The sequence below is a fragment of the Mesoplodon densirostris genome, chromosome 6 (assembly GCF_025265405.1).
Source record: "Mesoplodon densirostris isolate mMesDen1 chromosome 6, mMesDen1 primary haplotype, whole genome shotgun sequence".
Lineage (NCBI taxonomy): Eukaryota > Metazoa > Chordata > Mammalia > Artiodactyla > Ziphiidae > Mesoplodon > Mesoplodon densirostris.
This window is the reverse complement of record NC_082666.1, coordinates 4,377,492-4,521,670: the sequence shown is the minus strand read 5'-3', so window position 1 is coordinate 4,521,670 and position 144,179 is coordinate 4,377,492. Positions and strand designations below refer to the sequence as shown.

The 144,179-nt window shown below is 47.1% G+C and overlaps 2 protein-coding genes and 1 non-coding gene across 3 annotated transcripts in view; 1 reads left to right on the top strand and 2 right to left on the bottom strand.

Moving 5' to 3' along the window:
* Positions 1 to 55,614, top strand: part of NTNG2 (netrin G2) — a 68,777-nt gene extending 13,163 nt beyond the window's left edge. Inside the window, exons 3-10 of the mRNA XM_060101853.1 lie at positions 16,843 to 17,486; positions 42,094 to 42,266; positions 44,721 to 44,747; positions 49,052 to 49,126; positions 50,618 to 50,719; positions 52,177 to 52,344; positions 53,772 to 53,906; positions 54,609 to 55,614. Coding sequence (XP_059957836.1) covers positions 16,843 to 17,486; positions 42,094 to 42,266; positions 44,721 to 44,747; positions 49,052 to 49,126; positions 50,618 to 50,719; positions 52,177 to 52,344; positions 53,772 to 53,906; positions 54,609 to 54,844 — 1,560 coding nt within the window. The 3' untranslated portion in view covers positions 54,845 to 55,614. The remainder of the gene's footprint in view (positions 1 to 16,842; positions 17,487 to 42,093; positions 42,267 to 44,720; positions 44,748 to 49,051; positions 49,127 to 50,617; positions 50,720 to 52,176; positions 52,345 to 53,771; positions 53,907 to 54,608) is intronic.
* Positions 55,615 to 66,369: 10,755 nt separating this feature from the next.
* SETX (senataxin) lies at positions 66,370 to 143,621 on the bottom strand. Its single transcript, XM_060100549.1, has 26 exons — positions 143,500 to 143,621; positions 142,330 to 142,447; positions 133,470 to 133,653; positions 131,997 to 132,207; positions 129,895 to 130,004; positions 126,137 to 126,356; positions 125,251 to 125,370; positions 120,467 to 120,638; positions 120,246 to 120,333; positions 115,556 to 119,749; positions 105,746 to 105,845; positions 98,595 to 98,768; positions 96,040 to 96,272; positions 94,595 to 94,762; positions 93,753 to 93,903; positions 88,717 to 88,818; positions 88,398 to 88,513; positions 87,122 to 87,193; positions 85,276 to 85,425; positions 84,001 to 84,108; positions 80,872 to 81,059; positions 79,935 to 80,027; positions 78,088 to 78,252; positions 74,596 to 74,694; positions 73,905 to 73,992; positions 66,370 to 69,921 (listed from the first exon to the last, which is right to left on the bottom strand). Exons 3-26 carry the CDS (start codon positions 133,644 to 133,646, stop codon positions 69,169 to 69,171), a joined length of 8,052 nt encoding a protein of 2,683 aa, XP_059956532.1. The 5' UTR covers positions 133,647 to 133,653; positions 142,330 to 142,447; positions 143,500 to 143,621; the 3' UTR covers positions 66,370 to 69,168.
* TRNAG-UCC (transfer RNA glycine (anticodon UCC)) lies at positions 108,181 to 108,253 on the bottom strand. The gene has a single exon. It is a non-coding gene; the product is annotated as a tRNA-Gly (tRNA).
* Positions 143,622 to 144,179: the final 558 nt, after the last annotated feature.

Below are 144,179 nucleotides of genomic sequence, written 5' to 3'. Positions count from 1 at the left end.
TGAGAAAACTGAGAGTCTAATACTGAGTGGCAAAGTCCAGGCCCAAACTCAGACCCTAGTCATTCAACCTCGCGAGGAGGGAGGAAGTCCAAATGCTCACCCCTCCTCCCTCCCTTTCTCTCCCACCTCTGTCCTTTCCTCCCTCTTTTTCTCCTTTTTTCCTAACTTATCCTTTAAGCTGGGAGGTTAACTGTGATTCCCAGAGAAGGGTATCTGGGGAGGGGATGTCATGACCTGTGACCTCTCTGGTCTCCAAATATCTCCTGCTTCCACTTCACCGCCTCCCCTCCCCTGCTCATCAGGGCACCAGATCCTGTGTCTCCATCTTTGCTACACGGGCTGTGCTTGCACAACGTAGGCGATAAAGAAATGCTGGTGATAATTATCCCTCATCTCAAGTAGATGGTGCCATTTGGAAGGGGTCTTAGAGATGATCTAAACCAGAGGAACCCCGATATCTCAGCACATTACAGTGGAACTAACTCCTCAAGGGAAAGTGGGTGCCTGGAACCTGGCTGCTGGCACCCTCTTCCCCTGCCCCGGGCCCCTGAGCCCCCACCCCCGGAAATCCTAGGGCTCCCGTGAACACAATACGAAACCACTAATAGCGTCCAGCTTCTGCCCCATTTCCTACATGGGGAAACTGAGGCCCAACGGGATGGACTGACGTCCTCGGGCCCCAGTGAGGGAGCAACAGACCCGGGAGGTTCAACCGTAAGCCATGGGCTCTCCCACAAGAGTGGACTGGAGCCCTGGGGACATGAGGCCCTCCACACCAGGTCTCTGGGCATCCAGTCACATCCTGGATTGGACCACATGTGGTGGCATTTGGTGGGGGACCTGGAATGCCTCCCAGCGTGTGCTGGAGTTACACCTTCAGGGTAGGCATGGCCAGAAGGTTAAAGTTTGCTCTCTGGCCTGCTCAGGTGAGCTCTCACACCTGTGTGTAGCCCCTGGTGACCCAGCCCTGCTCAGAGCTGGCTCTCGCAGGCCCTGGGGATCCTAAGACCCCTGCCCTGGCCTGTCCGCAAGCTGTGGTTCTCCTTGCTGTGGCAGCACGGGGAAAGGTGGACAGGAAGGGGATGTTTGTGGGAGGTGGGCAAGGCCAGGGGTGAGGCAGGGTGGAGGCAGAATGTCAGGCATCACGGCAGAGTCAGCCTTGGCGATTACCCTCCGATGTCGGGCTGGGGGGCGTGTGCTCCAACCCCGGCCCTCAGCTGGGAGCTTCAGGAAGCAAGAGCCGGGGATACAGTCTTGTGTGTCTCACCACATGCTGCTGTTTCTTCCACCCGCCCCACCTCGTGGGTTTTGGCTGCCATTTCCCGAGGCCTCCGTGTGGGCCGGGTGCCCTGCATATGCACTTTCTGTACAGAGCGTTTGTGTTTTCTCCGCAGCACTGGGACGGGTATACTGCAAATGGAGGGAGGGAGGCTCAGAGAGATGGAGAGACTTACCCAAGTTGGCACAGCAGCGACAAAGCCAGGATCTGTCTCCGGGGCCTTGACCACTGTCCCATCCTGCCTTGTCAAAAGTCGGGATCACTGTCCTCGGGGACCCAAGATCCCCAGGTGCAGCCACATCACCCCTCAGGGTCTGGTTGGTAGGAGGGAATTACATCCATGTTTGTGGATCCCTTCAGGTCTACACCTGGGGCTTTCTAGAGCTGCGTTTCCTATTAAAGCGTCCTGGGCCCGTCTGCGAGGACCTGGCATTCTTCTCCCCCAGCACAGTTTGTCCTGGGGGCTTTGGGACAATTGGGACCCCCTCGGTCCTGCATTCCAGCTCCCTCCTGTTGCCTGAGTCATTTGTCCACTTGACTCCAAGTGTCGACCAGGGAAATAAAAGGAAATGAAACACGACCAGGGCATTTCCCCTTGGTCGTAGCAGAAGTCCGTTTTGGGGCAAAAGATGAAAAGGAGGAGAATGAGAGATGGAGCCTGCAGGTAACCCCAGAGCCTCGTCAGCCATAGCAGCACGCCCCCGCCTGAGCCCACAGAAAGTGCATGGTGCCCATATGGGAGATTGCAGGTTCCTGAATTGTCCCCTCCATCTGGGGAATCAAGAGACAGCAAAGGCAGTTGGCAGCAGAAGGAGAAGCCAGTGGGCCAAAGAGCATGCCCTGTTCCCACCCCGGGCACCATCTAAAACCCCTTGCCAACAGCTCTGAGGCTGGCATCTTGCTGGGTCTGGGTTTCTGGGGATCAGGCTCCACGCTGGATTGGCTGCCAGGGGCTGGGTGCCCTTGGGTCTTGTCCCCACTTTGGGAGGTAAATTTCCTGCCTTCACCAGAGGGGGTCTATGTATTCACCCTCCAGACCCCACTGCATTCCTAGATTTTGCTTCTGACTTTTGGGACTTTCAGACTTAGAGAGAGGAAGAGGGAGAGGCATGGAGAGAGCAATAACCTCCCAGGCACTGGAGGACCCGGAGGGGATGGACAAAGGCAGGACACCAACCTCAGCTCAGCTGCAAAACCCCAGAGCAGTGCCTCCTTCTTTGGCGGGGTCTCAGCCCCTTTGAGAATCCAGGGTGCTCTTCCTGGAACAATGCATGTGTATGTGTGTGCACACGCACACACACACACAGTTGCAAACACTCACAAGGCTTCCCAGACCACCCTGAGTCCACATGTGGGCCCCTGTGGGACCCTATGCTCCCTCTGGGGGCCCTTAAGCTCAGGAAAATCACCATTTGTCTTCTTGTAACTGACTGATCCTGTCGTCTGAGGCTTTGCTTGATTCCACACCTTCCACCACCTCTTCAGACCAGCAAAAGCTCATATTTCTTGAGCGCCTACTGCATACCAAGCACTTGACCTGAAGTTGCTCGTTGAACCCACCCAGAACACTTAACAACAGATCCTATATTTATACCCATTTTCAATATGAGGAAGCTGAGGTTCAGAGAGGTTAAGCCACTTGCTCAAAGTCACACAGCTTCCAAGTAGAGGAGCCTGGCACCTCCACCCCAGGCTCCCTGGACCCAGTGCCTAGCTCCTAACCAGGCTGCTTAGCTGACCTGAGGCGCTCTGAGTCTCTATCTCACGGTTAGATTGAGGTGGTTGTTGTGTGTGTATGTGCGTGTGTGCGTGCGTGCACGTACGTGTGGCCATTTTGCTGGGGGAGTGTACTGCCCCTGTCTGCCTCTCCTCCCCCAGCACTCCTGGGCAGCCTGAGCAAGGAGGGCTGGGGAGGAGAGATGGCAGCGCTTTGCCCGCCCCCTCTACCCCTTGAGACATGATGGAGTCTGCTAATCCGATTATTTGATAATTCACTTATTTCATGTCTATTTGGCAGTGTGCGGGCTCCCACGCACCAGCTCCAGGGAAGGCGAGATGGCTTTGCCTGGAGGAATCCGATCTGTTTTTCTGGGGAAGGAGTGGGGAAAAAATACACCCAAGAATGGACAATAATGGACCTAAAAATAGAGAGTGGAGGGAAGCGGGGGCGGGGAGCGAGGCATCTGCCTTCCACTGGGCCTGCTTGTACCCGGCAGCCCTCCCCCTCCCACCCGTGGGTTCCCCAAGGGTCTGGCTGCCTCTCAGCCTGGGGGAGAGGCATGGGAATGGAGAGCGGAAGGAAAGCAAGGCTGGGAGCCAGGTGCCACTCCAAGATGGAGAATTGTCCCATCGAAGGGTCCTCCGGGCTGTGGCCTTGACCTTGGCTGCACGTCAGAGTCTCCTGGGGAGCCATAACCAGCCAGTGCCTGGGAAGGGACCTACCCCTGAGGGTCTGATGTGGTTGGTCCGGGGTGCCCCTAGATGAGTCAACGTGAGAACCACTCTAAGGGGTGTCTCCACAGCAGACATAGGGGTTCAGATTTGGGGGCTCTCTCCTCCTTTGCCCCCAGGTCTCCTAAACCTTGAGACAGCCTTCCTGAAGGCCCCAAACCCAGGTGGTCTGCTGGGACTCCAGAGGAGTGAAGGCAGGGGACAGGGAGCTGTGCAGACTCTTGGTTCAGTCCGGGTCCCCATCCCACCTGAGTGTCCTCCGCTGAGCCTCACAGCAGACTCACCTGGGAGCTCTTAACGTCCCCCCAACCTGCCGGGGCTGCAGCCCCACCTGCTACTGCAGAGTCTCTAGGGTGGGCCTGGGCCGAGGATTTATTCAAGCTGGGTGGTCCCAGGATGAAGCCAAGTTTGAGAACCGACATTTCAGTCTCACCCAGGACGGCACTGGGTCCCTTCCAGCTATAAGCATCTTGTCGTTTCATCTTAAGCATCTTGGTTTTTTGAATTCAAAGACCAGAGGGGGAGAGAGATCGCTCTCAGAATCTTTCCTTCCATCTGAGCTGCAGGCACCCCATCCTTGCTCTGGCCTCCTGGGACCTGAAGGGTGCTGGCCGCCATCTTACCCTTTGTTCCCAGGTTCTTAACCTCTCTTTCTGAAAGGAGGCTGCCCAGCCAGAGTCAGGGCTTTCCCTGCAGCTGCTAAATGTCAAGGCTGCCGGGTGGCTCCAGGCCTCCCCTTCCGCCTTATCTCCTGCTACCCACCAGGCTCCTGGTCCATCCAAGCACATTAACTCCTCTCTACCTGTGGCTCTTGCACATCTGGTCTGGCTCTTCGCTTGATCCTGCTACATAGCGCATCTTCCTCACAGCCCGGTCAAATCTCCCTCCACCTGTCCGTATCCAGCCCACCCATCCTTCTGGGCCTGTCCTTCTGAAATCCCACTTCCTCCAGGAAGCCTTCCTGACCTTCCCAGCCAGTTCCCCTCCAGGCTTGTCATCCGTGCCATACTCTGGTGGTCACAGCACGGTGGTCAATGCTCCCATAAGGGGTCAAAGGTTACTGCAGGTATGACCTTGAGTCAGTGCCTGGCCTCTGGGGGCCTCAGCCCCCTCACCTATAAAGCAGGGATGATGGTGAGAGCTGGGCTGACATCACTGTACAGGTGCCCTTCTTTGGACCAACTGTAGCAGGCGCCCCAACCTGGCCAGGCATCTGAGTCACTGGAGGGGGATTTGAGAGGTTGGTTGGTGGCTTGGTTCGCAGAACTTCTGGTCTCAGTGCCCAGAGATATTTTCATCTCTTTCTTCTTCCCAAGGATTTGGATGGGCAGCCAGGTTTGATGGCTGCTTCTTCAGGGCCATTTTGCACATTAGAGATAGTTGTTGAATAAGTGAAGGAATAAATAAATGAAACCTTACCAGCTCAGGCTTGCCTCTCTCACCACCACCAAGGGCTTCATCGGTAGAGCGATGCACCTGTCCAGTTGTGCCCAGGGGTGGGGCCGGTCCAGACACTTCTTCCTCTTTCCTCTACCCGGCTGCTTCTTACGCCTCAGAGACCAGCAAGAAGAAGCCCTAGAAAGTCTCAGCTTGTGGCCATTGGCACAGGCAGGTCCCATCCGTCCAGGTGCTGCATCCACTCCTGACACCTCCTTTTCAATGCGGAGGACCTGGAGAGGGGACCCGCCCAGGAGGGGGAGTCGCTCTGCAAACCTTAATTAAGCATCTTGCGTGTGACAGGCCCCGCTCCTGTCTTCACAGAGCACACAGTGGGGAGGGGACCACACAGTAATTAACAGAGGAAGTCGCTAAGGAAAACCGATCAAGTGCCCATCTCAGGGAGGGAGGTGGTAGCCAGGGTGTTCTCCGAGGAAGGGAGGGTTAGCAGACACCTGCAAAGGGGTGGAGGGGAGGAGCTCCAGACAGAGGTGGAAAAGCCCAGGTGGGATGGGGGATGGGCATCTAGATAGGAAGGAGAGATTCCAGGGTCCAAAACAAGGTGGAAGTTGACCTCAATAGGATCATACAATGATTTGTAAGAATTTTGTATATGTTTTGTAGACTCAGTGGCACAAAAGTTCATTTCATCGTCCCTAAACCAAGGCATGACCCTACGGGCAGAGGCGGGGTACATAGCGGGCTCCTTATAGAGCGTATATTGTGGAGCTTCTAACACCAGCTCCGCCCTTTGCTCAGCAAAGTGCCACTGAATAGGTTTTCCAACCTATCGGTGCCTTGGCTTCTCCATTTTGAAAATAATTATTAGGATCGTCATGAAGAGAGAAAAGGAAATTTCACACGAAAAATCATGATCTCAATGTCTGGTGCTAAGAAAAATACTCAGTAGGGAAGTTTAAAAAAGAAAAACGGAAGCAAGGCAAGATGAGAAGCGAGATAGGTGGGCGAGGTGGGCAGAGCCCGGACCAGCTTGGGTTTGGAATTTATCTGAAGAGGGTGCTCTGGGGTGCAGCAGGGGAGCTGCTTTCTAGAGTGTGCCTGGTGGCAGGTCGGGGCGGGGAGGCCGGAGGGGTTGGTGGTGGCAGGGGGTGGACAGGGCAAGTGTTAAGGGAGGGGGCTGCTGGGGTGGATCTTCATCCTCAACCCTCTTGGACCCTCCCCTTTCAGCGGGTGTTCCCACCAGCCTTGGGGCTCTTTCAGGACCCACCGAGGCCCCATTGCTCTTCAGCAAGAAAGCCAAGGGCGGCTCTCAGAGAGGAGGAGAGGGGCTCTGCAAAGGCCCCAGGGGTCTGGGGAAGGCGGCGCCCCTGAGTACTCCAGCCAGGCCCCTCGGAGGGGGCTGCTCATCGCCCTGCCTTTCCGCCCCCCCCCACCGCCCCCAGTACTGCATCCTCCAAGCGGCTTTTTTTCCTCCGTAATAAAATATTCATGTCAGCAGAGCAGGCCCTCTTTGGGAAGGCTGCCTGTGTCTAGCTTCTGCTTTGTACAAGCTTTTAAAGAGCAGGACGCTTTTCCTACTCTCTAAGCATTTTCTAAGTCCTCAATCAATAATGCACTTTAGCCGGCTTCTCTGGATGCAGCTTTTCTTCCTCTCTGCACCCTTCCCCCCACCCTGCCCTGATTTCTCTCTCTTTCTCTCTTTCCTTCTTTCTTTTGTCCTTCCGTCTCTCCCAATTTACTTTTATTTACTTTTTTCTAAATGTGTTCCACGAAAGCGTTGAGCTGTTTGGGTGGCGAGCCTCGGATGGGGAGTGGGGTGGGCGGGCAGGGAGCATGGAGAGAGGCCAGGGCAGCTGCCAGGCAGGCAGGTCCTTGGATGAACAGGTGGAGTCTGTGTGCGAGGCGGGGCGAGGAGGAACGCTGAGCCTTCCCGCTGGCCCTGGTGGGGAAGCGTTTGAGCTCCTGGCACGGGGGAGGGGGAGGGCTTGGGCTAATCCGGCCTCTCACTCTCCTTTTTCTAATCAATTAGAAAATGTGTACAGCATAACCAGAGAAAACAGGACAAACACGTAGAAGAAAGGGGGCCTGGAGCAAAGGCAATATGCAGAGTGTGAGTCAAAATACATCGCCAAACTTTCTAAGGAGCCAGCGGTCCAGATCAGCCCATCTGCTTTTTATAGTAATGAGTTCCCTGTTGTGGAAGGTATGCAAAGGAAGAGCTGCCATCCCTTGTCTGAGAGAGATGCCCACGTGGATCTGGTCAGTTATGTGGTACCCAGTGAGGGGCTAGGGTGCAGCAGGTGCCCGTGCGGGGGGGTGTCCTACAGGGATCAACCCAGGCACTCTTCAGCTGGGATAGAATTTCCTGCCCCAAACATTCCTAAAACTCTGGCTGTGGCAAGAATCTGCATATGCCCAGGACGGAGCGAAATATTTCCTTTTTTTTTTTTTTTTTTTTTTTAAGGAATACAATTTGGAGTTCCTGGAGAGATTAACCCTTGTCTAGCCAGAGCCTTGGCAAGACCCCACCCCACCCTCTCTGGCTGTTCAGCTGATGGACAGCCTCTCTGGGTCTGCAGTGGTGGAAGCAGTGTTTGGCGTTGCATCCTTGTCTGTCTCCTGGACAGCTCGTCCGCCGGGGCAGCCCTATGCCTCAGGTGATCAGAAAGGCTGGCTGGCTGGCTCTGTCGGGGAAGTCGGAGTCAGGGCGAGGAGGACTGAGGAAATGGGTCCCTGCCCCGCTGCTAGAACAGCACCTGGGCCGGCTGCTTTCCACGCCCCTCAGTAACCGCACAGTCCTCCCTGGGTGATGCCGGGAGGGTCGCTTACCCTCTCTGAGCCACACCAGAGCAATGGGATCCAGTGAGGCACGTTAGGAAGGGAGCATTGGGACTTCCCTGGAGTTCAGTGGTTAGGACTCTGCGCTTCCACCGTGCAGAGGGCACGCGCAGAGGGCACGTGCCACGCAGAGGGCACGGCTTCGATCCCTGGTTGGGGAAAGAAGATCCCGCATGACTCGCGGTGCAGCCAAAATATTAAAAAAAAAAAAAAAAAAAAAGGAAAGGGCATGTTGAATAACTGCTCAACAGATACCATCCTTAGATCCAACTGTCAAGGATCCTCACCGAGTTTGGACATATTTATCAAATGCCACTTTGTGCAGATCACTACTGGGAGTGCGGTGTGGCAAGGCTGAGCCAGACCCGGCCCCTGCTGTCCCAGAATCCAGTCTCAGTCACGGAAGGTTCTGGAAGGAGGTAAATGTGGGCAGGGGTGAAATGAAAGGGGGGCTGGAGTAGAGTGGAGGGCTGCTCCAAGCAGCTGCAGAACTGAAGTGCGTTTCCTAAGTTACGGCCTGGCCAGGCCAGGCTCAGGAGGTGGCCCGTGACGCTGGGTCCAAGGCAGACCTTGGACCAGGAGATGCCCACGGTGGCTGGCTCGGGATCAGGGTCTGCGGTGGGGGTGGGGAGGACATCACTGTGGCTTCTGGAGACTCATTGCCAGGACGGATGAGCCCTGGGAAGACACCTTCCCCTGCCTGAGTGACGGCCAGGCTGGGAAGAAATGGCTCCAAGGAGAAACAAAACCAGAAAATTACAAGAGGAGCCTCCCTGGCCAGCTGCAGCTCCTGCCCTGAAATAACATGAGGGTCGGTTTCTGCTGATTCACGAGCAGGGAGGGGTGACCTTGCTGCTGTCCAGGGCTTTTGCTCAGAAATAAACCAAAAAAAGGGAAGGGAGAGAGGCCTGGGGGATCGGGTTGGGAGGAGTTAGAGGCGGGACAGGGATCAATGAAACTGCAGAAGGAGAAGGGGGGCGGGGCGGGGGGAGGAGCAGAGGGAGGGAGGGAGGGAGGGAGGAGAGAGTTAGAGACCTCAGGGCAGCTAGAATTAGAATCGGCTCCCAGCAGAATCTCCGTTTCCGATCTGTTAATAATTTATCCCCGCTGCAACTTTTCTTACCAATAAATAGGAAATAATTTGTTAAGGAGAATTCCCCCGGCACCCTGGCTTTCTCCCTGGGATGAGGGCGTGGGGATGTGTCTCTGCATCCTTTCTCCAAACTGGTGTGGGTGACCGAGGAACTTGGACTTGGGGAGGTGAGAGTCAGAGCTCAGTCGTTTCATGAATGGGGAAACCGAGGCACAGGCAGGGCAAGGCCCCACCCAAGGTCACACACGGGGTCAGGGACAGTCTGCGGGATCTCCATGATCTCATGGGTCGGCGGCCAGGCCCAAAGAGTTTCCCTCAGAAGTTCTAGAAGCGTCATCCAAGGCGGAGGGTGGGGTTAGCTCCTCTGTGGGTTGACTTCCCCCCACTGTTGCTCCTGCCTAAGTCCAGTTCTGTAAGACAGAGCCGTGCTACCTCGCCTTCCCCTAAGCGCCCCGCCGGCGTCCCTGGGGAAGGCCGTGTTCCGAGTCCTTGCCCAGCCCCCCTTGCTCAGGGCTCTCCCTGGAAGCCCCCCGCCTCCAGCCTCCCACCCGCAGATGCCCCAGCCCCAGCTGAGGTTGGTGGGGCTGAGGATGAGACTTCAGCTAGCAACTTGGCAGACGGGTTCAAAAAAATCTGTCAGCTGCTAAACTGTTCCCTGGGTCCGCCCACACGCCTCGGTGGCACCCAAGCCTCTGGGGAATGGCGCATGGCTGGGGTGCCAGCCACCTTTCCCTCTGGGTGAGGGGCACAGTTCCTGACTTGTGTCCAAGCCCGACGCCCTGGCTTCTTGTCCCACCTCGGCCACTGCGGAGCCCTGTGACCTTGAGACATTGCTCAGTCCCCTTCCTTTGCAGAATGTAAGTAAAAGGATCCCATCCTCCAGGATAAAGCTTATGCAGGGCTTAAGCATGGCCGTGGACCTTGCCCTTGGCCCAGGCCACAGGGCTGGTGATAGTCAAGATGCTCTTCCTACACCCCTTGTCCACAAGCCCAGGCCACCCAAAGTGCTTGCCACGTGGCGCCAGGTGCAATTCTCAGGACCACCCATGAAGTCAGCTTTCACAGCCTCCCTGGACTTTCATTCACTGGACAGAGCTTTCCTGAGTCCCCAGAAAGTGCCAAGGTCTGGGCTACAGTGGGGAAGGAGGCGGGGGAGGCCACGCCCCTCCTGGTACTTCCCCTGCAGTTGGGAACCTAAGGCTCACAGCAGTGGAGTGACTGCTCAAGTGCCCAGTGAGCGGCCGAGCCCTGTACCCGCCCTCCCAGTTACAGAGGGCAAAGCCCTTCCCGCCACACTGTGGCCCGCTGCTCCGCAAAGACCCGGACCTGCTTTGGTGGTGTCCAGCCATGGTGTGATTTTGTCCCAACACAGGTTTGGATGGCAAGGCCAGTCTGCATGAAGTTGTTTATTCCTCCTCCTAAGACTTGCTTACAATTCCGGTGACTGCCCTGTCCATGCTCTCCTTGGTTAAGGACCCAGAAAGCCAAATAGACAGACTTCCCCCAGGCAGGTTACCTCCATCTCTGCTAACAGTCAGCTTTCCCACTCGATGATATATATATTTGTAAACTTTTTCATTTTAAAAAATTAATTAATTTATTTATTTATTGGCTGCGTTGGGTCTTCATTGCTGCGCGTGGGCTTTCTCTAGTTGCGGCGAGTGGGGGCTACTCTTTGTTGCAGTGCATGGGCTTCTCATTGCAGTGGCTTCTCTTGTTGTGGAGCACGGGCTCTAGGCGCGTGGGCTTCAGTAGTTGTGGCTCGCGGGCTCAGTAGTTGTGGCTTGCGGGCTCTAGGCACGCAAGCTCAGTAGTTGTGGTGCACGGGCTTAGTTGCTCCGCGGCATGTGGGATCTTCCCGGACCAGGGCTCGAACCCGTGTCCCCTGCATTGGCAGGCGGATTCTCAACCACTGAGCCACCATGGAAGCTCTCGATGATATTTTTTGCTGGTAGCTTGTCTCTGCTCTTTACAACCTGGCCTCTGACTCCAGCTGCACCCTTTGCACAAAAAAAATAACATAAAAGCAAAAGCACTGAAGAGACAATTGCAAGGTCTCTTCAATGAAAAGCCTGGTATGAAATGTTTCTCTGTAGAACAGTTGGTCCAGGTGACTCCTGCTCAGTGTCTGTGGAGGAGATTTGTCCCCACCCCGTTCTCTGCTGTGCTGGTGCCCAGGCTGACTGCCTTCCCCTCGCCCTGCACCCCGGCCTTCACCCCTCCAGCTGTGCTGCCCCACTTTGCAGGTGACTTGCCTTTGTGTATCTGTAGAGATAAGTGAGCCGCGGACATGATGGGCTTGGTTTCCCCAAGATTTCCTTGCTGGGGTCCCACAGGATCCAGAGGAAGTGATGCAGGGCTGGCAAGTACTTGGTTTCTTGTCTGGGAAATGGAGATGCCCTACCTCCTGCGGGTGCTGCGGCCGGGATGAATGTGCAGTGCCCAGCCCGCCCTGGCCCATGGTTGGCATTCAGTGAATGTCACGATCGTCACGCCCTTTCAAGCCAGCAGTGCCCACTGTGGTCAGGGTCGTGTGCGAAGTTCCTGGCTTCACCATGAAGGGGCCAGGTGCCCTTCAGCCTTACCTCTTCCCCTGGAAGGTTGCTGGGAAAACCCTCAACCTAGTGTACGTGAAGCTGCTGTTTAATAATAATTGCTACCATTTGGGGACATTTCCTAGGCATTTTATACAGATTATCTCATGTGATATTGGATGAGAAAATAAAGACTCAGAGAGACAAAGCAACTTTCTCAAGGTCACACAGCCTCAAGGAGTTGAGCCAAGATTGAGCCCAAGGCTTTCAGACCCCAACACCAGTTTCCTTAACTGTTTGACCCCAGAACAAGGGTTCCTCACTGGGGAAATGGGACCCCATGAGTCCCCTAAGTGGAAAACGTGATGTGTTACATTTTTCCAGAGAACATCCTAAGGTTTTTAAACAGGGGTATGATTTTTTGGTTTTGGTGATATTCATGAAGTGTCTAAAGAAACAATGACGGCTTTTGATAATATCAAAGTTCGTCTCTGCTGTCATCCTGAGAAGCTAGGGGTGTGCCCCAAACATCCCTGGCTCTTTCTCCCCGGTATTAGGCCACTTTGTCTTGATGGTGATTAGTTAATCTGATCTTACAGAGGTGAGTAGAAATGTGCAGACCTAGGAGGCCAGCCAACGCTGGCCCCCTGCCGGCCCCTCCCTCACACACGCAGCGATCAGCCGTGTCAGATGCAGCATCGCTCAGGGTGCGGGGCTCAGGGTGAACCGGCCTTCACACCCCAGGCTTCCTTCTCGGAATCCTCCCTAGTGAAGAACAGGAGGAAAATGAGGGTATGAGCCAATGGTACTTGGGAAGGACCACGTGCATGTAGCTGCCTTCAGTCGGGGGCACTCTGGCCCCTAAATGGTTAAATGGAATTCCGAAATCTTGGGGTGGGAGGGCGGTGGAAGAAAGAAGAGAAATAGGAGAGAGGGAATTGTGTTGGCGATGGCTTGGGATTTATTTATTGTGCTCGCTGTTGATTAAGCCCGCTCACTCCGCAGCAGGCGCAGGGCTGGTAAATACACAGGCTGATTCATTAGTTTCTGACCATCTGCTTCCCGGGCTGAGGCCGGGGTGGGGGCGGGGGGGGCAGTGAGCCCTGCAGGTTAGGGCAGCTTGGCTCTGGCAGCCAGGTTGGAGCCCCGCGTCCCTTGGCAGAGCCGACTGTGTCAGTCTTCCTGATGACAGACAGGCCGGGTGCAGGGTGGGCGTGAGGGATCCAATATCCTGCCATGGGGACCACAGGAGGCTGGGCAGGTGAGGGAACATAGGCAGGGGGATGGAGAAGGACCAGGGGAGGGAATTCCCTGGAGGTCCAGTGGTTAGGACTCTGCGCTCTCACTGTGGAGGGCCCAGGTTCAATCCCTGGTTGGGGAACTAGGGTCCCACAAGCCAAAAAAAAAAAAAAAAAAAAAAAGGACCAAGGGAGAGGTGAGGTGTTTCACAGCAGCTGGGTGTTGACAGGAATAATATCAACATTCCATATGAGGTCTATTACTATTCATCTAATTATCATTCTATTAATAACTAATTAATAGGATGACCATAATAACTGTAACTTAGTGACTGGTTACTGAGGTCCAAGCCCTATAGGGAGGCTTCACTACACTGTCCCAGATAAGCACACTAACAATCCTGTGATGAATGACGAGGGAACTGGGTTCAAAACTGAATCAGGCAAGGTGGGCTTCCTGGAGGAAGTACGGGGGAAAAGCTCTAAAAACCCAGAGGAGGGGAAGCAGCTGCAGGGGCACAAGCTCAAAGGTGAGAGGGGATGAGACAGCCGGGGAAAAGGCCCAGCTTCAGGGCTGGGTGGATAGATTTCCAGGTGGGCAGAGTAGCATGATGCCACCTGGTGCCAGCGTATTGAGAAGCGGGCTGGTAGAGGAGGGCCCCAGAGAGAGCGTCTGGCCGTTCCTCCCACCCTGACCCACGCTTTGCTCACTTGGGGTGAGGCATGTATTAGTTTGCTAGGACCTGGGTGGCTTAAACCACAGAAATTTATTTTCTCAGGTTCTGGAGGCTGGAAGTCCAAGGTCAAGGTTTGACCCTTGACGACCAAGGCAGGTTGGTTTCTTCTGAGGCTTCTCTCCATGACTTGCCAATGGGCCCCTCTGGCTGCTTCTTCACATGGTCACCTCTGTGTGCACATACCCCAGGGGTCTCTCTGTGTATCCAAATTTTCCCTTCTTGTAAGGACACCAGCCAGATTGGATTAGGGCCCACCCTAAGGGCCTCATTTTAATGTACTCACCTTTAAAGACCCTATTTCTAAATACAGTCACATTCAGAGGTACTGGAGGTTAAGGCTTCAACATATGAATTTGGGGGGGGGCACAGTATACTCCATAACAAGGTGCCAGGGACGGTAGAAGAAGGGAAGCTGTGGGAAGAGGATGATTGCTGGGTCGGGGGAGGGGAGGGTGCCCACTTCGGTGCAAACTGTGTCTTCCGGTCCCCAGTGTCCAGGTGTGAGCTCTGAGCCAGCTGCGGGCCTGGGGAGCGGGCTGTCCCCCACAGGCAGGCCTGCCCCCCATTCATCAACAGGCCTGGACTCTACAAGCCATTGAGCCATCCCCATGGGGCCTTTCAGCCTCTCCCCATTCTGGGCGACATCACAAGATCGCCAACTGGAGTGCAAGGAAGCTTGGACCCCCGTGGGCCGAGCCAGGCCCCTCTCCCTGCCATGTTGTGCATGAGGTCCCTAGAGTTCCAGAACACCTCTGAGGTTGTCCAGGACAGAAGCAGGCTCATCCTCAAACCCCTCCCACCCTCAGGGAGGCCTGGGCCGGTCCTGCCTCGGTTTCCCCATTTGCTCAGTGAGGGGGTGGACTCAATGCTGTACCCTTCCACCCCAAGTTTTCCAGGTCCTGGGAATCATCAGGTCTGGCCAGGTGGGGTGGACAGTGGTACCACAGGGGACCCAGGACAGAGCTATTTTGGTGGAACCTGCCTCAGTAAACCCCAGAGCCAACCTGCCCACTGAGGATCCCTGGGTGGCCTAGGAACTGGTCCTCCACTAACGGGCTTCAAAGCTGATGGCCCCAGGTCGCTGCGGTGATGCCGGCTCGGCCCCTCGGGAGACAAGGCGCCCACTGCCACTGGGAGCCGAATGCCTCATTTTAGAATGTGAGGCTTTAACTCAGATCGAAGCCGCTTTGTGTCTGAGCAAACCAGGGCCCTGAAATATTCATCAAAGGAGCTGCAATTGGTCTGGGGCGCGTGAGGTTCTTAGGGACAGTGTTTCCTTTTAATTAATGGCCTTTATTTTTTAGAGCAGTCTTAGGTTCACCGAAAATGGAGCAGACGGTCCAGAGAGCTCCGAAGACCCGTTTCCCCACACAGTTGCCCCATTATTAACAGCTTGCATTAGCGTGGTACCTTTGTTACATGGATGTGTTGTTGTTAACGCAAGCCCACGTTGACAGCAGGGTTCCCTCTTGGTGTTGCACAAATGTACCATGTCATTTATCCAGCATGACAGTGTCATACAAGATGGCTTCGCTGCCCTAAAACTTCCCTGGGCTCCCCCCGATTCATCCCTCCAACCCCCGGCAACCACCACGTTAGTGATATTTTCAGGCCTCTGGGTGAGTTCACACGGCAGACCAGACCCGGGGGGTGGATTTGAACTGTGGAGGAGGGAAGCCCCGGCTGGAGCCCACTGGGCCAGGGAGTGGGCTGCCAGCTTTCGGAGGCGGGGGTGAGGGGAGAGGAAGCGTGTGGGGCCCGTGCCCTGCCTTCCCCAGCCGGTGTCCCCCACTGGGCCTGCCAGGCACGTGCCGAAGACCCGGAAAGGACTGCCCCAAGGCGCACCCCCTTGAGAGGAGCCCGGGTTGTGCGTGAGGCAGACATGCATGCTGTGGGGACAGAGAGCAGGCTCCAGTGAGAGACAGGCCACAGTGTGGCCCCCAGCTCTTCCTAGCAGGGCCTCGGGCAAGGGCCACCAACTTCCAAAGCCCGCGTTGCTTCATCCCGAGCATGGAGTTGACACTCCCACAATGTGAGTATTGGCGGTGAGCTAGTTACTAAACAGGAGAGAAATGAGATAATGTGCTGGGCACCAGGTGGCTGTGACTTCGACTTCTTCCACCGCCCCTCCTGTTGCTACTAATTGTATTGTCTGAAGGGTTGAGAAGGCGTCTCTGTGTAGGAGATGTTTCAAGAGTCAAATGTCCATCAACAGATGAATGGATAAAGAAGATGTGGCACATATATACAATGGAACATTACTCAGCCATAAAAAGAAACAAAACTGAGCTATTTGTAGTGAGGTGGATGGACCTAGAGACTATCATACAGAGTGAAGTAAGTCGGAAAGAGAGAAACAAATACCATATGCTAACACATATATAGGGAATCTAAAAGAAATGGTGCTGAAGAACCTAGGGGAGGGGCAGGAATAAAGACGCAGACGTAGAGAATGGACTTGAGGACACGGGGAGGGGGAAGGGTAAGCTGGGGTGAAGTGAGAGAGTAGCGTTGACATATATACACTACCAAACGTAAAACAGATAGCTAGTGGGAAACAGCTGCATAGCACAGGGAGGTCAGCTCGGTGTTTTGCAATGACCTAGAGGGGTGGGATGGGGAGGGTGGGAGGGAGGCTCAAGAGGGAGGGGATATGGAGGGGTGGGATGGGGAGGGTGGGAGGGAGGCTCAAGAGGGAGGGGATATGGGGATATACGTGTGCATATGGCTGATTCACTTTGCTATACAGCAGAAACTAACACACCATTGTAAAGCAATTATACTCCAATGAAGATGAAAAAAAAAAGTGTGAGTAGGAATTTGGAGGCAGACAGAGAGCGGAAGGGCATGTCGAGGAGAGGGGACGCCATCTGCAAAGGCTCAGAGGCACAGACAAGGGAGGCTTGGAGGACAGGAGTGCTCAGGTGGGAGGCCAGGAACAGTGGCTCCAGATATGGTGGGAGGTCAGAGTCAATGAGGTAAAGCAGTAGGGCTTTATCCTCCAGGCAGTGGGGAGCCATGGAGGGTCTTGGAGCAGTAACTAGCTCCCGCCCTTCTTGATTGTCTGAGCTTAGAGTAGGAACAAATGTGTTTTCTTGGGAGGCAATAGAGCTGCATGTCTTTATGGGCTTCGGAAGAGAGAGGCTTCCTAGTGCCCGGACATCGGAGCACAGGCTCTGAGACCTCTGGGCAGACACCGGGGCTGGGCTGGGACAAGGCTCCCGGGCCCCCCAGAGCAGTCAGCGTCCACCCTGGTCTTCTCCCCCACCCGCAGGAGAACCCCTACCTGTGCAGCAACGAGTGTGACGCCTCCAACCCGGACCTGGCTCACCCGCCCCGGCTCATGTTCGACAGGGAGGGTGAGGGCCTCGCCACCTACTGGCAGAGTGTCACGTGGAGCCGCTACCCCAGCCCGCTGGAGGCCAACATCACCCTCTCGTGGAACAAGAGCGTGGAGCTGACGGATGACGTGGTGGTGACCTTCGAGTATGGCCGGCCCACCGTCATGGTCCTGGAGAAGTCGCTAGACAACGGGCGCACGTGGCAGCCCTACCAGTTCTACGCAGAGGACTGCATGGAGGCCTTTGGCATGCCCGCCCGCCGGGCCCGCGACCTGTCGGCATCGGGTGCCCACCGGGTGCTGTGCACGGAGGAGTACTCGCGCTGGGCCGGCTCCAAGAAGGAGAAGCACGTGCGCTTCGAGGTGCGGGACCGCTTCGCCATCTTCGCCGGCCCTAGCCTGCGCAACATGGACAACTTGTACACGCGGCTGGAGAGCGCCAAGGGCCTCAAGGAATTCTTCACCCTCACCGACCTGCGCATGCGGCTGCTGCGCCCGGCGCTGGGCGGCACATATGTGCAGCGGGAGAACCTCTACAAGTACTTCTACGCCATCTCCAACATCGAGGTCATGGGCAGGTAAGGCCCAGGGGCGACCTGGTACCCGGGATGTTACCTGCTTCCTGGGATATTACCAGATACCTGGAATGTTACCTGAGGCCTAGGATGTTACCTGTTTCCTGGCATGTTATCTGATACCTGGGATGTTACCTGGTACGTAGGACGTTACATGGTTCCTGGGATAGTACCTGGTTCCTGGGACATTACCTGGTACCCAGGATGTTACCTGGTTCCTGGAATATTATCTTGTTCCCAGGATGTTACCTGTTTTCTGGGATATTCCCTGATAACCTGGAATGTTACCTGATACCTAGGATGTTACGTGATACCTGGGACATTACCTGGTACCTGGAATGTTACCTGGTGTTACATCAAAGGGGCTACCTGCGATTTTCTATGGAGGGAGGTGAATGGTGGAAGATAAATGTCCTCTGTAGGGCCCAGGCTACCTCTAGCCCCAGGGCTAGGAGGTCTGGAGATGATGGGTGGAGCTGAGCAGACCTGGGTAGTGTGGGTGGGGCTTGAGCTAAAGCCTGGTGCTCAGGAGGTACAATGTAACTGGCCACGGACTCAATGAATGGGCACTTGTGTCTGGGGGGGTGCCCGAGACCGCCTTCAGGCTCCAGGATTTGCTAGAAGGACTCACAGAGCCTAGCAAAGCCGTTATACCCACAGTTGCTGTTGTTACAATGAAAAGATACAGATTACAACCAGCAACAGAGAAAGGTGCAGAAGGAGGGCTCTGGGAGGTGGCAGTGCGAGCTTCCCGTCATCCTCTCCCAGCGCAGCACCGATGTGTGACCGCACGTGTGGAGTAGCACCAGCCAGGGGAGCTTGCCCGAGCCTGGGTATCCAGGGGTTTTATTGGGAATTGGTTATGTAGGCATGGCTGACTGCCCACGTGGTTGACCTTGGTCCCCAATTCCTTGACCCACAGGTCATGCTGATACTACATGGCCCAAGGCCACCATCATAAATCACATCATTAGCGTAAATTATCCGGAGTGGCCCAAGGCCTCAGGTAAACAAAGACACTCTCATTAGGCGGACATTCCAAGGCTCATAAACTCCTCCCAGGAGCTAGTTAAGGGCCAGACTTTTCTTTGGACTATGTAGCATGTGACAACCCAACCCTGCCGAGTTATTCCTTTACTCACAGCTTTGGAGAAGAAGATGTTTTGTGGACATTTTTGGGGGAGGCCAAAGACCATCACAGGAGGTTCAAACAGCCTTTGGTTCCCAGGAACTCTTTAGGCTGCAGATGATAAAATGATCGCACGCTGTCCCAGATCATCTGTTCATTCGACAGATGACCTGCTGGTCAGTAGGGGCAAGGCCTTTATCCCAAGCCACGGATATAACACCCTGGTCTGCACTCAAGAGCGAGGCTTGGGGGGGCCCATCGCTGGTAAGCAAGGGGTCAGTCATAAGGGGCGGCAGCGTGTAGCACAAGAGCTCTCCAAGTGTGGTTCCTGGACCGGCAGCATTAGCGTCACTTGGAAACTTGTTACAAATGCAAATTCTCGGGCCCCGTGCCAGACCTGCTGTATCGTAAATCCCAGGGGTGAGGCCCAGCAATCTGTGTTTTCATAAGCTCTCTGGAGAATTCGGATACACACTCACGTTTGAGAACCGCTGCTGTGACAGTTGGAGTAGGCATTCTGGAGCCAGATGGCCTGGGGTGAATTCCCGGCTCTGCCATCGACAGGCTGTGAGCCTCCGGACGAGGACCTCTCTGTGCCTCAGTTTCCCCATCTGTAGAATGGGGATGATAACGAGCATCCTTCTCTCATTGGATCGTGGTAAAAGCTAAATGAGTTAGGGTTAGAGTTGATGATATACTCAGAACTACTGTGAGCTTGTGTTTATTACATCGTAGTTTAAGCTACTGTGGGTTTAGCACGTCACGCCTGCTAAAGAAGTGTTTATTGAATAAAATACGTCGTGTTCAAAATAATGGCATCCGAGAACTGGGGCAGGTTGAGGAAGGACCAAGTTGAGACCCAAGGGTGTTGGGACATAATTAGGGCCAGGAGCATGGCTTAGGCCAGTTAGGGCAGGGGCTGCACCAGAACCCAGCTGGGACACCATACCTTGGGCAGCTTTCCACGACAGGCTCTACAGACTGCCCGAGTATATAATCACTGATGAGTGCAAAAACCAGTTTGCTGCAAGGTGTGTATAGTATAATCCCATTTTTGTAAAATATATAATATGCCCGCACACGTGATTTCTCTGTTGACGTTGACATTGGAAAGAAGCCCGTCCGGGCCCGGGAGCATCGTGGATGTGGGGAAAGGCTAGAGGCTTGTGTACTAACTTCTCACTGTGGTCACACCTGGGGAGTAGGGGTGGGCAGGGGCGGTGTGGGGTTTTGGTTTTCCGCTGTGTCTGCATTTTAGTTTCCTTCGACTCTGTGTGGATTCCAGGTGGGCCAAGGCCAAGGCAAGCGATTCATGAGGTGGGGTCAGTTCAAGGCCAGCAGGCGGCAGTGAGGCAGGTGCACCTGCAGGGGCCTGTGGTTCTGACACCCGTGAGTCCTAGCCCACCCGCACTTGGGGCCGAGGCTGTTCTAAACCAGGAGTGGCCTGGAGACCGCCCGATACATGGCAGCTACTGCGGTAGCGGGGAGTCAAGGATCGACGTCCTGCTCCTGTTTCTCGGATCTGTGTGCAGGCTTTGGGCCGTTGGTCATCTTGGTGACCCCTGCCAGCCCTGGGGATGCGACGGTCTGGTTCTTTTAAGACCCTCCCATCCACCAACCCAACAGCTTAGCAGTTTGGAGGTAGGAACAAGATCCCCATCCCTTCTGGGTGCTGTGGTCCCTTTTCTGACCTCCTTGGGCTGCTACGGGTGTGTCCCTCATCTTCAGGAGTCTAATCAAGGGCCCGCCTGCCACTTCATTAGGCGGCTCGTGCAGGGTCCTGAGGTCCGGGCCGGCTGCAGGGTCTGCGCTGGAGGGTGACAGCCAGGACCTGTAGGGCCCCTTACACCTCAGCCAGGGGTGAAGGTCATTTTTCTCTTAGGAAGGACTCTGAGATGCAGAAGTGGGGCAGATCGTATTTGGGGAGGGACAGAGGGGGGCAGGAGAGCGTCTCAGCTTTTCAGCCTCATCTGAATCAAGAGGGCTGTTCTGGTGCCAGGTGACCTGGGGGTCAGGGGAGCTGGGTTCCAGCCCCGCCCCTCAGCACTCCTCTCTAGGACCTCAGTTTCCTGTCTGTAACCTGAGGCCTGGGGCTGCCTGGAGCCCGTGCCTCCCTGGCAACGTGGCAGGGCGGTCCCTGCCCGGCAGCTTCCAGTTCCCGCTGGCACCCAGCCTCTGTGGGTGGTGGGGATTAGCTGTAATGGTGGTGAAAATACGCAATCAATTCACAGATAAAGTAAGTACTCTTCAGGCGGCTGGTTGGCAGGAAAGTGGCAGCTTGGCTAATCGATTAATTAGGTCTGGTTAGATGCTTCAGCAATGGGCTGTGACTTCCTCTACTTTTCCTTTTTAAATTCCAGGTGGGGAAGTCCAGCTGTGCCTGGGAGCCAGAGAGGCCAGAGAGGCAGGATGGGGTGGCAAAGGTGCCCGTGGGCCCACCCAGATGACGCTCTTGGTGTTCCTGAGTGTGACCTGAGGATCCTGGGGCTCTCGGGTGCTGGGATTTCAAACTGAACCTGTTCTGGTATTTGCTCAGAATTTCATGACCCAGAGTTACACGGTGCCTCCCCCTGTGGCCTGCTAACAATAGTAGCGGATATTTATTGAGTGTTTGCTATGGGCTCCTTTCCTGCTGAGCAGTGAGCTAAGGGCTTACATGCATCTTAGTTAATCAATAGTCATTCACTTCCCACATGGTTATTAAATCTCTAAGACCCCACAAGCTGGTGCATTGAGCAAGCCAGACCTGATCTCCACCCCATAGAGCCTTTCCCAGAGGGACGGCATTCCCCTCCACCTCGTGTCTTTATTTATTTATGTATGTATGTATGTATGTATGTATGTATGTATTTGGCTGTGCCGGGTCTTAGTTGCGGCATGCGAACTCTTAGTTGAAGCATGTGGGATCTAGTTCCCTGACCAGGGATCGAACCCAGGCCCCCTGCATTGGGAGCACAGAGTCTTAGCCACTGGACCACCAGAGAAGTCCCACCACCTTGTGTTTTTAGATAAGGAGGCCGAGGTCAGGGGACATAAGTAGATCACACAGCGAAACTGAACACCAAACAGTCAAGGTCCAACCCAAGTGTGCCCAAGCTCAAGTCCATCTCTCTATGGAATCTAAAGGTCTTTGATACCATGGATGCTTCCAGCCCTGTCACTCATGTCAGCTATTTCCAGCCAGCAAGCACCTGGTTCTGGGGGAGGAGGATGGAGCAGATGGAGAAGCCCAGGCCCCTGGGGATGAGGACCTGGTACAAATCAGGGGGTGAGAGGAAGAAGGAGAGAGAACCGCAGCCCCACAGGGCAGCGGTGCAGGAAGCAAAGTAGCCTCCAGCACCTGGAGGTCCCGGCCCACCACCGGCCTCCCCTCCCTTCAGGACCAGGCAAAACAGCCTTGCCAGGCCCGCTTACTCTGGGTCTGAGATAAAGAGAAGAGGGGGGTCCCGCCCGTTAAGTTGCTCCCATTCCTGGAAGGCTGGGAGGGGGTGGGAGCGATTTTCTCCTTCCACACACAGGGAAACTCAGGTGTGGACTGGGAGAGCGGCTGGCTTTAACTGGGCAAGTCCGGGGAGGCACCGGATTTGAGGAGGAATGAGATGGTGCTTGGAGAAAAGACAAGGCCCCCACCTGCACCCCCAACACAGTGGTCAAGGGCAGCCAGGCCCACATCCAACCAGCTTCATACAGGAGAGCATTTTACTTTATTTATTTATTTTAAAAATATCTATTTATTTTATTTTTGGCTGCGTTGGGTCTTAGTTGCGGCACATGGGGTCCTTCATTGCCGCACGCGGGATCTGGCATGCGGGATCTTTTGTTGCAGCGCGTGGGCTTCTCTCTAGCTGCGGCACGCGGACTTGGTTGCCCCGCGGCATGTGAGATCTTAGTTCCCCCGCGGCCCGTGGGATCTTAGTTCCCCAACCAGAGATCAACCCCCCGTCCCCTGCATTGGAAGGTGGATTCTTAACCACTGGATCGCCAGGGAAATCCTCAGGAGGGCATTTTAAAACAACGGGCTCCCCAGCCCCACTGCTAAGAGCTCTGGATCCCATAAGTTTGGGGCGAGGTCCAGAAGAGATTTATCTTTACAAATCTCCGCAAGGAAGTGGAGAGTTGGGAACCCCCAGGTAGAAGCTGGCATCATTAGACCAACCAGGGTTTGAATCCTGCCTCCATCACTGATTAGCTGGATCGCCTTAACCTGTCTAAGCCTCAGTTTTCCCATCTGCAAAATGGAGATATGATAACGACCTCACCAGCTTGGGGTGAGGCTTCAGTGAAATGATGTATTTGAAGAGCTTACCCTAGTGTCCCCTTCCTCTGGCTAGGTGGCCGGAGAGGTCAGGAAGAGAGGCAGACCAGATGTTGCCACATCTTCTGATGTTGTGAGAGAAGGCACATAGCAGATATATAGGTGAAATCACTTGCTTTTTGAAATACTGGCACCTACTTCAAAGTTCTTTGAAAATCCTGTGCAGGTAAAACAAAACACACCTGCAACCCAAGGCAGCTCACAAGCTGTCAGTGTGCCCCCTCTGCTCTGAGACCTGCCTGTCTTCTCACAGTTGTGACAGCATAGCCGCTACACTCACAGTATTCTGCAGGCCTCTGGCAGGGCGGGCACCTGGGATCTGAAGTGTGGACAAATTCCAGGTAAACAGCCTGCTAACTCTGGGTCTGGGGCAGAGGGAAGGGGAAATGGTCATCCTATTCTCACCCTCAGGCCCTGCCCCAGGGCAAAGTCCTCCACCCAGAAAACTCTTGGAGGCTCCAGGGAACCAGTCCAGCTGGGCCTTAGCCAGCCAAGGACAGGAAAGGAAGAGTGAGTTCCCCATTCTTGGAGGTATTCAAGCCAAGCAGGGTGGTGTTGGTGGGAGATGATGGAGAGAGGTCCCACGCATCAGATGAAGGTCCTGTGCACCTGATCTGTACACCATTGATTAAGTGAACAGGAACTATAGATACCATTGTAAAATTTGGTAGGTGTGAGAATCCACCGGCTTTCCCAGATGCTGCTGGGGTCTGGCTTCTCATCCAAGGCCCTGGGCCAGCCAGCGCCCGCCTGGTTTTCTCCTCCCTTGACCCCCTGCCCCTTTCTTGCCTTCTTGTCTTCTTCCATAAATGTCCTGCCGTATTGATCACCCAGTAACTGGAGATAGACGGAACTTAGGATGAGAATAGAAACCGCAGGAGGGAAGAAGGCTTTGTGCACGTGTGTGTGTGTGTGTGTGTGTGTGTGTGTGTGTGTAGGGGAGGGGGAGGGGATCAGAGAGCGCAGAGGCCTTTCTGCACGTACTTGCTCCGCCCTCCGTCTAGTCTCTTCCGTCGCTGATCCACAGGGAACATGGGCGAGAAGTGAAGCGTGTGATTTTATTCTGCCTGCACGGACCCCTGTAGCTCTGTGACCCCCACCTGGGGTTGCGGGGTGGGGCTCCCCCCCTTCAGTAACATTAGCTGTCATTGCTGAGCAGTTCTTATGGGCCATGTGGTATTCTAAGTCCCGTATGTGTGTTTCCTCATGGAGTCCTGCCCCTTGAGGGTCATTGTCCCCAGTACGCAGATGAGGAAACTGAGGCTTGGAGGTTAAGAAGTAGATGGAGGTGCCCCCTTAGGATGACTACTGTCAGAAAAACAGAAAGCAACGAGTGTTGGCAAGGATGTGGACAAATATGAACCCGTGTGCGCTATTGGTAGGAATGTAAAATGGTGCAGCTGCTGTGGAAAACAGTTTTTTGCTTCCTCAAAAAATTAAACACAGAATTCCCATATGATCCAGCAGTTCCACTCCAGGGTATATACCCAAAAGAACTGAAAGCAGAGACTTGAATAGATATTTGTGCATCCATGTTCCTAGCAGCATTATTCGCATGGTGGAAAGGTGGAAATAACCCAGGTGTCCATCAACTGATGATGGATTAACAAAATGCGGTCTATACACACCATGGAATATTATTCAGCCTTGAAAAGGAAGGAAATCCTGACACCTGCTACAACGTGGATGATATAAACCAGACAGAAGGACAAATACTGTGTGAGTCCACATATGTAAGGCACCGGGAACAGGCAAATTCATAGAGATGGAAAATAGGATAAGGTTGCCAGGGGCTGGAGGGAGGGGGGAATGGAGAGTTATTTAGAGAGTATAGAGTTTCTGTTTGGGATGATGTAACTGTTCTGGAAAAGGATTTTTCTTTTTTTTACGGATCAAAATCATTTATTTATTTATTTTTTACATCTTTATTGGAGTATAATTGCTTTACAATGGTGGGTTAGTTTCTGCTTTATAACAAAGTGAATCAGTTATACATATACATATGTTCCCATATCTCTTCCCTCTTGCGTCTCCCTCCATCCCACCCTCCCTATCCCAAGCCTCTAGGTGGTCACAAAGCACCGAGCTGATCTCCCTGTGCTATGCAACTGCTCCTCACTAGCTATCTACCTTACGTTTGGTAGTGTATATATGTCCATGCCTCTCTCTCACTTTGTCACAGCTTACCCTTCCCCCTCCCCATGGAAAAGGATATTTTTTAAAGGTAATTGCTTTTATTTATTTGTTTGTTAATTTTATTTTATTTTTGGTGGTGCTGCACAGCTTGCAGGATCTTAGTTTCCTGACTAGGGATTGAACCCTGGCCACGGTGGTGAAAGCACTGAGTCCTAACCACTAGACGACCAGGGAAGTCCCTAGAGAAGGATATTGATGGTAGTTGCACAATAACGTGAATGTACTTAATGTCACTGAACTATACACTTTTTCTTTTTTTGCCATACGCGGGCCTCTCACTGTTGTGGCCTCTCCCGTTGTGGAGCACAGGCTCCGGACGCGCAGGCTCAGCGGCCATGACTCACGGGCCCAGCCGCTCTGCGGCATGGGGCATCCTCCCGGATCGGGGCACGAACCCGTGTCCCCTGCATCGGCAGGCGGACTCTCAACCACTGCGCCACAAGGGAAGCCCCAGAGTTCTGTTTTGACCTGTTGCTGTGAGGTGCCCTTGAGGCATGGGAGCATTTGGACGTCCAAGTCTGAAGGGCAGGCAACCCAGGAGTCCTGGGCTTAGAGATGACCTGCGATGCCATGGGAGCGTGTGAGGCTCTGAGAACGAGGAGGAAGGTGAGGGCTGGCCTGGGATGGAGCCCTGGGAAGTTGGACAGTGAAGGCAGGACATGGAGAGCAAGGAGCCATAGAGGGGAGAAAATCGGGAAGGATGGTGCCCCAAAGCCCAGCGGGCGGAGCCTGTCCAGGGGGCATGGGCATCAGTGTCCAGTGCCACTGAGGGGTCCAGACAGAGGACAGCCAGGTGGGTCCGTGGCCTTAGCAACATGGAGGTCAAAGGTGACCTTGGGAGAGCAGATATGGGGGAGTCAGGGACAAAGCCCATCTTGGGTGGATTTCAGGGTGAATGCAGAAAATTTTAAAAGAATGAATGAGGGGTTAAAAAAACCAAAAGTGGTGTTGATAAGGCTTTCAAGAGGTTTGATCATGAAAGGGAGCAGGGAAATGGAGTACAAGCTGGTGGGGAGTTTGAGGGGAGGAAAGGTTTCTTCCTGAAAAGAGGGAGGGACCGCAGCAACCTGGGGTTCTGGTGATGATGCAGAGATAACAGAAAGGAACAGGAGGGGAAAGTGCTGGAGAAAGCCATCAGCGCGGGGTGGAGGGCCTTGAGAGGATGGGGTGGCGGGGGGCGGGCTTCCACGTTGTACAAGGAGAAGAGAACAGGTGCGGGCTGACAGACAATACTTAGGCCAGAAACCCCGCGTCTTACACTTCTAAAGACCCCATATCTTCCCGGCAACCAAGGGCAGCCATCCTCGGGGCTCCGAGGTCTCTTTGTAAGGAGTCGATAGCGGCACATCTTGGTGTCAAAGAGAAGACTGCGTTTGAATTCAGACTCTTTCATTTGCTAGTTTATGGTCCAGGGCAAGTCTCTTGAATTTTCCTGAGCCTCAGTTTCCCCATCTGTGAAATGGGATCCTACTGTTTTGAGGACTGTGTGAGAACTTGTAGGTCAGCTCAAGGCCCGACGTGCAGTAGGTGCTTGGGAAATGGGAGCCCTTGTTATTTGTAAGCAGTCAGTATTTAGTTACCTGAACAAAACCCCATTTCCACGGGTACGTCGCTCACCTGGGGGACCCTCTCCAGCCAAGTTGAATCCCTGGATCTCTGCTCCTGTCTGGCTCTCTGCCCCGCCCCCAGCTTGGCGATTGGAGGGACCTTATTAGCTGTAACTGAGGCTAATGAGGCATGGGCAGGACAGACAGGGCTGGAGTGGGGACTCCTGCCCCGGCTGGGCCGCTTCTCTACCCCACAACAGGGGGAGCCTGGAGTGGGTCATTTTGAAGGTTTGCTGGCACGCTGCCCACATCAAGCATGTTTTATTTATTTATTTTTAATTTATTTATTTATTTGGTCACGTCGGGTCTTAGTCACGGCACGCGGGATCTTCTCTGCGACGTGCGGAATATAGTTCCCTGACCAGGGATTGAACCCGGGGCCCCTGCATTGGGAGCGCGGAGTCTTAACCACTGGACCACCAGGGAAGTCCCTCAAGCACGTTTTAGATTTACAGGTGCTCCCTTATATGTACACATGTCCCTGCCCCACCTGCACGCGTGAACCCACTTCTACAAGCACCGGTCACATACACATCACACGCTCCACAGCCTTCACGCAACCCAGCTCACAGAGGCTGACCCGTAGGACAAAGCCGAGGCTCCTGCAGGAGCCCAGGGTCAATGAGGGGCCTCGTCTGGGCTGCCCTGGCCTCGGGGAGTCTGGGTGCCTCGCCCCCATTTGGAGTTGCCTCTTTCCACTCTGTGGGGAAATGCCCACCTCTGGATTCCTTTTTTTTTAATATCTTTTTTTAAATCGAAGTATAGTTGATTTGCAATGTTGTGTTAATCTCTGGTGTACAGCAAAGTGACTCAGTTATGCATATATATATACATTCTTTTTTATATATTTTTTCCCATTATAGTTTAATCGTAGGATAACTATATCATATTGAATATAGTTCCTTGTGCTATACAGGAGGGCCTTGTTGTTTATCCATTCTATATATAAAAGCTTACATCTGCTGACCCCAACCTCTCACTCCACCCCTCCCCCAACCCTCTCCCCCTTGGCAACCACAAGTCTGTTCTCTACGTCTGTGAATCTGTTTCTGTTTCATAGTTAGGTTCATCTGTGTCATATTTTAGATTCCACATATAAGTGATATCACATAGTATTTGTCTTTCTCTTTCTGACTTACTTCACTTAGTATGATCACCCCTAGGTCCATCCATGTTGCTGCAAATGGCATTATTTCATTCTTTTTTATGGCTGAGTAGTATTCCATTGTATGTATGTACCATATCTTCTTTATCCATTCATCTGTCAATGGACATTTACGTTGCTCCGTGTCTTGGCTATTGTGAATAGTGCTGCTATGAACATAGGGGTGCATGTAGCTTTTTGAATTAGAGTTTCGTCTGGATATATACCCAGCAGTTCGATTGCTGGATCATATGGTAATTCTGTTTTTAGTTTCTGAGGAACCTCCATACTGTTCTCCATAGTAGCAGCACCAACTTACATTCCCGCCAACAGTGTAGGGGGGTTCCCTTTTCTCCACACCTTCTCCAGCATTTGTTATTTGTAGACTTTTTAATGATGGCCGTTCTGACCGGTGTGACCACCTCTGGATTCCTACCCACGCCTCCCATCCCACTCTGTCAGCCTGAGCAGTTTCCTACATGGACCCCATCACTACCCCTGCCCCATGGAGAGGGGCACACGCCGCATCAGGATTTTGTTTGGGGAGAGGACTGGCCTTGCCCCCTTCAGCCTTGCCCCTTCCACGCGGAGGTTTTTCCCCAAACCCAAACCCAGTCACGTCACTGCCCTGAACAACACCCTTCAGCGGCTTCCCGTTGACCTTAGAAACTCCGTTCCCATGGACCACACATCCCTCCTCTCACCTCCCTGGGCAGCCTGGGCCCTGAGTCCTCACAGGCCAGCCCCCTGCCCGGAGCTGGGTCCCTCTGACTCGCCTCTGGGCTGCTGCTCCTGCCTGGAGCACAACGCACCCCGTCCACCCCTCCCGTCTGGCAAACGCCTCATTCCTCAGGGCTTGGCTCAGAGATGCCCCTCCGGGGTCCCCGCAGGCTGGAGATCTGGGCGGCCAGCCCTTGCCTCCCCTCCTCTGGCCTTCAAAGAGCACAGCAGTCCCACTGCATGTCACAGGTGCGTTGCTGCACACACACTCCCGTACCCAGCTGCCCTCCCCCTTCCCCACCCCGGGCTCTGAGCTCTGAGAGAACAGGCTCTGGGTCTGTGTTCTTGACCCTGTAAGGCCAGCACTGAGAACCAGGCAGGAATGCTGTGTATTCGTTGAAATCATCCGCTCATTCATTCATGAACAAATGAACTCACTTACATGAACAAATGGGTCTTAATATCCATAACTCTTTCGGAGGAGAAGGGGTCTGGAACCCGGGAGCCAGGAGGTGGGTAGACAAAACCAACGGGCTGGCTGACCCCCACCACCCCATCGCTGCCGCTCCACCATCACGCCCAGCACTCCTCACATTTCCCCCCCCCTCCCCCAACCCAGGCCTGGCCCTTCCCTCCAGGGTGTTGAGCCCTCCCACAGGGGAAGAGGTGAGCTTGCTTTAGTCAACCAGCCTGGTCATACCCACCGTGTCTCCCCCAGGCCACACGCCCGAGCCCCCCAACACCCCTCCATCGGCCTCTCTCCTGTTGGCTGGGAAGCTGCCTCTGGCTTCATAATGGGTAATAGGATTTATCAATAGACTGGAGGAGGTGATGTACGTTAAAGCACTTAATATAAAAGGACTTCGCACAGAAGCCCAAATCTGATTTGGCAATGAACTCAATTGCCAGCCTGACTGCGTTCCAGGAGATGCAGCAGCCGGCATTTATCCACATTACCCCGAGAGAGCCAGGTCACGCCAGGTGGCCGAGGCCTCGCACACTGTGCCCCACAGCTCGGCTTTCAGTGCCCCCTCTTCTCGGGGTCTCAGGCCTTGACTTGAAGCCTTTTGACCCAGACGGTTCAAGTTCTCCAGCATCCAGGAGCCCTCTTTCCACTAGTACCCTAGCCCTGCCCCCATTCCACTAATTAGCTATGAGTCCAATATTTTACAGGCTTCCCTGAACAAGATCCCCAACTATGGCCTTCTCATTACTGGTCACCTCTTGATCCAGCCCCTCTGGGATCAGGGGCGGTTCTCCTGACCATTGCTTGCTTCCTTGAAGGCTGCCAATCTCTCCACGCAGCTGGGCACCAGCCGAGGACACGGGCTCTCCCTTAATCCCCCAAAGAAGATCTGACACCCCCAGGCCACAGGGATCCATCACACGTGGACTCACAGGCTGGGGCGAGTGGAGGAGAACGATCACGTACAAAGAGAACCCTTCAAAGGATGGCCATTAACCAGCACTGACCTGGAGACCCGGACATTGGCTGTGGCCACCTGCTGCCTGGGAGGGGCAGCCCCTGGACCACCTCTGTCGTGAGCCCCCAGCCCCCTCTCATGGCCGCATCCTTCCTCCCTGGAGTCCAGGCCTCCAGCCCCAGATGCATGAGCCCCTCCACAAGGGAAGTGCCCTTCTCGAGGTCAGCCTTCTCCCGCATGTGTCCACCCTCACGTGCTAACATCTCCAGGCCAGCATAGGCTTGGGGTTTGCTTCCCTATAAACCCAACAGCCCACTGAACTATTTTTCCCCAAACAAAAGAACAGTCTTTCCCCAGAAATAAATGCTCTCTCTGACAAGAGAAATAGGAAGACACTGCCGGCGGCTTTAAAATAGAAGTTTGTTTCAAGCGACTCTGGCCTTCAAGGTGTCAGAAATACACCCATCCACTCCCAGAAGGCTCCATATGCAATGGTGTTTGGACAAGTGATAAAAGAAGTGGGAGAGACACCAGGAAGAGGTGATCAATTACCAAGACCCTCCGGGGTCCTGGGCTCTCCCGGGCTCCCCACCTGTGCTCACCGTGGGGTCCCTGTGACTGCCCTGAAATCCTGGCAGGTTTGCCCATTGAGGGGAGCCAGCCCCGGCCCCCTCCTCCCTGCCTGGCTCCGGCCCCCGGCTCTCTCGCTCGCCTAAACCTACCACTTCCCCATCTTTCCCCCAGAAGCCGATGACATCACTCTTTCCGGCAGCCAGGAGTTGACCTACATTCCTCCACCCTCCTGTCTGGGAGGCGCTCCATACACCCCGCTTCTCTCACCCTGAGGAGGGGGGGGCCCGGCTCACGATTTTCGGTCTTCGTGGCGCACTGGTGCCAGGTCCGTGTCCAGATGGCACTCCCGCCAGCAGCTCCCAGGCACTGCCTGCCCCTCCCTGCAGAGCAGGGCACGCTGGCGCCTGGTACGGGCTGGTGCCCCTGCCGTCCCGACAACTGCTTCGTGCGGCTGTCAGGCCCCCGGCCGGGCCCGGCAGGTGGACAGGAGTGGGTGAAGTCAGCACGTCAGTCTCCTCCTGGCAAGAGCAGGGCACATTTCCCTGAGAACTTGGGTTGTCTGGGATGGTCTTCCCGTGCAAGTGAGACTCTGTTCTGCCTCCATCATGGTCCCCTGGGGCTCGTTAGGGACTCATCAACTAGAGAAAAAGAAACAACTTAGTGACTTAGAGGAGAAGGCAGCCGTGGCCTCCTCTCTGGAGGGCAGGCAGCCCGGCCAGCTTCTGATGGGTGGGTGGGGACACCCAGGCCAGGCCTTGAGAGGGGTCAGGGGTCGGGCCAGAGGGCCATGGCTCACCATGTGGGTGAGCAGGGGTGGCAGGTAGGGCTGCCAGATAAAATGCAGGATGCCAGCTAAATCTGAATTTCCGATGAACCACAAACAATTTTTTTAGTGTAAGCGTGTGTCCCAGATATTTCATGGGACACATACAGGCAAACCTTGTTTTATTGCTCTCCCTTTATTGAACTTCGCAGATAATGTGTTTTTTTACAAATTGAAGGTTGTGGCAACCCTGCATCGAGCAAGCCAATCGGTGCTGTTTTTCCAACAGTGTTTGCTCACTTCAGGTCTCTGTGTCACATTTTGGTAATTCCCACACGACTTCAAACTTTTTTTTCATTATTGTTACATTGGTTGTGGTGATCAGTGATGTGATGTGATGTTACTGCTACAACTCACCAAAGGCTCAGTTGATGGTTAACATTTTTTGCAATATAATATTTTTTTAGTCAAGGTATGTACATGTTTTTAGATATAATACTATTGCACACTTAATAGACTACAGTATAGTGTAAACATAACTTTTATATGCACTGGAAAACCAAAAAAACACATGTGACTCGTTTTATTGTGATATTTGCTTTATTGGTCTGAAACTGAACCTGCAATATCTCCGAGACACGCCTGTACTTATACTAAAAAATTATTCAGTGTTTACCTTAAATTCAAAGTTAACTAGGCATGCTATATTTTTATTTACTAAATCTGGCAATTGTAGTGACAGGAGGCCCTTCATGGAAGCGACTCTAAGAGGACAGTGGGCGTGTCCCAAGGGGCCTGGAGAAAAGGCCAGCTGATCTCGGCGGCGGGGGGCTCTGGGGTAGGGTGTTGGCAGGACAGCATGGATAAGGGGACCTGTCCCTTGGGGCTGGGCACCTGGGGGCTGCCGAATAAGGACAATCTTTGTTCCTGGGGATCTCCCCAGATTCCCACCGATGTCACTTGTTGGCCATTAGCAATGGCAAAGCAGCTGGTATTTATGGGGGGCTCCCTATGTGCCCGACCCCGTGCTGAGCACGCCCCATGGGCCAGCCCATCTTCATCCTCTCAATAGCCCTGTCCCGTGGAAACCGTCAAGTCCCCAGTTTTATGGATCCGGAGACTAAGACCCTGCAGTCACCTGCCACCACACTGCTCCAGCCGCGATACCGCCTGGCTTTCACTGAGCCGTGAAGGCTCATCCGTGCCAGATGCTGTGCAAAGAGCTTCTGTGCATGGTCTCCTCCCTCCCTTCCTTTCCTCCTTCATTCATTCAGCCGCTATTGATTGAGAGCCCACTGCGTGCCAAACAGTATATTAGGCACCCATGAACAACTAAATAGAAAAGTTGAAAAGCTAAGATGTAATTCAACCCTTCCAAATTGCAAACGAAAGGTCTGAGATCCGGAGAAGTGACTCACTCAAGGTCACCCAGGCAAATCAGGAGCAGGGGAATCTGCTCTGACTCTGGCTGCTGACTCAGTGTCTCTGTCCCTCCGTTACCCCCCATTCTGATGGAGCCACTCCTGCTGCCATCCAAAGGGTCAAAGCCCTGGGATTCTGTGATGGGGCAGGCAGCAGATCCTGATGGGCTGGGAGTGTACTGCTGGCCAATGCCAGGCCCCATGGGCTGGCCGGCCTTGCCCTGTCCCTCTTCCATTATTAAATAATGTTCCCTGATGGATGAGCCGAAAAGTGCTGTGTAGCGGGGTCAGGCGGCTCAGGTGATGGCTTTCTGGTGAGACTGATGGTTCTCAAAGGTCAAATTCAGAAAGTAATTCCCTAGGAAAATTGATCGCATGGATGCAGGAGGAATTCTCGGGCCAGCGGTAGAGCCAGGAGTCTGGACCACCCACCTACGTCTAGACACAGGCTGCAGATGGGGTTAGAAAGAAAGTTAGGAAAGGGAGCTTTTTTCTCCTGCATTTCCTTGCCTAAGGCTGGGCCTCAGAATTGGTAATGGGCTTGGGAGTATCTGTCCGGTGGCCCCTCCCCACTGGCCTTCATTATCCAAGTGGAATCAACATAAGGCAAGTGCCGGGAGAGACAGGCCAATAAAATGGTGATGAAGTCCAAGTCTGGCACCCAATAGTTCTGGGTTCAAATCCAGCCTCTTCTACCCAGAGACCTGGGGGTGAGTTTGTGACACGACCTACTACAGTCTTATATCCTTACCTATAAAATGGGAAGAGTGATGCCTTCTGGGTTTTCACAAGGATTCTGTTAATAATGCACGTCACCTGTCCACCTATGAGTGCTCCTTAGAGTATTTATATATGCTTGCTTATTTATTTTAATTTCATCTCCCGAGGGCCTTCTGGAATAGGGAAGAGAAACCTCAGGACAGCAGCCTGAGGGAAGGGGAAAGGACATGACTGTGTCCTTTGGGGGAATTGTGGGCAGGTTGGATTTCTCTGAGCCTATGTCTGTCTGAGAACCAGCACTGGAGACCCTCCAGGCCGCCACCCCCTTCTTAAAGTGGGGCTCACCAGCTATGTGGCCTTGGGCAACTTGCTGAACTTCTCTGTGCCCCATTTCCTTGTCTGTAAAATAGAGATAATAGCAATAAACCTTTCATGAGCTTCTTGTGAAGAACTGACACATTCATTCAAGGAAAGCTCTCAGGACCCCGTCTCTAGACGCTCATAAATATAAGAAATGAGAAAACCAACAAAGACACTAGCATTTGCCAAGTGCTTATATGCATGTCTTCAGGGCCATGTCTCAGTTGCTCCTTATGACAACCATATGAGGTAGGTGCCACTGCCATCCCTATTTTACAGATGAGAAAACAGAGGCTGAGGAACTTCAGCAACCCTCCTAAGGTCACACAGGAAGTGGCAGAACATCCCAGGCTAGGGCGACCAGGGGCCAGGGCTACCATCTTACAATCAGCAGGAAAGGCAAGAGGAGAAGTATGAACCCCAAATGAGCACCTGTGTGCGAGGCTGGGTGACATGGCAGGTGCATTACTTATGTCCATTCGCTCATCCCCTATTCAGGAATGACCGAGGTCACTGATCCTCACGACAGCCCGTGATGTGACCAGGGTTGTTGCTCCCCATTCTCCAGGTGAGAAAACTAGGACTCAGATTAGTGAAGAATTTGTGCAGGGCCACCCAGCATGTGCACTGGGAGCAGGTCGAAGCCCTCCCCGCTGATCCCAGGACCCCAGTGCCCGCCACACTGGGCCACCACGGCATGTGGACATTCAGTGTGGCGTCAGGCTGCCCGGATTCAAGTCGTGGGTCTGCCCCTTACCAGCTGGGGGGCCTCAGGCAGCTCACTTCACCGCTCCAGGCCGCAGTTTCCCCGTCTGCATAATGCAGATAATAATAGAATGTCATTCATAGGATGGTTGGTAAAGGCTGAGGTGTTTATCCATGAGGAGTTCTCAGAATGGTGCTTTATATCAGCTATGTTCACCCAGCAAGACTTTCTTTAAGGTGCAACGTGCTAGGTTGATACAAATAGTAAAACAAACCTTTGAAGTTTTGCAGGAGAGAGATTGCAATAAAACCCTGGTTCCCAGGCTTTAGTCACTCAGGTAACGACTTCACTATTTCCCATATATTCCAATTAGTTATTCATTTGTTTGTTTAGCGACAGCTTTACTGAAACGTAATTTACATACCATAACATATCCATTTAAAGTGTACAATTCAGTGGCTTTTGGTATATTCACAGAGTTGTGCAACCATCCCTATTGTCAACTTCAGAGCATTTTCGTTTCCCCAAAAAGAAACCCTGTACCATCTAGCGGTCACTCCCATTCTCCCCTCTCCCCAGCCCCGGCAACCACGTGTCTACTTTCTGTCTGTTCTGGACATTTCATATAAGTGGAATCATACAATATGTGGCCTTTTGTGTCTGGCTCCTTCGTGTAGCATGGTGTCTTCCAGGTTCACCCACGCTGTAGCAGGTGTCGTGCTTTGCTCCTTTTCATGGGTGAACAATATTCCATGGTGTATATACACCACACTTGGTTTTTCTGTTGATGGACATATGAGTTGTTTCTACCTTGTGACTATTATGAATAACACTGCAGTGAACATTCATGTACATGGTTTTGTGCAGATGTGTTTTCGTTTCTCTTGGGTATATACTTAGGAGGGGAATTGCTGGGTCACATGGTGAGTCAGTTTCACTTTTGAGAAAAGTTTTCCAAAGTCACTCACAACACTTTACATCCCCACCGGCAGTGTACGTGGCTTCCATTTTCTCCAGATTCTCACAATCATTTTCTTGTTGTTATCTGTGGTTTTGACGCTAGTCATTCTAAGGATGTGAGGTGGGAACCCTTGTAATTTGCTTGCATTTCTGTGATGGTTAGTGATGTGAGCATGTGCTTGTTGGCCATTTGTGTATCTTCTTGGAAAAAATACCTATTCAAATCCTTTCCTCACTTGAAAAATTGAGTTGTCTTTTTATTATTGAGATGTAAGGGTTCATTATATATTCTTAGATATAAGTCTCTTACCAGAGATAAGGTTTTTCTCCCAATCTGTGCGTTATCTGTTCACTTTCCTGATGGCGTCCTCTGAAACACAAAAGTATTTAGTTTTGATGAAGTCCAATGTACCTATTTTTTCTTCTGTTACTTGTACTTTTGATGTCATGTGTAAGAAATCACTGCTTAATCCAAAGTCAGGAAGATTTACCCCTGTGTTTCCTTTTCAGAGTTATCTAGTTTTAGCTCTTACATATAGATTTTTGATCCATTTTGAGTTTACTTTAGTTTATGGCGTGAGGTTGAGTTCTAATGTCAGTCTTTTGCGTAAGGATATTGCACATGATTTATTTATTTACTTAATAATTTCTTCAAATAATATGCTTTTAAACTTTGACCTTTGGCCAAATAATATTTTTGAGATTCCCAGGCTTGGTGAGTTTGTCACTTAAAAAAAAATACTGTGTAATCAAAAATAAACAAAATCGATTAAACTCTTTTATAGTTCTAGCCCGCATCTCCCCGTCATGTCGTATGCTCCACTTTGGGAGATGATGCTTATTACAATGAGCATTGGGACGAGGGAAGGTATAGCAGGGGCTGATGGGAGGTCCTCCCTGCAGAAGTGACATTTGGCCTTGAACCTGACACGCCCACTAGGTGTTAGCTTTAAGAGAAAGGGGCGGAGCCTGGCAGCTCGATCCAAGCGGAGGGAACTGCATTGCGCAGAGGTCTAGAGGAAAGCAGGATCAGAACACATGCTGGACAGAGATGGGAAGAGACACAGAGACATGGAGAGACATAGAGGGACACAAAGAGAGAGCCAGAAAGGTGAAGCCCCATGCATGCACGCGCGCATCACTCCCTGCAATGCACTCCCTGCAAAAGTCAGGAAGTCTGAGAAGCAGTTCCATTGACTGGGTTCTGTTTCTGTGCCAGCCCTGGCGAGGCTTCCCCCACACTGTGTGGGCTCCTCCTGGCAGCCCTGCCCAGCAGGGAACTTCTTATCTCCCCGATAGAGGAGGCACAGTGCTCATTCCAGGGCTCAACCAGGGAGGGCAGGGAAGCCAGGACACCCTCTGGGAGATGAAGATGGTGGGAGGGGCTGGCCCGCATGGGGTGGGGCAGAGCCAGGGTCAGGGAAGGATGTCTGGATTTGGATCCAGAGTAACCTTTAACCTGCGCGACCTTGGGCAGGCTTCTCCCCGGCTGAACCCCAAGCCCCCGCCACACCCGTCGAGCTCTCACGTTCCGTGACTCCGTACTATCATCTTTATAACATGCTCCTCAGATTCAGCTGCCCTTTTACAAATTTTTAACAAGCCAAGGTCAGTGTTAACACCCAAAGTTGAGATGGCAGTCTTTGTTTTCTGTAGCTGATATCTGAAAATATCTGAAAATATCTGATCCTCGGGCCAGAGGCATGGGGTACATTCCTGGTTCCACCCAGCTGGGGTGTTCCTCTCCAGCTAGCTCAGTAGTATGTTAAAGAGGAATTCAGATGCAAAAAATTAAAACCTTCTGAGGTCAAACACCAGAAAGTTTGTTTCGCAAACTTTTGTTAGACAAAGTCAGCAGGTTTCTTTCCTGCAGGACTTGTCAGAGCCTTTAATATGCTAATGTGCACTGGGACCCTGGGTGGAGGGTGGCCGTCAGGGAGCAAGATGCGAGGGCGTTAGGAGAGCATCATATGTGTTGACCAATAAGGTTTAAACACAGAACCTTTCTTTGCCATGGACCATGCTTGGGGTCTAGTGTTCCCAGGAAGAAGGGTCCCCAGTGCCAGCGGGTGCCTGCCCATCCCTCTCTGTGCCTTTCCCAGAGCTGAGCACATAGTAGGCCCACAGTACATATGTGGTAATAGATTGGAGCTCCAGGGAAAGAGTGAACAGGCTTTCTCATGCTCTGTTTATTTCAGCTCCGTGCTGTGGTAAAACCTTGACAGGGCTAAGTGTCCAGGGAAGATGGAGTTAAAATAGCACAGACTTGGGCTTCCCTGGTGGCACAGTGGTTGAGAGTCCGCCTGCCGATGCAGGGGACACGGGTTCGTGCCCCGGTCTGGGAAGATCCCACATGCCGTGGAGCGGCTGGGCCCGTGAGCCATGGCCGCTGAGCCTGCGCGTCCGGAGCCTGTGCTCCGCAACGGGAGAGGACACAACAGTGAGAGGCCCGCGTACAGCAAAAAAAAAAAAAAAAAAAAAAAAAAATAGCAGACTTTAGCACTGGCTAATTCCCTTGGACAGGGCCTTCACTCTACATCAGAATTCTATTCCAGAGAGTTCAAAAAACATCCTTGAACCTGGGACTTGAGAGTCACGAACGGTGCGTGGTGTGTAACATGGAGTGATGGTTTCCCAAACAGGACCCTGACGGACCTGCTTCTCCTCCTGAGAGGAAAGGCCTGTGTGAGCTCAAGAACCAGCCTCCTTCCCCGCCTGGCCTGACTTCCAGTTTTCAAAAACCATTTGTTATCTACTTATAATAAGTAACACCTGCTCACTAGAGAGAATGTAGGAAACGTGCAAAGTGACAAAGAAGGAAATAGAAAGAATAACTATAATCATTTATAATCCCACCCCTCCCTCAGGACAAGTACAGGAGTACCTAGATGTATTGTCTACTGGTGTTTCGGGTATGGATATATGTACTTAAACATGATCAGAAGCTGCATGTACTAGTCTGCTTGGGCTGTCATAATGGAGTGCCACGGACTGGGGGGCTTTAACAACAGACATTTCTTTATTTTCTCACAATTTTGGAAGTTAGAAGTCCAAGATCAAGATGCTACCAGGGTTGGTTTCTGGTGAGACCCCTCTTTCTGGCTTGCAGATGGCCAATTTCTCACTGTGTCCTCACATGGTGGAGAGAGAGCTCCGGGGTCTCTTCCTCCTCTTGTAAGGGCACCAACCCTAGGGGATTAGGGCCCCACCCTTCTGACCTCCTTGAACTTTAATTACCTCTCTAAGGGGTCTCTCTCCAAATACAGTTGCACTGGGGCGTTAGGGCTTCAACATATGGATTTGAGGGGGGACACAATTCAGTCCGTAACACTATAATACCTACAGTTTGGTATCTTACATTTTTACAATCCATATTCTAACCCATGTTAGCCTCTTGGACTCCGTAGTTGGATATCTCTGTGTTCCGGTTTCAGTCACAGTTCTGGGCAGCCCTGTGACTCTGGGCAAGATACTTAACCTCTCTGAGCCTCCATTTCCTCATCTGTAAAATGAAGGTGACAATAGTACCAGCGTTTGTGGTCATTCAAGGGTCGGATGAGATACCCATTGGCACACAGTAAACACTTGCTGAGTATGGTCTTTTCATTTCTATTTGGAACATTCCCCAAGGCTTGAAGTAGCCTTTGACAACATAATATTTAATGGCTTGGATGTGCCCAATTTCCCGTAACCATTCCTCAAGATGATATGAGGGCAGAGAGAAGCTATGAGAAGGAAGGCAGCCCCGGCCCTTCTGAAGCCAGCAGGCAGCAGGTTAACTCCAAGCTGGAGGGCTGCTAGGAACCTGGCAACTAGTTTTCCCCATTTGGGATCCTTGCCCTGGAAGGCCGGCCTCACAGCAGTGCTCCAGTCAGATGGAGTCCAAGAGGGCAGGAGGGGAGGCAGGACTGATTTATGAAGTGGGAAGATGCAGGGAGTTAAATATTCATCGTGTGGATAAGCAGAGGCTAAGGGGAGACGCTCTGTCCGGGAGGAGCGTCGCTCAGTGGAAGGTGGGGTATGAAGAGAAGGGGGAAATGACAAGCTGGAGAAGAAATGCTGGTTTAGCATTCAGGGAACAATCTTTGAAATGATGAGATCCAGCGAGGGGAAATGTAGCACACGCCAGCCGTCACTGGTGGGACGTAGGCGCCTCCACCCTAGTCCACGCCCCTGTCCTCTGTTGCCAGCCGGGCACAGCTTCCTCCCCGCTCTCCATACCCTGGCTCTGGTCCCCCTGACAAAGCATCCTCCATGGAGCAACCACGGTGATATATAAAATAGGAGCCAGAGCAGGACACCTCCAACCTTCCAGTGGCTTCCAGAACACAATCCAGCCTCCGAATCACGGTCTGGCCTCCTCCTCCCCCTTACCTCATCTTACACCTTACAGGTTGAGCTCTTCTCGGCCCTAGGGTCTTCCCCAATGCTCTTGTCTCCTTCCAGAAGGTTCTCCCCGCCTTGCCTGAGTAACTCTTGATGTTCCTTCAGGTCTCAGATTTAAATTGTTCTTCCTGGAAGCCTATCCTGCTGCCCCCAGACTAAGTTAAGACCCACCCATGATCCCCTCTCCTTGGTAGAACACGTGGCCACCTATAACAATTGACATTAATGAAAGATTTGCATGATTATTATTTTAAAATTAAGTCTGTATTAAATTTTAGGTTTTAGGTTTACAGAAAATTGAGCAGATCATGCAAAGCGTTCCTGATACCCAGGTTCCCCACCCAATTCCACCTGTTATTAACATCTTGCATTAGTGTGATACATTTGTTATAGTTGATGAACCAACATTGATACAGTATTGTCAACTCAAGCCCACAGTTGACATTAGGGCTCTATCTTGCTGCTTCTATGGGTTTTGACAAATGTGTAATGTCGTGTGTCCACCATGACGGTGTCATACAGAATCACTTTAGTGCCCTAAAAATCCCCTGGGCTCCGCCTATCCATCCTCCCCATCCCTACCTCAATCACTGATCTTTTCATTGTCTCCCCGCTGGACCCTATCCTCCATCAGAGTAGGGATCCCATCTGTATTATCGACCATTATACTCACCATTCCCAGCTCAGAGCCTGGCACATAACAGGGGCCCTATAAATATTTTTCTTTGTGTATTTTAATAAAAAGAAAATCCCACCAAACACATTATTCTGCAATTTGCTTTTTACAAATATTGACAATATATCTTGGAAATCTTCCCATATGAGAATATAGTGCACTCTCTCTCTCTAATTTTTTATTGTGGAGGATTTCCAACATGCATACAAACATAGAATCTACTATAATGAACTGCCATATACCTGTCACCCAACGTCAGCAATGAACTCATAGCCTTTCTTGATTCGTCTGTATCTCTGCCCATGTTTTCCCTTTCTGTGTTATTCTGAAGCAGATCCCAGACATCAGATACTTTCATCTGTAAATACTTGTGTGTGTCCCTAAAGCCAAGGACTTTTAAAGATGTAACCACAGTACCATCATTGCATTCAATAAACATTAATTTAATATCACCAGATGTAGTCAGTGTTCAAATTTCCAGCTGTCTCACGAATATACATTGTTTATCTGAGTTTAGAGGTTGTCTGACCAAGATCCAGATGAGATCCACTATCTGCACTTGATTGCTTTGCCTTTGAGGCTTCTCTTGATCTGGGTCCCTCCTCCCTCCATTTCAAGTTTTGCCCCTTGCAATTCATCTGTCCTATAAACTATATCATCACTTCTGGGTTTTGCTGATTGCGTCCCCCTGGGGGTGTTTAGTATGTTTCTCTGTCCTCTGTATCTCCTATAAATTTGTAGCTGGATCCAGAGTGTTGATCAGACTCAAGTTCAATTTGTCTTGACGAGACTTTTTCTTTGGTTGTCTCTCTCTATTGATGCTCTGTGCCTATAGCTATCCATTCGGTAGGGAATGCTACACGGTGACTTTCAAACTCTGTCCTTCCTTCTTCAATTATCAGCTGGAATGCTTCTATAAAAAGAAACATCCCCTCATCAACTATTGGTTACCTGGAGGTACCCTTTTTATAGGACAGGCGAGACAAATGCTTGATTCTTTCCCTTTATTTACTGGTTTCAGAATGATGAGTTGCCTATAAATATTTGAATGAATGAATGAATAATACATGTGTGGATGAATTGACAGGGTTTGGGGAGCTGGGGTTTCTTTCTGCCCTCAAGGGCGTGGGTGTGGGCCGCGGCTGAGAGTGGAGGTGCAGCCTGGGGCCAGGTCCACGTCTCCGCAACAGGGACAGGTAACTCTTGCTACCTGTCAACCCCCCGTGGTTGAGAGCAAAGGTGGCCAGAAGCTGCATTACTAAAAATTCAGCACCTGGGACAAGGGCATCTCATCACCGCCCCCTCACCGAGAGGTAGGAGCCAGGGGCACCTCATGCTGGGGAAGGACTCAAAATGGTGAATTTTGAGTATTTGTCCCGAAGGAGAGTCGTGGCAGTTTGGACAGATGGCCACAAAGGTCCCTTCCAGGCCACCCTCCAAGCCCCTCCAGAGATGTGGAACAGCCCGCCCACACGCTCACTGACGCCTTGCCCCCTCCGTGTCCCCCCAGGTGCAAGTGCAACCTGCACGCCAACCTGTGCTCCGTGCGCGAGGGCAGCCTGCAGTGCGAGTGTGAGCACAACACCACAGGCCCTGACTGCGGCAAATGCAAGAGGAGCTTCCGCACACGGTCCTGGCGGGCTGGCTCCTACCTGCCCCTGCCCCACGGCTCTCCCAATGCGTGTGCGTACGCTGCACCCGCCCCCCCCCCCCCCCCGCAGCACACTGCCCCCTCGGACCAGCGAGACCATGGTCTCCCCCCAGCCTTCAACCTCAGGAGCTGTGGATCTCATCACGCACACGCATGCACACACATGGACTCCCTACAGAGGTGTGCACACAGAAACATGCACGCATGCACACATGGACACACACGTTCGCACACACAGGCACACCCCTTGTTACCGAGCTCCTAAGCGCCGGGCTTTGTCGTCAAGAACCTCCAGCACACCTGCATCCTGCTGGACACCTGAGATGAGCCTCCTCAGCATCCTTCCCTGACCTCTTCCCCTCCTCGCCCCCAGGGCAGGAGAGAAGGCCCAGAGCGGGTCGGGGAGGAGGGCGTGGGGACCCCTCACTCCGGGCTAACCGTGAAGAGCAGCGCCACCCCTCATAACCAGTGTTTATGGGGCATTTGCATAGCCAAGTGCTATGGGGTCCCCACTCCCTCAACCCTTAGGGTGGCCCCAGGAAGCGGGTCTCCTATTATTCCATTTTACAGAGGGGTCCTCCGAGGCCCCGGCCCGTGCCCTCTGCATGGTCCTCTCCTCTCCCGGCTCAGCCTTCCTGTGCCAGAGGTCATCCTCGGGGGGCGCCCACACACGCCTGCACTGTGAACACCCTTTGGGGGCCCCCATCATTGGCCCCCAGCATAGTCCCTGGGTATCTCCAGGAAATCAAGAGTCCCAGGGAGCCCCCAGCTGCCACGGACAAGGGAGACTGGGCTGGCCCCAGAGTGGAACTCCCCGGCTGCCCCCGCCCCAGTGATTTGCTGACGCTGGTCAAGTGCTTTGACAAGGAGGCTGCACTGGGCACATTCCATACTCAGCTTCTCAACCCTCACAGTAACCCCTCGGGAGCTATTTTCATTATTATCCCACTGTCCAGATGAACAAACAGAGCCCCAGGGACCCTCAGGGCCCTCCTAGTTTAGCAGCAAGTTAGATGCCCCCACTGGACCCAGCTCCAAAGCCAGGCTGGGCTGCCGGCACCGCTCAGCTTGCCCCTCCTGGGCACGCTCCCAGGAGCCCCTCCATCGGCACCCCCGTGACCAACCGGTGAAAGATTTATGCAACTTTAGGCTGACAAAGCCAGAAGCCTCGCAACAAGGCTGTGACAGGCATCTTGTGCCTGTGTGGGCCCCGCTCAAGAAGCCTTTGCAGGGTGACCTCCCAGAGTCACGGCACCTGCTGCCCTGCAGAGGCACGGGGAGTGCTCTGGGCGACAGCCCAGCCCTGCCCGGCCCCCCCACCCAGCCCCGCTGCGTGCCCAGCCCACCTCTTTGTTTCCAGAACCGGTTCTTGAACAATTTTCTTGATTGCTGTCACCTCCCTCTGGCTCGAAGGCTCATCCCTTCATCTGTCCTGCTGGCCTCCCCTCTGGACCCTGTTCTCCTCCTGGAAGGATCCCCCAGGGTCCCCTGGCACCCACAGACTAAGACCCTTACCTGCAGGTCATGCACTGTAGCCCCAGGTGCATCCTCCCAGGCCTCCCTCACTGTCCCGCCGCCAGGGTCACCAGGGGAGGTCCTCACGCCACACGTCCCCCTGCCCACACCTCAGCATCCACCCCAGGGCTCCCAGGGCACGGAGGGGTGTCCTCACGCTCCGTCCTTTGTCAGGACCGCCTGGAGGGGAAGCTGTGGCCCCGGCTCCTTCCTTCTGAGACTGACGATTCCCGCCCTGGTACCCAAAGTCCCAGGTCACACTGTGGCCTTGGGCCCCTCTCATCCCCAGGGCACAGACAGAAAGGCCCGGGTCGAGTCAGGCCTCTGCCACTCACAACTGTGTGGCCTTGGACAAGCCATTTCTCCGCCCGAGCCCTGTTTCCTCAGCTGTAGAATCAGGACCCTAATAAACCCCCCTGTGAGGTGGTTGTGAGGACTGAATGGCCCAGGTGGGGACAGCTCTCAACACGTGGCAGGCGCTGTGATCATCTTCCAATCATTCGTTCAGCCGTCCCTGCATTTCCTCAGGTGGGAGCATGCACCATGGTTTCCCTCTGGTGGTAACTTCCATCAGAGCTTCCAGTAAACCAGTCTGTCCCTGTGGCTGGGGACCCTCATGTCCTTTGAAATCCCATCACTCCTGAGAGAACGGCCATCTGCCTCCTTGTCCTGCACTGGAGGACCCGAGAGTCTAAAATCAAACGAGAAGGGTGCTTATCAGCAGGTCCCCTGACTGGTAAGTCAGGGTAAGTCACAGCTCTCAGACTCAGTTTCTCCACCTGCAAAATGGGCTAATAGGGGCCCCTCCCTCTCAGGGCGCCAGTGAGGATGGAATGGATGATCTGACCCAATCCCTGCACGGTGAGGTGCCCAGGCCCCCTGATTTCCTTTCCCCAGCCCTGCCACCCCCTCCTCTGCAGGGAGGAGGTGGCCGGGCCCCTTACTCTGCTGTGACCCTTCTCTTTCCGCAGGTGCCGCCGCAGGCTCTGCCGTTGGCAGTAAGTACACACCTGGGTCACCACCACCCTGGGAAGGCGACTGGGGCCCTCAGTGCATGAGCCTCTTTGCATGTCCTGGGAAGAGCAGGAGAGGAAAGACAGGGCTTTCCTGTCCCCCTGGATCCACAGGCCTCACCACCCGCTCCTCTAATCCATTTGCTTTTTCCCCCTCCTCACCCCCTCCTTCGTGTCTCACAGTTTCTCCCCTCTAGCTTCTCAGCTGGTGCTGCTTTGGAAAGGTCCCCTTGCCCCCCGGGGACACTCTCTGTCCCTCTCTCTCCTGCCAGGCAAGAGTGGGGGTCACCTTCCCCGACCAGTGGCAGACCCCACCCCCCAGTCTGACCACGGGGTTCGGCCTCCCTCTGGGCAGCCTGCAGCTATCACCTCTGCAGACGCTCGCCCACGGGGAGGCTGAGGGAAGTGAGCCCGGATCCCGACGCGTCCAGGTCAGCTCAGGCCCCAGAGCAGCCAGACCATCTGAAGGAGGGTCAGGGGAGTCCCGAGAACTCAACAGGGAAGGTGAGGGAGGGCGGTAGGGGGTGACCAACTATCACGAAGTCATCATCAAGCACGCACAGAGCCAGGCATCGGCTAAGCAGGATACTCGTACAATCTCACTTCATCCTTGAAGCCACCGCCCCCCTAGGTGGGTATTGCCATCTGCTCTCCGATTCAGCAGGAGAGAACCTGTCAAACAGCCAGCCAGTGCAGACCCCAAGTCTCAGAAAGCCTTCCAGGGGCGCCGCCTCCCTCCGCCAGGGCTCTTTGGGGCCACACTCAGCCCCGGGGCTGCTCCCTGTGGCACACCAGCGGGCGGAGAGGGGGCCAGAGGAAGCTGGACCTGGCGGGGACGCTGGTCCACTTAGGGGGGTCTTAAGTGGCCCCTCTGCGTTGCTCCACACCCACCAACTCCCTCACCCTCTCTTGCTTTTCTCATCTCTTGCCAGGCATCAGCAGGTCCCGGGAAGACCCCTTCCCCAAAGCCCCTGTGGCCGCTGTGGCCGTGAGGGGGGACCCCACCACTCCTGCCCCTTCCACATCCACTGCTTGGGCCCCCATGGCCCCCAGCACCCCACAGCCCACAGGTGGGTGCCCAGCTACAGCCCCAGCTACCCTGCCCTTTCCCACTTCTGGCCCGGGTCCCTGCCTCTCTCTGTGATGTGCGATGATGTGGGAACATCAGCCCTGGGGAGGGCAGGGGCTTGGCTTTTAGAGTAGAGAATGCTAGATCCCAGAGCCACCAGAGCACGGCGCCAAGAGCCTTCCGGGCTGCCTGGACCCACCTGTCACTGGGCCCAGCCAGGGCATCCAGGGCTCCCATGAAAGTCCTGCATCCTCTTCCTGCTGCCCACCCCCACCAGGGCACTGCTCAGCCTGGCCAAAAGGTGGGGTGACCTAGCAGTGGGGGGCCCAGGGGAGCCGGCCCAGGCCCCGCCCCCACCAGCCACTCTAGCCCCGGCTCTGCCCCCTGCCCATCAGCAGCTGACCCCCAGGAACGGACAGTGCGGGGTTAGCCAAGAAGGTAGACTCCTCAGATCAGCAAGGCGGAAGGGAGCCTCTGAGCTGGCGTTTTCCGACTCTGGGCTGCTGGGCCTTTCGGGGCAGGGCCAGGCCAGGGGTGTGTTCAAGGCTTGGGGTGCTGGGGTGGCCCCCTTGTCTCGCCTGGCCTCACCTGGGGCATCCCACTGGCTCCTGCCTACTGCGAGTGCCAGGAGTCTGAAAGGACTCATCCTTCCCAGAGGATGCCGGGAAGATGTGGCCAAGGTCCCTGGTCCCCAGCAGTGTGCCCCGCCCGTGCCCCACCCCCTCTACAGGGAGGAAGCGGCGGGGTAGGGTGCCCCTTCCTCTCTCTGAGGCTCATGGACCCTTGGAAGGGTGGCATTTCCAACGGGCAGAGACCCCTCCGTCACCTGGGGAGGGATCCCCGACCCTCCGGCTTCGGCCTGCTGGGGGTTGGTGCTCAGCACGCTCCCAGCCAGGGAATGCCGTGGAAGATGCCCAGCTCCGCCACTGGACCAGAGGGTGACGCATCACACTTCTTTTCTTTCTACCTCCTTCCCTTCTCCACGGGAGACATCTGCAGGGGCAGGGGGCTAGCCGGGAGATTCGAGGATTTCAGGAGGGCCTCTTGGCCCAGGAATCCTCTCTGGGGTGGAGTACATGCGTCACTCTGGAAATCCGGGCTCCGGACACAAGTTGGTCCAGCCGCCTGAGACTTGCGCTTTTTTTGCTGAGCTTGTGATGGGCAGACGGGACCAAAAATAGTCGTGGTAGGTCCTGTGTCTGCCTGCAAACGGTGATCTGTCTGGGTGGGAGGCCAGACGCTCACACACACACATTGAGGAACCCGGACCCCGTTTCTGGAGCTGCTTCTGACGTGGTATGAGGGGTGCAAACTGCAAAGCTAGGAATTAAGGAAAGCATCAGAGTCAGGGCGGTGAGCCTGGACGAGAGAAGGTTTGAATCGTGAGGGTCCCCAGGACTCAGGTGGTGAGGAAGGACGTACCCCTCCCTCCAGGCAGGAGGTCATGGTCCACTTTGCATCCTGAGTCCAGTGCCGGGCTGCAGGCATTAAGAGAAAAAGGCGGCTGCGGTGTGACAGCTGGTGACCTGAGTGTCCCAAGCCTTAGGGGTCATCAGTCCTCTTTAGCAACTGAAGCCTATGCCTGGACCCCCATGATGCCCATTCCCCCAACCCCACGAATTATGACTCTCACTGCAGCTAGTGGAGCTCGGACATCTCCTGGGCCAGGAGCTTGTACTCTATTCCTTGCTCACAGCCCCATGAGATGGGGCTGTTATTTTCCTAGTCCCGAAGGTGAGGATATGAAGGCTTAGGAAGAAGCAGCTGGATTTTTATGGTATGTAAATTATCCTTAATAAAGCTGTTTAAAAACAAGAAAAAAGAAGCAGTTGCTCAAGGTAACAGGCAGGACCTGAACTCGGGGCTCACTGACTCCTGACGCTTCCCGCCCACTCAGCCACCCAGTGCCATGGCCCCGAGGCCTCGGGGGTCTGGGAGGTGGTGCCGCCTTTAAGACCTGGCTTGCACAGCTCCCCAGTTCTGAAGGAACAGACGGGGCCTCCATCTGGCCTTGGCAAGTGATACGGGTCATTGCGAGAAGGTTCCTCCTGCATACCTGAGCGTGTCCCTGGAGAGGCCAGTCTTTTCCACTCCCAGGCCCTCATGAAGGTCCTGATTCTCTCCAGGGACCTCCCAAGAAGTGCTTCAGGCTCTGTGGCCCAAGTCCATCTGCGCCCTTGAACCCCTGGCCCAGATGTTTCTCCCTTCTGCCAGTGTCAAGCTGTCCAGAGGGCAGGGGCTGCCGGCAGAAAGGCTGTTCAAGACCACTGACCCTCTCCCCAGCTTGGCCGCCGAGGGTGGTGGGAGAGAGGCTGCCAAGCACAATGCCTTCAGGGCGGGTTTATCGCGGCCCTAATTAAGCCCTTTTTTGCCAATTTGGACACCTGCAGCCTCTTCTCATTGAATATCCCATAAATGTCAATTTCATGTCCAGAGGCTCTTGGCTCCCAGCTGGAAAGTCTCCCACACTTCTTAGCTGGTAGATTTTCTTTTTCTTTCCCCACCAACCAGCATCGTGCGTAATCCCTTTAAGAAGCGGAAAAAATCCGATTTCTCCCTTGTCCCTCTGGGTTTGTCCTTTGAAATTCGGCACAGAACGATTCCTTGCCTTGCCAGCCCTACCTGCGTCCTCTGCTGTGTGTCCAGTTAGTCTTGGAGATGGGCACAGTGGCATTTGGGGGCTGACTCACGTTGGGGTCCCTGGTGAACATGGGCCCAATCTAGGGGTCAGGGAGGATGCTCCCGTCCCTAGATGGGGGTTGGACGGGAAGAGGACCCTCTGGACACGTTTGATGTCTTGGCCAGAACACATGCCCCCTTTACAGCCATTAGCCAGAGACTTTAGCGCAGAGAGGTCTGGGCCCAGATACATGGGACTTGATCTAACTCTAGCCTTCAGCGTGAACGGGGGCCACACAGGGAGGGAGATTCAAGAATCAGGTGTCCCGCTGAAGAAAGGACTGCCCAAAGTATGCAGATTCTCGGGCATGGGGCCCCCTTCCATCCGGTGTCCGTGTGCCCTTCCTAGGCTGCCGTAGTGTAGACGCTGCCTCTCCTGTAGATTTGAACCCAGTTCTATTTGGCCAGTGTAGGCAGAGCCGCTTCTTATCGTACTGCTTCTTGTAAGGGGCCTGTATGCGGTGATGCCTCAGTAGGTCCCCGGGATACGCCCAGCCCCAGCCCTTTGCATAACTTGGTTTCTCCTCTTCTTTCCCCTAAGAGTGGATCAGGCCATCTACCGCTGCCCCCCTCTGGGCGAGCGCCCCCTGGCCCCAGGTGTCCTCCAGCGCAGAAGGTATGGGGAGCGGGGAGCTCCTTCTGAGACTCTAGTGGAGGGAGCAGGGGCACGGGGTGGGGACGCAGGGTGGCAAGGGGCCCAAGGGTGCCGAGGGGAGGGGCCTTGGAGCTCTGCCTGCCCCTACCCCCAACTCTCACCTACTTAGCCCAAGTGATATCACCACACCCGACCCCTTTCAGTCCTACACTCTAACCCTAACCCTAAGCCCCAAGGGCTTCCGAGGCAAGTGGAGACCCTGTCCTGATAACAGTAACCCTCTCTCTCTCCCACCATCGTGCTCACAAGACACCCTGGGCCGAGGTGGAGCTCAGAGTCAGAGAGGGCTTCCTGCAGGGGGTTGGCTGTGAGTAGATGAAGGGGCAAGGTAGCCTTCCAGGTGGCAGGACCAGCTGGGGCAAAGGCTTGGCGATGGGATGGCAGGGAGCAGCGGCCTGACCAAGCGAGATGCGGGAAGGGGTCGTGGAAGGCACTGAGACCAAGCCCAGAGCCTCATTCTCCCACCGCAGTGGGAAGAAACACGTGGGGGCCCACGGGCTCATTTGTAGCCACCGTGGACACACCCAGGAGGCACACAGGGCCTGCCTGAGTCTCCAAGATGGGACGCTGTCCCTGGTCCCGGCTCACGGTTCCCTGGACGTTAAGCCCTAATGCCTGGCTTAGACAGCCACCCAGCCCACACCTCCAGTTCCCCTCCCGTGCCGGCTGTGAGCGGTGAGCAGGGCTTTGAGCGCCCCCTGCTGGCAAGCAGTTCCGGAGCCGGACCCACAACGGTGAGGGTCTGCAGTTCCCAGCAACCTGGCCGGCCTCTGAGTCAGGGCGTCCTCCCCGGTGATGGAGAGCAGGCTGGAGCAACCACTTCCCGGCCCTGGACCCACTGGGGCATGACAGCCTCCCAGGCGGAAGCCGAGGAGACAGGGGCATGCTCCCCCGCAAATACGGGGGTGGGATTCTGGGCAGTGGAAGGCAGGGCAGTCTGTGCTCATGGCTGGACGGCACCTGCCAGAGGGGAGTCCATGGACGGTAAAGGACTCCCTCTGGCTGGAGCAGGGAGCTTGCTTCAGAAAGGAAGGGAGATGGCCAAATCTTGAATACCAGCTTCAGACGCTGGACTTGGCGCTCCTGGGAGTTTGGAGAGGAGAGGGGGGAGCAAGAGTACAAGGATGTGCAAAGCAACGTTTTCAACCAGTCAAAAAATTGTCCAGCTTCAGCAAAGTACTTAACACAGTATGAGGGATGTTGCAGACCGAGAATACCCTGGAAGGATTAATCCAGCTGGATGTGTAGATGGTGTCCAAGGAGGGACCAAAGGCAGGCCTGGTTCTGCGTCCCCCTGGTTGTGCTGTGTCGTCTCTGAGCAGGTGACAAAGCTGCTCAGAGCTTGCCCAGGGCACCTTGGGAGCCTGTGCTGAGCTTTACCTCGACCAGGACAGCCCACCCTGGGCAGCTGGACCACAGCTGATGAAAGAGCTGCTTTCTCATCTCTCCAAGCTGCGGGCACCTCCGCTGCTGCCCCCGCCCCTGCCAAGGCCTCCAGACTTTTCCAGCTCAGGCCCAAATCTCCTCAAGTGATGCCTATTGAAGAATTCGAAGGTAAGAGGAAGGCCCCGGGGCTGATCAGCCCCTCCTCCGGCCCCTCTCCCCCCACCGCCACTGGAGAAAACCAAACAAAACAATGCAGTGCGTGGACCGATGCCCCCTCCCCCGAGTAGCTGGGTCAAGGTGAAACGGAGCCTCTCTCGCCTCCAGTCCCCCCTCCCCAAGGGAGCTGGGAGCAGGTATGAGTCAGAAGTCCAGTGGGCAAGCACGGGGCGGGCACAGGAGCTACCAGGAATAGCCTGTCCTGGCTTCCCTGGGAGGTGTGGCCCAGGGGCTCATCTTGGCTGAAGCAAGATCTGGGACACAGGGGTCACTGACAGTTCTCCTTGGGACACCTGGAGGATGCCTCACCTTCTCACTGTCCCTGGAGGGACAAGGTGAAGGGGACGGGTCCAGGAGGCCATGGTGTGGGAATGCTCACCATCTCCTCCTGGGCACATCTCAGAGGCTCATTTCTCCAAGGTCTCCCATGCCCTTGACCCTGACACCTGGTCCGTCCCTCCTTCTCACATCACAAAATGGGGGTTGGGTCCTCTAGAGATACACAGATGGTGTCTCACAGCGGGGAGCTGGCATCCTTTCTTGTTCAAGGGGGTGTTGAGCCTCTTAGAGGGGACACCAAGGGATGCCCCCCTCTGTGGCAGGGAAGGTGACCCTCCTCACCAAACCCCGCCCCTTGATGATGTCATGGGAGCTACCTCCAAACCCCGGGGCCTTGCCCCAGGTGGGCACAGGTGCCTCCCGTGAGAGTCAGAAGCTGGGCCAGGGCTAGGAGGAGTCAAGGCGAGATGCTCGGGGCACAAACCTTAAGGCAGCGCTCACTCTCAGGGTCGTGCCAGAGCAGGCCCTCTGATGCCAATGAGATTTGCAGAACAGCTCAGGCTAATAAGAAAGGGTCCTGCAGGTGGGTGTTTTCCTTCCAACCAACTTCCAAAGCAGCATGGGGAGGAAGCTCCTGGCCCTTTCCATCCTCTCCAGCGTTCATGCATGCGTCTACCCTTCATTGAATCACTGGGGTACCGTGGTGAATGCCATGAACCCAGGCACCGCCCTCCCTGAGCTCACGGTCTGACCGCATGACCCATCTTCCCTGCATGAATCATATCTAACCACCCCCAGCATCACGAGGGCCTCCCTCCAGAAAGCACTTTGCCCTGGTACCCGGCCAGGCTTTTAGCGGATGCTGCCCACTGGCCCTCCCTGGTGCCCTGCCCGTGGGGCCAGGTGGTAATCCGCGAGCTGGGCCTGCACTGGTTCTCGTTCGGGCTCGAAGCCCGCAGGCCCATCTCTCCCCACATGGTACAGAAGTGTCGGAGACCCAGTGCGCCTTCCTGTGCCAGGTCCTACCCCTGGCCTCAGTTTTCCGGAATGCACCAGGGAGGGGGCAGCCAGAAGGCACACTCTCCGTTTGTTCTCTGACCCTGGGTGTTTCTCACGTCTGGCCGGCCCAGACTGCGAGTGCTACGGCCACTCCAACCGCTGCAGCTACATCGACTTCCTGAACGTGGTGACCTGCGTCAGCTGCAAGCACAACACGCGAGGCCAGCACTGCCAGCATTGCCGGCTGGGCTACTACCGCAACGGCTCCGCGGAGCTGGACGACGAGAACGTGTGCATTGGTGAGCCCTCGGCCGGGAGGCGGGGGCCCTGCACGCGAGTGTGTGGACCAGGGTGCAAGGCGGTAAAGCAGCGTTAGACGGAGTCTGGACACCCCTGCATTGGAATCCCCGGGGGAGGCTGGGGAAATGCCAATTCCAGGGCCCACTCTAAAGACAGAAGCCTCCAGAATCCGCTCTATTAATAACCTACCTCCCCATGTGGTTCTCCCTGCAGGCACTGGCATTTCAGAACCACTAGTTCCAGTCAAAGACGGGTTCTAGGGCTTGCCTGGCTGTGTGCCTTGACGCAATTCTCTTCCCCTCTCTGGGGCGGTTTCCCTGTTTGTAAAACAGGGAGGTGGATCAGATCAAGGGTTTTCAACCGTTTTGGGGGGACTGAAGCTTTTCTTCAAATGAATTTTTTTCTCACGCTTTATATGCCCTCCACCCCCAGTGGGCAGATGGTTGGCTTTCTTTAAACTCTGCTCCAGGACTGGCTTTTGGGGTAAAGAAGGAAATCTATAGGGGCCCTGGGCCCAGGCAGAGGCAGGCCGTCCCAAAAGACCGAGCATGTGGCCCACGACCAACACTCACTAGTCTGGAAGACGGTCTCCAGTAGAGGCCAGTTCTCAGCCCTCGGATGCCCAGCGCCCTTGGGAACCCATTGCCCATCCCCCGCCCAGCAGGCCAGCCCCGGCTGCGCACAGGAGGGGCTGCCCGCAAAGCTGCAGCTGTCAGTCCGAATTATGGCAGCGGCCTTCAGATAATTTCATCACAACTCTAAAGTGATCCCAGCGGAACTGTGCCGCCCATGTCACACCAGCCAGCAGCAGGGACAGGGCAGGGCCTCTGGATCCGATTAGGGGCGTGCCTCCTCCCCCAGCGCCTCCTTTTGCCTTGCCTGTCTGCCTCCGCCCCCCACCCCCGGGCCCGGCACTAGGCGACAAGGACTCCCAGAGTGGGGGCTTTCGGCTTCTCCCACGGAGCAGGGCGAGCTGGAGGCCACTGGGGCTGCTCCTCCACCCGCCCTGGAGAGGAGCTTCGGAGGCCGACTACACCCTGCCCGCTCCGCACACACACCCCAGGCCCCGGGCCAGATGGCCGGTGGCCTCTGCTGAGGCTCCTCCCACCTGTCAGTCATAGCTCTTCGGAGCCGGGAGGGATCAGCGCCCGTTCCCGTTACAGAAGCGGAGACGCAGGCCCAGGGACGGGAAGGGGCTCGTCCGGGCCACGCAGCGCCAGGGCCAGAGAGGGGAAGGGGCTTAGTGGGTGTGAGAAAATGAAAACTGTCCCCTCGAGATCTGGACGCCCCAGGCGTCCCCACCCCGCCGTCCAGCGGCGGGTGCGGAGATCCGGCTGGGAGGGATGCCGGGGCCGGGCGGGGTGGGCCGGTGCGGACGGCTCCCACACGTCGCCCCTGATCGCTCGCCGTGCGCGTGTCCGTCCAGAGTGTAACTGCAACCAGATCGGCTCCGTGCACGACCGGTGCAACGAGACCGGCTTCTGCGAGTGCCGCGAGGGCGCGGCGGGGCCCAAGTGCGACGACTGCCTCCCCACTCACTACTGGCGCCAGGGCTGCTACCGTGAGTGCGCACCGCCCCCCCTGCGCGGGGCCGCGTGCTGTGGGGCCCGGGTCGGGGCCTCGAGGCCACCCAAGTGGGGTCCGGGTCGGTGGGTGGGTCCCAGGGGCGGGACCTGGCGCTTCCGGGGCGGGGCCCGGTAGGTGGGCGGGGCCTGGTGTTGCCCGAGGCAGGGTCCGGGTGGTGGGCGGGGCCTGATGCAAGCTGGTGTAGAGTCAGGAGCGGGAAGGGGTTTGGAGGCCCAACTGGAGCCGGGGGTTGGCTGCAGTTGGCTGGAGGCGGGCGGATTTGCGGGGAGGGAGGGAGGGAGGGTGGCAGTCCGAGGAAGTGAGGGGCTGGCGGAGACCCGTCGTTAGCCACGGGAAGAGGGTGGAAGGGTGCCCCAGTCACGTGGAGTAGCACGTGCTAAGCTCTGGACGGGAGAGCAGGTGCGTCTGAAGAACCGCACCAAGGCCAGTGCCGGGGCCGGGGCGGGGAGAGCCGGGCAGCGGCGGGAGGGAGGCAAGGGCCCGGTCTCGCGCGGCCCTTGGTACCATCCCCTCCGGGACGCTTCGCGCCAAGTGCGCCCTGAGTCTCCAACACCCCCTGGTCCAGGCCGCGCCCCCAGTGTTCGCACGTCCCAGGGGCTGAAGCTCCAGCGCGGGGCGGGGGGAGGGAGGGCTGGACCGGGCCGTCACCCGAGTTAACCGCCCCTCCGCCCTGCAGCCAACGTGTGCGACGACGACCAGCTGCTGTGCCAGAATGGCGGCACCTGCGTGCAGAACCAGCGCTGCGCCTGCCCGCGCGGCTACACCGGCGTGCGCTGCGAGGAGCCCCGCTGCGACCCCGGTGCCGCCGACGGCGGCCTGGACTGCGACCGCGCGCCCGGGGCCGCCCCGTGCCCCGCCACGCTGCTCGGCTGCCTGCTGCTGCTGCGGCTGGCCACCTGCCTGGACTGCTGAGACCCGCGGAGGACCCCCGGCCGGTGGGGGGAGGTCGGTCCGTGCGCCCCGCCGCGCCCTGCGCCCCGCGCCCGGAGAGCCGGGAGCCCGGGGGCCGGCGTCGGAGGCCCGGCGGCCAGAAGGGTGCGGCCCGAGCTGCTCCCAGGTGCTACTCAGCAGAGTCCTCCCGCCCCGTCCCCCGCGAAGTGGCACCTGCCCCCGCCCCGGCGCTGCAGCAGGGGATGCTGTGTGGTCGCGGCCCCAGCGGCCCGCGATTTCGGTCTTAGTTTTTCTTTTATATTACCCACCGCCCCTTTCCTTTTGTTTTTGTTTTTGTTTTTTTGCTGGCGGTGAGCCAGGGGGGTGGGAGAAGCGCTGCTCATCCCAACAGCCCCAGGTCCTGCCTCCTGCCTCCCTCTCCCCCCCCCCCACACACGACTGTTGCAGACACCCGCTGCGCCTGTCCCTGGCTCACCATCAGCCAGCGGACCCGAAAATCCAGTTGCCTACAACTCTAGTCGCTGACTTGATTCTCTTTTCTATTCTTTGTTTTCCCTTACAACCCACCAGACCCCAGGCCTTTCCAGAGGCCTGGTGACCAAGGAGCTCGCTGTCTGGGGGAAGGGAGTTAGGAAGGAGGGTTGGGAGGGCTGGAAACTTCCTTTTGTAGAGAACTATTTTTGTTTGTATTAACCGCCCCTATAAGGAGGGACAAGAGCGGGGACGCTGGACACCACGGGGGTGGTTGATGGTGTATCATCTGACAGTAAAGAATCTGCTCACTGCTGCCTCCAGGGCCTGTTTTCTTTCTGTTCTTTTTTACCCAGCAAGTGTGGGAGTTAAAGGGGAGCCCACAAAATAGCCTTAAAGAAGCGATTTCACGCTCAAGGCCGCCCCTTCCCCAGGCCCTTCTGTGAACGACAGGCAGGCGCAGCCACTGGAGCTCTCTCACCATGTGGCCAGGCCTGGCCCTGCAGAGACCTACAATGTTCCCCAAACTTGGGAGGTTATCGCCCTCCTTCCCCCACCCCCCAAAAAATCCAGAGCTTATTGGCACTTTGCCTTGGTTGTCCTCAAATTTAAAGGCATGTGGTGGACATTGATACCCTTGCTGAAGAGTGCAAGGCAAGCGACTGGCAGAGCCGTCTAACAGGGCCCGACTCTGATGCTCCTGTTTATAAATCAGGATGGGGGGGTCCTATCAGGCCTGCTGGAGCCCAGCCTCAGGCCCAGTGCCTGCTCCTGCCACCGCCTTCCAGAGCCCCCTGATGGTCACATGCCAGGGTGGGCACAGGCTGGTGGAGGCGGCCACGCAAAGACCCGCAGCCGACCCCCCTCTCCTGTCTCCTTCCTCTTTCCCTCCAGAGCATCAGGAAGGTGATGGCCGAGGGGACCAGGGGCAGTGTGGGAATTGTGAAAGGGAGCTCCAAAGAAAGGGGTGCATCAGCTTATCCCTGTGCTTCTGGGCTGCCCGTGGGTCTCTCTGGCCCTTGGGAGTTGGATTTCCCTCCTGTCTCTCAAGAAGATCCAGATTTCCCTGCCCACCTGCTTACCTCCCAGCAGCCCTGGAAGATTCCCAGCCCACGGATCAGGTTCTGGTCCCCTGTTGCTCCTACAGCCGACGCCGACCCCTCCCCCCTCCCCCCACTCCCCACCCTCTGAAGTTACCCTCTGGCTGCAGCCGCTCTTTCCAGGCTGGGAAGTTTAAAACTGCGTTCCTCCTGCAAGTCCCCAGAGCAAGGCTCAGACGGAGTTTAACAAAAGTTGAGGATGACAAGAGATTACAACATGGCTACGGGTGGATATAAAATATGCTTAGAGCCTCTCGGGGTCAAACACTGACCCCTCCTGGCCTCCAGATCTCCCTCTGCTCCTAACCCCAAGAAAGTGCCTTCTTTCAGCTCCGCCCGTGCCCCTGCCCCTGCCCTGTGGCCTCAGTGGCTAAAAGAAAACATCCCTGGGGTCCTCGTGGACGGGAGGGGCCATGTGACACAGCTCTGGCCAATGGGCTATAAGCATGAGTGATGGGCGGGGCCCCCAGAAAGCTCCGTAGAAGCCTCTCCTCCCCTCACTCCCCACCCAGCCTCAGCTGGGCAAGTTTGGGTCCCCGGCGTTTCTCTTCCCCCCTCTCCCCATGCTCTGGTGGCATGGGTGGGAGAGCCACCCCCTCAGGATGGTGGAGCCGAGAGGGTGGAAATTGGTTTTCTGAGGGCCTAGCAGAGCAGGGGACGCCAGCCCTAGTTGCTGACCTCCACACTTCTTAATGTGTGAGAAAAAATAAACCTTGATATGATTAAAACACTGGTCTTTGGGTTTTCTGTTACACGCAGACTTACCAATTCCTAAGTTATTGGCCCTCCCCCACCCAGCATCTTGGTCTCTGAGTCCACTGATGCAGAGACACTAAAACGTTACCCCTGCTTAGCCACAGCCCCTGTGTCCTAATACTGCCCACAAAGAAGACAACAGATGGCAGTGGCTTTAGGCCCAGGAGTTCAGGGCCTGTCAAGCTGCCTCCTTCCAGAACAGGACCTGCCTCCGCCTTCAAAGGAGCACAGGGCAGGCTGACCAAAATCCACCTCTAGATAAAACACCAACTGCAGAGGCTGCAATTTGTAAGCATGGCCGCCTTCCTCCTAATCATCATGATATTAACATGTAAAGGAACCATGATCATTCACCCCCAAATACACACACACACACACACACACACAGAGTCTTAGGTCTGGGTCCCTTATTAGCAGAGCTTGAGACAGGGGTTCAGTGCATGGATTTGTGGAGGGTGTGCTGTCAGGACACATGTGAAAGGGAGTGAGAGAATTAGGATGGGGCAGGGAAGCCCAGTGAGGATGCCCAGCTTCAGCCTGGTCCACCCACCGGGGCTCTGAGCATAAATCACGTCTTGAGGCAAGGGGGCAATCTCATGCCGTTGTTGGCTTCATGTTGGATTTGGGGGCCCCCCCAGTACAGAAGATGGGCGGCTATGAGCTGTAACAGGCATCACAGCAGTGGAGGGGGGTTCCCATAGACGGGCTCTGGGTTGGGCACCAGCAGCTTCCACTGAACATACACACACACATACCCCTTGGTGTCACCCTGGGCGTGTCCCTGGAAGGCCCTGAGGGGTCTGGGAGGAGGGGTCCTCAGTGGACAGCACTCTGTCCACCCTGACCTCTCTTGCCAGACCAGCAGCGCTATGTCAGCTTCCCTGGGACTAGTCTCTGTGCAAGCAAGGGCCAGGGAGGTGGAGCGCATTGTAAATCAGAGTGGCAGCCCAGGTCCCTGAGGACTCGGCTCAGGCCCTGAGCTCAGCCGGAGGAGGGAGGGAAAGCTGCCAGTGGCCATTTGGAAAACTCTGACATCTTTCAGGCAGTGGGGAAAAGGAGAAAACAAGGTTAGCAGAGCCCGAAGTCACAGCCCGGCCTCTTTTCAGTGGTGCGCCCTGGTCCCAGACCTCATGTTTTGACATCTGGTTCTGAGAGGTAAAGAGGAGAAAGCTCCTCTTTCACAGCATGAATGGAAACAGCCATTGTCGCAGGCACGGTGCGTGCACGATTACGCTTAACCTTCACCTTCACCCTAGGACAGGTTTTTCACCCTCAGTGCCACTGACATTTGGGGCTGGATAATTCTTTCGGGGTGGGGTGGACAGTGGTTGTTCTACGTGTGGTAGGATGTTTAGCAGCATCCCTGGCCTCGAGCCTCTAGGTGCCGGTAGCCCCCACTCCGGGCACTGCAAAGTGGGGGCAAAATTGCCCCACGCTGAGAATGCTCTCAGCGGAAGGGATTGTCTACCCAGTTAACAGAGAGGGAAGTCGAGGCTCAGAGATGGGAGGTAACTTGCCTGAAGTCACGCTTGCTAAGAAGCAGGGACAGGAGGTGACTCAGGACAGCGTGAGTGTGAACCCAGGTCTTGCAGCCTCGGCAGCCCAGGCAAGAGGGTGTCCACCCGGTGGGGCCAGCAGCTCCTGCCCACACCCCTCCTCCACCCCTGCAGTGGCTCCAGGGCAGAGCGAGGGGCCCTGGGGAGCCGGGCGTCATCCGAATGGCTTTGCTGTCATGGGAGATGCCTCACACCCTGCCCTCACCTGCCCCCTCTAAATAAGCAGGCCTGCTGCGTCGGCGTTTTTACAGTTATGAGGCATTTATGGGCACCTGGGGAGCAGCTGTCGGCATCTCCCCACAGGCCTGGGCAGGGGGCTCCCCCCATGCCCGCACCCCTGCCCTGGCCCTGCACCTCCAGCTGGGCCAGTCTTCCCGAGTCCCTGAGAGATCCTTGCACATCTCAGGCCAGGGTAAAAGCCTGAGGTTAAGGGTAAAAGCCCAGGGAAGAAAAGCTTTACTCGTTTTTATTTCCCCCTTTATAAAACACAAATCACGACTGCAGGGGAGTTAGAAAAAAACAGAAATGCAAAATAATAATAATTTTTACCTTAAGATCACCCACAATCCTCTGTCCAAAGCTAATAACTGTTAATATTTTCTGAAGTACATTTCCAGTGCTTTTCCATAAAACAAACCTATATACAGAGAGTTTGCCCAGCATTTGTTAAGACCGTGCTAAGCATTGTGCTGCGGTTGAATATATCTTCTTTCAAGGATCCCCGAGACGAAGCTGAGAGGTGAGCTCTGGTAATAGAGCCATTTTACAGCTGAGAACACTGAGGCTCTAAAAGTGTCCTAGTCGGAGATCTTGGGCACAGCACCAAAAGACAACTCTGGGTGATTTAAGCAGAAAAGAGTATTGGAAAGATCATAGGACCCACAGACACACGCCAGATGCACGGGGTGAGGTGGGGTGGTGCCGTGAAGCCAGGAGCGCCACCCAGTATCCTGGCCAGAGAGCCATCGCTGCTGTCCCTGTGAGGCCCTGATGCTGCCATGGGCACCACCCTGGCCCAGGCCTGCCTCCTGCTGGCGTACCCGGCAGGCCACACACGGTGTGCCCACGCCCTTCTGTCCAGCTTCTCCCATTCCCTCAAGGGAGGTGGGCTGTCTTTCCCCATCCAGAGGAGGGGCACAAAGAAACAATGACGATCCAGCACAGAGAGGGTGGGCAAGTTGCCCAGGGTCACACAGCCAGGAAGAGGCTGAGTCCAGGTTGCAAGTGCAGTCTCTCTGGTGCAGAAGCCCAAGCTTATAACACTGAGCCACAAAGCTGACACCTTTTCCTTCTATTTTATTTAGTTTAGCAATGATAGCCTCATCTTATACACACCCTTCTTTAGCCTGCTTTACAAAAGTTAGCAATACATCCTGACTATCAAAGGAGATCTTTTCATTTTAAAAGGACATGAAAAACTTCACCCTTTTCCTTTTTGCCCCTACCAGTGGCCCTCTTCCCCGCCCATGCACCTCTCCCACGTGACAGGGTCTGGCCAGGCCCCCAGAGCCCCTGTGGCTGGGCTCCCAGAGGCACAGAAGACCTTTCAGTCCAGCAAGGGAGGGGGGGGGGACTGAGGCCGGAGGCCAGGTGGGTGAACCTGCGGCAGCCATGTTACAGATGGCTTCTGGCCAGAGGACGCCTACTTTACTGACCGAGCAAGTGGCCCTGGGGACCCGGCCAGGAGCAGCTGGAATGGGTCCCAGAGTCCCAGGAACTCCCAGAGCTGTGCCCTGCAGCTGACACTAAAGGCACTGGGGCCTGTCTTGCGCTGTACATCTCACAGCCGACCCAGTGCCCACATTTCTCCCCTCGAGCAGCATGGGGGGGTGGGGTAGGAGGGCAGGGGGTGGTGAGTTTCTAAAGGCAGAAGGGATGGCATTGAGGGGCTCTCAATCCCACCACCTGGGTTCGAAGCTGTTCTCCACCACCTGCATGACCTTGGGCAAGTTACTCCATCTCTCTGTGCCTCAGTCTCCTCAGCTGTGAAATGGGGTTGTGAAAAACAGCACCTACATCATGGGGCTATTGTGAGGATTAAAGAAGTTAATACATGCATTGCTGCCCCAAAGTAAATGACCAGTGTCAGCTGTTGTTATCCATTTCCTCCCACCCCCACCAAAACCTGCCAAGGGGGGGCCACATCACTCGGTCTGTCCTTCCTTCCTTCCTTCCTTCCTTCCTTCCTTCCCTCCCTCCTTCCCTGCCTCACCCAGCACATACCCTAGACCTCCACGTGCCGGGTCCCAGGGCACAAGGAACCAGGCAGACGCTGCTTGCCTCCCCTGATGTCCAACAGCAGCCCGGGCACAGTGAGCACCTTCCCTTCCCTATAGGCATCACAGACCCTCCTCATCCTCCACCGGGAGGAAGAGATGAGGGAGGGAATCACATTCTGGGCATCGTCACCCCCGTCACCCTCACTGAGAGGTAGGAGGCAGACCTTGGGGAGGTCCTGATCTGCTGGGCCAGTGGCGACCCTGCTCCTCCCGGAACTTCAGTTCTGAAAAGAGCTTCCAGCGGAGCATCACAGGACATGATGAAGGTTTGTTAACACGTCTTTTTCCACAGACTCTGGGGCAACACCTTTTAAAAAAGAGAAAATGATGGGAATTCCCTGGCGGTCCAGTGGTTAGGATTCCGTGCCTCCACTGCTGGGGGCTGGGGTTCAATCTCTGGTCGGGGAACTAAGATCCCACAAGCTGCGTGGTGGCCAGAAAACCAAAAAAAAAAAAAAAAAAAAAAAAGAGAGAGAGAGAGAGAGAGAAAATGACTGAAGAACTGGTGTGTCTTCTTTAAAATAAAGTTATTGTAAAAGTAACTCATGCACACTGTACAACAAATGGAAAAATGAAAAAATGTATGCAGAATATAATACTTACATTTACCCCCTAGAGTAGGCGGGACACAGAGGATTTTCAGAGCACTGAAAATACTCTGTATGATACTCTGATGGTGGGTACAAGTCATTACACGTTTGTCAAAAGCCATGGAATGTACAGCCCCAAGAGTGAGCCCTCATGTAAGCTGTGGACTCTGGGTGATCATGACGTGTCGGTGTAGCTTCATCGATTGTAACAAATGTACCATCTGGTGGGGATGTTGCTGGTAGGGACAGGGGGTGTATGGGAAATTTCTGTACCTTCTGCTCAATATTGCTACAAACCTAAAACTGCTCTCAAAAAAATAGTCCACTGGGCCTCCCTGGTGGCGCAAGTGGTTGAGAGTCCGCCTGCCGATGCAGGGGATACGGGTTCGTGCCCCGGTCTGGGAGGATCCCATATGCCGCGGGGCGGCTGGGCCCGTGGGCCATGGCCGCTGAGCCTGCGCGTCCGGAGCCTGCGCGTCCGGAGCCTGTGCTCCGCAACGGGGGAGGCCACGACAGTGAGAGGCCCGCATACCGCAAAAAAAAAAAAAAAAAAAAAAAAAAAAAAAAAAATAGTCTACTAAAAAAAAAAAAACTACCTAACCTCTATCAGCATTTGGTGAATGTCCTGTCTTTTTCCTATAGAAACATCTGTTTTGTGTTTGCCTGTCTCTATACAGACACATATACAAACATACGCGCACACACACACACATATATACACGTGTACAGAACAAAACTATAACCCCCACCTAACCATGACACTGTGGACAGTTCCCAGCTACCGGGATCTATTTACATCTGGCACTGTCACTCTGCCCCAGAGAGGTGGGTCTAAGTCCAACATCGCTAGTACCACAGGATGTGTCTCTAGACCCCTAACTACCTTAGATTGCTAGGTAAGGGGTACTCCCATCAAGGCATTTATGTTGCAAAGAATGGAACCCACAAAGTCTGGCTCCTGTGATCATGGGGGTTACTGGTGGGATAAGGGGATTATGATGCAAAGGGCAGGGCTCCAATCAGGCCCCACCTGGCATGCTGTCCTCCTGGCTTGCTTCCTGGGGAAGGGAGCACCTGACCGTGCTGCTGTCTGGAGCTCTGATGTCACAGCCTCAAGCCCAGAAGCATCCACGCCGGGTGCTCTGGAGTGCCTTCCTGTCCTGTGTCCCTACGTGACAAAGGTCTGAGCACTGCCTGGGAAAACTCTTCTACGTGGGTACCAGAGGAATGCGACAGGAAAAGCAGTAACAACCCCAGAGTCCATCAGAGTAGAATGGGCAAACTGGGGCGTGTTCCTAAAATGGAATACTACCCTCCACCCAAAAAGAGGGGATAACGGCTAGTCACCTCAGAAATGTAAGGATGAGGGGGAGAAGAGTCAGCCCCAGAATACCCATTGTATATAACACATAAACTTCAAAATTAAGTAAATACAATTTGGGGATGTGCAGTGAAACTTTATACAAACTACAGAACTCAGAATTCGGGTTACAACTAGGTGGAGGGGGCGGTGGGGAGGAGTGTCTGGAAGAAACATGGAGTGACCTTTCCAGAAGTCAGCAGTGCCGTTTCTTAAGATGGGGGGCGGGTACACGGGTGTCTATTTTATTATGTCTTTCCTTTTACGTCGGTCTTATATACACTCTGATGTGTATGATTTATTTCACAAATGTTTTAAGAGCCAGGTCTGTGCCAATCAGTGGTCTGAGAATCACTGTGGACATAAACCGTCCCCAGGTCACGTAATTTGTTTTTTAACTTGCTTGGGATGCCAACCTTAATTCACGCAGGAAGATGAAAACTTCCCTTAGTGGCTGCTTTCTAACTTTGTAAAGACTGAAAATTAAGCCTGAGATGATGTAGGAAATTAAAACGATAGTGATGTTTTTATATCAAATTGTATGTTACTTAAAGTGTATTTGATGGCTCAAGTGTTAACATTCAAGAGAATTTGGCATATTCATGTCAGATTAGTTTTGTTATTTCAAATAGAAACCTACTAAATAACTCAGTTTAGGATTAAATGGAAAAGTTTAAGAACATTGTATTAAATGTTATTTATTTTATTATTATTATTTTTTGATATGAGGAAAAGAAACCTCAGGTTTTCTGGTTTCTTTATTATTTTGAATTTTATTTTCTTATACAGCAGGTTCTTATTAGTTATCCATTTTATACATATTAGTGTATGTATGTAAATGGTATTTTTAAAAAGAACTAGAGATTCACCATGTTTATGAGTTTATTAGATTCACTAGATCAGTTTAAATACTAGAAGAGGTGGCAATTAAAGGGCTTAAAAAGAAAATTAGGGAACAGTTCTCAGAGCTTTCTGAGATGCTCTTCCTGGGTTATAATCCTCAAATTTGGCTCAAATAAAAATTTCCAATTTTTTCTTTTAAAAAGTTTAATTAAAAAAAATTTTAAAAATAGATTTAATTTATAAATGCACTTTAAAAAGAAGAGTGATGCCCTTATGCCTTCCTTTTTATGGCAGTAGACTATAAAGAAAGATCAGAATTAACTATTTCAGATACTTGCAATGACCAGGTGGGTATTTGGTAAAGGAAGCAGCATCAATGTTTCGTAGTTTTCTGGAGGACCAGAAGAGGCCCCTCTGAGTGGGGACTGTGGGAAAATCCTCATAGAAAACCCATCCCTCTGACCAGAGGAACCAAGATAAGATGTCCCTGTGACCTGAATGGTGGCAGTATGGTTTTTGTTTTGTGTTTTTTTTAAATTTTTATGTTGAGTATAGTTGATTTTAAATGTTGTGTTAGTTTCTGCTGTACAGCAAAACAAATCAGTTATACATATACATATATCCATTCTTTTTAAGATTCTTTTCCCATATAGGCCGTTACAGACTAATGAGAAGAGTTCCCTGTGCTATACAGCAGGTCATTAGTTACCTATTTTATACATAGTAGTGTGTACATGTCAATCCCAATCTCCCAATTTATCCCTCCCCCTCCCCTTCCCCCCGGTAACCATAAGTTTGTTTTCTACATCTGTGACTCTATTTCTGTTTTGTAAAAAGTTCATTTGTACCATTTTTGTAGATTCCACATATAAGCGACATCATATGATATTTGTCTCTGACTTACTTCACTCAGTATGACCATCTCTAAGTCCATGCATGTTGCTGCAAATGGCATTATTTCGTTCTTTTTTTTATGGCCGAGTAATACTCCATTGTATATACGTACCACATCTTCTTTATCCACTCCTCTGGGGATGGACATTTAGGTTGCTTCCATGCCTTGGCTATTGTAAATAGCGCCGCAATAAACATCAGGGTGCACGCATCTTTTCGAATTATGGTTTTCTCTGGATATATTCCCAGACCTCCTTCCCCAGCCCCACTGTGCAGCCCTTGGGAATCTCCTTCTGAACAAAAGCAGAGATGGCCAGATGGCTTTTGGTGGTGGGCCTTGCCCCACTCAGGGCCCCTGTGGGGGGACCTTTACTGAGGAAGGCAGACGTGACCCCAATGGGCCCCAAGGCTGCTCCCCTTTCCTCCTGAACCCTTAGGAGCCAGGCCGCAAGGCTGGCCACTCGACAGAAACACCCAAGAGTGAGTTTAAGCTTAAGTTTAAAAAAGAACAAGGCCACAAGTACTTGCCCCCATACCCATGAAATCAGGAATTCTAGAGTAGGGCCCGGGAGTGGGAATTTTTCCGAAGTTCCCCCAGGTGACTCTAAAGCGCACCTCCCAGGCTGAAAACTACGAACAATTTGATTGGCAGCAATGCTGCTTAGACCAAAGGCAACAGTGTCCACCAGCACGGCTGGGCCCAAGCTCTAACGAAGAGAGCACAAAGGCAGCTCCTGTGGTTCCGAGCACCGTCCAACTGCAGACACCATTTACGCCATTTGACTTGGCAAATGCCTTCTGTACAGCAGGACGGGGTGACGATAACTCAGGTCCTTTCAGAGTTATGGAGGGATCCCCTGTGTACAGAACCCGCCTTCACGGTGCTGCAAAACATTGGAAATTCTATTTAAGCTGAAGCTAAATTTTACTTTCCTCCCTGAATTATTTATTCCTCAAACAATAAATGGCGAAACCCAGGAGATGGTGGTGACAGCGCGTGTGTTGGTCAGGAGGGACTTTAAAAATCACTGCTCCAGCTGCTGCAGCAAAGAATTCCACAAATAAAATGGCCATCGCACAGCACTCACCTCCCATCAGGTCACTTGGCAAGTTGATCTCGCCCCAGAACACGTACGTCACTTTACCCTCGTGGGTGGTTGGTGCCTCCATCCGGAATGAGCGGGAGGCCCAGCGAAGCTGGCGGTGCCCATGTGCTGGCGGAGCACAGCACATCTGACTGCGCCCCCTGAAGCCACTGCTTTTATAAAATGAGTTGTACTTTTGTAACCAGCAGTGGTGACCCCCAACTTGGCCATCTATTCCCTGCACCCCCATTTGTGCCCTGGGAGCTCCTTTCGTGGGTCGCTGTTCATCCGTCCCTCCTCTCTCACCCGCTCCCCAATCTTAGCCTGGAGGTGAGCGTGCGTTTCTGGACCAAACGTCAATGTGTAACTGACACCACAACTAGCCACAGTGCACCCTGCAACCTTACGGGTAAGATTCCAAGAACACCTGAGAAGCAAGGAGAGCTGGGGGTGCAGACTGGATGAGAAACCTGAATAAAACAAATCCCCACCAGGTAATTTTGGCATAAAATAAATCTAATGGCAGACTAAAATGGAGTATCTGGGAAGTACCTTGAACCTTCATTCAAAAACACATAACTCCTAACCCACGTCAGTTTTCTTGTTTCCACTTTTAATTCTGCCATTTTCTCTTAATGTTCAGGTTTTAACAAAGACAACAGGGCTATTGCTTGCCAAATCCCAGCTAGGAATTCAGAGCATAGAAAGAACCAAAACTACAGCAAAAAAATTATCAATCTGCACAACTAACTTTAGAAAATAGTTTAGTACAATTTTGTTATAAAATTCATTTACAGGAGGTTAATCACATGTACTTATCAAATTTGTTCCTGATAATACATGAAAACACAGAACTAAATAAACTGTGCACAGTAAATTCAAGGCAAATTATATACAAAGAAGCAAAACAAATTTTTTTTTTTGCGGTATGCGGGCCTCTCACTGTTGTGGCCTCTCCCGTTGCGGAGCACAGGCTCCGGACGCGCAGGCTCAGCGGCCATAGCTCACGGGCCCAGCCGCTCCGCGGCATGTGGGATCTTCCCAGACCAGGGCACGAACCCGTGTCCCCTGCATCGGCAGGCGGAATCTCAACCACTGTGCCACCAGGGAAGCCCCAAAACAAATTTTTAAGTAGAATATATTCATGTTGAAAGAACTAAGATCGAAAGAAGGCCACTTTCTTATAATGCCACAGCAAGGACGAAACTAACAGCCGTATCTTTCACCTGCAATAAGGTTAACCACCGATCAACAACACTGCTGTGACAGCCACAACAAGAAAGGCCACACTGTACATATGAAATGCTTAATGCAAATACATACACCAACTGGAACCACAAATCGATTCCAATGCAACGTCAGGTATGACTGTTTCCTGCTGGAAGAGGCTGTCAGGACACAGGCTTGCTCATTACAAGGGATGATGCACTAATTCTCGCGTTACCAGACTACTAGGTGGAAGGTGAACCAAAAGTGAACACAACGTGTGAGAACAGGCACCAAACTTAACTGGAAATAACATCGTTTGGGTGGGGCAGCAAAGTACGTACGGTGGGGAGCACTTACTTCATGTGTTGTGTGAGCGGAGTGGGAGGAATTCCTGACCCCAGCTCTTTCCAGCATGCCTCTTCTGTAAGCTTACAGGGTTCAGATTCTCTAACTTGTCACTACAAGCGTCTGCTAAATGAAGCATTTTACCAAGATAGCAGGAAAGTAAACTTAAACAATGAGCTTTCTTGCCAAAGGCCAGGCAGGAAGCTTACGAAGCCCCTGACCCAGAGTGGGGCTCAGCCCGCCTCCGTCAACGGGGAGCAGGGGTTGACTGTGGGGACAGAGCACGTGCTCCCCGAGTGACAGGAGTGTTCAATCCCATCAGCAGAGGTCTGGAAACCAGAGGGAGGGACGAGGGTAACAAAGAAGTAGCATGCTTAAACCTTTGGCAACCATTTTTTTTAAAGCTCTTAATAACCTGCTTCAGTAGAATTCCTGATGAACACAAAGCCCTTTTTGCTTAAAAAGCAGATGACTGAAAAAGTTTCAGATGGTGCACATTCATCTTCAGGAATGCGTGCTTTCTCCCCCAAATTAACTAGGGCTGCAAAGCATTCACTACAAACCGCTAGTTCAAACAATGGTCAACTGTTACTAACACAGATTCTCAGTCTGTGATACCTCAACATCAGTGTGTGTGCGCTTGGAAAACTGGACTTTGAAATTAGGCAGCCCTGCCCTCAATCAAGTCTCTCAAATCACCACCCACCATGGCCACTTCCTTTCACAGAAGCACAACCCCTCTAACCAGATCTTCCACCACAGCTGTGTATTTGCGTCACTTACGATGGTTTCCAAAGATCATAGGCAATCTGTCAACTCTCTTCCTGTTCTCAACTCCAAGTATTTGCACTCCTCTCCCATCCTTTGCTTTTTAGAGGATGTTTCTCTCCTGCCTAAAATATTGTATCTGGTCTGCCCTACCTGGTTCCCAAGCTGCCTGGTGACCAGAATCCCTTGGGAAGATGCTAAACATCCAGCTTTTCATGAGTTGGATTCTCTTGGTGATCTACAGGCTTCCACAAGCCACCCTAGCACTGATCTAATACTTGGCAACCACTGGATTTGTAACCCACCAGTTGCAGGAAATTCACAATATGCTGGGGGCATCTGAATGACATTTTAAGAATTATTCTTTCATCTCACATTCTTCTATCTCACGAAGAATGAGAATTTTAGCTAGAGAACTATGTGCTGACTACAATGGGCAGACGAACTCATCACAGAAATGTAACATCCTGTGCCAAGGTACCTCGTCTAAAAAGGTGCAGGAGTGGAACTTCACCTAACAGAGCTCTGCTTCCCAGGGTCTTGCCCAGGACACTCCAGTTGGTTTAACAGGACTCTGACCCAACGCACTGACTCGCTTCTCTCAGGCCGCCTGGGCTGTTAAAGACATCTGTTTGCTACAACAATCTTTGAAAGGACCTGCCCTCCTCCCATCTTTTTTTTAAAATATAAGGTTTGTTCCGTTGAAAATGATTCACATTTTAAGCAGGGGAAAGAAAAGCTGTCTACCAGATTAAATTTTAAGAGGATTCTGTTATTTGCTATACAAATACACATTCCAACTTTTACAGCATCCTCTCCAGTCTGACCTTTTCTACAGAAGAACAAGAGATCAACATTTTAAGTCTTTGAGGACATTATTACTGATACACAAATGCCTTCTGAAAGCTTTTGCAACTGACAAAAAGTACTGAAGATGACAAAGAGGCCCATGTGTTAGGATACATTTTCTGTTTTCCAACAGCACACAAACTCCTTTAAGGAAAAAAGTAATCTTATCTGGACAGTCCTACTAGCTGGTTATCTGAAGTTTGCAGTAATGCTTGTGGCTGACAGTCTCATTTGGCTCCACTATAAAAGTTTCCTCTTCTTCAAGCAACTGTCCTCCTCCTCCAGTCCCCTCTCGTCCCAGCCTGAGTTCCTCTTTGTGTGGTGGCTCAGAGAGCCACGCCTCTCCTGATCCCCCTCGGTGAAGGCCCTGGTCTCCCTCCTGTGGCTGAGTGCCTCCCCTCCCTGGGCACATTTTCTCTTACTCGTGGAAGCATCGGTACTAGCAGCTGGAGGGTCGCACTGCGCGTGAGGTCTGTGGTTGTTCACAGCAGCAGCCTTGGCGGGGGGCTGCTGCCCGATACTGGTCGGATCCTGGTGACTTCTGGGGGAGCCTGGCTCTCCAGAGGGAGGCGTTGCTCCGGGATACTGGGGGCTCGAGGGCTGCAGCTCACTGAGGCATTTCCCGCTGGCTTCAGAGCCCAAGCCCATCCTCTTAAGCAGTCGTGGGTCCCGAAGCCAGTCCTGAATGGGTGGCCTTTCAGGGTCCTTTGCAGTAACAGTGACAGTGGCTTCTTTGGAGTCAGAGGGTGAGGGGTACAGGGAAGAAGCAAGAGACATCATGGCTAATTCACTGTCTAGCTTGTTGCTGGGCACTCCGCCCTGGGGTCTGGACACCTCTGGGGTGATAGCAAGAGGGTGAGTCAGACTTCTCTGCAGTACGGGCTTGAGTTTCAGAATCTTCATTGCATCGTGTCTATAGTTTTTGTCGCAAGTCTTAATAATGGCACCACGCTTCTGCGCATTCTGAATCAGGTGGTTCCAATGCTGGTTTTCCTTGAAACAAAGAGAAGGAAAAAAATTACATCCCAAAGAAACACTCATATGCTTGGGAAGCAGAGGTTCCAGCTTTCACTTCTGAACAAATAGTAAGTACACTTTCGTGAACAGATTTTCAAGAATCCATTACTTGTTAGACAAGGCTGAAAGGAAAAATACGGTGGAATACAGAACTATAAAGCCACGCTGCTAGAAAAGAACACTGGGCACCACCTCTAAGAAAGAACTTCCACCATTTTACCACTGTTACTCAGGCCACGTGGTGAATTAGCTGTCATGCAAATCTGTACCAACTGCCGGTAGCCTCATGTAGCTATTTAATCTTCAATTAAATAAAATTTAAAATTCATTTCCTCAGTTGCACCAGCCACATTTCAAGTGCTCAGCAGCCACATGTGACTAGGGTTAGTATCCTGGACAACACAGACACAGAAGGGCTCCGTCATCCCACCAAGTTCCCTTTGACACTGCTGATCCTAGAGACTTGCCTGCCTCCGGCCAAGGCTAACATTCTGGAAGAGGAAGGCTGGGTTTCAGAAAGCTCTAACTTTTGAGTGTATACTGACTGTTCTAGAAAGAGGTCCATAGCTTTCATCAAATTCCCAAAGGCTTCCCAAACTCCAAAGGGCTAAGCCATCTTAATCCACTGAGATAACTATTCCAAAGATATTGTCCCACTTTTGTGTCTTTTCTAGAGGAACTTAAATTATGAAAAGCACATCTAAACGGAAAAACAAAACAAAAACCCAACTCACGCATCTCTCCTCTCTTCCTTTTAGAGTTTCCTCAGCAATAAATTGCTTCTTTACAACCATCAGAACTTGGGCCTCTTTAGACAGAAGAAAGAGAGAGTATGAGGGAGGAAAAAAGACGGATACTGAAGGAAAGAGAAGAAAAGGATCGCTCCCCTCATGGGGGCTCCTGCACTGTTCATGAAGGTGGGTAAGGGTATAGCAGTGAAGCTGCATACATAGTACTGACCTGCTGTGTGACCTTGGTCAAGTCACTTGACCTCTCTGAGCCTGTTTCCTCACTGTAAAGTATGAATAGTATTTTATTTAAATGACTCTAAAATGTGCTTTGAAATAAAATAAAATAAATAAAATGCGCTTTATTTTCACATTTTACCATTTCTGACTTTGGGGTGCCTCTTGGCCAGGCAGCAGTTTCCATGTATGTAATCCTGGAGGAATTCATGGCTGGGCAACTACAACCTCTTGACTTTTAGTCAACAAACCACTTTTAAAAAGCACGAGTCCTGTCTCTTGCCTGAAAAATCTTTCCACAGACATCTTCAGATAAGACAAGAAAGTATCAGCACTACAACTTGGAGAATGGAGATCAGAAGTTGGAAAAAACCCCGGGACCACAGTGGGGACCTCTCATGAGATGCCTCTGACTGCACAGGGAACGGTTCGAGCGTGAGCAAGGGTACATGGGATGGTGAATGGGGACGACCAGAGTGTTAGTCTGAAAGTGAGATGCTTTCAGGGGTGTCTTAGTCTACCTATTTTGCTGTTTTTCCTATGTATGAACAAGAGTGGTATGACACTGGGTTGGCCAAAAAGTTCATTCAGATGTTACAGAAAAACCCAAATGAACCTTCTGGCCAACCCAATAAAAATCTGTCTAAAGTCTAAAAGAGTTCTTTCAGTAACTATAAAACAAAAATTCTAAGTGAAAATCAAGTGTCACAGTTCAATAGTAGAACATAAAATAATGATGCACATTATATAACTATTGGCTCCTTGGATTTGATAAACTATGGTGGCAATGCAGACCTCACAGGGTCTTTTAAAGTAAGTCATGTAAATCAAGTGCTCGGTACAGTGACCGCATGCACCAGGAAGGTGCGTGGAAGCAGGACCAGGCTCAGATCTCCCTGACTCAGGAGAGCTCTTGAGCGTCCTGCCCTGTGGCTGGAACGCAGATGTAAAGCAGATGGCCTTGCTGCTATTTCTGCCAATTCCACTGCACCTAAACTTGCTGTTTAATCCAATCCCTAGATCACAAAAACAGTTCTGAGAAAGGGCTATTAGTCTTGATTTCTCAGAGGAAACCAAGAGCCTTAATCACCCATTCTATCTCCATAAGGGAAACTGGGCTGAAGAACCAAAAAAAAAAAGAGGCTGGGGCGGGGGAAGCCCAAGGACAAATACGTAAGTTGGACTGCAAAGACCAAATGATAAACTGGAAGTTTTTCTATTCTGTTCTGTCAGTCTCTTTTTGTCACACTGGCTTCCCAGAGTGAAGATAATAACGTCTATACCGCAGCTAGACGTCAGTGGTCTTCAAACCTGCGTGACGGTGACTCTGGGGCTCACAGAGACTTCCTCGGGGGGATGTGAGCACGTTTTCTGGGAATCAATTTCCAAACCTCAGCTTCCAAACCCCAGTTCCCTATGTCCTCCTGGGGCTTTTGCCCTTCCACTCCTTCCTTCACAACCACAACTCTCACCTGTCCCAAATCTGACCACAGGGCACACAGCTAGGGGAGGTAAACACGCCTGGGTGTCAAATAGAGGGGGTGGTAAACAGAGGGGTGCCCATGAAGGCTCCTGCAATCAGGGCATCTAAGAGACACAGCTCTATAAACATTTTACTTTTCGGGTTTGAACATTATCAAAACTCAACTGTGTGGAAATAATCATTGTTAATACGTTACTCAACTGACAAGGGATCGTTCATTAATACTCAGATCCTTGTGGTCACAGGAAAAATAATTAAAAAAAAAAACTCTTTGAGGTAACTATAGATTCATAGGAAGTTACCAAAACAGTCCAGAGGTTCCACACACCCTTCACACAGTTTCCCCAAATCGTTATGAAAACCAATTCTTTAAACTTTCAAATTTACATGTAAATTTTTTGTGGCAGAAAAGCCTAATAGTCATATTAACAGAAAGGCTTTTAATTATGAAAAAATATAAACTACCCCCACTGAATTTTATCCTCAACAGTATAAATGGCAATTCAATTTTAAAGAGCAGAAAGAATAACACTGCTCTCTATTCCACTGGATATATTCAAGAGTGGCATAATGGATTTATTTTTAATAGCTTTATTTTAAAATGTCAAATATTTACAATACATTAGAAACAAAATCTTTACCAACACTTAACGATGAAAAATTTTCAATATAAACTTAAAAACGGAGGATACACAGCTTTTAAACATTCTTTCGAGGGGGTACACAAACAACAAAGGTTGAAGACCAGAGATCTAGGTAAGAGCTGAATGAGAAAGATTGTATTTGGGCGCCCTCTGGTGGAACTAACCAAAACAGGGGAAAAACCTACTGAGTTGGCACCTCTCCTGAGATAAAACAATGACTCTGTTAAATACAGAAATTAGAGAAACTGAGTTATTACACCTAATGAGACAGGCAGCAAATATATGCTTTATCTAGCTGTGATTCACCAAATTAAGCTGTACTATTTGTCGACTACAGATGTAAACTTGCCCCTCCTTCTAGAGGAGTATCTGTACGGATGGACGAGCTCTGATGCCACTCACCCCTCAAGGGAAACAGCAAGCAGTGCTGCTGTAAGTGTCAAGACAGAAATGAAGATCCAAGTACTCTCCTGCAAATTCCCCCTCTCTCTGGCATTAAGCTAGGCTAACAGCCACATTTACTGAGTGTTTACTAAGTGCTAACCAATCTTCTAGCACTTTACATATACGGGTTTACATGTCTTCTTAACAATTGTACGATGTAGATACAATTTTTTTAAAGGTCATCTTGAGAGTACATTACGGATACCTGGGTCTTGGGCTAAGAAAGGGTGAGCGGTTTAGGCATTATAAAAGCTCCCAGGAAGAAGCTGCTGGAGGACATAACAACCAGGGGGAAGAGGCTCATTATTGTCTGTAGCCTCGAAATCATTTCCACTTTGATGAAAAATAAAAACAAAACCTCAACCCGGTATCAGTCATGATGAGCAAACTCTGGAGTTCTCTGGTCCTCTAGAATGTACCTACCATCAGGGTCTTCAAATGTCCCAGGATGAAGAGGCTGTACTTGGCTCGTGTGATGGTGACATTCAATCTCTGCAAACTTGCCAGAAACCTAAGCAATAGAAGGGAAAAAAAAAGTTACTTCTTTCTTCAGAAAGACTCGGCATGTCCAGTGTAGGTGAGACACAGGCGTTTCACAGACAGCTTTTCTTGGGCTCCTGCTTTAAGGTCATGGTGCAGGACCTGGCACAGAAGCAATTCGCATTAAGGACAGCAAACAAACAAGATGCCCAGTGCTTTTCTTCAAAGTGATGCATCTGTCTGTCGATTTCCTATTCTGACTTGGATGAGATATTGGAAATTTCAATGGTATGATTTTTAAGCCTTAAAAGATCCTAAAAATATGACAGTAGATCAATTATGACACATGCCATGGAGAGAAACATGCCCCTGCAAAATACACTGGATTCAATCATCGTTTCACTCTTATCAAGTGAAAAAAGATTCACACTGTGACATGGGTTAATACACAAGGTACCAAGAGAAGCAGACCTAACAGTGGATCAACTTCACAACTTAAAAAAGAAACCTTCACGATATTACTCAATTTTTTATATAAGAAAATAGAGCAAATGATGGTATTCTCTAACAGTGATTAAAAAGATCTAACTCTGGATCATAAACAAGCAAAGAATCAATAATGACAGTTACCCACCCAATTGAGCCTTGCATGGCATTTGCTCTGACACATGTAACAATAATACAATCTTTCTGACGACCCTGGAAGGCATCCACGGTATCGACTTCTGCTGGCCTATTTACGAAGAGAGAAACATATTTACTGAAAAAAGATAATTATTAAATATACATATTTACACAGTAGTATTTCTTACTTTTTTAATGCTATCTTTTTAAACTGGAGTAGAATTCACATAACACAGAATTCACCATTTTAAAGCACACCATTTGGTGGTGTTGAGTCCATTCACTACAGTGTGCAGTCATCACCGCTATCTGATTTCATAGCATGTCCATCACCCAGGAGAGAAGCCCTGTGCCTATCTGCCATCAGTCTCTGTCTCCCGCTCCCCAGGCCCTGGCAACCACTAATCTACTGTCTGTCTCTATGGACTTTTCTACATGGGAAATTTCATATAAATGGAATCATAAAATATGGGACCTTCTGTGTTGGGCTTCCTTCACCTAGCACAATGTTTTCAAGGTTCTTCCATGTCGTAGACTGGTAACAGTACTTCTTTCCTTCCACGACTGTCTATTCGCTTGTACAGATACACAATTTACTTTTTACCTATGTACCATTTTGGCACATTTGGGTTGTTTCCACTTTTTGACTCTCATGAATAATGCTGCTACGAACATTCATGTACAAGCTTTTGTGTGAACCCTTTCTCAATTCTTTCAGGTATGTACCTAGGAGTGGAATTGCTGGGGTCACGTGGTAATTCTATGTTCAACTTTAAGAGGAGCTGCCAAACTGTTTTCTACAGTTTCTCACCAGCAATGTATAAGTATTCCAATTTCTCCACATCCTTGCCAAAACTTGTTTTTTTTTGTTTTTTTTTTTTGTAATGATAGTCATCTTGGTGGGTGTGAAATGATATCTCCTCATTGTGGTTTTGATTTGCATTTCCCTAATGACAAATGATGTGGAACAGCTTTTCATGTGCCTGTTGGATTTTTGTTTATCTTCTTTTGAGAAATGCTATTCACATCCTTTGCCCACTTAAAAAGTTAGATTATCATTTTATTAAGTTGTATGACTTCTTTATATATTCTGGATATGACTTGTCAGATAAATATTTTGCAAGTATTTTCTCCCACTCTGTGTGTTGTCTTTTCACTCTTTTGATAGTGTCCTTTGAAACACATAAGTTTTTAATTTTTATGAAGGCCAATTTACTTCTCCTTTGGTTACTTGTGCCTGGGTATCATATCTAAGAATCTGTTGCCTAATCTGAGGTCATATAAATTTACCTTTGTTTCCTTATAAGTTTTATAATTTTGTCTCTTAGACTCAGGGCTCTAATTCATTTTGAGTTAATTATTGTATACAGTGTGAGACAGGGGTCTAAATTCATTCTTTTGCATGTGGATATCCAGTTATTCCAGCACCATTTGTTGAAAAACTATTCTTTCCCCAATGAATAGGCTTGGCACCCTTGTTGAAAATCAACTGGCCATAAATGTATGGATTTATTTCCGGAATCTCACTTCTATTCTATTGGTCTATATGTCTACCCTTATGACAGGTACCAGTGTTGATAGCTTTGTAGCAAATTTTGAAAGAGGGAAGTGTGAGCCCTCCAACATTGTTCTCTGTCAAGCTATTTAGGGTCTCTTGCACTTCCATGTGAATTTTAGAATAAGCTTGTCCATTTCTGTAAAAAAAGGTAGTTGGAATTTTGACAGAGATAACAATGAATCTGTAGATCAACCTGGGGAATGGTGCCATCTTAACAATATTAAGTCTTCCGATCCATGAACATGAAATGTCTTTACATTTATCTAGTTCTTTAAATTCTTTCAACGTTTTGTCCTTCTGTGTATGAGCTCACACTTCTTTGGTTACATTTACTCCTAAGTATTTTGTTCTTTATGATGCTATTGTAAATGGAATTTAAAAAAATTTTCCTTTTCAGATTTCTCTATAGTGTACAGAAATACAACTGATTTTTGTATACTGATCTTGTACCCTACAACTCTGCTGAACTTGTTTATAAGGACCAGTAGTTTGCATAGATTTTTTAAGGGTTTTCTGTATGTAAGAGTATGCCATTTGTGTTTTTTTGTTGGTTTTGTTTTTTTGGTTTTTGGATTTTTTTTTTTTGACCACGTGGCGTGCAGGATCTTAGTTCCCTGACCAGGGATCAAACCCATGCCCCCTGTGGTGGAAGCATGGAGTCTTAACCACTGGTCCACCAGGCAAGTCCCAGATTATGCCATCTGTGAAGAGACAATTTTACTTCTTCTTTTCCAATATGGATGCCATTTATTTCCTTTTCTTGCTTAATTGCTCTGCATAGAACTTCTAATACAGTGCTGCACAGAAGTAGTGAGAGAGGCATCCCTCCTGATCATAGGGGGAAAGCTTTCCATCTTAGCATCAAGTACGATGTTTTAGCTGTGGGTTTTTCATAGATGCTCTTTATTAGGTTGAGGAAGTTCCCTTCTATTCCTGGTTTGTTGAGTATCTTTATCATGAAAGGTTGCTGCATTCAGTCACATGTCTTTTCCACATTTATTCAGATGATCACCGTCATGTGGGGTTTCCCCCTTTAATATGGTATATCACACTGACTGATTTTCCTATGTTGAACCAACCTTGCATTCCTGAGATAAACTCCACTTGACTGTGGTAAATAATCCTTTTAATATGCTGTTGAGTTCAGTTGCCATTATTTTGTTCAGAATTTCTGCATTCATATTCATAAAGGATATTGGTCCATAGTTTTCTTTTCTGGTGATTTCTCCATGGCTTTGGTATCAGGGTAATAATGGCCCCATAAAATGAGTTAGAAAGTCTTCCCTTCTATTTTTTGGAAGCGTTTGCAAAGGACTGGTGTTAATTCTTAATGTTTGACAGAATTCACCAGTGAAGCCTGGTCCTGTGTTTTTCTCTCGTTGGAAAGTGATTACTAACTCAATCTCCTTACATTTAATAGGTCTATCCAAAGTTTCTGGTTTTTTCTAGAGTCAATTTTGGTACTTTGTGTGTTTCTAGGTGCAGAAACTTTTGAGTTAATGGATTTCCAATATTTAATTTTTAATTTTACTGTTGAGGTATCAAGGAGACAAAAACATGATCTTCACCCTATACATGAAGGCACTAAAAGGGTTAAATAATTTATTCTAAGCGAAAATGTGAATACATGATTCTCAGTAGAGTTAGAATTCAGATAACAAGTCATCCAACTAAAGGGAAAGGCCTGAAGAATTTCTCAGTCACTTCCATTGTCAAGTGTAACGGTGATGACATTTGAACTGGCAGGAGGCACTCCATCTGCAGGGGCTACAGGTGTAACCACACTCCCTCCCAGCACAAGTCTACGGAGCCAGGGTCCTAGTCTCCTTGGTCTAAGACCACTCCCTAGAGTTAAGTTTCCTTTTCTTCTTTCCTTCTATCCCCTTTCTTCTTTTTAATTCAACGGAAAAACTGGAAATATCTGTAAAAATAGAGATGCCTCACCCTTTTCCATCAAACTCTTTGTCCAAATCCTTCCGAATCATCATCTTCTGAGCCTTGTAATGGGTTATTATGCCAACGCTTCGGAAAGTAAGTTCCCTTCTTTTGTCTTTCATAAGTTTAATTATTTCCATTACCAGTTTTATTTCTTGAACATTTACATATGAGCTAAATAAGACCAAAAAAAATACAACACATTAAAACTAATAGCAGTCCAATTGCTAAGTTAAGTTCCACTTTGTTTTCCACTACAGTAAAGGGTACATAGGTAGGTTTCATCTTTATTCAGTCAGCAGTGATTCAAAGAGGCTGTTATAATGACCATTAATATTGTACATATGAATAAATATAGAAATAACTGCCCAGTGAAACACGAAGTTGTATGAGAGAAAAGAGGTTGGAGTTAAGTGATGTTAAGGCACCAGTTTCTTCACTTATTAAAACAGGGATAGCCGCAGTGAGAACGAAAGTATTCATAATAATAATGGAGATATGACTAATGAATAGCTAACATTAAGGATTGACTATCTTCCCAACACTGAGAAAAGTGCTTCAGATGTACTACCTTCCTGCACTCCCCACCACAGGCCATGCAGATCATGCACCACATGACCGAGAGGATGGCAGCCACACAGACTAAATGTGACCCGGCTCCCAGAGATGAACAAACACGGGGCCCTACAGCAGGATCACGTCCTCTGTCCTTGCTGGCCTCATCCTGCACTCCCAACTCATCTCCTGAACTACAATGCGTTCCCTCATCACCATACCAAATGCAACATGTGTGCACACTGGGGGATGCCCTGCACTCGCACCTTTATTCCCGAGGCTACCTTATCTGTCTCACTTTAAAGCCTTAAATATTCACTGTTCTAATTTCAAGACTTACTATACAGACAAGCCAGTCAGCTAGCTTTCTTTTCCATACCTGAAAGCTTTATTTGGTCACCTCTCAGGCCAACACTCTTCCCGTGACCATCCATCTCCACAATACTTATGTGGTAAACTCTCAATCCGCTGCTCCATTCCAACAGACCCCACTACAACCTCCACAATCCCTCTGGAAGAGCAATCCCCCAGCCAACTGCTCCGTATTTCTAACTTCTTCACTGAGGGGCCCCTCCCTCCACCACTATTAACTAATATCTTATTCTCATGGAGGACACCACTTGCTCTGCAGCTCTCTCCTGACGCAGAGGTGGAATTTCTATTTCTTCATACGTCATGATGCAGGGGTGGCATTTCTATCTGTGCTAACAAATGCAGCCTCCGGGCTCCTCCTCCTTTATTCTCTCACAAGAAGCCCTGGCTCCTCTGAGGTGCTTCCTAATTAGCAACCACTGCTCCTTTTCGCTGTCATTCACAAACCACCTGATTCACAATCCAACATGCTGAAAGTATTGTCCACCCTCTGCCTCACACCTTGATTCAACTGTATCTGTACTTATCCGTCACAATACTTAACCCAACCAGAATCATTAATCACCACGGTGATGGCCTGGTTAATGTCTGTCTCCCCTGTTAGACCACAGCAGCCTTGCACTGGGGCCACATCTGTTTTACTCACAGCTGTGATCTCAGCATGGATCCACTGAAGTGCTGACCGCATGTTAGGTAACATAACCCCCATTACCCAGTTAAGAAAAAAAAAATCAAGACTGAAATATATAAAGACATCAGTAATTTATGATTGAAAGGGTGAAGTTATTAACCCAGCTAAAAGAAAATGATTGTGCACTGGCACTAGGCAAAGAGATTTATATGGAAAATATTTTGAATTTAAATATGAACAGAAACAATATAAAAATTCTGGGACCATCAGTGGGGACTGAAGAAAAAGGAGAACGTACTCATTATCCCGCTTTTCTGAACCATCTCCAACATCAAACACGAGGTAGGGTTGAAATGGCCAGTCAGATGAACACCGAATAGTCTCTGTCATTCTACAAAAGAGCAGCCACCATTTAGAATGCAAGTCAAATTATAAGAGAAAACGTTTTAGAATTATTATTACCATTTGTTCTTTCTGGGGAAGAGAGCAAGGGAAAGTAAGAGGACAAGAAGGACCTTCTTTTTAAATAAAATTAAATACTTTTAAATAACATATTTTAGTGAAAGGTAGCAAGTGAATTTCATTTCTATTCTAGTACTAGGGAGAATGACCCATGTGATTAAAATATAATAATCATGATTGGAAAGTTACTCATAATACAGTAAGTGAAAAAAGCAAGCTACAGGGCCTCCCTGGTGGCGCAGTGGTTAAGAGTCCGCCTGCCAATGCAGGGGATACGGGTTCGTGCCCCGGTCTGGGAGGATCCCATATGCCGCGGAGCGGCTGGGCCCGTGAGCCATGGCCGCTGGGCCTGCGCATCCGGAGCCTGTGCTCCGCAACGGGAGAGGCCACAACAGTGAGAGGCCCGCATTACCGAAAAAAAAAAAAAAAAAAAAAAAAAAGCAAGCTACAGAATACTATGTAGAGCATGGTGTGCTTCCCCCCCCCCCAAAAAAAGAGAAAAAGTAAAAAAAGATGTGCATAGTACAAGGGCTGGAAGTAGATATAACAAAATGTTACCAGTGATTACTTCTGGGTAGTATCAATAGGGGCTGGGTTTTTCCCTTTCTTTTTGTTTATCTGCATTTGCTACAATCAATAGGACTTTTATAATTAAAATTATTAAACCTTTATGTTTTTAATAACAAGACCTAAAAGCACAACAAAAGAGCTATTCTTCCTAAGCAGCCAAACCTACAAATAAAACAGGTGAATATGCAATGAACAGAGCTCACCTATTTGTTTTCAAGTTCCTGTTATAAATGTAATTAGAAGGGAAGAGACATATGTCTGGGTGCATCCTGTACTGAATGGTGAGCTGTAAGACAGGCAGCCTGCCAATCACATTGTGTTCCACGTTCTCTTCCAGAAGTCTGTAGAAGCGGGCCATCATCGACTGGTCATAGCCATACTCCTGGGCCTTCTGAAAGGAGGAAAACAAAGCAATAATCTCCAAGAATTCATTTGTACTTTTCCCACTATTAAAAAAACAATCACTGAGCTCTAAAATGTACAAGGTATTACCAACAACCAAAGATTCAGAGAAAGAAGATGTTTCCGACTCCAGCCCTAGAAAAGCCATGTAGCTTGACTACAAAAGTTAAGGTATTTTCTCCTTATTTAGAAAACCCACATACTGCTTATGAACGAGATGTGATCTTGTGAATGACCACAACTGTCGCTATTTTGGTGCTAACGGGTCACCTGAAAGAATCGATGATAAAAGCAGCAAAGAACTGTAACACAGATTTTAACAATTATTTCTGGGCTATGCTCTCACAACTAGAAATAATGAATGTCATTGTAAATAAGCCTCTGAAAGACCAATTTCTTCATCCATCCATCATATACCGAGCAGCTAAAATTTGGGGTGCTGAGAGTCTACAGTGAATAAGATCAAGTGTCACAGAACTTACATTCTAGTGGAGGAGACAGGCAACTAAGTTGATTTCATAAATCCAAGAAAGGGTTACAGACCTGTGATCTGAAACACAGTGACTTACATTGACAAACGAAGAAAACTGTCTTAATGTTATCACGGTCATGCCTTGGGATATACTTTTCAATGGTAGCATCATATCAAGATTCAAAAAGTATTACATCTTAAATAATCTAGAAGCAAAAAATGTGCTCTGGAAAACCCACTAGGATGATGTAATCTTTATGAGTGATGTTGACAATATGAGCATTGAAGATGTATGTGCAAAGTTTTAATAAACCTGTTTCACAAACTATCAGAGTGGAGAAAACAGGCATTACTTCTTACTTATATTAGTTATATATGTGATTATTTACATATGTGATATTAAATAGGTTTGTATAATTAAAGAGAATATTTTTAGTAGACATTTGACAATTTCATCTATACCCCCCAAAGTTTATCTATTCAAGTTAGCTAAAAAACCTCATTTACTTCACTCTGGGGAAAAAGAAAATGGTTTATATGAGGTAACACAACTACTTCCAGAAAATGCGGTATGTGGGCCTCTCACTGTTGTGGCCTCTCCCGTTGCGGAGCACAGGCTCCGGACGCGCAGGCTCAGCGGCCATGGCTCACGGGCCCAGCCGCTCCACGGCATGTGGGATCTTCCCGGACCGGGGCACGAACCTGTATCCCCTGCATCGGTAGGCAGACTCTCAACCACTGCGCTGCCAGGGAAGCCCGAGGGCAGGGATTTTTGTCTATTTTCATCACTGTCATGACGCCAGAACTTAAAAACAGTGCCTGAATTAGCCTGGCACTCAATGAACACAGACTGAAAAAAAGTCAACACACACATGCCCACAAACTGTTCAAATACTCACTAAACTTTTCATAGTAATTATCCCTAGGGTTAGAAAGGCATGTTGAGAAAATTAACTTTGTAATTATTTTCTGAAATTTTCTCAATAAGCCTCTATTGTTTTTGCAACAATAAGAAAAGCCCAAATGGATTTTTCTCATTTCTGCTGTTTTTTTTTTTTTTTTTTTTTTCCTTTTTGCGGTATGCGGGCCTCTCACTGTTGTGGCCTCTCCCGTTGCGGAGCACAGGCTCTGGATGCGCAGGCCCAGCGGCCATGGCTCACGGGCCCAGCCGCTCCGCGGCATATGGGATCCTCCCAGACCGGGGCACGAACCCGTATCCCCTGCATCGGCAGGCGGACTCTTAACCACTGCGCCACCAGGGAGGCCCCTCTCATTTCTGCTGTTTTTAATCAATCACCAAAGTAGACAGGAAAGTTGAGGCCTATCAACAACCCTTTTCACTAACCATACGCTAAGGCCCTTCAGGAAGTTAAATCAGTAGGTTTCTGAAATACTGCAACTATTCAAAGAATGCAGGGCAGAGCTGGCTCCTCCTAGGTCTCCACAAGCAGAACCCCCCACAGCAACTCTGTCCTATGGACAAGGTTTTCACTCAGGGACGCGGGCGCTGCTAGGCTACTCCCTTGAACAGTCACGCACGAGTGTTCAGACGTCAAAGAACTGCACTATCATTTTGATGATTCCAAAGTCAAAAAACAGTAATAACAAAAACCACCTGCTTTCTTTCCATAACGTAACAGAAATGCCGTGAAAATGGTCTGTTCTCTGGGACTGTTTATGCAGCCACTACTCTATATTTGTACAAATAATCTATGTATCAGTAAAATGCTCAAATTTCATTAAACTTCAAAACCGTCATCTAGACCTATGAAGATTACCCAAAACATCTGAATCCTGATTCTGCTGTGCATTTCTAGGAGCCATCTTTAGTGAGATATAAGAAACGAAGTGAAGGGGACCACAACTTTGGTGCTCATCTTCCCACAAGCACAGCCCACAACCTCTTTCCTTTCACCACCTTCCCTTTCAGAGGATGTGAGGGACGCCGGCATTTTCCTGCGCTATAGGATACAGAATCCTAAAATTGAAAACGTTACTGTAAGAATAATTTCTCTTTATACTGTTTTCCTCAAATTTGCACATATTTAAATATAAATCCGGAGGTTGGATTCTCTTCCTTGCTTTTAACGTTTTTCTTTTATTATTGTTTTGGTGTTTATGTTACTAAAATAAATCAGATACAGCGCTTAGAACAGCTGCACACTGCCTTTCCCAAAGTAACAGCCCACTGCACACGGGACATCCTCCTCCTAAACTTCTGGTCTGTGACACTCACACTGCTCCCGTCACACACACATAAGCACATTATGAACAAAGGAACATTTCCGGAGACTTTTACTATGAAGGCTCTCAACAGTGGTTCTCTTTTCTCAGCCATTCCCTGTTTTTCCCTGCAAATAAGAGATGATGATCCAAGAAAGACCGCCCCACCGCCCAAAACAAAAACCCCAAACAAGCCCCTTCCACTTTAAAGCAAGACGAATGTGAAAAAACGTACCATAGAAATGACCGTGGGAGGGAGCTGCTTAGGATCTCCTACGAGGATGAGCTTGTTGCAACGATGGATGAGTGGAATAAGAGTTTCAACTTCACAAGACTGTCCGGCCTTGGTTAAGAGAGTACAGAATGGAGACATCATCAGAATTATCTCTATTATTTATTTATCCATAAACAGTCTATCCAATTCATAAGAGTCCTAACCATTCAGAAACATACACTTTCTCCTTCTGCACCAAAGATCAAAAATAAGAACTTTCTTTGGTTAGAAAACAAAACAACAAAAACATTCTAAACGCCGAAGGGGGGGAGAAAACCCACACACATGTTTTGAAGTCAGCCACCACTCAGGTGCCACTACCACTTGGGAAGCAGCTCATAAGCTAGAAGGGCCATGTCATGTCCCCGGTTTGTCTTCTTTGTCCCTGCTGGGCACATGCCTGGGGGGACTGCGTGTCTGTGTGTCCCACCCCATCCCACTCTCTTCCTTGTTCCTCAGCAGGCCGCTCCAGTTGCAAGACTCAAGCTTCTTTTCAATTCAATGGCATTGCCTTCAATTATTTCATCACTTCCATCTTTTCTATTCCTTCGTTTTGGTGAATACTGGATCTTGGATCTCCTGGATGGGTTCTCTGTACCTCATTTTCCATCTCTTTTGTCTTCTGGCTCTACATTCTGGCAAACAGTAGGTACCCAATAAATGTTTGCTCAGTGAGTGAAGTAGAAATAAAGATGTTAGCTGAAAATATGGTGGCTCAGAGCCGTCCAGTTATATTAAAAATGCTTCAAAAGGTAACCAGAGGGCTTCCCTGGTGGCGCAGTGGTTGAGAGTCCGCCTGCCGATGCAAGGGACACGGGTTCATGCCCTGGTCCGGGAAGATCCCACATGCCGCGGAGCGGCTGGGCCGGTGAGCCATGGCCGCTGAGCCTGTGCTCCGCAACGGGAGAGGCCACAGCAGTGAGAGGCCCGCGTACCGCAAAAAAAAAAAAAAAAAAAAAGGTAACCAGAGATATCCCAAGCAGGAGCTACAATAATCCTTGGGAGGGATTTTATGAAGAACAATCAGGAATCCCTAAGACTACAGTCCCAATACTGAAAAAGCAATTTTCATCGTGGTGGGTCATTAGCAGCATATTTCAACACAAGAGAATACACATGTAATGGCAGGTCAAAATCAGATGCAAAGACCACTTTGTCAACATCTTGGCAGCCACTCTTCATGTAAGACTTACTCCTTACTCCTAGGCAAAGCTGTATGGCCGACTGCTTACTGACCTCATCAACAATGATGCAACTAAAGGGGACACCCCCTTGCCCACGGAAAGCAGCCTCGAGCAGCAAACCACCACTCGTGCTCAGTGTGCAGCAGATGATGTGGGATTCTAAGATGATGATGTTCTGTGTCTTTTGTGGGCGTCCTTGAACCTAAGAGAATAAAAGTTAATCAACATTCAGTTATATATAAATTCCTAACTACACTTATTATGTGGCAGAATAATGTCTAGTAAATGTTAGGTAGGAACCTCAAACCTAGAAAACAGCAGAAACATTCAAGATAATCAGAAGCCACCAGAAAGAACACTTGGCAGTGGAGTCTAATCTCAGAACATGAGTTAATAAGCACATTAAGAAAAATTTATTCAGGGTTTAATTTCGTCGAAGTGGATTACAATTCTTACAACCTGAGGTATGAGGGAAGGTATCAGAATAAGCAAAGATTAAGTAATTCTACTGAGTTGTGAAGCAATTATCTGAGTAAAACCAGGATCAGAGCTAAGCCTCAACATACCCTTTTCTGTTAGTTTTTAAGTACGTCATATCGTTCTCTCTTTTATAAGGGCTAGTACCAACAAAAACGCCTGTGAAACTGACAAGCATTCTACTTCCACAGTGGAATCCAACAACCTTGGTCCAGACTATAATGGAATAAACTGTGATGGAGACTAATAGTATGAATGACACCTCACAACGCCTATCATTCAGTGTTCAAATTAATAAACTAGTACTCTCATCAGAGATTCAGTTAGCCTATTTCCCCTCCTGAAAAAGCTGTTGTGGATCATCCCTCAACATATGATAGATTCAACCATGGAGGCCAAGGCATGTATGTGAGAAGAGGGTGGCAACTGTAGCCTTCTGGTGCTCACTTGTTAACCGTCACATACCTCTCCTCTCAGCCATCTAATGAGTAAAACTGCCAAGTACAATTAATTTAATGGCCCACAGAACAACGTGATCAGTGGCAAAAACCACAATACTGGTAAACATGGACTTCATCCTTAAATGTGGGAAGATTAATTTTGGGCTCAGCTTAAAGTTTTAATAAAAAGCTTTCCACCTAATTTTTGATTTAAATAAACCAACTGCTAGTGGAAATATGCATTAAGTTCAATTATATTTATTTAGCCACACAGAGAAGGTCAATAATACATTCAAGAGAAAAACCTCAGCTCAAAAATACAAATATCATTACCGGTTGAGTATTACCGTCTCTTTCCCTGACCCCCAATTCATTTCATTAAGGGTTGCATTCTGGTGACGGGGTACACACCTGGCTCATCCTAGCTTTGACCAATCTAAATGTTAGTTGATACTTTTATATCCAAAGAATACTGGGAAAAGTTATACATGTTATAGAAGGATTTTTGTGATCAAAAACAAGTAAAAAGAGTATATGCTTTCAGCCAAAAACTGAGAAAAAAGGTGTTTGTATTTCTTGGGCCACATCCCAGCCACTGTCACTCTACCTGAATTCAGACATGTAATTTTTTCCCCTGTATTTTCAAATAGTTATTTATTTATTTATTTGGCTACACTGGGTCTTAGTTGTGGCATGTGGGATCTTCCCTGCAGCGTGTGGGATCTTTTCGTTGCAGCATGAGGGATCTTTTAGTTGTGGCATGCGGGCTCTTAGTTGCAGCACATGGGATCTAGTTCCCTGACCAGGGATCACACCCACACCCCCTGCAATGGCAGCACAGAGTCCTAACCACTGGACAGCCAGGGAATTCCCCCCAATTTTTAAATGTAATTGAGAAAAGACCATAGGTTGTCTGAACTATTTCATAATTTAAAAAAAGAAAAAGTAATACCAGGAAAATGCTACAGGTGACCTACTTACCTCTTTAATTTTAGAAGCAAGCTCCTGCCTTTCTTGTGAAACTCTGGCAATTTTTTCATCTAATTCTTGCCTCTGGAAAAAATCAGAATGCCATCATTAAAATTAAATTAAGCCTTTTAAAATGCTTTCCAATGGACTGCCTCACATTTCAAAAGGGTGAGCCAGTACTTTACCAATGAAAAACTGATTCACCCAGTGTGTTTTCTCTATACCAGTCTTCCTGTATTGCTGTGTGTCAGAGTTTAGCTAAGCTACTCCATGGTACTGTTGCCCTGGCATCCATTTTGTTTGGCCGAGCAGCCTGCAGAGACCCCAAACTATCACTAGGCCCCTTCATACACACGCACGCCCTAGACGGCAGCCCGTGGAGTCACTGGCCCACCAGCCAACATAAGCTCTTGTGATCAACAGTCTCCCCTGCCATCCAGTGCCTTCCCCTTATATGCCCTTTAGATAAGAGACCCTCCAAGCAACTTACCAAAACCCTGCTCTTTCGGTTAAAATTGGCCAATCCAGCCCTAGCCTGGGAACCCCAAAGTACTCCACCCATGGACTCAGATAATGACATGTGCACCAGGGCCTGCCTCTCTCTGTCTGCACTCTCCCTTGACCTGCCTGTCATGCCCCACGAGACATGCCTTATACCTTCTTCAAGACCTGTGAAAATAAACTTCTCTATTTCGCTTTCTCTTGTGGTCTGTTTTTAAACATCAGCTCATTATCCAGCAACCCAACAACCAGCACCCCATGCTTCAATGAGTAGGTGTTAATTTGATAAATTCTTTTTTTTTTTTTTTGTGGCCACACTGTGCAGCATGAGGGATGCTCATGAGGAACTAGGGCTCCCTGAGCAGGGATCGAACCTGAGCTCCCTTCAGTGTAAGTGCAGATTCTTAACCACTGGACCACCAGGGAAGTCCAATAAATTCTTAGTACTGTGTATGATTCAGTTCTGTTCAGGGTACTGCAGGGACGCTCTTTCTGCTTAAGCAGGCCAATCCTTGGGGCATCACTTATGTGTAATCTACTCTGCCTTCATGCTATTAACAGTGGCGTTCAGTGGCTAAAACAGACTCCACATGGCCTGCAGAGTCTAAAATATTTACTATCTTGTTCTTTTCAGAAAAGTTTAACCCCTAATGTAAGGCATACCATTTCTGTGTACATTTTTATACACAAATTATGCTATTCCACAATGAAAGAATGGCATCAAATACTCACCAACTAGTTTATCTATGAGCTATTAAAAAACACTGATCAAGACATGTTTAGATACCTGTAGTTCCCTTCCACCTCGGCATAAAGCACGCTGGCGGGAAAGTTCATCTAGTTGACGATCTAGAAATTCCTTTCTTCTATGCATCTCCTGAATATGAGAAGGTAAGTCTTTTTCTTTAAAAAAGGAAAAAAAAAAAAAGATAAAAAACTGCTAATTCTAACAAATACACACATATGCATACACAATGAGAAGAAAAACTAGCTTTCAAAACTAGACTACTTCTAGGGTCTCCAAATTACCTTTAATGCCCACGCCATTTTCTACCATACAAAAAGAAACAGAAATCAATTAATATATACCTTTATTCAGTACTTACTCATTCTGTGGTTAACTTGGCTGTCCAAACTGAATTTTAGGACCTCAGTATTAATAGACTTTTCTGGACCTAGACGTACTAAATTTATATCTCCACAGTTTCCTGTTGATAAAAGTCACACTTAGAGATTAATAAGAACACTGTCAATTTCTGTACGTAATAAGTATTTCTAAGCAAATATATTAACAATCAGAGAAAGGAGCTAACATGAACTATTAATCAACCAAATACCTGGAACTGCGCTAGAGGTTCCACACACATTCTTTGAGATTTGCTTCATAAGAATCCTATGAGGCAAGGACTTATTTCCACCTAATAAAAGCTACTGGGGTTGCACAAACAGTACACTGCAGAGCTGAGATCCTATTACACTAATGCTCCTCAAACTATGTGCTATACATCACTCCATGGTCAAAGGTATTTGGGAAATGTCGAGTGAAAATAAAACAAATTCCTTGACCATAGGATATTTCGAAGATGAAGACTTTTCTCTGTTAACGCATGTCTGAATTCCCCGAAGAGAGCCTTACAGGACCATCACATGCTTTTCTGCAGAACACTGAGAGCCACGGTTTGGAAACTCTGCTCCCCATCACGATGCCACTCCAGGACCTAAGGGACACAAGATGCTGGAAATCCTGGAATATGGTAATTCCAAAAACTGTCAGCATCATTTAACTGGTTTATTAACCACATTTTAATTTTAGGTTAGCACATTTCAGATATTATTTAATCTAAAAGTCTCCCACTGCTTCACTGAACTAAACTATAGCAATCATGCAGCGTTTATTAGCACTTATCCCAATCTGACACATCACAGACTTGTGTGCTATCTCCTTCCACTGAATCCGAGTCCCATACGAACCAGGTTTTGTTTTGGTCACTGCCTAGAACAGCAGCTGGCACATAAGTACAATAAACATACGTTGAATGAATAAATGAACTCATTATACAGCTGTCTACACATATTTTTGTTCCTAGTTCAGCTCATTCTTCTAAAATTTGAAGCCATCTTCTCTGACCAACATTTACTTGAAGGTGTCAAAACTGCTAACTTGTGTTTCTACCAGGAAGGTGGATGAGATTTATACCCACTATAAGCACCTAAAAATGCTCCAGAAATTAAAACAGACATCCTTTAAATTGCAGGGTGAGCTCAGAAGGATGTAAGAGAAATTCCTAGGGGCCAAAAACAAAGAGAAAGGTGGAAACCAGAGGTGAAAGCCCCTGAGCTGCTGTGGCTTCCTTGGAGGGAACAGGGTGAGGGCTGGTCACTCTCTAGATGCTTAGGTGTTTGTTTTTTAATTTACATACAATAAAATGCAGAGATTTAAAAATCCTAGTTCTATAGAGTTTGACAAATATCGACATCAGTAAAACTACCATTCCAATCAACGTACAGAAATTTTATAATGGGGGCTTGGATTTTAAAGCCCCCTAGAAAGCAAGAGGGCATGGAAGAGGTGGAGGGATGAAAAAGACAGGACTCTCTCTTGGCCTGGGCTTAGCTGGGAAAAAAATAAACTCTCTTCTAGGACTTTCCAACTATAGGCCCATGCCCCATGTGGACTTAGAGTCTAAACACATAATACAGAGAATGACAAAGGTGACCCAACCAAAATACAGTTGAGATTTTAAAAATGAGAATACAGTGAACAATGTTATACCAATATATTTGAAAACCTAAGGTGAAGTGGAAATTTTTTCTTGAATAATATGAATTAGCAAAACTCACTCAAATGTAGAAAACTTGAATAAACCAACAATTAAAGACATTCAGCAGACAGAAACTTATCCATCTGTCAAAAAATAGACAAAAAACAAACAAACAAGAAGTCTCCCCATAAAACAACACTAAAAACAAATTAACCTTCAAGTAACAGGTAATTTTCTGTCTTATACGAAACACTCCAAATAAATGTCTGTATAACTTCATTTTTTTTTTTTTTTTTGCAGTACGCGGGCCTCTCACTGCTGTGACCTCTCCCGTTGCGGAGCACAGGCTCCGGACGTGCAGGCTCAGTGGCCACGGCTCACGGGCCCAGCCGCTCCGCGGCACGTGGGATCCTCCTGGACCGGGGCACGAACCCGTGTCCCCTGCATCGGCAGGCGGACTCTCAACCACTACGCCACCAGGGAAGCCCTGTATAACTTCATTTTTAAAGTCTGTATAACTTCAATACTAAAACCAAAGATATGACAAAGAAAAATTACAGGCTGGCCTCATTTAAAAAAAATCAATAGCAATCCAGCAATGTGGTAAAAAATAATAGTACACAACCAAGTTGACCTTATTCTAGGAATCAAAGATATTTTCACACTAGAAAAGCATTGTAGGGAATTCCCCGGCAGTCCAGTGGTTAGGACTCGGCACTTTCACTGCCACGCGCCTGGGTTCAAACCCTGGTCGGGGAAGTAAGATCCCTTAAGCCTCGGCGTACGGAAAGAAAGAAAGAAAAGAAAGAAAAAAGAAAAGAAAAGAAAAAAGAAAGAAAGAAAGAAAGAGAAAGAAAGAAAAGCAGAATTCCCTGGTTAGGACTCTGTGCTTGCACTGCCGCGCGGTGCGGGGGAGGGGGATATGAATGAAAAAAAAAACTGCATGCAATAAAATTCAACACCCATTGATGAAAAAAACTCTAATTAGACGGGGACTTTTTTAACCTGATAAAAGGGTATATACCAAACCCCAGAAACAGACATCACACTTAATGGTGAGATGTCCAAGGTATTTCCTTAAAGGACACCCAGGACCACTGGACATAGTGAAAAGCAGCAAAAATGAAAGTACTGAAAAAGAAGAAGAAAACTGTCTTTACTGACAAGAGATGTCATTTTCCCTCTCACAAAAAACCATTAAAAATCCAACCTAGACACGACACTTGTGCCACCTTCGTCCCAGCCTTCTCGTGCTGTCAGCCCACACCTGAAGAAGGGCTTATGACACTCCCTCAGTGAAAGGAAAGTGAAAACCACGCGGGAACTGTTCTCGGTTGTATAATTTGATACAACCACTTTGCAGCAGAACCGGGCACTATCTAGAAGCTGCACAAATGCTTCAACCCAGCATTTTCATTTCTAGGTATATATACACTAGACCAGCGTTTTTATAAACTCTTTTGACCGTGATCTATAGTATGAGGTACACTTCACATGGAAAGCCAGTACACTCATACCTCACCAATAAAACAGGTTTCACAAAACAATACTTACCCCTCACTACCTACACGCTAATCTTTTCTGTTCTCTTCTCTTCTATCTCATCTTGTTTAAGTATGCTGGTTCTGATCTCCCTAAACCGATTTCACAATCCACTAACTGGTCACAAGCCACAGTGTGAAAGCACTGCCCTAGCAGCCTGTATGAATACTCAGGAGACGTGAGTAAGGACACAGTACTCCAGTGTACTCCCTTCAGCTGCTGTACAGTACAACACGATACAACTCAGTCACTGCAGTAAACGTTTTCATCCTGCACTGGAGAAACAGGCACAAGTACAGGAATAAAGTTTGAAATAACAAAAAAAATGGAAAAGAACTTACATTTCTATCAATGGATAACGAATAAACTTGTGCACTCATACGATGAAACACCCTATAGCAGTTAACATGAATGACCGTATCCATATACAGCGATACATAAAGTCATAGTTCTCACAAACATAATGGTGAGTGGAAAAGTTGCCGTTGACAATGCATTTTAAGTTTTAAAAGCAAATGACCTCGACATGTAGCTAATACATGTGCAACAAAAGGGAAAACGTGCGTGATCCCTCCGAAGAAAGACGACACGTCCCGGCTGCTCTTGCAGCTCGTGTGGCCATGGGACTAAGTTCTGGCCAAAAGGAAATAAGCAGAGGTGCTACTGGCAGCGTCTCAGAACTTTCCTTAAAGCACAGCTAGTACATCTGTCCCCTTTTCCTTGCACTTGCTAGACATGACTACTGGCGCTGGAGCAGCCATTTCTGACCATGAAGTGCACTAAGGAGTGGGGGGGTCACACGTAGTGGAGCAACAAGGTGGAAAGACCCTAGGTCTCTGAAGACTCGGAAGCAGAGTCATCACGCCAGTATCACCCCTCAACTGCCCATCTCTGGGCTTCTGAGTAAGAAGGAAATAAACTTCTATCATAGTTAAGCCACTGTACTTGGAGTGTCTATTATTTGCAGCCCAACTGAATCTTAACTGATTTAGGTCGCTGCCAGGTAACCTCAAGGAAAATAAAATTTGGTTAGGGAAGGCAAGATACATGTACTTAGAAGAGCAGCCCGACCCAGAGCCATAACCACACCACTCAGGATGGCTGGTGTGCGAGGAGGTGTTACGGTTAAGTGCACAGAAATGACTTTACACATTCGCTCAAGCATCCCAAATCCTCGGTGGCAATGCTCTTCAATCTGTCAACTGTACTGAAAAGACTTATCCCTGTGGTATACTTCACATCTCAACTCTTCAGCTTTTCCGCCTATAAAATGTAGATAGGTTATTTATTGCGTGGCTCAGAGGACTACTCTGAGTACTGACACATAGTGAGCACTCAGTAACCACAAGTGATGACTGCTCTAGCTTTTGCACCACTAAACATCTACTAAGTCCCAACTGAGTGCCAGGCACTGTTCCAGGCACTGGGGTTACTACAATGAACACATTTTTAAAAACCCTTGCCGTGGTGGAGCTCGTTGTATTCTAGCTATACTGAACCATCCACGGTTCTCTGGCTTCTGGTCCTTTTTATTTACAGTAAGTTCCACCAGAGTCCTCTCCCCACTTCACTTCCTCATTGCTCTTCCAAGTTTCATCTTAGATATCATTTCCTCTAAAAGTCTTCCCTAACCCTTACACAACTGAATCAAGGGCTGCTCTAAGGTGTTTCAAACAGCACAGGGCCTGGCACAGAATGCTCCAAAATATTCATTAAATAAAGCAGTAAGTACACAAGGAGAAAAAATTACCAGAACTGGCTTGCTCTTTGTTATTCAAAGTTACCCACACTAAACACTGAAAACAAAAACAAATTAAAAGCCCACATAAGTATCATACCCAAAGGATTCTTCTTGTCTTTACACTTCTCTTTGAATTCAAGGATAATTTTTTTCATAAGTTCATCAACAGCTGCATTGGAAGGCGCACACACAAGGACACGGTTTTGTTTGACTTTGGCATTGGAGTTCTCATATGAATGCCCCCTCCTCTGGTTCGACAATTTGCACCAAACAAACAAACAAACAAACAAACAAAAAATACTGATAAGCTCTATTATGCAGTGTTATACTTCTTCTCTACTGCCACATATATTTGAAAGTTCCCCTAATAAATAGTTAAAAGTAAATAAAAGCACCTACATCTTACATTGATGTTAAAAAATTACTCTGGCAGGGAATTCCCTGGCAAATGAGTGGTTAGGACACGGTGCTCTTACTGCCAAGGGCCCAGGTTCGATCCCTGGTTGGGGAACTAAGATCCCGCATGCCGCATGGTGTGCCCGAAAAAAAAAATTACTCTGGCATAAAATTTTATCGTAACTTCTCTGAGCCTTACCTTACTATCCATTTATTTTATTCAATGTTCAATCCAAAATGTAGCCCAGGAATACATTCAAGATGGTCTCCTGGGATTAGCTGTGACCTGTAATAAAGCCCGAAGACCACTATTCTAGCCCTTAGCATTAGTTTCACACAAGATAACATTTTCTGTTCCTTTTATTTCTTATAACCTTCTCTACCTCTGCTACTGCTTTATCTGATATAGTTCCACAACACTATCAAAAAGATACACAAAAGTGAAGGGAAAAAACGCACTTTAGTACTTATTTACACGTTAGTTAGAGTAAAGTAAAACAACACACTCAGTTAAGGGCACAGATGCCCTCGTGCACACTCTACCTCTGTCAGCAGGCGGTACAGGAGGCCCACAATGGTTTTTGATTTTCCTGTCCCGGGTGGTCCATGAATCAGACAGATCTTGGCAACTGCTGGGGAGTGTTTCACCATGGCATATGCAGTTTCTATCGCTTTCTTTTGGTCTTCATTGAAATCTTTTAGGTAGGCAATCTATACAAAAGACACTAGTGAGAACGAGCGGTTCTTCCTGGGATGGCACAGGAGAGCGAGAGAGTGGAAGACATCTGTTTGAACTGCTGCTAACCTTTGTCAGACAGAAGCTTTGGTGATGATCAAGCAAGACCCTAAAATGACCCTTAACCTAAGAACCACTTTCACTACTGGAAAGAGCTACTGATGAGAGTGTCTACAGGCCTCAGTCCACCTACAAGTACAACAACTATATTTTTATTTGTGATTTTATAAAGATGATCACAATAAATTGTTTTGCACTTTTCTTCTTTTTATTCTGTGGTTCTTCCCATTTTAGTCAATTCTCTCTTTAGACAGTAAAAACATTCCAAGACTTCCTTTCCTAACATAAGTGATACAGTCGAAAAAGCATGGATTTTGGGTCAGATCTGAGTCTACACCTCAGTTTCACTCAAAAGCTAGGTCTCTAAACTCCTAACCTCTCTGGGCTTCAGGCTTTGCCAATCATCAAATCTGGGATTCCTTAGAGGGTGAGAACTGACTGAGAAAATGCATGTGAAAGCCCTAACACAAGACAGGGGTTCAAATAACATTCCTCTCCTTCCGCCTGTCTCTAGTGTTAATTTCCTGGAACTTACACACAACTCTTACAACAATGACAAATATGTGTTCACACAAAATCACAGCTTCGTCGTCACACTGGCAACAATACCAGTCAATGCTCCACTGATCATTCAAATGCAAAATTCATTCCATTAACCCTACTCTTACTCCTGCATTTAATCACCTAACAAACAGTTAAGTAGGATGTTCACCTCACATTTTTTTTTTTTGCGGTATGCGGGCCTCTCACTGTTGTGGCCTCTCCCGTTGCGGAGCACAGGCTCCGGATGCGCAGGCCCAGCGGCCATGGCTCACGGGCCCAGCCGCTCCACGGCATATGGGATCCTCCCAGACCGGGGCACGAACCCGTATCCCCTGCATCGGCAGGCGGACTCTCAACCATTGCGCCACCAGGGAGGCCCTCACCTCACATTTTAATGTTGCTCTTCAAGCATATTTTCAATTCCTTTTTGCACTCTACCTTTTTTCCTGAGGTAGGCTGACTAACCTAATACAAAGAACTACTTTGCAATATTAAAGAAAACTAAGCACTAAAAACATCACTGGGCACACGTGGTGACTATGTCTTTGTTGTAGACAAAAGGGAATGTGTGACAGATAAAAATAACATGCTTTAACATCTTGACATGAAATGTTCTGACTTTCCCTGTTATCAAATGACTATCACTCACAATTCTCTCAGATGTTGTAGTTAGTAAATCTTTTGTACAGAAGTCCATGGGGTTTGGATTCAGAATGGCTCTGGCCAGTTGGTTCCGACCACTCAGCAAAGACATGGCTTTCAACTTCCTTTGTGTAGTCACCAGAGAGCTGATTACAAGACATTTCACGAATTCATTTAAATTGACTGGTAAATTATGTTGAGTCTGGATGGAAAGGGAACACTCAGATTTCCCATTACGCACTATTATCAAGAAGGAGAAAAAGCAATTTCAGTTACCAGTGAATAACAGTGTCCAGTTAAAAAGGTTATTCAGAACAAGGTGTTTTGTAACTTTTTTTTTTTTTTCTTTTTTTTGCGGTACGCAGCCCTCTCACTGTTGTGGCCACTCCCGTTGCGGAGCACAGGCTCCGGACGCGCAGGCTCAGCGGCCATGGATCACGGGCCTAGCCGCTCCGTGGCACGTGGGATCTTCCCGGACCGGGGCACGAACCCGTGTCCCCTGCATCGGCAGGCAGACTCTCAACCACTGCGCCACCAGGGAAGCCCTGTAACATGTTTTTTATACATTATTTAAATAATTTTCTCAGTAAGTATCTACTGACTGCCTCCTAAGAACCAGGCAACATTCCTATCCTCTGGAGGCTTATTTTTTAGAAGAAGGGGGCAGATAAGCAAATAAACAGGTGATGGTAAGTGCTAGGAAGAAAGCCGAGAAGGGGGATAAGGAAGTGATGAGGGTTGTGAGGGAGTGTTATTGTAGACAGGAGAGTCAGGGGAGGTCTTCCTGATATGATATTTGAGCAGAGACATGGCATTAAGTGAGTGAGCCATGCCCGTAACCGGGGAAAGTAGGTTACAGGCAGAGAATCAGCAACTGCAAAGACAATGAGGCAGCGAGGTGCCTGGATTATTTCAGAACAGGGAGAAGGCCAGAATGGCTAAAAGGAAAAGCAGGGAGAAGTGAGCTAGAAGACCAAGACAGTAAATGCAGCTACACTTCAGAGGGCTCTGCAGTTAACCACTCTGAACATGACTCTGAGTCAAGTCAAGAGCGCAGGACAGCTCCGTGCAGGGAAGTGACATGCGCTAACTCACACATTAAAAGAATCACTTATTGCGAATGAAGAATAAACTGCAATGGAAAAAGCACAAGAAGACAACTTAAGAGGCTAAAATCGAAGTGAAAGTGAATGGTCACGTGGGCCAGGAGGCAGCAGGAGAGGTGGCACTTGGATGTAGGATATATGGCCAAGGAAGATCCGACAGGACTTCCTGATGCATTAGATGGAGCGTGCGAGGGAAAGCAGGACTCAAGGATGACTCTGAGGTTTTGGGCTGAGCAACTGGAAGAATGGGATGGAGGTCCCACATGCTGAGTTGGGAAAAACCGGAGCAACAGCAGATGTCAGGCAGTAAATCAAGTGCTTCTTTTTGGAGTAGGTTTGAAATGTCTAATAATCTCCAAATGGAGACGTCAGGTAGTTGGATGCATGAGGAGTTCCGGGAAGGAGACAGAAACCGCTGCTAAATCTTAGAAACAGAACTTTGGCAAATGTAACCACTTGTAAGAGTTGAAAGCACAGATGAAGCTAGATATCCCTGGTGCTAAATGCATCTTGCACAAAGAACTGAGCTCTGATCACACAATAGTAGACATGGCACACCAGTTATGATGCGGCACAATGTTAAACTCTAAGAGCTTTGTTGCTAATTTTAAGATATGATGCAAAAAGGTGAAGGAATAATGATCACATATTCTCTTCACATAACAGAGACTAAGAGAGCAGCAATGTCAAAAAGGCAGCTTGGCATATATCAAGCGTGTGGACTTCGTAGTCAAACAAAATTAGGTTTCAATTCTGGACCGAGCATTTAATACTAAGGATGTCTTTGGATAAGTTACTTAACATCCCTGAACTCTGATTTCCCAATGAGCAGGGAACAAACCATTCTGCTTCACAGGGCTCTAGGAAAAGATGATAAATGTGCACAGGAAGGACAGGGCACACTGGCTGGCACACAGTCAGTAGTCCTTAAATTCAAGCTAACATTATTTTTGTTATGCTACCTTAGGGAGAGAAGTCCCTATAATACAATGGATGGGAGTGATGAAACAGTAAACCCCTCCAGTTGCCTTACAATTAGTTATGTGTTTGGTCTGCTCATCAATAATTAGCCACAAAACCAAGGTTGGAATGTGATTTAACAAACAGATGGTTTGCAAATTGTCTGTTTTATAACAAACACACTGACAGATGAAGGAATTTACTAGAAGGAGAAGACATTACAAAAGAAAGCTTTTAAATCCTAAGTCTAAAGCAATACATGCTGGGCCTTTTCCAGCTGAGTCTAGAAAAACTAAAAGAGGACTCTGAATGGTAAGTAATCAACCTAGCAAATACAGTCTGGTAAACATAGAGCAAATATACATCTGGTAAATGTACAGCAAATATAGGGCTGGTAAATGTATAGCAAATACATGGCTAGTAAAGCCTAATTTAGAGGGAAATTAAAAGATGAGCTGCTGACAGAGTCCTCTTCCATGTCTCATTAGGTACTTACTGACTGAAGTGCGGCGGAACTTATGAACATAGCCACAGTAATGTTCACGGGGATCTTGCAGGCGATTTCTCTCCATATCCTTCTTCTCTCCATTTAGTCTTTCAGGAACCAAAAACACCAAATCATTTTCCTTTGGATGAAGCTGTTTAGCTAGTTCACATTCCTCAAGATAAACTATAAAACAAGAAGAAGTCAGCATTTATTCTAACAGAATTATTTTACATGAGATTAAAGGATATTAAACCCTTGTACTAAGTTCAAGCAAGTGTACAGCACTAGTGGACTTTGTACATACTTCAAAATGATTGTCTAAGCTAGTCAGCATTGTCAAATATTGATCACACAGTATTATAAAACTCTTCTTAAAAACTGCTACAAAGCCAAAATAGATGAAGTCATAATATTCAAAAGTAGCTAATAAATTTCTTTTCCTTGAAGTTTATCTTAGTTTTTAATCAAGAAATTTTCACTTTTGTGCCCTACTTTCAAAATCCCAAGAGAAAATCTGGAAACAGATCCATGTACACATAAGAATTTTGAGCCTACTAGTGGCATTTCAAACAAGGGGGAAAGGACAGTAGTAAAATAAACGGGGCTGGGAAAACAGAGCAAGCTCTAAAATTAAAAAGTTCAGTACCAACTGCCAAATCCAGCAACAACATACTGAACCAAAGCACGAAATACTAGGATTAAGTAGACTGAACTACTAAGTCAAAAAAGAATTTTAAAAATGCATCATGTAAGAAATGCATCATGTAAGAAATGTCTATTTGAAGGCATCAGAGAGCAAATACAACAATGAAGAATTACTCTGTTGAGATCCAGAACAATGTGGAAATCCATAGGGGTCAGCCCAGTATTTTCCCTAGAAACATCTCAACTCTTCAGGGAGTGGCAGCCAGGAATTTGAGCAGTACCTGGGATAGCCTTGTACAAAAAAAGAGACAAAAACTGGAGCCCAGGGCCTGCATAGATAAAGTAGGCATCCTGGTAGCCCTCAAGCTTCAGGTTGGGACCATGAAGGACTACACCCAAGAATGAAGGCAGCTTCAATTCACCAGAGCACTTCAGGAAAGCTCAATCCTTTAAACCAGATTAAGATGATCCCACATTGCTAGTACTCCCAGAATCCTGGCAGAAGCAAAGAAAAATCCTCTCTGGAAGAGGACATCCTATCATCCTAGGCCCCTGATTATTTTTTAAATAACTTTCCAAAGACAATGACCAACATATTAGAGGTAAGCAAAGCACCAGGAGAGAATACATGAACTAGTAGAATCAACAAACAAACAAACAAACAAAAAAGCGCTGCACAAGGCACTACACAGAGTACAGTTGAACAGTCCTTGAATTGGTTCTAGGACTCCCGCAGACACCAAAATCCTCAGATGCTCAAGTCCCTTATGTAAAACAGCGTAGTATTTGCATATAACCCACGCACATCCTCCAGTACACTTTAAATCATCTCTAGATTACTTATAATACCTAATACAATGCAAACGCTATGTACATAGTTGTAAATCCAACATAAGTGGTATGTAAATAGGTGCTGGTGCATAGCAAATATGTTTTTCTGGAATTTTTTTCCCTGAATATTTTCAATCCACGGTTGAATATGATGATGCAAATCCCGCAAATACAGAGGACCAACTGTATGTCTTACACAGTTTAAAATATAGAGTTAAAATACATAACAATAATAATATACAAAGTGGAACAGATAAACAGGGTTAAAGTTTTAAGATTTTGTCTTATCTATGGAGACACTTAAAGTACCGATTAAAACTGTAAACTTTGAATCATGCACGTTGTAAGTTTTCACCTGAACTACTAAATGGCAAAAGAGGTAAAAGCTGAGGTATAATTTCCAAACTAAAAGAAAAGAAAAAAATGAATGGTTCAAAGGTCTCACATATATGTAAAGAGTATACTCTAGTTCTATCAGTTTTTTCTCTATATATTTTATTAGGTATTCAAAATGGTCCTATCTTCTGTTAACTGAACTTGCTATCACTGTGAAATACTCTCTTTTAATCTCAAATAATGCTTTTCTGCTGTAAAGTCTATTTAGTCTGGTATTAACAGAGCAAAACAAGTTTCTTTTAGTTGGGTTTGCATGAGTAGCTTTCTCCAATCTTTCTCTTCTAACCTTTCTGTATCCTTAAGTTTACATGTATTACTTGTTAACAGCTTATAACATGCCAATACTGATCTTGAAAAAACTTTTTCTACCCAAAGATACTAAGGCTACTTAGAAAATCGCAAGCTCACATACAGGATAAAAAATATAGATGGTATCGGTCATATCAGGGAGCAGGAAAGCTCTCAAAGACAAGTAGGGTCCTGTCTAAAGGGCTCAGGAGCCAACTTGAAGAAACCAATTACAAAGACTTGAAACAGAAGTGTATTTAAGTCCATGTGTTCATAATGAAAAGAATTTTTTTTAAAGTTCACTGGTCAACCCAGCACTTGCAGAGAATTAAGTCGTTATTTTGAAAACTGGTCAGGAGTCAAGTATCAATACTTATTCTACCCTTCTTTATAAAGTATACTACTGAGTAATCAAATAAAATGGAGCACTTTCTCTTTACAGAACTACAATAGCTAATAAATGAAGAAATGATCAAATAAAAATATCACCATTTTGTATCCTTTAGTAAAATAATTAATCTAGGCATTAAGGATCAACGGTTATAAATATTACAAAAAGAGAAATTAGAGATCAAGCACCTCCTGATAAAGGAACACACCAACCCCAGCTATGAAATAGTTTTGCCAAAAATATTAGGTCAAATGAATCTGATCAAGCCTCTAGATCCAACTATCAATTTACAAGAAATACAAAGGACTGAAAAACATACTAAACACCACCAGGGGGATGCTATCAGCAAGACACAGACCATAATTCTACAGGGTCAACAACACAATTTCTTCAACAAATAAATTACAAAGGGGGGGAAAATCCATGAAGGAGACAATTATAATTGAAGAAGACATTAACAATGTCAATGAGTGGACCTAATTTGGATCTTAATTCAAACAGGCTGAAATAAATTGTTCTTTATGAGGAAACTGAAAACTTGAACACTGTCTAGCTATCTAATATTAAGAAATCATGGTTAATACTTTAGCAACAAAATAATGTTTTACTATGAATTTTTAAGTCCATATCTTTTAGAGATAGTCACTTAAATAATTACAAATGACACCAAAAGAAAAAAATCTAACCAATGATGATCTGCAAAACCTCTCCCTAGAAAACTGTAAAACATTACTGAAAGTAAACCTAAATAACTGAAGGTATGTATCTTATTCAAATCAGTATTAGAAAGATGTCAATTCTTTTTTTTTTTTTTTTTTTTTTTCTTTTTGCGGTATGCGGGCCTCTCACTGTTGTGGCCTCTCCCGTTGTGGAGCACAGGCTCCGGATGCGCAGGCCCAGCGGCCTGGCTCACGGGCCCAGCCGCTCCGCGGCATATGGGATCCTCCCAGACCGGGGCACGAACCCGTATCCCCTGCATCGGCAGGCGGACTCTCAACCACTGCGCCGCCAGGGAGGCCCCAGAAAGATGTCAATTCTTAACAAATTTCCACATTTTTTTTTTCTCTAAAACTTACATGGTAATGCAAAGGGACAAGAATAGCCAACGTACTCTTAAGGCAAAACAAGGTAAGCGGACTTGCTCATTAATGTTTATAATAAAGCTTAATTAAGTAAAATTAAGCAACGTGATATGGGCAGAGGTAGGCAAATGAAGAAGAAAGGAGTCCAGAAAAAGGTCAGTGCATTAAATGGACACTAGATTTATGACAAATATGGCACTAAAGACCATGGAGAAAGGATCATCTTTTCAATAAGCACTACTGGGGTAATTACATCTCCATTAGGGAAAAAATGAAACATGGCCCCTACATCTTACTCATGTACAAAATCCATTCCAGGTTGGCAAAACAGTGAAGCCTCTAAAAAGGGATTGGCAAACTTTCTGTAAAGAGCCAGATTTTTCTTTGCAGGCTACATATGGTGTCTGTTGCATATTCATCATCATCTTTTTTTCAAAACCTTAAAAAAAATGTAAAAACCTTACTCTTGGGCAGTATAAAAACAGGATACAGGGTAGATCTGCAAGCTGTGGTTTGCTGACACCTGTTCTAGACGTTAAGATAATATATTTATGACCTGAAGCAGGGAAAGGTTTCTTAAATGAGGCACAGACCATTAACCATAAAAAATACACAGATGCATTTCCTATGTTAAAAAATAAATTCTAAACAAGAATAAAATAAGAATTTTAAAGACATCACTAAGAGAGTCATAATGCAAGCCAAAGTGGGAGAATGGTTTATATCCAGATTATATAAAGAACTTGCTACAAATCAGTAAGAAAAAGACAATTAACAGAAAATGAACAAGAGTCTTTAATAGGTGCTTCCCCAAAGAGGTTACTTAAGCATCTACTAAATATATGAGAAGGTGCTCAATCTCACTGATAGCCAGGATATTAGAAAATAAAACCACAAATGGCCATCAATACACACACACTGCAACGGCTAAAATGAACAGCACAATCAACACAAATGTGTTGGCACAGACACGGAGCAACGTGACTTCCATACGCTGGTGGGGGCGTGTCATTTTGCATGACTGGCTTGGCGCTATCTACTCATGTTAAGCTCATGCATAATACCCTGAGACTCTGAGACCCACTTCAGGAGACAGACTCCACAAAAATGCCCTCGCATAACACGAAGAGACACACGAATGATCATAGTAGCATTATTCATAAAATGCTGTGTGTAGAAGCAGGCCTGAGGCTGCTATCATTAGAAAGGCCTGCTTACAAGGTTGGCCCCCCTTGGAATCTGGGAACTTGGATTTCCAGACAGCTCTCATCATTTGCTGATGAGAATGGCTCACTGTACCTTACCTGTTTGCCAAATTTTTTCTCTACAGCTTATGTCAAACACCCACTTTACTTGTGAAAGTCATGAATTTGGGCTAGGCAGAGGGTGTTTTAGGCACTGAGTCTCTAAGCTTCCCTGGTAGATAATGTGTCACATGGGTTGTCACACCTCACTACTGGGAAAATTAAGTGCGTCCTGTGTGACTTTGCTGGGAAAGGACTCTTGGAAACTTGCTCCTGGTTTGCTTTTTCCCTTTGCTAATTTTGCTTTGTATCCTTTTGCCATAGTAAGTCACAGCCATGAGCATGAATATAATTCCTGTGAGTCCTCCTAGCGAATCACTGAACGTGGGGATGGGCTTGGGGAGCCCTGACACACAGGCCTAAACTGCTGAAAAAAAAGTCCATTAACGGGAGTTCTCTGGCAATCCAGTGGTTAGGACTCGGGGCTTTCACTGCTGTGGCCCGGGTTCAATCCCTGGTCGGGGAACTAAGATCCCACAAGCCGCATGGCACTGCCAAAAAAACTTCTTTAAAATAATAATAATAAAAATGTCCATCAACAGTAAAATTGTGACATAGTCACACATTGAAATACCACCACAGCAATGAAAAAAATACCAAAGGTGCACACAAAATTGATGAATTACGAAGACATGTTACATGAAAGAAGTCAGACACAAGAGTAAATGCTATGTGATTCTATCATACCATCAAGATAAATGGTAGATAAATCAGTGATTTAAATATTAAAAAGAAATATAAAACTACTACAAGAAAATATGGAAGTATTTATCTTTCTAAAACCAACTGAACAGTAAAGAAATAAATACGGTATTTTTGAACATATGAAGATAAAAATTGTCTGCCTCAAAAACTGCATGTGAAACTGAACAGCAAATAATGAAATTGGAAAAAAATTAACAATGCATACAAATAAGAAAACCTCCCTAACAGAAAAAGAAAGGACAAAAGGCATGAACAGACAATTATCCGCCCCCTCAAGAATACAAAAGACCAATAAAGATTTGAGGACAAAAACTATAACCTCAAATGAGATACATTTTCCATATAAAACTGGGGGAGAAGTTTAAGCTAGCAAATGAGAAGAGATACATTCTTACATTCTTATGTTAGAAGTGAAAATGGTATTCTTTTTGGTAGACAGAGGCAATATGAACCAAAAGTCTTAAAATGCACCACTGTTTGATCTAGCAAAGGAATTTATTCAGTGTAACAGTAAAAAACCATAAATAATGTACATGTCTAACTAGAAATTACTGGTTAAACAGAACTATGGAATATGCTTACAATGGAATAACTACAAACACTGAACATGCTATTATTATCTCTGAAAAGACATTTATAATAGATTAAATGAAAATAAGTCAAATGTAAGCTCCATGAAGGTGGAATTTTATGTTTTCATCACAGCTACATACCTAGCATCTAGAATCATACACTATCAGGTAGTATAAAATCAGTAAGTATTTGCTGAATAAATACATGAAAAAAGTCACTTAGGTAAAATAACCCTACCCACCCCCCCACCCTCTCCCACCCCCACTTCACTCAGATGAGTAGGAAGTCTAGCAGTAAGATATACACTACTATGTTCATAGGATTATCTCTGAATGATGGGAACTGTGAGTGATGTTTATTTTACTACTGGCTAGTATTATCTGAATATTCTACAGTGAACATATAATGCCTTTCCCCCCAAATATATGTACATGCTTTTTTTCTTAAGTGAATCTATGGAGTAGGATGGATTGCAAGGGGGAAGGAGGCAGACAGAGAATTTATACTTTTTATTTTAAAGGGTTCTGAATGCTTGGTTTATTTATAACTAAGACATAACTGTGACACGTGCTCCAGACCACTCATGAAACGAGAGCAGAGACGGCAGAGAGATTTACTCAGAATCTGTACGCACGATCATGTCAACACCCCCTCCGCCCCGACCAGTCAAACTCCCTCACTCACCTTCTCTCTCCCTTGCCCAGCATCTAGGGACACTTTGGCCTGTGGTATTCTGATTGCACAATGGTTAAAACCATGAATTTTATAACTGTCCCAGTAATTATCCTCATTAATTAAAGACTTCAAACATATTCTTAGTAAGAGGTTACAAATTCACCTTAGGAAACCTATATCCCAGAAAATTCTAACAATTATTATGTTCCCTCAAATAGCAATCTCCAATTATTATATGATATAGCCCAAGTTACATAAGAAAGAACTTACCCACAAACTCCCAGTATTTTTTATAATCAGTAGGAAATGTTCGTAAATGCAACTGATGGAATTTCTCTTTGTTTGGAGAGCTGATCCATTCCTGTGCCACCTACGCAAAGAAAAAAAGCAAATTAAGAAAGCAAAAACATCTGAAAAGCCAATGTTAAACAGCAAAATTTTCCAAAGTAAGCAACCATAAAATCCAGAACCTAGAACTCCCATGTGACACAAACATTAAAAATTAATTTGGGACTTCTGGTTTCCAGTTTCTCATGTAAGGAACTTAGAAGTCGCCACTCCATCCCAACAAGTAAAAAGAGACAAAAAGGTGGATACAGACAATCACAACTTACCAGAGCAGAAAACTCTTAAGTAGAAACCTCCATGCCAGGAGGAAAACCTGAACTGGATGCGACAAACTGTTGGAGGCTCAGCATGAACAACTCTCTTAAAAACTCTAGGGGGACCCAGTCCTAAGAGGGACCCCACACTTTGGTGAGTTTTACCTCTAGGAGCTCTAACAGGCCCTCACAGTGAACACTGGAGAAAATTCCCTGTGTGCTTCCAGAGGGGGTGGGGGGTTGGCGGGGACTGGGGAAAAGGAACCATTGTGAAATACACCAGAGCATTCTTGACCTTCTTAACAAGGTCTGATCTATGAGAAGCTATTTTACCAGAGTCAAACTTGCTGGGATTTTATCAGAGCCTAACCTACTTGAGGGAAGAAAACCAGCTCCAGCCCATTCTAACCATCCTGTCTCATCCAAGGAGGTGGGGGGAAACTAAGAAGCATGTGGTGTAAAGTTCTTAGTCCAGAGGCAAAGGCTCACTAAAAGAGTGACACCTTATCATAGGACTATGGAATGGTCTTCCTTCCCCCATACCTCATTTCTATATCACTAAAGGCCTAGTTACTGCTGTTCCTTTTATTTAGTAGATTATGTCCGCCTTGCAACAAAAAATTACAAGGCATACTCAAAGGCAAAAAACACAGTTTGAACAGACTAAAGAAGCACTAAAACCTGTCAGATATGGCAGGAATACTGGAATTATCAGACCAGGAATTTTTTTTTTAACTATAGTTAATATACTAAGGGTTTAACGGAAAAAGGAGACCATGAAATAATAGATGGGTAATGTAATGAATGAGACGTAAAGTAGAAAGAATCAAAAGGTAATGCTAGAGATCAAAAACACTGTAACAGAAATGAAGGATGCCTCTGATGGCCTCATTAGTACACTGGACATTGCTGAGGAAACAATCTCTGAGCTTGAGGCTACAGCAATAGAAGCTACCAAAGCTGAAAAGCAAGGAGAAAAAAAAAATGGGGAAAAAAACCACACCCCAGAATATCCAAGACTGTGAGACAATGACAAAAGATGCAGCATACACATAATGGAGATACGAGAAGAAGAGAGAGAGAAAAAGAAGCAGTATTTGAGGCAATAATGACTCAGAGTTTTCCAAAATTAACATCAGACACCAAACCACAGATCCAGGAAGCCCCAAGACCAAGCAGAATAAAGGCCAGAAACTACACCTAGGCATATCATATTCAAACTTCAGGAATATGAAATATCAAAGATAAAGAAAAAAATCATGAAAGAAGCCTGTGAGAAAAAACACCTTATCTATAGAGGAGGAAAGATAAGAATTACATCTAACTTCTCCTCAGAAACCATGCAAGCAAGGAAAGAGAAGTGAAATATTTAGACTGTTGAGAGAAAAAAACCTAACAACCTAGAATTCTGAATCCTGCAAAATTATCCTTTAAAAGTGAAGGAGAAGGGCTTCCCTGGTGGTGCAGTGGTTAAGAATCCGCCTGCCAACGCAGGGGACACAGGTTCGATCCCTGGTCCAGGAAGATCTCACATGCCATGGAGCAACTAAGCCCGTGAGCCACAACTACTGAGCCCGCGTGCCACAACGACTGAAGCCCACATGCCTAGAGCCCGTGCTCCATAACAAGAGAAGCCACCGCAATGAGAAGCCCACACACCACAATGAAGAGTAGCCCCTGCTCGCTGCAACTAGAGGAAGCCTGCGCACAGCAACGAAGACCCAATGCAGCCAAAAATAAATAAAATAAATTTATAAAAAAAAGAAAAAAAAAACTCAACAGTAAAGAAAACAGACAACCTGATGAAAAAGATGTGCAAAAGGCCTGGACAGACACCTCACCAAAGTAGATATACAGACTGTAAATTAGTATATGAAAAAATGCTCCATATCATATGTCATCAAAGGAATGCAAATTAAAACAACGAGACACTATTACACACCTTTTAGAATGGCCAAAATCTGGAACACTGACAGGACCAAATGCTGACGGGGATGTGGAGCAGTAGGAACTCTCATTTATTGCTGGTGGGAATGTAAAATGGCACCATCATTTTTTTTTTTTCTTTTTTTTTGCCGAGCCACGTGCCTTGTGGGATCTTAGTTCCCTGACCAGGGATCGAACCTGTGCCCCCTGCAGTGGAAGTGCAGAGTCCTAACCACTGGACCACCAGGGAATTCCCAAAATGGTATCACCACTTTGGAAGACTGTTCGGTGGTTTCTTATGAAACTAAACATATTCTTACTGTAGGATCCAGCAATAGTGCCCTCAATATTTATCCAAATGAACTGAAAACTTATATTTATGTTAAAAACCTGCACATGGATATTTATAGCAGCTTTATTCATAACTGCCTAAACTTGGAAGCAACCAAGATGCCTTTCAGTGGGTGAATGGATAAACAAACTATGGTACAACCAGACAATGGAATATTATTTAGTGCTAAAAAGAAATGAACTATCAAGCCATGAAAAGACACAGAAGGACCTGAAATGCACATTACTAAGTGAAAGAAGCCAATCTGGAAAGGCTACATACTGTGTGATTCCAACTATTTGACATGCTGGAAAAAGCAAACTATGGAGACAGTAAAAGGATGAGTGATTGCCAGGGTTGAGACTGTGGAGGGGTGAACAGGCAGAGCTGAGAGGATTTTTAGGGCAGTGAAAGTACTCTGATATTAAAGAACTGATACATGTCATTATACGTTTGTCCAAACCCTTAGAATATACAAATCAAGAGTGAACCGTAATGAAAACTATGGACTCTGGGTGGTAATGACGAGTCAATGTAGGTTCATCAGTTGTACAAATGTACTACACTGGTAGGGGATGTTGATAATGGGGGATGCTATGCAGAGTTTCTCTAGCTCGCTGCAACTAGAGAGAGCCTGTGTGCATCAACCAAGACGCAACCCAGCCAAAAATAAAGAAATAACATAAATTTATATATATATATAAAAGATAAGTACTGAGTACTATCTCCAAAATTTACGCCCAATGAATTCACTTCTCTTTATTTCCATAGCTACCACCTAGATCAAGCTACCATCATCTTTCTCCTGGGCTACTATAATAGCCCCCAACAGGTCTACTGCATCTATGCTTACCTTTCTACAGTTATTCTCTAATGAGCAACTAAGAATGTTTTCTTTAAAAAAAAAAAAGTAAACTACTACATATTGCTACTCCCCCAGCCTGAACACCAACCAACTAAAAATCCTCCAACATCTTCTCACTGTACTGAGAATGAAACCCCCAACCTGCACTTAACAGGGTTGTATACCATCCAGCTCTTGACTGATTTCTGCAATCTTACTTCATTTCCCTTTACCTCTAAATTACCTCACTCCAGTCACATCAGCCTAATCTCTGCTCACACATGCTCAGTTAGGCCTACCTCAAAGCATTACAGTCTTGACCCTCCCCCCTCCTCTGCACAAAACCCTCCTCTCCTGGCTCTCAGCCCAATCTCAAAAGCAGCCTCCCAATGTCGCTCATCATATCAACCTGTTTTGTTTCCTTCACAGAACAAATTATAACTGGAAATTAGCTAAAAAACGGTGCACTCTCCCTATAAGGGGTGTGGGCACTAAGAATCACAGCTGGTACTCCAGAAGGGCCCCCTTTCTGCCTGCTCCTCATCTACACAACCTAAAAAGCGCCTGCCAATTACACTCTGCATATACGTGCATGCACACACAGAACAGAAGGGGACTGCAGACAGAGCCAGCAAACCAAAACTTTAAGAAAAAAGAGTATTTGCCAAAACTGCCCCCAAAAATTGGTCCCTGTCAAAATAGTGCACATTTATCTAATACTTTTGCGTGTTAAACGTTAAGGATTAAAAACTAATATATCCTCTATCAGTCACATCAGTACACAAAAGGCTCATATGTCTTTTTTTTCCCCCCACACACTGTATTTTATTTTTACAAGAGATAAATAAACTGACACCAAGCATTGTAAATGGATGACCACAACAAAAGCAACAATGATTGCAATTACCAAACACAAAACACACTCATACTGTGTCATAATATTGACATTCAGTCCAGTAATCCTCCACTGTAACAGCTCCTTTACTTTGCTGTGAAAATCGATTTGTATATTTTTTGCCTCTGAGTCCTTGTGGGATTTTTTTTTTTTTTATTCAAGAGACTCGTATTTCTAAAAGTTGAATTTGCTCGTTTGCCCTTTGGGTCAAGGGATAATTCTACGCAATGTCATTGCATTCCACCTGCAATAAGACATAATAACTGGATAACCAAACACTGCATTTCATGTCCTAAATAGGATACCAACCACATTTTTGTCAAAGGACTCTAAACACACTTCAGCATTCCATTAACGAACAATATTATGAAGTCAAATTACATCCAAATGAGGGTAAGAAGCCTTGGCCCAAGACTGTGGTTGATGCCACAGTCTCTGGCTTATAAGAAAGAATAAAAATTAAAAGTAATCAAGGTATCTGAGAATTCTCTGGCAGTTCAGTTGTTAGCGCTTTCACTGCTGAGGGCCCAGGTTCAATCCCTGGTCAGGGAACTAAGATCCCACAAGCCACACGTTACAGTGGGGAAAAAAAAAAAAGTAATCAAGGTATATTAATAATACCATTAATAAATGTTGGCCTACATAAACTAGAAATGCTAAAACAATGCTGTTTCACTACATGGTTAAAAAAAAAGAACAAGATTGCAAAAAAAAAAAAAAAAGAACAAGATAAAACTTCATAGTAAAGATGACAGATTGAACACAGGTATTTCCTTTCATTCCCCCTGAAACCCCACTAAAACACCCAAGGGGTTTTTCACAACAGGATTAATTCATTAGGATGAGGAGAACAGAAGAGGAGGCAAGAGTATCAAAATCTGGGAAGCTGGTAAGCAGATGGATGAATGGTTAACTAACTCAGCAAGTCCAAGAAGCTGAACTCTAAGCAGGAAGCATCTGACATACACCTCTAGAAGGAGGAGGGCTGAAGGGAGACTGCCCTTCCCTGTTCCTAGCAAAAAGCTATAGAGGTTTCATCTCTATAAAGTGTGACAGTCTCTGGCTGTGGAGCAGCAGACAGAGAGGGGATACTGTACTTAAAAAAAAAAAGGTGGGGGGGGGGACGTCCCTGGTGGCGCAGTGGTTAGGAATCCGCCTGCCAATGCAGGGGATACGGGTTCGATCCCTGGTCCGGGAAGATCCCACATGCCGCGGAGCAACTAAGCCTGTGCGCCACAACTACTGAGCCTGCACTCTAGAGTCCGCGAGCCACACCTACTGAAGCCCTCGCCACAACTAGAGAAAAGCCCGCGTGCAGCAACGAAGACCCAACGCAGCCAAAAACTAATTAATTAATTAATTTAAAAAATAAAATAATTTTAAAAAAGGGAATTAAGCAAATGTTTATATACTGAATGCCTGGACCTTGCCCTCTGCCCCCACCCTCACCCCACAGGCAGCTCTCCATCAGGCCTAGGCTTTCCAGGCAATCGATCTGAAGATTCTTCTTGGGGAAATCTGACCTCACTAAGGTGGGGGGGGGAAAGACTAAAAACAGTGATATGAGGGTGGGGATGAGGCTTCCCAATAAAATGCCAATGGTCAACAAGCCTATCCCTTTCACTTAGAGCTTCTAATCTGTTTTAAAATCTTACATGTAACAAAATATAGATTATAACTATACCTAAGCATATAATCTTAATATAAAGAATGAAACTAATTTGGATTTCACCATGTGATGGTGTCCTTCAGATCACATTTGACTTCCACAGTGCAAATAATAAAGGACCATTTTAGTAAAAGTATCTCTTTTCCTAAGCATCTCTTTTGATCTGTCATTATTCAAATGCATCCTCTTTTCTTATAGCATTAAAGAGTTGAGATAAATTTCACAAAATTCACCACTTTAGAGTGTGCACACTACAGTGTGTTTTTAGTACATTCACTATTTTGTGCAACCATCACCGTTATCTAATTCCAGAACATTCCCACCATCCCAAAACAAGCCTTATACCTATTAGCAGTCAGTCCTAATTCCTGCCCCCCCCTTCCCCTGGCAACTACTAATCCACTTTCTGTCTCTATGGATTTGCCTATTCTGGAAAATTCATATAAATGGAATTACACAATATGTGGCCTTCTGTACCTGACTTCTTTCACTTAGCATAATATTTTCAAGGTTCATCAAAGAACAGGTAAAAGTACATATAATGGGTCATCCCTTTTAATAGACTAATATTCCATTGTATGCATATACCATGTTTTGTTTATCCATTCATCTCCTGATGGACATCTCGGTTGTTTTCAACTTTTGGCTATTATGAACAATGCTCCAATCTACTTTTTAGTATCCTGTTCTTAAATGTGAGTAAACCACCAAAAGTCATTAGACATGTGAAGAAAGCAGTTAATATGAAAGGTCTGTAGACACTAAAATGAATAGGAAAAAAGCAACTGGGAAAACAGGGACAATGCAAAGAGAGGAAAACTTCAACTAACTTTAAACTTATCATTAATTAACTTCAGGTAATAAAAAATACTGTGTACATGAAGAAAGCACAGAATCCTATAAAAAGGAATAATGAGAGAACAAGAGTTCCGTGAAACTAAAAATATGCTCAAAAATTTTTCAATAGACTTGGATGCTGAGAAAGTCTCCAAGGAAGGAGAATGACGACGACAGCAAAGACAGACAGAGATGGCAAAATAGAAAGAAATTTTAAGACATGCAAAGTTTCAAAATTTATCCCCTACACATTCTTTTCTCAGGAAGCTTCAAGGATGTGCCTTACTAAAATGAGGGGGTGACAAAAACAGACAACCCTGGGTACAGGAGACAGAGATCCAACACAGGAAAGAAGGAAATGCAAGCCCTAGGATGAGGATGGTGAGCATTTCAGGTTAACCATCCTAAACCAAGAAGATGAAATTTATCAACTATCTGATGTGCCTGATCATATTGAGAGACCTAAACATCCAAGAGACAGTCTGAAGCTAATTTAGTAATAAGTACATAGAAAATTAAGTAAACAATAAATCCAGAGAAAGCAGAGAGTCGGAAACGAAAAGTAGTTACAGCTACCACATGACTTAGCCTTGGACACCTTTTTTTTAAAAAAAAAATTCAAAGACCTTCTTTTTTTAAATTAATTAATTAATTTTTGCTGTGTTGGGTCTTCGTTTCTGTGCGAGGGCTTTCTCTAGTTGTGGCAAGCAGGGGCTACTCTTCATTGCGGTGTGCGGGCCTCTCACTATCATGGACTCTCTTGTTGGGGAGCGCAGGCTCAGTAGTTGTGGCTCACGGGCCTAGTTGCTTCGCAGCATGTGGGATCCTCCCAGACCAGGGCTCGAACCCGTGTCCCCTGCATTAGCAGGCAGATTCTCAACCACTGCACCACCAGGGAAGCCCAGTGGACACCTTTTATATCGTCAAAATAATAACAAATACTGACCTAAAAATTACAAGACTACTCCATAGTGAGGATGGGGAAACAGGAGAGGTGTGTGTGAACACAGGGCTGGAAAGAGAGGGTACTTCCTGTAGTGGGTAACTACAGAAAATGTCTAGAACTGAAAAATTAACAAGTCAAAACAGTGGCATGTTATTTAGAAATATGGAAGTATATAACAAAAGGACCCATCAAGGATCAAAAATAATTACTTGGGCTTCCCTGGTGGTGCAGTGGTTGGGAGTCCGCCTGCCGATGCGGGGGGGCGCGGGTTCGTGCCCCGGTCCGGGAGGATCCCGCGTGCCGCGGAGCAGCTGGGCCCGTGGGCCATGGCCGCTGGGCCTGTGCGTCCGGAGCCTGTGCTCCGCGGCGGGAGGGGCCGCAGCGGTGAGAGGCCCGCGTACCGCAAAAAAAAAAAAAAAAATTACTTGGGGAGGTGAGAGTGGCTGCTGTTTTTTTATTATAATGGGCCTTCCACAAGTATTTGACTATTTTAAACTTTGTGTATATACAAACGGAACTTGTGCTCATTCTGTTTTGAAAAGGTTTTGGCTACAGAAATGTCCTGAAGAAATCTTAAAGATAAACATATAAATACCTCTTAACTAAGGGAAAAATAAAATCACAAATATGTGTCCTAAATTTAAGGGCTATGAATGGCTTCTAAGCGATTTAGTGTTTTCTGGAAAGGATAAATGTTCAAGAAAAAAATAAGCTTCAAGATGAAGAAAATCTCTGTATATTCCCCAGCTTATTTAACTGTATACACTGTTCACTGAACTAACCATTTTGAAAGGTAAGAAAATCATTCTTGTAATACTATTTCACATTGTTGTTAAGGAGAGAGACTGAAGACCCTTTATCAATTAGTTGTTTCTAATGCCTTTGAAACACTAGTAAAATAATTCTTAAGACAACGGCTGAAATTTAGGGCATAAATTGACACCAACTTGCCTCTTTGTGCAGTACATCTCCTTTGCCTTTAACAATTCTAAGCTGGATCTTTGCAGTCTCTCTGCCTGGGATATACTTCCTATGGCCAACTCCTTCTGCTCACTCTGGTCTCGGTGTGACTACCATCGCTCACAGAGGCTGTCTCACCTTTCAGTCTAAAGTGCCTGCTCCCTTTTGTTCTAGATCATTCTAGAGCACTCTAGAGCCTTTTGTCCTGATCTGAAATGATCATTCCCAGAAGGCAGAGGCCTTGTCTGTCGTGTTCACCACTTTACCCCCCAGGTTTGTGACAGTACTTGGCAAGTATCAGGCACCCAAGTATCTGCCGACTGAATACGTGGGTATTTACCTCAATGCTCTTGGTTTTGAAGAGTCTTATTGCACGCTCACGTTTTGGGGTTTTTTTTAAAAGCAATTTGAAAAAAAGTAAAAATCTACCTGCTTTGAGAACACCAAAAACATCCTTCAAAGTGCAGGTGGATGTTTACACTAAAGAATTACTAGCTGTTTTTCTGAGGTTCAAATTTAACTGGGAATCCTATATTTTACTTGGTAATCCCAGTTGGGCAGTAAGAAAGAGAGAAGAACCAGAATGGGATGTGTTGGGGTAGGGAGGCAGCTAAAGGCTGCTATGAGGCATAAGAAGTTGGGAAGACAGATGAGAAATTTGGGATTTATTGCTTTGTGCTGATCAGTGTAACTTGCCCTTTGTTACCTCCTCAAGAAGACTTCAGTAAAGGTTTACACTACTTTTCAAAAAAATAAACGCAGATGAGAGACTATGTCCTCTGAGAAGTCTTCCCTTATTTTACACCAAAAAACATTTCCTCCTCCTGTGCCACCTCTGGACTTGGTACATTAGCACTCTGAATTGTGTCTGTAAGCTCCAGAAGGGCAGAGTTTAAGTATTTCCTCTGTATCACCAGCATCTAGAACAGTGTCGGGCACAATGTCTGCTCAACATGAAATCTACAAGCTACATCTAAATCAAAATGCGATCAGTTATTTTAGCCATACTCAGCATGGTAAAGAAAGGTAATTTCAAAGTCTGAACATATGTGATTAGAACATATACTTACTGTTTCAAAAGTATTCAGTATCATCAAAGGGAAAAACACACCAAAATAATCTTTACCATCTTGAAATCTCACAGGCACAGGTCTTTCGATGGACTGACAAAGAGTTGAAGGGGGTCCGCACTGATCAAAGTTCACAAACATTTCGTATGTCCATTTTAAGACCTCTTTAACGAAGGTGTCAGAGAGGGACTGTGCTGAGGAGAGAATGTTTACTGGAGGGGAAGGTGAAAAAGATCTGTTTTCACAAAATGGAACTCTGTAGCCTTGCCTGTTGGAATTATTTGGAGTATGAGACTGGAGAACCTTGCACAAACCCTTCACTTCAGCCACTGGCTTCTGAGACACCAGAGAGACTGGCTGTGGTACTTTCAAAGCAGATTGTACCCCACGTGACTTATTTTTCAGAGTTGGTAAGAGCGCTGACATATCTTCCAAAGACTTGGAAAGACCAGCAATTCGTGAAGTACTACTGGAGCTAAAAATCTTAGCAGTGGGAGGTCTCGAAGGTTTAGATGCAGAGAGAGGCAAGCCAGGTCTACGAAATATATCTTCATCTGCTGCTTTAGCTTCAGAGTGTTTTGAACAGTATTCACCCTGGTTTTTCAGTGTTTCAACACAATCTTTGTATTTACATTTTGCGCTACTCAAAGATTCCAACTGAGGCCGACTCACAGAATCTTCTTCTACCTGGACTGTATCTTTTCCATGAACTACTTCAATGAGTTTATCACTCTCTTTCTCCATTTGTGAACATAAATCCATATCTTCAGGATCACATTGTGTTAAAAATATATCATCTTCCTCTCTGTCACTGTTGGATTCAGGCTCTCCCTCTTTCAAAGCTGCCACATCGAAATGATGTACCGTTAGGTCACCTCCACCTAAAGGGTCCCCTGAGGTAGAAACAACTGTTTCATTTGTTGGTATTTCTCCACTTAACACTACAGAAGTACACTGCTTCAAAAGACAAGTGTCATCAGCTGCCTGAAAAACATATTTTGCTTTCACAGGTTCTGTTTCAGAAGACACACATGTTAACTGTTTCTCCTTACTTTTAGCAGTTACCTCAACTCCTCTTTTGTAACTATAATCTGATGTATCTGATTCTGGCACAAATTTGTCAGAATTCTGTGCTGCATGTGGCCCTGCTCGTGTTGTATCTGTACTTTGATAATCAAAACATCCTTGTCTGTTCTGCTGTGATTTGGGTCTCATCTGCCTTTGCAGCTGAAGGTCTTGACTTGTCAGCAGTTTCTTATTATTTTTGACAGAGAGAGTCCGAGGAGAAATTAATTTAGTCTTTTTCTGGGTATCAACTACTCGAACCATTTTGCCATGGTCAGGTAACTGAGCTAAACACTCTGAAGATCGCTGGGGCAACTGAAATGCCCTACGAGCCTCTTTCAGGCCAAGTTTCTCAACTGTTGAAGTTGGTTCAGGACACTGGCGAAATTTCTTTGGTGGCACTATAGCAGGAGTTGTTCTACAACTTATGTAATTTGAACTTTTACTCTGCCCTGTTTTGGTATCCGAATGTGTTTTTTTAGGAGTTTTAGAAAGTGAGACTCTCCTAACAGGTTTGGAGTAAGTGTGAAGCTTTGGTGGAGACTTCTTCAGGGAAACCGTAGTGGTTCTCCGAATGCTTGAATTGGGAGTTGTAGTCCTTATGTCTATACTTTCGAAATCATTTTCAGTCACATCTCTCTTAAGAATATCAGACTGGTCCTCACTTTTGACAGGAGATGAAGGCCTTAGAGGATCTTCAGCCACAGCAGCTTTCTCATATCGTTTTCTCTTGGGTTTTTTTACTTCAACTTCACAAAATTTCTCAACAGAAATACTACTACTGTGTGGTTCTGCGTGTTCCTCAATGCCCTCTGCTGCTTTTTTAAAGACCTCTTCAGGTACATAATCTGTATCAAAACCCCAATCATTTGTGGTATCACCTACATGAGTCAAGCACGAATTTTCTTCATTCTCTTGAACTGAATTCTTGTTGTCTGGTTTCTGATCTTGCCAAACTGAAAACACTTCACATGGACTTTCAAACTCAAAAAACTGAGAATCCGATTCCTCAAACTGCAAAAGGGACCTTGTATTTTCTTCCTTTATTACATTCTGTTCCACATTTGTGTTAGCTATTGAAGTATGCTGCTCTGGACATTCTTTCTCAATGCATGTTTTACCCTGTTTAATGTGTTTCTTAAAACCCACAATACTTTCATCATCATCATCTTCATCAGAATCTGAAATAATAATGACCTGTCCACAGCAGGTTTCCCTGACACTATTTTGGTTGGCTGTGAAACATCTTCTATCATCTTTAACTTTTCTTTGTAGCTGGGATAAACTTTTTTGGGTTGAATCTGACGGGAACTTAATAACACTGGCTTGAGCTATTAAAGATAATTTGTGGAGGTCTCTGTCTATCTGAGACTCTGTTAAGGTGTCAGACTTAGGACTGATGCTAAGGACCTGTTCTCTTAAATCAGAAGAAAACTGAACAGTACTCTTGCTAATTTCCATATCTCTTGATTCAAGTCCAGTAACAGGATCTTTAAAGGGAGGTGTTTTCTCCACAGAAATATTGGTCGTTTCTGTGAATGAGACCAAACCTTTATTACCAACATGACATTCTAGTATTTGACAACTGGTATCAGGGGTGGAGAAAATGCCCAACTCTTCTTCCTTTACTTGTTTCTTTTTCGGCAATAAACTGTTTTCAGATTTTTGTTCTCCATTTTTATCATCCAGAATACCATTAGGGCCTAAAGAGAGATTGTGTATGAAGCCATCTCCTTTCTGACCTCCTGTATCTTTCTTTGAATAGAAACTTTCAATGCTAGATACACTCAGGTTTTCCTCTAAAGTGATACTTTCCCTGTGTTGCTTTTTCATTACATGTGGTAACTTAGCACAGATTTCATCTTTATGTGCCTTAGTTTTTGCTTTTGAGGTTTTGCCAAGAGCATCATCCTTTAAAGAGAAATCCTCATTTGATGTGGACACCTCTTCCAGAGAGGCATTGCTAGAATCAGTCAACAAAGGTGTTGATGTGATTATTCCTCTGTCAAATACCTTTTCTGGACCATTTCTTGAAGTACAGTTCTGTGGGGTATATGAGGAATTCTCTTTTACAGACTTATGCTTCCCTGTACTTATTTTAACTTGGCCTCGAGCTCTTTCACTAACAAGCCTTTTACTTCTCGGCTTCAAGCACAACTCAGCTGAGAGACGGTCTTTGAGTTTCAAATCTTTTATATAAGTTTGCTCATTATCCTCTTCTATGGCATTATTTGCTTTGCTGAAAATACTCTCTTGCACTTGACATGCATCAGCTTTCATCGGTTCTTTAGAGAATGTTGGGCTGGAGTTTTCCAGACAGTGCCTGTATTTTTTAGACTTCTTCCCTGTTTGTTCACTTTCTTCTTTATTATAAGATGCAGGAGGCGTTTTACATGGAGGAGTCAGATCCACAGAAGTGCTACATTGAGGTACTTTGAATTTTATGTTTCTAATAATTTGCTTTAAACAAGTTTGTAACTCATGGGTTTCCTGACTAGTCAACTGCCAACCTAAAGATAAATTTCCTCGCAGGAATAAGTTGAGCTTATCCCAGAATCGCTTACAAAGAGTCTTCTGCCCAAGCTGATGGCCTTCTTTAAGGAGACTTCTGATCAGCTGCACACAAGCAAGTTGTACAGAGTTAGATGGCCCTGAATGCAGTGACAGAGATGATATCATTGTTGTGCCTTTGGAGCAGTTTCCAGATGACTTCTCAGAACTCCGTGCAAACGCAGTGGTGGGAAGCTTGGCACATTTTACGACGGCTTCCACCCACTGCTGGGAACTAACCCACAGCAAATGCAAACACTTTTTATTTCTATGCAGTTCAATCACTGACACCAAAATCAGAAGGAAAAACTCAGTGACTGTGTCACACACGGCGTCCGTCTGGTTGAGGACGTCTTTGACTTCAGAATGCAGATGATGAATAACCTCCACTATATAAGCCACACCCAGATCCTTAAGATCCATGAGGGACTGCACAAAAGGGATGAACCACAGAAACGTGCTGTTATGAACACGCATGTCTTGACCGATATCTGACTGAAGCACATTAGCTAATGTTTCCATTTCTTCGTACATGTTAGGACAATAATCTGGGCAAATGGCTGATCTCCACCCTGAATCCTAAAATGAAAGAGATACTGACATTCAGGTAAACAAGCACCATTCATGACAGGTTTAACACAAAAGTTGCAAACAAGAAAATACACTGCTCAACTTTCCTGTTTTGATGTACATATACGGACCCCCAAAAAACTGAAAACAGTTCAATTTTGAGGTTAAGGTTTCATGAAAAGGTTAAATTTACAAAACCTCCGTGTACTCTGGACCTCTTTCCTTCAGTTGGTTTTGATTTCTAGTCATGTGATTTATCTCCCTCATGCCATAAATGTTCTACCCTTCCAAAATGTACTTAAAAATTAATCTCTCAAAGTGTGCACGCTCTCATTAGAGCCCATTTTTCCTCATGAGCTACTGTTCAATCAGAAAGGTTTTATGCAACAGTTGATTCAGAATAGCTACATATCATAAAATCAGCAATGCAACTAACCACGTAAAACACTGTCTATACAATATAAAGGCAATACAATATCATCTGAATTCTCAAAATGTTTTATACCTTTTTGGTCTTTTCAGGGTTATAATTGTATACAATCTGGCTGCAAGTCACCGTATCATCCAAATATGACTCCGGTTCTGACTTGGTCCTTAAGTATTAAGAATAAATAGAAATTACTGAAATGAAGGGTAAAAAGAAGAGAAAAATCCTACTGTTAAGTCAATTATAGTAGACTTCCTCATACAGATTGTTTGAAATCCTGACACAGGAACTGAACGAACCTCACAGAGCTGTTCCGTATATTCTGGATCTCTTTATTGTAGCTCACGTTGTTGATAATGGTTTGAAATGCCTCAATAGGATCAGTAAGTTGACCCCAGACCTTAGATCCAAGACGATCCAGAATCACCATGAAACAGTGTAACGCTGGCCAGAAAGGATCCACACTATCATCTGAAATACAATGGAGTAATTTGCTAAATTACAACACAATTAGAGAAAGGTACTAAAATATATTGAGAATTAAGCATTCTTTACCTGGGTAGCAACAAAACTGAAAGCAAACCAGGAAGTAATTTAAAGTAAAGCGTTGTCAACTACAGGTTTTAGAAAGCTGGCAAACTTTTAAATAGTGTCTGCATTTTTTTTAAAGCAATACACCTCTGTTAAGAAATCTTGTTGTGTGGAACAAACTGAGATAGTCCAGATAAACTCAACTTTCTCACCCTATTTGCCAACCTGAAAGCATCGTTCCTCCTCTGCTTCTTCCAGACCTTTATACTCCCATCCTTCAATAAATAACAGAAGTAAAGTTGAAAAAAAAGGGAGAGAAAGAAAAACTTGGTATTTTCAGATCGAAACAAAGTCCATGATACAAGAAATCCTGAATTGTGTGTGTCATTTGGTTGGTATAAAGGACTGAACCCCTCATCCATGGATAAGCAGAGATACATACTCTTCATCCACCCATGTCTCAACATGGCTTTGTTGTTATCTCTATTCCATCCAACTGGCAGGAATTCCCATTCCTCACACACTCTTATGCCCAGTCCTTCCCCTCTTCTCTACATGCAGTGGCAAAACACTGCCCTGCTCAAAGACCTTCACTTGCTCCTTAATGTCTTCTAAGGAAATTAGAAGTCCTCAGTCAAACATTTGTAAGATCTTACTCTATTCTTTCTTTCCAGATTTACTTTTTTACACTCACATAAAGATACACCACCTACAGAAAAAAACAGATAGCTGGCTTTTTCCAAGAACGAACCAGAATGGCTTCACTATTAGCACCACCTATCATCTTCCGCAGTATTCTTAGGAGGCAAGTGCTCTAACTCACCCAATTACTGACAACCCTAGAACTTTCTGCTTTATTTCCCTCAGGGCTCTTAGATTCTACTTTTTTATCCTCTACTGAAGCTGTCTTATGTCTAGGAAGCTCTCAAGTAAGGAAGAAAGTCATCAGTTAGGTGAAGACAATTATGGAATGTTTCTTAAAGAGGTGACTTGGGACTTCCCTGGTGGTGAAGTGGTAAAGAATCTGCCTGCCAAATCATAGGCAGATTACTCTATGACATAAAAGATCCTTTTTGACCCACCTCCTAGAGACATGGAAATAAAAACAAACAAATGGGACCTAATGAAACTTAAAAGCTTTTGCACAGCAAAGGAAAACATAAACAAGATGAAAAGACAACCCTCAGAATGGGAGAAAATATTTGCAAATGAAGCAACAAAGGATTAATCTCCAAAATTTACAAGCAGCTCACGTAGCTCAATATCAAAAAAACAAACAACCCAATCCAAAAATGGGCAGAAGACCTAAATAGACATTTCTCCAAAGAAGATATACAGCTTGCCAACAAACACATGAAAGGATGCTCAACATCACTAATCATTAGAGAAATGCAAATTAAAAATACAATGAGGTATCACCTCACACTGGTCAGAATGGCCATCATCAAAAAATCTACAAACAATAAATGCTGGAGAGGGTGTGGAGAAAAGGGAGCCCTCTTGCACTGTTGGTAGGAATGTAAATTGATACAGCCACTATGGAGAACAGTATGGAAGTTCCTTAAAAAACTAAAAATAGAACTACCATACAACCCAGTAATTCCACTCCTGGACATATACCCTGAGAAAACCATAATCCAAAAACAGTCATGTACCACAATGTTCACTGAAGCTATATTTACAATAGCCAGGACATGGAAGCAACCTAAGTGTCCATCGACAGATGAATAGATAAAGAAGATGTGGCACATACATACAATGGAATATTACTCAGCCATAGAAAGAAACGAAATCGAGTTATGTGTAGTGAGGTGGATGGACCTAAAGTCTGTCGTACAGAGTGAAGTAAGTCAGAAAGAGAAAACCAAATACTGTATGCTAACACTTATATATGGAATCTAAAAAAAAAAAAAAAAAAAAAAAAAAAAGGTTCTGAAGAACCTAGGGGCAGGACAGGAATAAAGACGCAGACGTAGAGAATGGACGTGAGGACACGGGGAGAAGGAAGGGTAAGCTGGGACGAAGTGAGAGAGTGGCATGGACATATATACACTACCACATGTAAAACAGCTAGTGGGAAGAAGCCACATAGCACAGGGAGATCAGCTTGGTGCTCTAGATGGGTGGTATGGGGGTGGGTGGGAGGGAGATGCAAGAGGGAGGGGATATGGGAATATATGTATATGTATAGCTGATTCACTTTGTTATACAGCAGAAACTAACACACCCTTGTAAAGCAATTATACTCCAATAAAGATGTTAAAGAAAGAATCTGCCTGCCAATGCAGGGGACACAGGTTTGAGTCCTGGTCCAGGAAGATCCCACATGCCGCGGAGCAACTAAGCCTGTGCGCCACAACTACTGAGCCTGCCGTCTAGAGCCCATGAGCCACAACTACTGAGCCCACGCGCCTAGAGCCTGTGCTCTGTAACAAGAGAAGCCACCACAATGACAAGCCCGTGCACCGCAATGAAGAGTAGACTCTCGCTCGCTGTAAGTAGAGAAAGCCCACACGAAGCAATGAAGACCCAACACAGCCCCAAAAATAAATAAATGAATTTATAAATAAAATAAATAAAAATGCCAATCTTTAAAAAAAAAGGTGCTTAAAAAAAAAAAAGAGGTGGGCCTCCCTGGTGGCGCAAGTGGTTGAGAGTCCGCCTGCCGATGCAGGGGATACGGGTTCGTGCCCCGGTCTGGGAGGATCCCATATGCCGCGGAGCGGCTGGGCCCGTGAGCCATGGCCGCTGAGCCTGCGCGTCCGGAGCCTGCGCGTCCGGAGCCTGTGCTCCGCAACGGGGGAGGCCACAACAGTGAGAGGCCCGCATACCGCAAAAAAAAAAAAAAAAAAAAAAAAAAAAAAAAAAAAAAAAAAGAGGTGACTCATTTTGAAGGAGGTTAGGGGAGCTGGATTAACAGAGAGGACAGAAATATATGTGCAAAGCACAGGGAAAAAAACTAACAATTTATGTAGTAAATGCTGGTAAGCAAATCAGTAATAACCTTTTTAATAAATTTATTTATTTATTTATTTTGGGGGCTGTGCTGGGTCTTCGTTACTGTGCGCGGGCTTTCTCTAGTTGCGGAGAGCGGGGGTTACTCTTTGTTGTGGTGCGCAGGCTTCTCATTGTGGTGGCTTCTTTTGTTGCAGAGCACGGGCTCTGGTGCACGGGCTTCAGTAGTTTTGGCTTGAAGGCTCAGTAGTTGTGGCGCACGGGCTTAGTTGCTCCATGGCACGTGGGATCTTCCTGGACCAGGGCTCAAACCCGTGTCCCCTGCATTGGCAGGCAGATTCTTTACCACTGCACCACCAGGGAAGTCCCTAATTAGTAATAACCTTAATCAAATATCATCTAGCAAGAAAACAGGTGTGATCAAAAAAAAGAATAACATTTACATATTTCTTTTAGAATCCCCCACAAAAGAATATATATCCATGCTGAAGTTGCCTAAGGAGAAGTGAATGTGGGTAAAAAGTTATATTTATGTTTTCATTAAATTTGGCACGCTTGGTCTTTATTGAGTCATTCTTTCATAAAGAAGGTTAAGATTAGAAACACTAGTACAGATTCTCCCTGATCAGCCCAATAAAACCATGAGCAAAACCAAGCTGGCTCTAATAACAAACATGACAATTTTAGACCCTATTTTCTAGACTATCTGGGCAGCACTGTCCAAGGGAACTTTCTGGGATGATGGAAATGGTTCTATACCGTAGTCACCAGGCAGCTCTTGAAGTATAGCTAGTGGGACTGAAAAACTGAATTTTTAATTTTATTTAAGTTTCATTAATGTAAATGTAAACAGCCACACTTGGCCGGCAGGCAGCCAACCACTGTGGACGGTGGAACCCTAGAGAACCAAAGTGAAATGAAAAACCAGGCAAAAGGGAGACAGTGGGATAGGGGAAGCTTTCTGCAAAATTTTAACTGTCATGTCATTAGAAATTTACCTCCTTTAGGTTCTAGTCTTGATTCTACCACTAACCGGGTATTTCAACGCGAAAAAGTAAGTTAAGGGACTTTCCTGGTGGCACAGTGGTTAAGAATCCGCCTGCCAATGCAGGGGACATGGGTTCGAGCCCTGGTCTGGGAGGATCCCACATACCGCGGAGCAACTAAGCCCGTGCACCACAACTACTGAGCCCGTGTGCCACAACTACTGAAGCCTGCACGCCTAGAGCCCATGCTCCGCAACAAGAGAAGCCACCGCAATGAGAAGCCTGCACACTGCAACAAAGAATAGCCCCCGCTCGCCGCAACTAGAGAAAGCCCATGCACAGCAACAAAGACCCAACGCAGCCAAAAATTAATTAATTAATTTTTTAAAAAGTAAGTTAACTTCCTTGGGCTTCAGTTTCTTCTTTTATGAAAGTAAGGTGCTGAGTTAAATAAGCTCTAAAGGTCTTTTCCAATTAAAAATTCTGACTCTGTGACCAAAACCATAAAATGTTCATTCTTTCCTCAACATCATACACCCAAATTCTTACAGTGACACTAGTATTTTCAAAGTGCACCATCATCACAATATTCAGCAAATAAAGTTTATTACCATCTGATTGCCTCTCCATGGTGTGAAGTATTGATTGCATAAAATCATTCTGTTTGTTTGAGCCCAACAACAGTGAATCCATGGCTTGCTCCTCAAGAATGGTCAGCAACATGCAAATACCTGTAAGATCATGTATAGCTTTCCTGAATTGATTAAATAAAACTGTTCTAATGCCTTCTCCAGTTTAGTTGGCAAAAGAATAACAAGGCAGTAAGATGAAACAAAACAGTATGCAGTGCCTCAGACATTGAAGTCTGAGACATTCATATACAACTCCTCCTAAGAACAGAACTTTAGACTGAATAAAAAGGGAAAATGGCACGAACATGGTTAGAAGACCATTTCCAAAATGACTACCACACAATTTGTATCTCATAAAATCAAAGATCCCTTAAATTTTAAGATCACTATATTTCAAGTACCAATCACTGCCAAATATACACATGACTGCAAGACTCTGAATCAATGAAATAGGACAGAACTATTTTAAGTCAATATACAACTTGATGAAACCCAAAGTTAGTATCTCTTTCTCCCAGGAAATATTTTACAGATGGGAAAAGAGGTATTAAACCTCTGTTTCAATAGATCAAAACCCTATTACGGTCAGCTGCTATGCTAATACTGTAACATCTAATACTGCCTTAAATAAAAGATCTATTTGCCATACTTGAAAATGTACCTCTTACACAGATTTCTAGGATAAAAAATGTTTAAAGACAAGATGCTGCAATAGTCAATTTAATGACAGAACAAGAATTGGGAACTATGAAATCCTTTATTTAGCAATTTTGATCAGATTACCAAAAGAGATCCCTTCCCTTGCAGGATTATCATAAGAAATATTGGAAAATACTAATTATATTTGTGTAGGAACAATACTCACCTAACCAATAGTTTTTGTAGTTGGCAGTATCATACATGTGTGAAGGCAGAAGAATCAGTTTACCCTTCTCAAGGACAGAAGTAGTATAAATGTCTGGGCTTTCTAAAAGCCCCAACTCAATAACTTTAAAAAGGCAAGTCAAAACCTCCTGTAAGTCATAATAATCATCTCTGTCCACTTTTCCCAAGTTTCTTGCTGTCAGGATAGCCCAACGCCGAACCTAAAAGCATAACACATTCATTACTTCATTTAACATACAATTGTCTACAGACAGCAAGAATACAGTTAAAATAGGATTCTCTACAGATTATAAAAGACACGAGATACATCAACTATACTTTAAAAAAAATCATTACACTGTATATCTTAAACTTATACAGTGCTGTATGTCAATTATACCTCAATAAAACTGGAAGAAAAAAACTATCATATAGAATAAAGTATTTTAGGAAAAATACACGATTTTCAGACATTTAAAGGAAATAAACCGAAAGGTCCATGATGACAGAAAAAAAAAAAAAAGACAGAAGATACTAATTACAATTGACCTTTGAACAACACACAAGGGTTAGGGGCACCTACCCTCTGCGTAGTTGAATACACGAATATAATTCGAATATAACATAGTTGGCAGCCCTCCATATCCCGGTTCTGTATCATGGATTCAACTAACCTCAAACTGTGTAGTACTATACTAGATGCTATTAAAAAGAATCTGTGTATAAGACGACCCATGCAGTTCAAACCCATGTTGCTCAAGGGTCAACTGGAATGCGATGTGTGAACCTTACTTGATCCTGATTTGAACTAACCCTAATAAAGCATTTGTGAGATAATAATTTCCACTCAAACACTGACTAGAAATATGATATTATTATTATTATTGTAAGTGTGTTGATGTAATTGGTTTTTTTTAAGAGCACTTACCTTTTTGATACATGTACTGAAGTATTTTATGGATGAAATGCTCTGATGTCTAAGATTTGCGGTAACTAAACTTAACAGGAGTAGAATATTGACCACATATTGATAACAGATGAAGCACAGTGATGGATATATGGGAGTTCACTACACCAATCTATTTTTGTATGTTTGTAATGTTCCATAATAGAAAGTTAAAAAAAGGAAAGAAAAATGAAAAGAGAAACCTCAGAAGAAATCAAAGGTCACCTCTACATGGCAATATAGCACAGGGAAGTGATTTTAAATTTATTCTGCACTACAAATTGAATTGTGATCACAACCAACCTTAAAAACTAAATAAAATTTTAAAAAATCAGTGGGCACCCTTCATAGTAACAGTAAGTATTGTTTTGTGAAATGTTTAGGTCACACACGTATATATATGTGTGTGAACTCGATGAAGAACATTTTTACTTAGGTTATGGGCAGGAAAGTTTGCAAAACACAGAACTAGTGGACAAAAGAATGGGCTCCATGCCAACATAATTAACTAATGAATTTTAAGCTATCGAAAAAAATACAAAGGAATCAATGAGTCTATAACTTATAATAAACAGATGAATAAATGAAGAGCAGGGAAAATGGCTCTTGATTATAGTATAATCAATGTCAAGTGCTGACTGGTAAATGTGTAAAGTGCTGGAGTTGAAATTATTTTGCAATCTTAGAAAAACTGGCTCAGGGAAGAACCATCAGGTAATGCTAAATTTAGGAGAAAATTTTGGTGAGGAGTAAGGTATTTACATGATCTTAGAGTACTTAAGAAATAGACATTGTACAGTGAAGAAACTGGACAACACCTCAACTAGATGGTCAAAATTAACATCACCATGAGGCTGAATGATATGGCATGCCTGTATATCTGACACCCTGAGAAGGGCATAACATCCATCACTTATGTAGTACTCCAGTTGGAATGTATAACCAAAGCCTAACCATGCGCAAGCATCAGACAAACCCAAAATGAAAAGCATTCTATTTTTTGTAAATGGGAGGGAGGCAGAAATGACTATTCTTCAGAAATGTAATTGTCATAAAAGACAAAGAAAGGCTGCGGAAATGTTACAGATTAAGGGAGACTAATGTAACACAATTACATGTAAATCCTGATCCTGGTCTGGATACTGGAGTACAGGGAGAAAATGCTACAAAGTACACTGGATCACATGACACAACTGGAAAATAGACCTTACTGTGTCAATGTTAAAGTCACTGAAGTTTATAATATTGTGAGAATATACTTATTCTTAGGAAATATACACTGAAGTATTTAGGGGCAAAAGGGTATGATACATGCAACCTACTCTCAAATGGTTCAGAAAACAAACAGCTTTGTAGTTGACTGAAAGCAAATGATAGAACAAATGGAGTGAAACATTAATAATTGGTGAATACAGCTAAAGAATATACAGGTGTTTTCTACTTTTTTTTTATTTTTGAGAATTTTCTGAAAATTTTAAAGTATTTTCAAATAAAAACTTAAAAAAAAAAAGCATTAGGGCTCTGGAGTCAGGCTGCCTATATACAAATCCCAATCACCATACTAGCCTGTGTAACTGTGGTTAAGTCTCCTGACTCAGTTTCCTCACCTATAAAAACACATATATTATGAAGAATACAGTCATTCCTGGCCCTGCAGACCCAGTCACCAAGCCTGCAAGTGCTTGGCCCAGGTCCTGGTTGCTCAGCTGGACCAGCTTCCTCTATTGGTTTGCAGCTTTAAGAAAGCCAGTCCCAGAGAGCAGCTGGCTGTACTTTCTGTCAATCTTCTTTCACAGGCAGGAAAGCCCCACCCTTCTTTTAAGCACAGGCCTGGACTCTGGTTCTACCCTTGCCTGGAGGATACTTGTCATTCTTATTATCATGCACAAACTCAGTCCCCTGCTACCTACAGCCGCCCAGGCCTACATACAGGTTTCCACCATTTATCACTTTGTATTTCTGTTCCATTACTGGTCCAAAGAAACATTTACCTTTTGAAAAGTGTGATTATACCTTTTAGAATTCCACTTTTTGAATTTTTTTCTATCATTGTTTGGGTTTGGCACAAAGGAGACTGAAATTCACCACCATTCTGGCTGGAAACCCCATTACCATGTTCTTTCTTCGCCACTTAAAAAAAAGCCTCTTTACTATCCTTCTATTGGCAGAGCAACCCTTCATGGCTATTGTCTTAACGTTGTAACTCAGTTCTAGAGGCCAACGTGCACAGGTCCTACTGCACACGCTGCCTCGCCACAGGATGATAAGTCCTCAAACTCCAGCAATCAGCTCACAGTCAGGTTCCAAGCCTCTGGTGTTGCTCAATGCTTCTGTCTACCTACTGTTCTGCTTCTCATGTTCCTCCTCCTGTCTGGCACCTAGGAACTGAATCTCCTTGTCCTCCCCTCTACCCCATCACCTGTTAAAAATCTCATCTATTAGCAAAATAATTATTTCAAGTGTTTTAACTGGTATTTCCATGTGCTTGGAGTGGGGCAGGCAAGCAAGAAAAGCAAGAGAGAACAGTGCTTCTTCATTAGTTCAGGTCAACACACTGGAAGTTCAGATTATTCCCGCATTTGTCTTTTAAACTGAAGCGTCACCTGTCAGAAGTGTTTCCCTACTCTTTTAACTCTCTTCTTTGAGCCCCCCCAGCACCCCCTCCTTAACTGCAGTAATGTTACAACAACAAGAGAATAATTTTGGCAAATATTTTAAACAAAGTACACACCAAAACCCTCTATTATAGGTATCTATACTATAGGTGCAAAAATAAAATATTCCCTCTTCCACTGCCTAACACTCACACTCACCATTTCATTGGGATGGACCAAAAACAAATAGATCCCTGGATGTTTGTCAAAAACCTGAAAGGAGCAGTTAGCTTGTTCCATCCGGCAAAGTGCTTCAACGCATAATTCATCTAAATAGAAAAAATAAGGCAGTAAACATAAGACATAAATCTTATCAACTTATCAAGATTCCCTAAATTTGGCTCCTTCGGTTGTTCTGTAAGTGAATGAAAAGTTGTTCCTTTTTTTTTTTTTTTTTTAAACTGAGGCATAAAAATGCTGTAAATGTAGGAATGATATTTAGCTGCTGAAAGACCGGTAGGTTGATCATAGTGTGTGCCTATGAATTGCTCTGACTTTCCTAGTACAAACATCTTTTTTCACACTGGGCATAATTATCTCCAGAGGGCACCTTCTTAGAAGTATGGCTATAGGTCCAATTCCATTAGCATTTTACATTTTGATCCATGAGGACTTTATCTTGTACCACAGTGATAAAATCAGCTTTGCCCCCCACATGGCTATTTTGTCCTACTCTCAGTTACTGAGTAATCCATTTTCTCCACTGGTTTGAAATGCTATCATCACCAAAGAGTAAATTCCCCAAATATATTTGGTTTACTTCTGGACTCTCTACACTGCTCCATTAGTCTATCTGTACCAGCACTATCCTAATCCCTGTTGCTTTATGGAAATTTCTTCATCACTCTTTCAGAAGTATACTGAATAAGACTCATACATTTACCGTATCAGATGAATCAACTTTATTTTGTCAAGCTTCAAAGAATATTGTAGTGACAGTGGTTAGCTTTGGGAAGGAGGAACAATGACTGGAAAAGCAAGAGGAGAGCTCCTGGTGTGTTGATGATGTTTTGTTTCTTGACCTGGGTGTCAGCTACACAAGTGTGTTTAGTTTATGAAAAATCAAGCTTATATACTTTTTTGGATATGGTACTCTTTAATAAATGTTTGAAAAATGACTTGTTAGAATTTTAAAATCTAGTTATTTTTAATTTATTTAGAAAGAACTGATTTATCTAATTAATCTATAGATATACTTTTCAATTTACTGAAAATACAGAGGATAGAGAAACAAGTCAAATAACATGACAAGGAAGAAATCAGAAAAGTCCAGGAAGCACATTATTCTTTAGGGAAACCATTTGGTCTCAGCAACTCAAAGTTATGACCAAAAAAAAAAAAAAAAAAAAAAAAAAATCTATCTATCTATCTATCTATCTATCTATATCTATATCTGTGCACACATATATAAGAGTAAACTATTCTGGATTAAAAGAGATGTAAGAAATATGGAACCAAATGTAACCAAATGCACAGTCCCTGATTGGACTCTAATTTAAATAAATCATCCAAAAAACACATTTTGCAACTACTGGGAAAATCTGAATGTGGACTAGATATAGTAGTGGGTGCCTTAAAGGTACTGTTATTTCGTTAGATTTGATAGATCAGGAAAATGTCTTCAAAAGATTCATATTAAGAAATGCAAATATAAATGACCAAAATCTAGGCAGCCATAATATGCTATGCCATAGTGATTACTGAAAATTACTACAGACCAGTGGTTCTCAACCTGACGATTTTGTCCCTCACTGGCCCTGACCCCCAACTCCCAAGGGACATTTGGCAATATCTGGAGACATTTTTGGTTGTCACAACTAGGGTAATGGGGAGAGCAAGTCACTACCAGCATCTAGTGGAAATAGGCCAGGGATGCTGCTAAACATCCTACAATGAACAGCATGTGCCTCACCCACCAAGAATTATCCAGTCCAAAATGTCAACAGTGCCAAGTCTGAAAAACCCTGCTACAGACAAATTCCAAGAATGAAAATTAATTGAATGGATAGATGAATAAATATGTGATAAAGCAAATACAGCAAGATATGAGCAACGGTAGAATCTATGTGGTGTGTATATGGTATTCACTGTGTAATTCACTTTTCTAGGTTTGGAAACGCTCAAAATAAAACGTTTGGAAAAAAAAATAAGTATCCTAATTATATGTTTAAGAAACAGATTTTCAACATAGATAAACCCAAATTCTTACAATTCTTAAAATAAAAAAAGTGATACAACTGTGAAACACCCAAGATACTCACGAACACGCTCATGTAAAAGCAAATAAGGATATTTCAGTATTTCAAAAAGAGGAACTCGAAGCTTATTTTCAAAGTCTTGGCCAGTAAAGTCAAACAGCTGTGCCTCTCCATCGTTGTCTACTATATATAATTCATCATCGTCTCCAATTTCTGCCTTCATGGCCTTTTCAAAGTGATTTATGAGACGTGAGGTTTCTAATTCCCATAAAACCTACAGGAAAAGAAAAACGGGCAGTGTGCTTTATATCTTATTATCAACAAAATATACTGGATGTGACTATCCTTCTAGAAAGCCTTTTCCTAAGTATAAAAATTCAGAAGTTTAAAGAAGTACTAGGGTTTCCCTGGTGGCGCAGTGGTTGAGAGTCCGCCTGCCAATGCAGGGGACGTGGGTTCATGCCCCAGTCCGGGAAGATCCCACATGCCGCGGAGCGGCTGGGCCCGTGAGCCATGGCCGCTGGGCCTGCGTGTCCGGAGCCTGTGCTCCGCAACGGGAGAGGCCACAACAGTGAGAGGCCCGCGTACCGCAAAAAAAAAAAAAAAAAAAAAAAAAAGTACTGAACCTCATATATTAGACTTAAAGAAAACAGTCACTAAACGTAAAAGTGGCTTTTATGACACATGAACATGAGTCCATAGAGCATGAGATGTTTACAACATTGCTCTTGCAGAGTTTTGCTATCAACAGCTCTGTCAACTATACTCCATTGAAAAGGAAATGAGAAGTTGGAGCTTCTTGACCAAGGCACAAGACGGGCCTTCTCTGACTTCCCTTCTATGTTCCAGCCATAGGTAACTACCTTGAAACATCAGCTTTAGCATAAAGACACTGGTTAGCTTCATAGCTAGGAAGCTTTGTAAACGTAAAGGTTTTCCTCAAAAGGTTCATAACTAATCATCCCCCTCCTCTCTTCTATATTATTATACATATCTCTATGGTCTGTATTCCATTTTTCATTAGATAAATATAATAAACCAATATTCAAAGCCACATATTTAAAATTATGTTTCACTTTGGTTACTGTGAATGAAAAAATGTTTGTCTTTATTGATTTATACCACTTACCCATTAAAAAATGAAGAGAGGGGAAAAAAAAAGAACTATTAGCCAATAAAAAAATAACCCAAGCCATTCAGATACCTGGCTGTTAACAATGTCAAACACAATGACATTAAAACATGAACCCCAAAAAACCCATACGTCACTTCATTTCATGAAACTGTTTCACATCAAAATGACTAAAAGTGGAGGATTATAAAATTCTGCTTTAGATTTCAATTCAATTCCATCAATCAATAAGCATTTACTCAGCACCTACTATCTACCAGGCTATGAGTTACATACTAGAAGTATATTAGCATTCACAGTTTAAATCACATTGTCAGTTCCCTGAATGCTTCCAACAGAGTTCAAATTTATTCTCTTCCTAGTTATCAAGCTCTGAAAAATACTGCCCAATTAATGTAAAGTACCGTATGTAAGAATGGCAATTCATCCCTTGCTTTGTGGTATTCAGCCACACACTCTAAGCAGTAGCAGAGGTCTTCATCAGCTGTTTGAAATTCACTGGAGTGGGTCTTGGATGCATAGCGTTGCAGGAAGTCAATGGTGGAAATACCACCTGGCGTACACCAACAACATGTGCTCATTCTGTACCTGTATCCAGAAAAGAAGACATGGAAAGACTAAAGAAAAAAACCACACAACACTTCAGGCCTATTCTGGTGGAGAATGGGTACATTTCCTACTAATGATCATGTCTTCAACTTACAATGTGCCTTTACCACATCCAGAACATTCTGCTGGCCAGCTTATCAATCACTGGCTAAACTCAATCTGAGCCTACTCGTAAAAACTTTACCTGTGACACATGAAAAATAATGAAATGAAAGCAGTTAGTAATAAACATCATAAGGCAATATACAGCTGTGTTACAAAACGATACAGTACTGATGGGAAATTATATACAGAGACATAGAATTATCAATGTTTTCAAAGTACAGATTTTGGACTGTTCTAATCATATACTGGAGTCAAGTGAAAAGCTCAGGAAACCTTTCACATTCCCTGAGGCCATGTTCCAGAAATCCCTGGAAACCTAAAAAATCCACAAATATTAGTCCATACCAATAACAAAAACTCATACAGAGAAGAATTTTCTCTTGGTTAGAAAGTATATATACACATGAATTTGCACGTGTGTATGAACTGCTGCCCATAACTCACTGCTCATCAACGCAGTATAAACTGTAATGGCTGCAAATATAATAGCTACAAACCTATTCCTACTAAGTTTGAAACTTACAGTTTTTGACTGTCTCCCATTTGGGGTTTTATACTACCATCAGAGCCTCCACCATCCAAACTCAAGTAAAAAGGGTTAAATGAAATTAATTTCAGAGATTGGTTCAAGATGGTGGAGTAGAGGACGTGCGCTCACTCCCTCTTGCGAGAGCACCGGAACCACAACTAACTGCTGAACAATCATCAACCAGGAGACACTAGAACTCACCAAAAAAGATACCCCACATCCAAAGACAAAGGAGAAGCTGCAATGACGAGGGGCGCAACCACAATAAAATCAAATCCCGTAATTGCTGGGCGGGTGACTCACAAACTGGAGGACACTTATACCACAAAGTCCACCCACTGGAGTGAAGGTTCTGAGCCCCATGTCAGGCTTCCCAACCTGGGGGTCTGGCAACGGGAGGGAGAATTCCTAAAGAATCAGACTTTGAAGGCTATCGGGATTTGATTGCAGGACTTCGACAGGACTGGCGGAAACAGAGACTCCACTCTTGGAGGGCACGCACAAAGTAGTGTGAGCACTGGGACCCAGGGGAAGGAGCAGTGACCCCAGAGGAGACTGAACCAGACCTGCCTGCTAGTGTTGGAGGGTCTCCTGCAGAGGCGGGGGGTGGTGGTGGTGGTGGCTGTGGCTCACCGTGGGGACAAGGACACTGGCAGCAGAAGTTCTCCTTGGCGGGAGCCCTCCCAGAGTCCGCCACTAGCCCCGCCAAAGAGCCAGGCAGGCTCCAGTGCTGGGTCGCCTCAGGCCAAACAACCAACAGGGAGGGAACCCAGCCCCACCCATCAGCAGATAAGCAGATTAAAGTGTTACTGAGCTCTGCCCACCAGAACAACACCCACCTCTACCCACCACCAGTCCCTCCCATCAGGAAGCCTGCACAAGCCTCTCAGACAGCCTCAGCCACCAGAGGGCAGACAGCAGAAGCAAGAAGAACTACAATTCTACAGCCTGTGGAAGGAAAACCGTATTCACAGAAAGACAGACAAAATGAAAAAGCAGAGTACTTTGTACCAGATGAAGGAACAAAATAAAACCCCAGAAAAACAACTAAATGAAGTGGAGATAGGCAACCTTCCAGAAAAAGAATTCAGAAGAATGATAATGAAGATGACCCAGGACCTTGGAAGAAGAATGGAGGCAAAGATCGAGAAGATGCAAGAAATGTTTAACAAAGCCCCACAAGAATTAAAGAAAAAACACCTAGAAGAATTAAAGAACAAACAGAGATGAACAATACAATAACTGAAATGAAAAATACACTAGAAGGAATCAACAGCAGAGTGAGTCAGAACGGATAAGTGATCTGGAAGACAGAATGGTAGAGTTCACTGCCGCAGAAGAGAATAAAGAAAAAAGAATGAAAAGAAATGATGACAGCCTAAGAGACCTCTGGGACAACATTAAACGCAACAACATTTGCATTATAGGGGTCCCAGAAGGAGAAGAGAGAGAGAAAGCACCCAAGAAAATATTTGAAGAGATTATAGTCGAAAACCGCCCTAACATGGGAAAGGAAATAGCCACCCAAGTCCAGGAAGCACAGAGAGTCCCAGGCAGGATAAACCCAAGGAGAAACACGCCAAGACACATAGTAATCAAATTGACAAAAATTAAAGACAAAGAAACGTTACTAAAAACAACAAGGGAAAAACAACAAATAACATACAAGGGAACTCCCATAAGGTTAACAGCTGATTTCTCAGCAGAAACTCTACAAGCCAGAAGGGAGTGGCATGATATATTTAAAGTGATGAAAGGGAAGAACCTACAACCAAGATTACTCTACCTGGCAAGGAGCTCATTCAGATTCAACAGAGAAATCAAAAGCTTTACATACAAGCAAAAGCTAAGAGAATTCAGCACCACCAAACCAGCTCTACAACAAATGCTAAAGAAACTTCTCTAAGTGGGAAACACAAAAGAAAAAGACCTACAAAAACAAACCCATAACAATTAAGAAAATGGTAATAGGAACATATATATCGATAATTACCTTGAACGTGAATGGATTAAATGCTCCAACCAAGACACAGGCTCTCTGAATGCATACTAAAACAAGACCCATATATATGCTGCCTACAAGAGACCCACTTCAGACCTAGGAACACATACAGACTGAAAGTGAGGGGATGGAAAAAGAGATTCCATGCAAATGGAAATCAAAAGAAAGCTGGAGTAGCAATACTCATATCAGATAAAATAGACTTTAAAATAAAGAATGTTACAAGAGACAAGGAAGGATGCTACACAATGATCAAGGGATCAATCCAAGAAGAAGATATAACAATTATAAATATATATGCACCCAAAATAGGAGCACCTCAATACGTAAGGCAACTGCTAACAGCTATAAAAGAGGAAATCAACAGTAACACAATAATAGTGTGGGACTTTTTTTTTTCTTAATTTATTTATTTTTGGCTGCGTTGGGTCTTCGCTGCTGCACGCTGGCTTTCTCCAGCTGCAGCGAGCAGAGGCCACTATTTGTTGTGGTGCATGGTCTTCTCATTGCGGTGGCCTCTCTCGTTGTGGAGCACGGGCTCTAGGTGCGTGGGCCTCAGTAGTTGTGGCATGCGGTCTCAGTAGTTGTGGCTCTAGGGCTCTAGAGCACAGGCTCAGTAGTTGCGGCTCGCAGGCTCTATAGCGCAGGCTCAGTAGTTGCGGTGCACAGGCCCAGTTGCTCCACAGCATGTGGGATCTTCCAGGACCAGGGCTCAAACCCATGTCCCCTGCACCAGCAGGCGGACTCTCAACCACTGAGCCACCAGGGAAGCCCGGAACAGAAACAAAGTGCTCAAAATACAAAAGGATGGGGGCATGTCAAAGGGACATATTAGCCACCAACCTGAAAGAGCTCCCAGTGGCCAAAGCTGAAACAATCTGAATAACAAAATAATGTAATATTGGATTATAACCCACAGTATAAATATACATGAATCCATACTGATACAAATGAATGAATAAACAAATGTGGGGGAAGGAACAAACTTTCCTTATAGAAGAATTGCTAATAATATATACAGATACTCCCCATTCCAGGAAGTGGAGCTTAATCCCACCCTATCTTGAGTGAGGGCTGGACTTGGTGAAACACTTCCAAATAAGAAAGTATGCAAAGTGAAAATCACACTTACGGTGGAGACACCTGGTAAACACAATCTCAAACCAAGTGATCAAGGTTAACATCACCAGTGGTTAAGTCGTGTTGGTAACCCCTGACACAATGTGATGAGGCAGGAACTTCAACTCTGCAGTATGCTTCCCCAAACCCACAACCCCAGTCTATTCATGCGAAAAACATCAGACAAACTCAAGGTATTATCCAAACAGCTATTAGCCAGTCTTTGACAAAAAAGAAGAAAACCACACCCAAGGGAAATCGAACCAAGTGTTCTATCATATGGAACCATTTTATTGGGAATTGGGCCAGGAAATTACCCAACAAAACCGATCTTGAAAACTTGACCTTCATTATCTAATGAATGTATATCAGCCTAACGGGAAAAAAGTTACAAACCCAACTGTAAACCCAATGAAGTTCATTTCCTAACTGGATGAACCTAATCCATGTACTCTCATCAGGAGTGACATCATCCTCAAGGAGATGAAAACCGGTTAGTGGAACACATCCTACTCTTTTTACATATAAAGCACAGGTACATGTACATTACGCAAAGAAGTATATAATATATTGGTGGTACTAAAATTCATAGGAAAGAAATGTCTTAAACGTTTCCTTTCAGAGAGGGAGAAGGGACAATAAAAGGTTAAGAAACATGACCCAAGTCATTGAATACTTGGGTACAGAAACTTGACAATGTTAAGTTTTTGAATGCATTATCACCCAAAAATTCAGAGTGAATAGTAAGTTCTGCTAATGGGAAACTGATCACATCTTGACAGTATTTATAATTTCTGTACGATCAAAAGCATGTATTTGTCTTGTGAACTGATTTTTAAAATTCATTAAATATTAACTGTATACTTTCTTCATGCTTCTGAAAAGAATTTAGGGCAGCTTTCAACATTAAAGTATAAAGAAAAAGACATTTTAGAAGGCAATTTAAAAAGGGAGAGAAATCAAAACTTATTTAGAAGAAATTTAATTTCACTAAGTCCTAATTTAGGAGCTTCCTGAAAAGTAGAGCAGAAAGATAACATGAGTTACACAGTCCTCGTGTGAAAAATAAAAAAAGTAATATGCTAGTTCAGCTGGAGAGTCCTGCCCTTTCCTAACACTAATTCTAATTCAATTACATTTTCTAAGGGTGCTGCAAACTAGGGAATATGAAGTAACAGAATAGACACTATGTTTCTGCAGAATATAAATTTCATTCAAAGAACTTCTTATACTTGAAAAACCAGTAATATAATACCAGGAAGTTAAAAGTCTGCAGAAGCTGTGTTTTTCCGGTGATGTAATCTAATTCAACAAGTTTCACCCTTCTAGACGATGCAAGAACAGAAACTGAAACTCAGGGGATTTCTCAAACATCAATTGTTTCAAGCTTGACTTGAGCAGGAAACAAGACTGCAGTCAACTGCAACGTTGAAAAAATCAAGGTACTGAAGTACAAATAAAATGTTGTATACTTTTTTTTTTTTTTTTTTTTTTTGCGGTACACGGGCCTCTCACTGCTGTGGCCTCTCCCGTTGCGGAGCACAGGCTCTGGACGCGCAGGCTCAGCGGCCATGGCTCACAGGCCCAGCCGCTCCACGACATGTGGGATCTTCCCGGACCGGGGCACGAACCCGTGTCCCCTGCATCGGCAGGCGGACTCTCAACCACTGCGCCACCAGGGAAGCCCAAAATGTTGTATACTTTAAAATAATTATTAACAGAGAAGTTAGTTAGCAAAATAAACCTTCTAGTAAAAAAATTATGGAGTCTGCTTTTTATTTCACTCACTCAAGAGAGCTAGCCTACTTCCACATTCCAGAAAGCAAAACTAAATTTTCTCAAAGTAGATAGGAGTTACTGCCATATAACAGATAAGTGCCATGGAATTTAGAAAACAGAGAGAACAGTGCTATAGAACATCAACAATAGAAACATGTTTCCATAGTTCCTCTCAAAAGGCCATAAGTGGGTGTGCTTATGTTCCTAAAACTAAAATCATCATCGGCCTGATAGCTAAGCCCAAAAAAATCTGAACAGGGTATACTGAAATTTTTCTTTTAAGGGAAAACTGCTGGTAGATGACTATGAATTTTGCAAATTTTTGCACAATTCAGTTCTTCTGGAGGACAGTTTTGTTAATTTCATCAGTGTTTTTACTGCTTGGAATCATTACTGAGCCACAAATGGGGGGTTCCAGGGAATCCTCAAGCTGCATGACAGAAATAAGAGCGGCTCCTGTGCATCAGAGAGACAGTTTTTTTGCCAGTAACATAGGATGCTTCACCAGAGGTATAACTGTAATGTTCTATTGACTTATCCAGGGGATATCATTTATCAATAATAGCTGGCCAGAAACTTCAAATAACAATCACTTTCTTCTACCCTTCCTAGCTAAACTTTTTGAAAATTTATTTATTTATTTTAAACCTCTTCGCAATTGCTTTTATTTATTTACTTTTTTCCTCGGCCACACTGAGCGGCTCGAGGGATCTTAGTTTAGATCCCTGACGAGGGATTGAACCCGAGCCACGGCTGTGAAAGCGCCGAGTCCTAACCACTGGACCACCAGGGAACTCCCCTTGAAAAAATAATTTAGATTCACTTCTTTAGCTCCTTTGCACTCTGGCTTCTACCTTATGTTTCACTGAATGTTTTCACAAAAGTCCCTAATAATCTCTTTAATACCAAATCCAATAGGTTCTTTTTTTTTTTTTTTTTTTGCAGTACGCGGGCCTCTCACTGCTGTGGCCTCTCCCGTTGCGGAGCACAGGCTCCAGACGCGCAGGCTCAGCGGCCACGGCTCACAGGCCCAGCCGCTCCACGGCATGTGGGATCTTCCCGGACCGGGGCACGAACCCGCGTTCCCTGCATTAGGAGGCGGACTCTCAACCACTGCGCCACCAGGGAAGCCCTCCAATAGGTTCTTTACTGGACTCCTCTAAAGCATATGAAACTGCTCACCATGTATTCCTTTGCTACGACAACACACCATTCTTCTCTCACTTCCTCTACCCAGCCCCCATAATCATCTCTTCCTTTTCCCCCTGCTTCATATCAAAATTTCCAAAGGTTTGTCCTCAGGACTCTATCCCTTCATTCAATATCCTCTTTGTGGGTGACAATTCAACCTATTTCTTCAACTACTATTTATAATGAAGCTTCCCAAAGACTGAGAACGTAGGTAAAACTCAATGCCATGTTTGTGTTTCAGCTTCTCAATAAATGAGAGCCTAGCCTAGAATTCCACAAAGATACACAGCTGCCGTTCAGTATCTGCAGGGGATTGGTTCCAGGAGTCCCCCCCATGCATACCAAAATCTGCAGATGCTCGAGTCCCTTCCATAAAACAGTGGAGTACAGGGAACAGTTGGCCCTCTATATCCACAGATGGGAAACCCAAAGATATGGAAGGCTGACCGTACTCAATATCCAACTGTAGAGTGAATCTATACTCACTTGACAGTTGCCTCAAAGTAAACAGGACCAGAACAGAACAAAGTCCTTCCCGTCAATGTGTTATCTGTCCTGTATTCTCTATATCCACGGTATTACCATGACTTCACTTTTCAAACCAGTAACCTGTGAATTCTATACTATCCTCCCTTAGCCCCCATCTCTACAAGTTCTATAGAGTCTACCACCTTGATTACCTCTGTACTTTACTCTCAGTGAGACTGCTATTTCCTTAGTTCAATACATTTTCATTATTTGTCTGGATTACAGAAGAAACCTAAATGATCTGCCTCTTGTTTGATCCACCATCAATTCTTCCTCCAAAATGCTGCCAAAGGCCAAAGCAAAAGCCAGACTCTAAAAGCACAAATGACTCCTCTACCTTTGGCCGATAAAATTAAAATTTTTGACCTCACCACACAAGGCTCTCCATGACCTGGCTTCAGCATCATCTCTTGCCATTCCCCCTCACTTGCACTCCCTAAAATGCTTCCTGGTGTTTGGCATTACCTGCCTTTATGGAAGTTTTTCCATCTGCCTTTAACACCTACTCTTCATACCTTTGCCTGGTTCTTAACCCTGAATGCGCATCAGACTCACTAAAGGAACTTGGGAAGAAAAAAAAAAGCAAAGCAGATGATGAGATACCGCTGATAAAATTCAGATTCGTTCTAAAAAACACTCCAACAGTAAGTCTGATAAAAAGCCAGATTTGGGGGACTTCCCTGGTGGTCCAGGGGGTAAGACTCTGCACTCCCAATGCAGGGGGCCGGGGTTCGATTCCTGGTCGGGGAACTAGATCCCACATGCATGCCGCCGCTGAGAGTTCAAAAGCCACAACTAACACCCAGCGCAGCCAAAATAAATAAATAAGTAAATATTGCGGGGGTGGGGGGGAGCCAGATTTGAGAACTACCTCTGAGCATCATCATGCCTGGGGGCTTGTCTGACTCATTCCCTCCCTTCCAGTCTGTCTCTGATGACTTTTTTCTCTATCCCCTCAGGACTTTGTACATGGTCTCTATCACTGCATTTACCATGTTAGGCTGAGCTGTTTACTTATCTGTCTCTCACCTACAAGTTCCATCCTCAGCAATTCTGAGTCTGTTAGGAGGAAAGGATCCGTTCTGTAATTTTTTTTTTTTTTTTTTTTTTTTTTTACTTTTCAGTGCTTGGCACATATTAAGTGCCTGAAAAAGAAAGTCTTAAATGTTTATTTAACAAATAACTACCGACACGTCCCTGGTGGCACACTGGTTAAGGCTCCGCACTGCCAATGCAGGGGGCCCAGGTTCGATCCCTGGTCTATCCCACATGTACGCCACAACTAAGAGTTCGCATGCCACAACTAAGGAGCCTGCCTGCCGCAACTAAGACCCAATGCAACCAAATAAATAATAAAAATATTTAAACATTTAAAATTTAAAAAACAACAACAAATAATTACCTGGGGGTAATGGCCTACAGAGAAGTGATCCTCTCAGTCGAGATTCCTGGGTTTATTTGAGAATGGGTGAGGATCTGCATTCATATATACCCAGACTCTGGCCCCGAAAAGAACATTTCTGAAAAAGCAAAACAAAACAAAACTGAGGAAGTGGTTTTTCGACTCGCTCTCTCACTTGGGTTTCACATCAATCCTTATAAAGAACCACCAACTATTACCATTTGATGGCAGAGCTCAAGCTCCCAGAGGTTAGACAACGTGCCTGTGGGTCTACAAGGAACAAAAAAACAGTGCAACTGCCATTCTGACTCCACAGGGGGAGTGGCTCCACGGGAGACCTCGTCCCCACGCTGGGGACAGCGAGGCACTTTGTCAGAAAGTCCCCCAATTAGCAGGTGAGTTCAGCCCTAGGATCGTCAGTAGCTAACATCTCTGCCGCTTTAACTGACCAGCCGTGGGGTCTTCTTTTTTTTTTTTTTTTTTTTTTTTGTGGTATGCGTGCCTCTCACTGCTGTGGCCTCTCCCGTTGCGGAGCACAGGCTCCGGACGCGCAGGCTCAGCGGCCATGGCTCACGGGCCCAGCCGCTCCGCGGCATGTGGGATCCTCCCGGACCAGGGCACGAACCCGTGCCCCCTGCATCGGCAGGCGGACTCTCAACCACTGCGCCACCAGGGAAGCCCGGGTTCTTCTTCCTTCGAGCCTCGGGCCCGATTCCTTCTGGGCCACACGGGTCTTGGCACATCGTTGCTCCTGGAAGGTGGGGAGGACGGCAAAGTCCCCTCTGGCTGGCTGTCAGCGCTCCATCGCCCTCAGGTGGGGCAGGGAGGGCTCAGGTGGCCACTCGGGAGGGGCACACTCTCCAAAGGCACGAACCCCAGCAGGAGGAAGCAGGGGGCGCCGAGTGGACAGAGACTTTCTGTAGCGAGACACCCCACTCACTCCCACCGAAACTACGCAGCGCCCAGACTCGGAAGAGCTCACACGGGACGGCAGTGCAGACGACGCGAAGGGAGAGGACCGGAGGGCGGCCCAACGGACGCCGCGGGGATGCTCCCGCCTCGGGCGCCGCAACTCTCCTGAGGGACGCGGCCAAGCTCGCGCCGCCCCTCCCCCACCCGCCCGGGCCTCACGCGCTGCGACGGTTACGCCGCGCGCGCTCCCACGCTCACCGGGCCTGCAGCCGTGAGTCCGCCGCTCTCCTCACCCGTCTCGGCCTCCCCCCGGCCGCCAACCAGCTTCCGCCTCCATGCCTCGACTCAACAGTCGGCCGAGAACGGAAGTGCGGGCGTGCGCTCAGTCGCCAACTTCCGTAACCGACCACCCAACCGAAGAAGCCCCGAGCGCAGGCCCCGCCCTCTGCGCGACGTCGGCCGTCCGCAGGCCCCTCCCCGGCCGCCGCTTTCTTGTTTAGGTGCCCCGAGGGGCGGGGCGTGGGAAGAGACACGCCCGGGCTCCGCCGGGAGGCCGGGAAGCCCGGCGTGGCGTCACTTCCGGGCCCCCGGGGCCGGCCAATCAGGAGCGTCCGTGAGGGGCGGGGGCGGGGGGAAAGCTTGAGGCCGAGGTTCCACCGCGGCCTTGCCCCGGATTTCTCCGGGTGGTGGCCGCTCCCCGACGCGCCCGACGCGCCCGACGCGCCCAACCCGGGCGACCTGGACGCCTACACTGCTGTCTTTTCCGTTCCGTCCTTTTTCTTCTCTTTTCGACGCCTCAGGAGTTTCAGCAGGGGTGTTACGGGTTGCGGAGGAATTTTTTTTCTCTTTAGATTTCCTTTAAAGACCTAAAATATAATATGTAATCAACACGTACTTTGGGGGAAATATATACTTTGTATCATAGAAAAGGGATACAT

What these genes read in the sequence shown, in the direction of transcription:
- SETX (XM_060100549.1), bottom strand. Translation starts at nt 133,646, where the DNA reads ATGAGCACATGTTGTTGGTGTACGCCAGGTGGTATTTCCACCATTGAC. An exon ending in ATACGGAACAGCTCTGTGAG is followed by an intron (nt 120,334 to 120,466) that starts GTTCGTTCAGTT and finishes TTAATACTTAAG; the next exon opens with GACCAAGTCAGAACCGGAGT. An exon ending in AAAGAGTTTGATGGAAAAGG is followed by an intron (nt 74,695 to 78,087) that starts GTGAGGCATCTC and finishes CTTCGTAAATAG; the next exon opens with GCCAGCAGAAGTCGATACCG.